This window comes from Schistocerca nitens, chromosome 2 (genome assembly GCF_023898315.1).
Source record: "Schistocerca nitens isolate TAMUIC-IGC-003100 chromosome 2, iqSchNite1.1, whole genome shotgun sequence".
In the NCBI taxonomy this organism is placed as follows: domain Eukaryota; kingdom Metazoa; phylum Arthropoda; class Insecta; order Orthoptera; family Acrididae; genus Schistocerca; species Schistocerca nitens.
The window spans coordinates 988,027,923-988,172,101 of record NC_064615.1 but is presented as its reverse complement, the minus strand read 5'-3'; the positions used below and the strand labels follow the sequence as shown (position 1 = coordinate 988,172,101).

Below are 144,179 nucleotides of genomic sequence, written 5' to 3'. Positions count from 1 at the left end.
GGTAAGCTACTACAAACAGCATAGTGAACGCATTATTGCGGCCAAGATAGATACGAAGCCTACGCCTACGACAGTAGTACAAGTTTATAATCCAGTTAGCGCCGCAGATGACGAAGAGATTGATGAAATGTATGATGAGATAAAAGAAATTATTCCGATAGTGAAGAGAGTCGAAAATTTAATGCTCATTGGTGACTGGAATTCGATAGTAGGAAAAGGAAGAGAAGGAAACGTAGTAGGTGAATATGGAATGGGGGTAAGGAATGAAAGAGAAAGTCGCCTGGTAGAATTTTGCACAGAGCATAACTTAATTATAGCTAACACTGATGAAAGAAGGTTGCACGTATGGAAGAAGCCTGGAGATACTCGAAGGTTTCAGATATATTATATAATGGCAAGATAGAGATTTAGGGGCCAGGTTTTAAATTGTAAGACATTTCCAGGGGCAGATGTGGACTCTGACCACAACCTATTGGTTATGAACTATAGACTAAAACTGAAGAAACTGCAAAAAGGTGGGAATTTAAGGAGATGGGACCTGGATAAACTGACAGAACCAGAGGTTGTGGAGAGTTTCAGAGAGAGCATTAGGGAACGATTGACAAGAATGGGGGAAAGAAATACAGTAGATGAAGAATGGGTAGCTTTGATAGATGAAATAGTGAAGGCAGCAGAGGATCACGCAGGTACAAAGACGAGGGCTTGTAAAACTCCTTGGGCAACAGAATATATATCGAATTTACAGGGTGTTTCAAAAATGACCGGTATATTTGAAACGGCAATAAAAACTAAACGAGCAGCGATAGAAATACACCGTTTGTTGCAATATGCTTGGGACAACAGTACATTTTCAGGCAGACAAACTTTCGAAATTACAGTAGTTACAATTTTCAACAACAGATGGCGCTGCGGTCTGGGAAACTCTATAGTACGATATTTTCCACATATCCACCATGCGTAGCAATAATATGGCGTAGTCTCTGAATGAAATTTGTGGTGTCACCGCCAGACACCACACTTGCTAGGTGGTAGCTTAAATCGGCCGCGGTCCATTAGTACATGTCGGACCCGCGTGTCGCCACTGTCAGGATCGCAGACCGAGCGCCACCACACGGCAGGTCTCGAGAGACGTACTAGCACTCGCCCCAGTTGTACGGACGACATTGCTAGCGACTACACGTACGAAGCCTTTCTCTCATTTGCCGAGAGACCGTTAGAATAGCCTTCAGCTAAGTCCATGGCTACGACCTAGCAAGGCGCCATTAGTTACTTCATGAATCTAAAGAGTCTCACTTGTATCATCAAGAATGCTGTATACCAAAGGACGATATAAAAGTTAAGTGTTCTAGTAGCTACGTTCTTTTCTTTATCACATTCATCACGTATCCTGTTCCAGACTTCGCGCCAGTCGGCGTGTGTGTACGTGTGCCCTTTCGGCTACCCGTCACTGTGGACTGGCTGCCTTGTCAGTCCACTACATTGGCGACGAGTCTCAAAAGGGACTTTAGCGTTCATATTGTATTAATTTGCTTGTGTCATGGCTTCGCCACATTCTCCAGATGTACTGTCCGAATTTTATTGCTTGCAGAATCAGCACATGCAGGCGTTATTGAATGCCCTGGGACAGCTCGTCCAGGGTCAACGTGCGCTGCAAAACTATGCGGCCGCCGCCGCTTCATCGCTACTGCAGCCACAACACGCAGTTGCACCGTCCTTCCGTAGTTTTGATTCAACCAAAGAAACATGGCCGGAATGGTCTCGACAATTTGGATTTCATCTCGCCGCCTACAGAATTCAAGGTAATGAGCGGCAGCCGTTTTTGCTTTCGTGTGTAGGTGTGTCCACCTACCGTGTGATAGTGAAATTGTTTCCCCGACGCGACGTAGCGACTCTGTCCTACGAAGAAATTTTGTCTGCTTTAGATGCCTATTTCAAAGACACCGTTAATGTAGTTGCAAATAGGTATGCGTTCTTTCGTACAAAACGTACGGCCGGTCAGACTAATAGGGAGTGGGTTGCAACATTGCAAGGACTTACTAGGGATTGTGCGTTTGAATGTGACTGTGGACTCCCTTATTCAGATACTATGGTGCGTGATGCAATAGCACAGAACGTTTCTGATGTTCGCATACGGGAACCGATTTTGAAACTAGTTAATCCCTCCCTTCAACAAGTGATAGACATATTGGATAGGCAAGACACACTTGACTTTGCTCAGGAATCATTTGAAACTTCGCCAGCAGTGTGTCGCATTAACCGGCCTGCCGGGCACACTGCGCGGACCTGTAAACAGCCTTCACGCACGTCCGCCCCGCCACGTGTCCCGCGGAAGCAAGCTAATGCAGTGCAATCATGCCCGCGGTGTGCAACTAGACATTCGCGTGAGAATTGCCCGTCACGCCAAGCTATTTGCTTTTACTGTCGTAAGAAAGGACATGTTCAAAGTGTTTGCCAGAAAAAGCTCAGATCAGACAATCACAACCATTCCAGGCCCTTTGCTTCGCGCCGGAATCGAACCAAGGACACTCAGGCTCGTGGACCTTCGCCCATGGACATTCATGTAGTTAATTCCACCCCATCCAGTGCCAATTTCTCTAACAGTGACTGTGTTCGTCCCACAAACAGTGTGCGTCGACGTCGCCGGAAATCCCGTAAAGTTGCAAGTGCTTCTGTACCTGTATCAGTTCAAATAGCACATAACAGTCGCTCTTGTCGTCAGCAGGACAATAAACTTTTTGTAGATTTGGACTTTGCCGGACAAGTGATACCATTCCAGCTCGATACCGGAGCTGCAGTTTCATTGCTCAAAAAATGGTTCAAATGGCTCTGAGCACTATGGGACTTAACATCTATGGTCATCAGTCCCCTAGAACTTAGAACTACTTAAACCTAACTAACCTAAGGACAGCACACAACACCCAGCCATCACGAGGCAGAGAAAATCTCTGACCCCGCCGAGAATCGAACCCGGGAACCCGGGCGTGGGAAGCGAGAACGCTACCGCACGACCACGAGATGCGGGCTTCATTGCTCAATCACGCCACGTACAAACAACTGGGCGCACCTCCGTTGCGTGCCGCAAATGTTCAGCTCACGAGTTATTCAGGACAGAATATCCCTGTGTTTGGACTGTGCAGCCTTCTTGCAACATACAAGGGACAAACACAACTTGTGTCTTTTTACGTCCTTCGTTCTTCTTCTGCAGTGAACTTGTTTGGGTTAGATTTATTTCAGTTGTTTAACATGTCTATAGTCAATCAGGTCCTATCAGTGAACGAGACTGTGCCTTCTGACAGTGTTTCTAGTCTATGTGAAGTATTTGCAGACAATTTTTCACAGGGCCGTGGTTGCGCTAAGAACTGTGAACCACATTTGGAACTGAGAGTCAACGCGCAACCGAAATTTTTCAGAGCGCGCAATGTTCCCCACGCATTGCGTTATGAGATCGCCAACCGCTACGATATCTTGTATCGGTCCACTGCTCAGCACGGAAGCGCTGATGCGTTGTCCCGTTTGCCTGTTGCTGAGGATAAAGCATTCGATTCTTCCGAACTTGCTTGCATGTTCATTGATTCGGAAACCGATGACGTGGTCGAATCGTTTCCGATTGATTTTCGTCGTGTGGCTACAGCCACAGCTGCTGACCCTGTCCTTGTTACTGTTTTGCGTTTTGTTGCTACGCAATGGCCCTTGTCAAAGTCACCGATCGAGGATCCGTTGGTTCGCAGATTTTTTGCTCACAAGGAGAGACTTTTTGTACGACGTGGTGTTTTGTTGTTGCGTTCTGATAATGATCAGTCTAGGGTCGTGGTCCCACGATCGTTACAGTCCTCTGTCTTAAAGCTTCTCCACCAAGGACATTGGGGTATCGTGCGTACGAAACAATTTGCTCGTCAGCACTGTACTTGGTTTGGAATCGATGCTGCGATTACGGATATGTGCTCTTCTTGCATGGCGTGTGCCGAACAACAATCCGCACCGCCGCGGAAATTCTTTGCATGGCCGAAAGCCACTTCCCCTTGGCAACGCTTGCACATAGATTTTGCCGGTCCATTCTGGAATGCTAAATGGTTGGTTGTGGTCGATTCTTTCAGTAATTTTCCTTTTGTTGTCAGAATGTCTTCCACGACGTAATCTGCCACCATCCCAGCGTTATCCGCTATCTTTTGCATTGAAGGTCTTCCACAGACTATTGTTTCCGACAATGGCCCACAATTCATGTCCGCAGAATTTCAGTCATTCTGCAAGGCCAATGGTATTCAACATCTGACATCCGCGCCGTTTTCGCCACAGTCAAACGGTGCCGCTGAACGATTGGTCCGGCCTTTCAAGTCACAGATGTTGAAATTGAAAGAGTCGCATTCTCGGGAGGACGCGTTATTGCTCTTTTTGTCTTCGTATCGCTCTCAGCCCCGCGATGGTCGCTCGCCGGCTGAGTTGCTCCACGGTCGTCCTCATCAAACCTTGATGTCTTTGCTGCATCCGCCGCATCAGGTTCCTGTGCAGCAGCAGACTCCTGCTTTTGCTCCTGGCGACGTTGTCTTCTATCGCAACTATCGAGGTTCACGGCGTAGGCTCGCAGGGCGCATTCTTCGCTGCCTCGGCCGCGCGATGTATTTGGTTTTGGGGGCCTCTGGTGAGGTGCGTCGGCATCTCAATCAGCTGCGCCTCTGTCGTCGCCTGGGTTCTGCCGCTCCCCGTCTGCTTTCAGCGACGGTGCCGTCCGGTCGGCGCCCTGGGGACCCATCTACTGGCTCGCCTCATCCCCAGGTGTTACCGACGATGCCTTCCATTTTGCCCCATGGCGACGCGCCGCTGCCGCCGCCGCCGCCGCCGCCGCCGCCTGTTCTCCTGCCGGCGCCGCCCGCAATGGACGCTTCGCTGCAGCAGCCCCGCGCCTCACGGGGTCGCGCGCCGCCGATCGCTCCCCGTGACCAGCTGTCCTCCGCCATGGAACTCTTGCCCGCTCCGGCCCAGATGTCGTCATCGCCCGTCGGATCCCCCGACGCAATGGAGGTCGACCCTTCGGCCCCTCCTGTCTCATTACGGGCGCATACACCGCATGTTGACGTGCACCCTGGACTAGGTTTTCAGGCGTTTCCTAGCTCCCCTCGGACCGAATGGCAGGGTGCGGGTGGCACAGCCTCGCCTGTTGTTACGCTCCCCACCTCATCGCATACGTCAACATGGGGTCCTCCCCACGGCGGGCGGAAGCCTTATCACACGACCGTTCGCCGATTTGCGGGGGAGGAATGTGGTGTCACCGCCAGACACCACACTTGCTAGGTGGTAGCTTAAATCGGCCGCGGTCCATTAGTACATGTCGGACCCGCGTGTCGCCACTGTCAGGATCGCAGACCGAGCGCCACCACACGGCAGGTCTCGAGAGACGTACTAGCACTCGCCCCAGTTGTACGGACGACATTGCTAGCGACTACACGTACGAAGCCTTTCTCTCATTTGCCGAGAGACCGTTAGAATAGCCTTCAGCTAAGTCCATGGCTACGACCTAGCAAGGCGCCATTAGTTACTTCATGAATCTAAAGAGTCTCACTTGTATCATCAAGAATGCTGTATACCAAAGGACGATATAAAAGTTAAGTGTTCTAGTAGCTACGTTCTTTTCTTTATCACATTCATCACGTATCCTGTTCCAGACTTCGCGCCAGTCGGCGTGTGTGTACGTGTGCCCTTTCGGCTACCCGTCACTGTGGACTGGCTGCCTTGTCAGTCCACTACAAAATTACCCGAAACCTTTGACAACGTGTCTGGCGGAATGGCTTCACATGCAGATGAGATGTACTGCTTCAGCTGTTCAATTGTTTCTGGATTCTGGCGGTACACCTGGTCTTTCAAGTGTCCCCACAGAAAGAAGTCACAGGGGTTCATGTCTGGCGAATAGGGAGGCCAATCCACGCCGCCTCCTGTATGTTTCGGATAGCCCAAAGCAATCACACGATCATCGAAATATTCATTCAGGAAATTAAAGACGTCGGCCGTGCGATGTGGCCGGGCACCATCTTGCATAAACCACGAGGTGTTCACAGTGTCGTCTAAGGCAGTTTGTACCGCCACAAATTCACGAAGAATGTCCAGATAGCGTGATGCAGTAATCGTTTTGGATCTGAAAAATGGGCCAATGATTCCTTTGGAAGACATGGCGGCCCAGACCAGTACTTTTTGAGGATGCAGGGACGATGGGACTGCAACATGGGGCTTTTCGGTTCCCCATATGCGCCAGTTCTGTTTATTGACGAAGCCGTCCAGGTAAAAATAAGCTTCGTCAGTAAACCAAATGCTGCCCACATGCATATCGCCGTCATCAATCCTGTACACTATATCGTTAGCGAATGTCTCTCGTGCAGCAATGGTAGCGGCGCGGAGGGGTTGCCGCGTTTGAATTTTGTATGGATAGAGGTGTAAACTCTGGCGCATGAGACGATACGTGGACGTTGGCGTCATTTGGACGGCAGCTGCAACACGGCGAACGGAAACCCGAGGCCGCTGTTGGATCACCTGCTGCACTAGCTGCGCGTTGCCCTCTGTGGTTGCCGTACGCGGTCGCCCTACCTTTCCAGCACGTTCATCCGTCACGTTCCCAGTCCATTGAAATTTTTCAAACAGATCCTTTATTGTATCGCTTTTCGGTCCTTTGGTTACATTAAACCTCCGTTGAAAACTTCGTCTTGTTGCAACAACACTGTGTTCTAGGCGGTGGAATTCCAACACCAGAAAAATCCTCTGTTCTAAGGAATAAACCATGTTGTCTACAGCACACTTGCACGTTGTGAACAGCACACGCTTACAGCAGAAAGACGACGTACAGAATGGCTCACCCACAGACTGCGTTGTCTTCTATATCTTTCACATCACTTGCAGCGCCATCTCTTGTTGAAAATTGTAACTACTGTAATTTCGAAAGTTTGTCTGCCTGAAAATGTACTGTTGTCCCAAGCATATTGCAACAAACGGTATATTTCTATCGCTGCTCGTTTAGTTTTTATTGCCGTTTCAAATATATCGGTCATTTTTGAAACACCCTGTAATTGATGAAAGGACAAAATATAAAAATGCAGTAAATGAAGCATGCAAAAAGGAATACAAACGTCTCAAAAATGAGATCGACAGGAAGTGCAAAATGGCTAAACAGGGATGGCTAGAGGAAATATGAAAGGATGTAGAAGCATATATCACTAGGGGTACGACAGATACTGCCTACAGAAAAATTAAAGAGCCCTTTGGAGGAAAGTTATTTACTTGTATGTATATCAAGAGCTCAGATGGAAACCCAGTTATAAGCAAAGAATGGAAAGGAGAAAGGTGGAAGCAGTATGTAGAGGGTCTATACAAAGGCGTTGTACTTGAGGACAATATTATGGAAACAGAAGAGTATGTACATGAAGATGAAATGGGAGATATCATAATGCGTGAAGAGTTTCACAGAGCACTGAAAGATCCAAGTTGAAACAAGGCCCCGGGAGTAGACAACATTCCATTAGAACTACTGATAGCCTTTGGAGAGCCAGCCCTGACAAAACTCTACCATCTGATGAGCAAGATATATAAGAAAGGCGAAATACCATCAGACTTCAAGAAGAATATAATAATTCCAATCCCAAAGAAAGCAGGCGTTGACAGGTGTGAAAATTACCGAACTACCAGTTTAATAAGTCATGGCTGCAAAATACTAGCACGAATTCTTTACAGACGAATGGAAAAACTGGTAGAAGCCGACCTCGGGAAAGATCAGTTTGGATTCCGTAGAAATGTTGGAACACGTGAGGCAATACTGACCCCAGGACGTGTCTTGGAAGATAGATTGGCTCAAATGGCTCTGAGCACTATGGGACTCAACTGCTGAGGTCATTAGTCCCCTAGAACTTAGAACTAGTTAAACCTAACTAACCTAAGGACATCACAAACATCCATGCCCGAGGCAGGATTCGAACCTGCGACCGTAGCGGTCTTGCGGTTCCAGACTGCAGCGCCTTTAACCGCACGGCCACTGCGGCCGGCTGAAGATAGATTAAGGAAAGGTAAACCTACTTTTCTAGAATTTATAGACTTAGAGAAACCTTTTGACAATGTTGACTGGAATTCTTAAGGTGGCACGGGTAAAATACAGGGAGCGAAAGGCTATTTACAATTTGTACAGAAACCAGGTGGCGGTTATAAGAGTCGAGGGGCATGAAAGGGAAGCAGTGGTTGGGAAAGGAGTGAGACAGGGTTTAGCATATGCCCGATGTTATTCAATCTGTATATTGAGCAAGCAGTAAAGGAAACAAAAGAAAGTTTCGAAGTAGGAATTAAAATCCATGGAGAAGAAATAAAAACTTTGAGGTTCGCCGATGACATTGTAATTCTGTCAGAGACAGCAAAGGACCTGGAAGAGCAGCTGACCTGAATGGACAGTGCTTGAAAGGAGGAAATAAGATGAACATCAACAAAGGCAAAACGACGATAATGGAATGTAGTCGAATTAAATCAGATGATGCTGAGGGAATTAGATTATGCAATGAGACACTTAAAGTAGTAAATGAATTTTGCTATTTGTGGGGGCAAAATAACTGATGATGGTCGAAATAGAAAGGATATAAACTGTATACTGGCAATGGCAAGGAAAGCGTTTCTGAAGAAGAGAAATTTGTTAACAACGAGTATAGATTTAAATGTCAGGAAGTCGTTACGGAAAGTGGAGTGTAGCCATGTATGAAAGTGAAACATGTACGATAAATAGTTTAGACATGAAGAGAATAGAAGCTTTCGAAATGTGGTGCTACAGAAGAATGCTGAAGATTAGATGGGTAGACCACATATCTAATGAGGAGGTACTGAATAAAATTGGGAAGAAGAGAAATTTGTGTCACAACTTGACTAGAAGAAGGGATCAGCTGGTAGGACATGTTCTGAGGCATCAAGGGATCACCAATTTAGTACTGGAGGGCAGCGTGAAGGGTAAAAATTGTAGAGGGAGAACAAGAGATGAATACACTAAGCATATTCAGAAGGATGTAGGTTCAATTTAGTACTGGAGGGCAGCGTGAAGGGTAAAAATTGTAGAGGGAGACCAAGAGATGAATACACTAAGCATATTCAGAAGGATGTAGGTTGCAGTAGGTACTGGGAGATGAAGAAGCTTGCTCGGGATAGAGTAGCATGGAGAGCTGCATCAAACCAGTCTCTGGACTGAAGACCACAACAACAACAATAACTTAACTTTCACTACTTGAGCCAGTATAGACGGAAAGCTATTGAGAGTATGGATAGTCAAGTTTATAGAAATGATATTCAAACCTGTACACTGCAGGAATTGCGTTATTAGTAGCGTCAATGTCATGACCTTTCATCAGGCCCCGGTACTGGTACTGCAACTTAGGACTGAAACACAAGACTTTACCCATACAGCTGTATCATCAAAACTACGGCAACAGTGCTGCTGCTCTTCACTAGTACCGACACACTGCTCGTGGGGTCGCTCGGTTTCCCAGTAACACGTTTGAAGCAAACTGCATCATTGGCCGAAAGATTCGAACTGCGTGGTCACTAAGATCACCAGATTTGAACCCGTGAGATTACCTGAACGACAGCGTTTATCAGCGGGACACTAACACTCGTGTGAAGTTGAAGAGGAGCGCAGTGAGGGAGGTAGCCAACATCCCACCTGAGATGTTTCGGGGAGCAGTAGAGAAGTCTCAAGTATGGCTCCAGGCAGTCAGGTATGCGGATGGTCGTCACACTGAGCAACGTTTATAGTCTGAAACGTAAGCATGGTACGCAATTAACAAATGTTACCCTCTCATGTGGAAATTAAAAATGTGTATTTTGCATTGATTTAGTATTTATTTTCCTTCCGCATGCCGTGACAAATGTTTCCATAAAGTTTCATTGTCCTGCGATCACAAGTTTTTCATGGAGGCCCTCTCAAGTAGCGAGAATTCAATTATAACCACCCTGTTGCTAACGCGTCACTGGAAGAAGCAGCAGAGGAGAGAAACAGCTGGGACAGACCAAGACTAGAATACGTATCACGGATTACAGACGATATATGTATCTATATATATCCAGAATGAGATTGTCACTCTGCAGCGGAGTGTGCGCTGATATGAAACTTCCTGGCAGATTAAAACTGTGTGCCGGCACACAGTTTTAATTTGCCAGGAAGTTTCAAATATACACTCCTGGAAATTGAAATAAGAACACCGTGAATTCATTGTCCCAGGAAGGGGAAACTTTATTAACACATTCCTGGGGTCAGATACATCACATGATCACACTGACAGAACCACAGGCACATAGACAATGTCGGCACTAGTACAGTGTATATCCACCTTTCGCAGCAATGCAGGCTGCTATTCTCCCATGGAGACGATCGTAGAGATGCTGGATGTAGTCCTGTGGAACGGCTCGCCATGCCATTTCCACCTGGCGCCTCAGTTGGACCAGCGTTCGTGCTGGACGTGCAGACCGCGTGAGACGACGCTTCATCCAGTCCCAAACATGCTCAATGGGGGACAGATCCGGAGATCTTGCTGGCCAGGGTAGTTGACTTACACCTTCTAGAGCACGTTGGGTGGCACGGGATACATGCGGACGTGCATTGTCCTGTTGGAACAGCAAGTTCCCTTGCCGGTCTAGGAATGGTAGAACGATGGGTTCGATGACGGTTTGGATGTACCGTGCACTATTCAGTGTCCCCTCGACGATCACCAGTGGTGTACGGCCAGTGTAGGAGATCGCTCCCCACACCATGATGCCGGGTGTTGGCCCTGTGTGCCTCGGTCGTATGCAGTCCTGATTGTGGCGCTCACCTGCACGGCGCCAAACACGCATACGACCATCATTGGCACCAAGGCAGAAGCGACTCTCATCGCTGAAGACGACACGTCTCCATTCGTCCCTCCATTCACGCCTGTCGCGACACCACTGGAGGCGGGCTGCACGATGTTGGGGCGTGAGCGGAAGACGGCCTAACGGTGTGCGGGACCGTAGCCCAGCTTCATGGAGACGGTTGCGAATGGTCCTCGCCGATACCCCAGGAGCAACAGTGTCCCTAATTTGCTGGGAAGTGGCGGTGCGGTCCCCTACGGCACTGCGTAGGATCCTACGGTCTTGGCGTGCATCCGTGCGTCGCAGCGGTCCGGTCCCAGGTCGACGGGCACGTGCACCTTCCGCCGACCACTGGCGACAACATCGATGTACTGTGGAGACCTCACGCCCCACGTGTTGAGCAATTCGGCGGTACGTCCACCCGGCCTCCCGCATGCCCACTATACGCCCTCGCTCAAAGTCCGTCAACTGCACATACGGTTCACGTCCACGCTGTCGCGGCATGCTACCAGTGTTAAAGACTGCGATGGAGCTCCGTATGCCACGGCAAATTGGCTGACACTGACGGCGGCGGTGCACAAATGCTGCGCAGCTAGCGCCATTCGACGGCCAACACCGCGGTTCCTGGTGTGTCCGCTGTGCCGTGCGTGTGATCATTGCTTGTACAGCCCTCTCGCAGTGTCCGGAGCAAGTATGGTGGGTCTGACACACCGGTGTCAATGTGTTCTTTTTTCCATTTCCAGGAGTGTATATTGAAATGTGGCTGCACTGAGTCACAGCGCCAGAGATTGCGCCAAAGATTATTATTCTGCCGCCTCCACTGTTGCAATAGTAGTTCAGAGGATGTCGAGTGCAGTTGTTGTTCTGTTGCGCGAGAGAGTAGATGCTGTTCGGTTGGTGTAATGCATAGATGGAAGATGTTGCAATTATCACAGTGTTTTTGAGAAAGGAGATGGGCTTTGATTTATGATGCTGGTGTAATGGAAAATTTTCGTCAATATATAATGACGTAAAAAGGTATTGCAGATTTCTTTAATGACAATGCCTCTTGGTCACAGGTACAGTCAACAAAGCATCTGGTTCGTGTTCATGTATTAGACTTGTAATTCTGGTTTCTATGTGCTATTATAGTATTTCTGGTTTTTAAATTAGTTCATTGTTAATTGGTGTTTAAAATATTTTGTCGTTTTGAGAAAGAACCGAGCCAGAAGCCAGATACACGTACGTTGAGTCACACTACCACACACAGAACAGTTACACTTGTGCTTTGTTGTTTCGTAGCTTTTATAATTGCAAGGGACTTAATTAATCAATTGTGTTAATGGAAATTCCTTGCCATTCTTTACTTTTATTTTATGCAGTCAGATTGCGTGCTAATACTAGTCAGGGCCAACCGGTTACGAGACTTCATAACCGGTCACACAGCTACTAAAATTATTGCATCGTATTCATTTAATTGAGCCTCCATGCAATACGTATATATATATATATATATATATATATATATATATATATATATATATATATTAATTTGTGGTAAGTTCCTATGGGAGCAAACTGCTGAGGTCATCGGTCCCTAGGCTTACACGATTCTTAAACTAACTTAACGCTAAAAGCAACACACACACACACCCATGCCCTAGAGAGGACTCTAACCTCCGACGGGGGAAGCGGCGCGAACCGTTGCAAGGCGTCCTAGACCGCACGGCTACTCCGCTCGGCGAAGATATTTGCTATAATAGTTACATGGATATGAAAATATAAGCAAAAGATATTGAAATATGCAGTACAGCATCAAAGCAATCAAAGGATTTACGTCCCAAAAAACTTTTACTTTTCTATGGACTTTACGACTAGTTTAGCACATTCTGTTGCATAAATAAAAACATCGTACGGAGAACGAATGCATTCGTCGAAAACGAAGCACGTCTTTCTTTTTTGTTTGATTTTATCCACTAGAAGTGATTCGCGGTAGCCTGAGAGTGTAAAGAAAATGAGTTGGTTTACAAAGTATTTTATTTTTTTCTGGTATGAGTCACTATTTTTCTATTTATCTATTGCACGAAGCGTTTCGGAAATTGATTCTCCTTTTTCAAGTATTTTTTTCGTGTTTGATGCCATGTACTTTGATGTTTACGGTATGTGAGGTGCTGCATTGTTCTGTTGCCTTTAAGTGTCTTTGTAGTCGACTTTCGCGGAAACTCACACATACCAAACACAACACACGATTTAATGAGCACAGTACGGGTTGAAAACAACAAACGGATTTGTGGCTGTTTTATTCTTAGACGTTTGCCTTTTTCAAGGTGTACTCTCAGCACGCCCTATAAGGAGAAAGCCAGTGCTCGTAGTGCGTAACATCACAACGTAGCGTCGTACATTGGCAAAGGAGGAGAATTCGCATTGCACTCTATTTATCGTAAATGAGCTCGTTCGTGAGTGTTATTACTATGTGACTGCACGTGAATTGTGTTTCTTTACTCTGTGTGCACTAGATTGGACGATTTGTATGCGTTCGATCAACCTACAAACTTTTTGGGACTGATGACCTCAGATGTTAAGTCCCATAGTGTTCAGAGCCATTACAATGTTTTTACTGTCATATGCCATTTCCTTGTTCTGTGCCGACTTGTAGAAGAAATTACGACGGAGGCCCAAAAATTACGGTATTTAAATCACCAGTGAGTTCAAATTGATTTCTTCGCGAAGTTTTGACTTCCAGGTTTCTTTGCGGAACGGACCGCGCTGAGGCCGGCTGGCCGGTCTGGAACTACGCGCGTGACCTCACAGACCGGTGCACAGGCTTTCTTTTTTTTTAGAAGCTGCTGGTACAGTGCGCGGTAAATCGTGTGCGATGTTTAATATGTGTGAGTTTCTGCATAAGTTGTCTACAATAAAACCTAAAAGCAACAGAACACTGCTGCGCCTCACACATCAACAACATCGCGAACAAATGGTATAACGCACGAAAAACGCACTTGAAAACGGCAAGAGTCAAATAAAAAGAAAACTCGTAACAGCAAAAGTGTTTTATAACTGAATCACATCTTTTACGTTGCCGGTCGCAAACTAAGACTGTCGTACCTGGCACTTGAGGAAACAGAGCGAACAGAATAAAAGACGCGCGTAGGCTCATTCTATGATTGGTGTTTTTGTGGTAGTTGTCCTGTAGACAAATAGCTGTCAGTCAGTGAGTATATGTCCCGGTTAGGCCAAAAGCCACTTCCAACTTCTTCCCGTGCTACTCTTGGCCATGATGGTGCTCCATACGATCGCTGCTCATCTCATCGTCTTCTTCCTCGTCTTCACCGTTTCATGTTTCTTTTTTGGGGGAGTAATAACGTGGTTCACTTGCTCCATCTACTCATTACAGTTTGCACCCATTGAAACTTCAGTGTTTCAGCATGCATCAGCACATCGTTTACTCTTGTTTTGTTTCTGCGTGTTATATGTAACTTAACTACGCTCGTGCGTTCTCTGAGCCACTTTGATTTTCTTTTCTTTTCTGGATGTGAGTGGCCACATCTGACAAGCATTTGTGAGGGCAGGGTTGACATATGAATGGAAGACTGGATGATACGTAGTATATAGCAGATGAGAAAAGAAGCTACTGAAACGTGGTGCAACACAATAATGTTGAAGATTAGATGGGTAGATTAGAGAACTAATGAAGAAGTACCGAAACGAACCGAAGAGAAAGGTAATTGGTGGCAAACTAGACTAAATGAAGGGCTCGGTTGGCAGGACACGTCCTGTTTATTCAAGGAATAATTTGTCAGTAGAGGGAAGTATGGGTGGGGAGTAGAAATTGTAGCTGGAGACTAAGGCTTGCAGTAGTTAGGCAGAGGACTGAAGAGATTCGTACAGGATAGATTAACGTGGAGAGCTGCATCAAATCAGTCTTCGGGCTGAGGATCACAGTAAAATTTTATAAGTAATGGAATGTCGCACTTTGTAAGAGATTTCAGGCTTCGATACTTTCCCTGTGTATTTTTAGCGTGGATATCAATTTCCAGTAGCTGACTGTTGTGAAATTATAGTACTCGTATAAGACATGGACGAGTATACTAATGTGCGTGTTTAGAGTTGGTGACACTTACCTGTATCAGTCGTTCCTCCAGGCCGTTAGTGGAGATCTTTATTTTTGAGAGGTTAATAAGTCATCTGTTTTCGCCCCCACCATTTTCAGCTGTTCTAGCATCTTCTGTAGTTCATCTGGGTTATCTGTGAATAATATTGTCTGCAAATAATGGACATTCAGTTTCATGCCTGGAGTTTTGGTTTCTTTATCCTGCCAGTTAGCGCTTCTAGCGCTATGCGTAAAACTGTTGTAAATAATTTTAACGCTGTAGGAACTCCTTGTTTGACCCTTCCTCCAGTGTTAAATTTTTCACATCATTTTTCAGTTTAATTTTAGCTGTATTTTGATGATACACACATTAATACAAGGTCCACTTCTTCTTCCTGACCTCTATCTCGTATACTCTTCTGGTCGCGACCCCTCCCCCTACTCCTTTGGGACGAAATTTGTGTACCCCATCTGCCTGCATCTAGTGTTATCCCATGTAAGGGTGTGTAAACTTTTTCCTAAATGTTTGCGAATCGTGTACTGAGATGAGACCAGCCCAATATTCAGCTGAGCAGATGTGGGGAACCGCCTGAAAACTACATCCAGGCTGGCTGCCTCACCTTCCCTCGTCGTTAATCCGCTGGGCGGATTCGATCCGGAGACGGTGCGTCTCCCCAAATCCCGGAAGCTGGGTGCTAACGAGCTTGGCTATCTGAGCGGACCACATATTTGATTAAGTTGACGTAAAAAAAAAAATTCCATCCGAACAGGCCTTGAAGGACCGATGGTACAGACTGTCCGCTGTGTCATCCCAGTCTCCCTTTCAACAACTAGCCAAGCCCAACACCACTTAACTTTGGTATCTGAAAGGAACCAGCTTTATCATTGTGGCAAGGCTGTTGACATTAAGCTGATGTATCCCAAATGAATTTTTTCACTCTGCAGTGGAGTGGGTGCCGTTCTGAAACTTCCTGGCAGATTATAGCTGTGTACCAGACCATGATTCGAAGTAGGGACCTTAACTTTTGTGGACAATGCTCTCGTCGGTTGAACTGTCTGGGCACAACTTCTATGGGTTCCCACAGCATCTGTCATAGCCAATATTTAACTGTGCTCAAAAAATAATGGAAGGCTTGAATATAACGCTTCGGCGGCCTACATAAGACATTAAGTCTCATTGTAGTGCAGTGGGTGTTTAAGACTCAATTAAATAAATATCTCTTGGGCAAGTCTTTCTATTTCATTGAAGAGAATCTTAATATAAAATCTTAGGTTTAATGTTTTAGTTTATTTTACAAGCAGAAATATCACTGCAACATGATTGTCTTCAGTAATATTAACTCATTCCATTGTACTGCATTGAAATTAAATTATATGCACATTTTTGACTTCTTTCCATATCCTAGAGACCAGACTCTGTAGAATTCATGGAATGTAATGTACCGTTAAAGTGCAACAACCTCAATTCTTACAGTGCATCTCTGCTATTTTCCAAACTTTCCAGAGGCTCTTCTGCGTATCCTGTTGGACTATCAGTCCTGGAAGGCAGAGAAATGGCTTAGCCACTGTCCGGGAGCTGATTTCAGAATTTTTTATCTGCCAGAAAATCTCTTCGCCGGCCTTCCCACACTCCTTCTTCCGAAAGAATTGTATTCTATCACTTGTAGAGGAATTCTCTGAGATGAAATACACAATACATGCTATTTCCAAACCTGCTTTCATTGAATTACTTTTTCAGTTAACGGCTCTGTCCTCAGTTCTTTTCTCATTTCTTATATTTCCTTTTCTTTTGCAGCCTTTCACAGATCTAAGGAACTTCATCTACAATGTTTCGGATTGTTTTAGGTCTTAATCCCCAACTTTATGCTCCATATAGTAGGGGAGAGTGTTGTACCTAAAGGACAGTGTACCTAGGAACACCTGATATTTTTTGGTCAGTGCTTCAGTCTAGTGACTGATTTTAGAATCATATGAAAGGATGTACACTAGCGACCGCCATAAACAGTTACTGCAATTTTCTGTTGTTGTTAAACATGAGGTTGTGTTTTGTGCAGCATTTGTAAATATTTTGATCCTAATCGTTTAAATGCTGCATTATATATTACAGCTATTTGGAATATATTGTTAATTCTTCAATTACAGAATTTTCCAGTGAGTAAATTGCTAAATATTTTAGTACCATTTATATAACACATGGACAGTTGACCGTAATTTGTCGGTCGTGCACAATCTTGTACCTTCAGACAGAAGAAGGTCTTTTACCATGGAATATGTGATTCTTGTAAATGAACTGAGTTTCTTTAATATCTTAACAGTTTTAATTGCCTTGAAAATGAAGATTTGTGTTAGTTTGCAATAGCTTCTATTTCTGAATGTATTTAACTTGTAACAAGTTTTTGATAAGAATTTTGCTTAGTTTTATTTCACTTATCGATTATTGATGTGAGCTAAAGGAATAATGTTATAGACAGACGATTAAAAACGACAAGACTTTCTCAAGTGCAACGCTTTTAAATTTCAGTAGAGTATTTCTTCTTAGGTACTTGACCATATGGCACATTGGAACAAGTTGTCACATTTGGAATAAACCTTAATTTCTCAGAGTAATTTTTGTAATTTCAGAAAAGGAGTTCAGCACATAAAAAGTTAATGCTATCATTAAAAAATAGAATAAGAACTTATTAATACATGTTCTTGTATTACAGGATTAGCTAGAAGCAGAAGTCTGAAAAGTTTACCAAGATACAACCTTCTTTCCTACTATGGATAGTGCCATGGCCTTATAAAATTTCATTTGCGTTTCTCTTCCTATTTTACCCTTTATGTCTTATATATATGTTGATAGGTGTAAATTTTCTTATTTGTGTCTTTCTGTCTTCAAAAGTTATATAACATTCTATATACTCTAATGGAACACGTGCTTAATATTATGTTACTGGTGATTATTTTAGTTCTTATGTGGTCTTTTCCTAAAAAGCCCATTGTTTTTGTTTTTCTTGTTTATAAGCTTATACTGTTTAATCTGTGTATTGCTAGTGGTAGTTTGTCTTCACTTTCCTGTGCAATTACCTGACCGTCAACAAAAATCATCGCATTTAGAAATTAACCTGTTCTAATTCTTACGTAATTAGATACTCCGTCCTTCATCCATTCCATAACCATGTTCTCAATACATATTTTGAAAAGTGTTGTTGACGTACTACAGCCTCGCTTTATTCCTTGGTGTTATCTATTTGTGGTGTCAACTCTTTGCCAGTATCTATTCTTATTTTGATGTTTTTTATATAAAACTTGTAAATATAACCGATATAATAAAAATGTGCTACATTATTTTAACTTCTGTGTGTGGTATACAATGAAAATTATATTTTAATGCTCCAGACAAGTAGATCATAAAATTGCAGGTATGATTGACCGCTAATTACAGAATAACATTCCATTTTGCCCAAAGGTAGATGAACTACTACTCGGTCGATCATATATTGTATTGATTTAATTCTTACTATAACAGGCAATTTATTCATGGTTAATGTCAATCTCTTTTATCTTGTATCTCCTCCATCAAGTGTAATGGATAACAGGGAATATTGTGGGTGACAGCAATGCGAATCTGTTGAAGACCTCAAGGCTTTCTGTCCTAGAAATCCGAAAGTTTGAACACTTAATATTATGGATGTACATACCATCACCCCGCCCCCTCATCAACCATGGAGCTTGCCGTTGGTGGGGAGGCTTCCGTGCCTCAGCGATACAGATGGCCATACCGTAGGTGCAACCACAATGGAGGGGTATCTGTTGAAAGGCCAGATAAAAGTGTGGTTCCTGAAGAGGGGCAGCAGCCTTTTCAGTAGTTGTAGGGGCAACAGTCTGGATGATTGACTGATCTGGCCTTGTAACACTAACCAAAACGGCCTTGCTGTGCTGGTACTGCGAACGGCTCAAAGCAAGGGGAAACTACAGCCATATTTTTCCCGAGGGCATGCTGCTTTACTGTACGGTTAAATGATGATGGCGTCCTCTTGGGTAAAATATTCTGGATGTCCGGGCGGGGACTACTCAAGACGACTTCGTTATCAGGAGAAAGAAAACTGGCATTCTACGGATCGGAGCGTGGAATGTCAGATCCCTTAATCGGGCAGGTAGGATGGAAAATTTAAAATGGAAATGGATACGTTAAAGTTAGATATTGTGGGAATTAGTGAAGTTCGGAGGCAGGAGGAACAAGACTGTTGGTCAGGTGAATACAGGGTTATAAATACAAAATCAAATAGCGGTAATGCAGAAGTAGGTTTAATAATGAATAAAAAAAATAGCAGTACGGTTAGCTACTACAAACAGTATAGTGAACGCATTATTGTGGCCAAGATATACACGAAGCCCATGCCTACTACAGTAGTACAAGTTTATATGCCAACTAGCTCTACAAATGATGAAGAAATTGAGGAAATGTATGATGAGATAAAAGAAATTATTCAGGTAGTGAAGGGAGACGAAAATTTAATAGTCATGGGTGACTGGAATTCGAGAGTAGGAAAAGGGAGAGATGGAAACATAGTAGGTGAATATGGAATGGGGGTAAGAAATGAAAGAGGAAGCCGTCTGGTAGAATTTTGCACAGAGCATAACTTAATCATAGCTAACACTTGATTCAAGAATCATAAAAGAAGGTTGTATACATGGAAGAATCTTGGAGATACTAGAAGGTATCAGATAGATTATATAATGGTAAGACAGAGTTTTAGGAACCAGATTTTAAATAATAAGACATTTCCAGGGGCAGATGCGGACTCTGACCACAATCTATTGGTTATGAACTGTAGATTACAACTGAAGAAACTGTAAAAAGGTGGGAAATTAAGGAGATGGGACCTGGATAAGCTGACAGAACCAGAGGTTCAGAGAGAGCATTAGGGAATGATTGACAAGAATGGGAGAAAGAAATTCAGTAGAAGAAGAATGGATAGCTCTGAGGGATGAAGTAGTGAAGGCTGCAGAGGATCAAGTAGGTAAAAAGACGAGGGCTAGTAGAAATCCTTGGGTAACAGAAGAAATATTGAATTTAACTGATAAAAGTAGAAAATATAAAAATTGCAGTAAATGAAGTAGGCAAAAAGGAATACAAACGTCTCAAAAATGAGAAGTGCAAAATGGCTAAGTAGGCATGGCTAGAGGACAAATGTAAGGATGTAGAGGCTTATCTCACTAGGGAAAGATAGATACCGCCTATAGGAAAATTAAAGAAATCTTTGGAGAAAAGAGAGCCACTTGTATGAATATCAAGAGCTCAGATGGAAACCCGGTTCTAAGCAAAGAAGGGAAAGCAGAAAGGTGGAAGGAGTATTCCATGGGACTATACAAGGGTTATGTACTTGAGGACAATATTATGGAAATGGAAGAGGATGTAGATGAAGATGAAATGGGAGATACGATACTGCGTGAAGAGTTTGACAGAGCACTGAAAGACCTGAGTCGAAACAAGGCCCCGGGAGTAAACAACATTCCATTAGAACTACTGACAGCCTTGGGAGAGCCAGTCCTGACAAAACTCTACCATCTGGTGAGCAAGATGTATGAGACAGGCGAAATACCCTCAGACTTCAAGCAGAACTTAATAATTCCAATCCCAAAGAAAGCAGGTGTCGACAGATGTGAAAATTACCGAACTATCAGTTTAATAAGTCACAGCTGCAAAATACTAATGCGAATTCTTTCCAAACGAATGGAAAAACTGGTAGAAGCCGACCTCGGGGAAGATCAGTTTGGATTCCGTAGAAATATTGGAACACGTGAGGCAATACTGACCCTATGACTTATCTTAGAAGTAAGATTAAGGAAAGGCAAACCTCCCGGGTTCGATTCCCGGCGGGGTCAGGGATTTTCTCTGCCTCGTGATGGCTGGGTGTTGTGTGCTGTCCTTAGGTTAGTTAGGTTTAAGTAGTTCTAAGTTCTAGGGGACTTATGACCACAGCAGTTGAGTCCCATAGTGCTCAGAGCCATTTGAACCATTTGAAAGGCAAACCTACGTTTCTAGCATTTGTAGACCCCGAGAAAGCTTTCGACAATGTTGACTGGAATACCCTCTTTCAAATTCTAAAGGTGGCAGGGGTAAAATACATAGAGCGAAAGTCTATTTACAATTTGTACAGAAACCAGTTGGCAGTTATAAGAGTCGACGGGCACGAAAGGGAAGCAGTGGTTGGGAAGGGAGTGAGACAGGGTTGTAGCCACTCCCCGATGTTATTCAATCTCTATATTGAGCAAGCAGTAAAGGAAACAAAAGAAAAATTCGGAGTAGGTATTAAAATCCATGGAGAAGAAATAAAAACTTTGAAGTTCACCGATGACATTGTAATTCTGTCAGAGACAGCAAAGAATTTGGAAGAGCAGTTGAACGGAATGGACAGTGTCTTGAAAGGAGGATATAAGATGAACATGAACAAAAGCAAAACGAGGATAATGGAATGTAGTCGAATGAAGTCGGGTGATCCTGAGGGATTTAGATTAGGAATGAGACACTTAAAGTAGTAAAGGCGTTTTGCTATTTGGGGAGCAAAATAACTGATGATGGTCGAAGTAGAGAGGATATAAAATGTAGACTGGCAATGGCAAGGAAAGCGTTTCTGAAGAAGAGAAATTTGTTAACATCGAGTATAGATTTAAGTGTCAGGTAGGCGTTTCTGAAAGTATTTGTATGGAGTGTAGTCATGTATGGAAGTGAAACATGGACGGTAAATAGTTTGGACAGGAAGAGAATAGAAACTTTCGAAATGTGGTGCTACAGAAGAATGCTGAAGATTATATGGGTAGATCACATAACTAATGAGGAGGTATTGAATAGAATTGGGGAGAAGAGGAGTTTGTGGCACAACTTGACTAGAAGAAGGGATCGGTTGGTAGGACATGTCCTGAGGCATCAAGGGATCACAAATTTAGCATTGGAGGGCAGTGTGGATGGTAAAAATCGTAGAGGGAGACCAAGAGATGAATACACTAAGCAGATTCAGAAGTATGTAGGTTGCCGTAAGTACTGGGAGATGAAGAAGCATGCACAGGATGGAGTAGCATGGAGAGCTGCATCAAACCAGTCTCCGGACTGAAGACCACAACAACAACAACAACCATCACTTATGCACCAGTTTAAGTTTCCATGCTTAACTCTCCTCTTTGTGGAAAAGCACACTATATTCTGATCGGCTACACAGACACATCATGGTTGATCATATTCTTGGATGAGGCTCGTCCATTCAACACCTCATTTACCAGCAGGATGACTGTCACTGTGTAATCCATCCACACTCTTCGGTACGTTAGTGACATATGTATCAAAAGTTATGTAACTTATTAAAGGTGGCATCTATTCCGAAAAATCTGTACTAGCAGAACGCAGCTCAGTGTATTACTGAAACTTATAATGTCAACGCAACACGTTGCACTAATAACGATAGAAACCAAAAATATTGTGTAAACTGAGTAGTTAGCGAGAGTGTTATTACCTATGAGCTTTCCATTTAGCAAAACTGTAGTTGTTTAAAGAAATAGCGCTGTCGCCAGCCCATTTACCGCCAAATTTAAGAAACTGACCATGTTGAGTGAAAATATGAATTATGTAACAATTATTGAGGTTCAGGTAGGCGACCACGTGTAGTATTATGTTACACTATGTACTGTTTCGAGCAAGATGAGTACGACACTTCAGTTTAAACAGCAAGAAGTTATAATATGTAGGAAAGTTAATTATTACTATCTTGATACTTCGGAGTAGTTCGCTACACTTTAATGTTCATTGTATTTAGACTTCACTGAACATTTCCTTGTAACAAACTATACTCATTGCCAAAAATATAATAACTGAACACTTGATACATCACAACCAGCAGGAATGGAAACAGGCAAAGCCGGAATTACGAAAGCCAAGAATCACGCAATACATAAATGAATTCATACAATGGTATTAGTCAGTAATCTGACTTTTTCCTCGCCGTAAGAATTAGTTTTAATATTTGATAGTGCTTTCTCAGAAAGATAATGAATGTTGTCAGTTTTACAAGTTTAGAAATCGCGCCTTCAATTACGTTTTAAAAATTCTCTATTCACTGAAACAGCAAAATTTGATATTTATTTTCTGTCTCTTTCATGAATTTAGCACGCAAGTCTTTTTCATTAATGTTACTCGGTTATTACAATGATAGAAACAGAATTCTAGTGTTGATAGTGATGACTTAGGAAAATAATTAATACAGGGTCAGAATTAAAGTTGACCAAAATTTATAAAGTTAGATAAAACGAACTAACTACGCTAGCAAGTTTCGTACATTTCTAAACTACTGAAGTGGCGCGATGTTACTGTGAGTTGGAGCTGCTGCAGGCGTGACGTAATGATTTGATGATAACAATTGTTAGGCATAAGGCTTTCCTTTTACGAGCAGAATTAAATATGCACCGTCCGGCAAAAAGACCTTCCGTATTTGGAGAGGTCGCTGTGGAAGTTCGGGGGGGGGGGGGGGGCGGTGGATGCAGAGGTATAAGGGGCAACGATCAATAGCGTTGTGCGTGCTATTTTCAGTAGGTGCGATAGCTTGCCCAGGTGAGCATCGTGCGTATGTCGCGGAGGAGTATATTTGTAATTATGGTTCTTTGATTACTACTCAGCGAGCATTTCGCATTTGGCTCGAAGGTGGCCGACATGATGCTTCTCGTAATATAAAAACTATTCGAGTTTCCGTATCAAACCTAAGAGAATCAGTTTCTGTAGTGAAAAGAAAACTGTCACAATGCTGGGAAATGTGGTGCTTGTGAGAGCATCCGCCCAGCAACCCCAAAGCGCTCGGCACTTAAACATGTAGCTTCCTGGAATTGTCTGATAGCAGCACAGGAAGAATTCTGTACACAGATCTTCACATGCATCCATACAAAATGATGGTTTCCCACGAATTACGTGAGAGAGATTTTGAAACTCACATAGTTGAGCACGAGGAAATTCTTCTTAACATTCCCCCTGACTCTATTTTGAGGCTCACTTCCACTTGTCAGATAATGTAAATAACCAAAATTTCCGCTACTGGGTAGCAGAAAACTCTCAGAAACTTCACTAACGACCACTTCGCAGCCATTGTGTTATAGTTTTGTACGCCGTCGCTGAATCTGTTGTGCGAGGGTCTGTAATTTTTCGAAGAAGATAGCATAACAGGAACTGTTAATTCAAATCCCTGCTGTCACATGATAAAGGCCTTCCTCTGACCTAGGTTAAACGAGTTTGTTGGCAACCTTGAAAAGGCACAAGTCTGGTTCCAAAAAGACAGAGCCACAGCTCAATCTTCTCGGAGTTCCCTAGAAATTTTGATAAAGTTGTCCCCTACGTGTCTCCAATCTTCACAAGACGCCTGGCCCCCAAGGTCACCTGCTTTATCACCTTGTGATGCTTTTTTTTGGGGGGGGGGGGGGGGGGGAGGGGGCACTTAAAGGCTCACAAGCACGAACATCCCCACACACCCGTGCAAGCGCTTAAGGAGGCGGTCACCCATGAAACAGCTGCCTTTCCACCGGAAATTGCTCGAAGAACTATGACCAGTTTCGGGAAAAAGGTTTTGTCAATGTGTCAAATATGGAGGACAACATTTACCAGATACAATTTTTCAACCGAACTAATGTAAAACGCATAGTATTTGTTGTTCACAGAAGTATTTTCATTATATCTTTGTGATTACCGTTTGAAATATGAGACGTCATTTTGTCGGATCCTGTATTTGGCCACAGTTTGGCTACTCTTCTTACATGCAGTTCCTACAATCGTCATTCGGCATTAAATCAAGTCTTAACAACTTTACACAGCTTACAGTCTCGGAATTAACTGCCGCCAAGTAAGAGTAGTGTAAGTCGACGCTGCACTGGCTTCAATTTATTCATCTGCAGAGCACTTCTGACAAGATTCATTATTACAAGGTGATCTGTCATCAACACAGTAAACAAAAGCAATAACTAATCGGTATCTGCCGTCATGACAGTCGCGGTGCTCGATACACGTCGCTTGTATGTGATCTTTGAATTTACCGAGATTGTGGTTATAGATAACAAAAACCGAAAAACACGGACTTCGCCAACGAGTCCACCTACATATCTTAGTTTACAATTTGTTTTCAAATGATCTGTAACAAGCTTGCATTATGATATTTCAAGTAATTAGTATTGACAATAATATGTCAAAATATACACTGATAAGCCAAAACATTATGACCAATGCAAGGTTGGATGCCTCCAGGTGACGTCGCGAGCTCACGACGCAGCAAGGGTAGTATGTAAGCCTAGCGAAGATATGCGCTGCAAATGGAGAACTTAGCGAGTTTGCCAAAGAGCGTATTATTATTACGCAAAGCCTGTGAACGAGTATCTCGAAAACACCGAATCTGGTCGAACGTTCACGTACGAGGTGCATTCAAGTTCTAAGGCCTCTGATTTTTTTTCTAATTAACTACTCACCCGAAATCGATGAAACTGGCGTTACTTCTCGACGTAATCGCCCTGCAGACGTACACATTTTTCATAACGCTGACGCCATGATTCCATGGCAGCGGCGAAGGCTTCTTTAGGAGTCTGTTTTGACCACTGGAAAATCGCTGAGTCAATAACAGCACGGCTGGTGAATGTGCGGCCACGGAGAGTGTCTTTCATTGTTGGAAAAAGCCAAAAGTCGCTAGGAGCCAGGTCAGGTGAGTAGGGAGCATGAGGAATCACTTCAAAGTTGTTATCACGAAGAAACTGTTGCCTAACGTTAGCTCGATGTGCGGGTGCGTTGTCTTGGTGAAACAGCACAAGCGCAGCCCTTCCCGGACGTTTTTGTTGCAGTGCAGGAAGGAATTTGTTCTTCAAAACATTTTCGTAGGATGCACCTGTTACTGTAGTGCCCTTTGGAACGCAATGGATAAGGATTACGCCCTCGCTGTCCCAGAACATGGACACCATCATTTTTTCAGCACTGGCGGTTACCCGAAATTTTTTTGGTGGCGGTGAATCTGTGTGCTTCCATTGAGCTGACTGGCGCTTTGTTTCTGGATTGAAAAATGGAATCCACATCTCATCCATTGTCACAACTGACGAAAAGAAAGTCCCATTCATGCTGTCGTTGCGCGTCAACATTGCTTGGCAACATGCCACACGGGCAGCCATGTGGTCGTCTGTCAGCATTCGTGGCACCCACCTGGATGACACTTTTCCCATTTTCAGGTCGTCATGCAGGATTGTGTGCACAGAACCCACAGAAATGCCAACTCTGGAGGCGATCTGTTCAACAGTCATTCGGCGATCCCCCAAAACAATTCTCTCCACTTTCTCGATCATGTCGTCAGACCGGCTTGTGCGAGCCCGATGTTGTTTCGGTTTGTTGTCACACAATGTTCTGCCTTCATTAAACTGTCGCACCCACGAACGCACTTTCGACACATCCATAACTCCATCACCACATGTCTCCTTCAACTGTCGATGAATTTCAATTGGTTTCACACCACAGAAATTCAGAAAACGAATGACTGCACGCTGTTCAAGTAAGGAGAACGTCGCCATTTCAAGTATTTAAAACAGTTCTCATTCTCGCTGCTGGTGGTAAAATTCCATCTGCCGTACGGTGCTGCCATCTCTGGGACGTATTGACAATGAACGCGGCCTCATTTTAAAACAATGCGCATGTTTCTATCTCTTTCCAGTCCAGAGAAAAAGTCGGAGGCCTTAGAACTTGAATGCACCTCGTATTACTGTCTTCAGCATCTACGGAAAGTGGTAGAAGGGCAGTGAAACTAACACTAAGCGCTAAGTGATTGGACGTGGGGTTTGGAGGCTTTCTGCTCTATAAAATAAGATAGATGCCCGCACGTATGTTTCGGAACACGCCATTCGGCGCGCACTGTTGAACAAGGGGCTCTGCGGCAGACAACCCGTATGTGTTCACTTGTTGGCCCAATGACATCGTCAGTTACGACTGTAGTGGGCTAGGGATCATCGGGGCTGGACCGTGTATCACTGAAGAAGTATCAGCTCGTCGGATGAATCAGGCTTTTGCTACACCAGGACGATGGTCTTCTCCTAAAACGTCATTCAGGCGAACGGCTACTCGAAACGTGCAGCGCGCTACGGACGCAGGCTGGTGGGAGCAGTATTATGCTATGATAGACATTTTCCTATGCTTGCATGGGACCTGTGGTAGTAATCCGCGACCAACTGCCTCCCTTCATGCTTGATGTCTGCCCTGACTGACAGTGTCTCGAAACCATAATCGTGCTACAGTGGTTAGAGGAGCGCGATAGTGAAATTATGTTAATGTCTTGTACACCAAATTCGCCTGCTGTGAATCCGACGGTTCCCATCTGGGTCGCTATCGAGCACCTTCACCGTGTGTGAAAATTAGCGACCAGTTATTTACGGGAACTACATGACTTGTGCTTAGACACCTGGTTCCACATAGCTCCACAAATCTACCGACGAACTGTAGAATCGTTGATACGCAGAATCGTTAATCTATTGCGTTACAAAGATGTCATAACAAGCTATTAAGCAGGCGGTCGTAATGTTTTGGCTCGTCGTGTATATCAGTTCTCTGAAAATGCTACCAAAAATGGAAAAAGTATGATGCACTATGTTGTACTGTCGTAGTTCCCCCTACTTCTGATGGGGACCACTAATGGAAGTTCATGAACATTTAACGAGCCTCGCTGTGACTATTTAGTCAGTAAAAGTTGATGGGCATCACAGTGTGCCCTGCCTGTCTCACTGATCACCAAGATACTTTATTAGTTACACATGGAGTCAATCTTATGATTTTTGCGTATCCCCAGTCTGTTATATGCTGTGTAATGTGACTTACGGTACGATCATTCTTATATTAAAGTTATTTTTATAACGTTCTCCCTTTCCAGAACAGATATTTTCAACTGGGAAAAGCTGAGGCCTTCAACTTTTTTTTTTTTTTTAATTTGAAATAAATTTCGTTTGTGCTACTTTGTATATAATTGGCTGTTCATTCATGTAGATTTGAGAATCTTTTGATATTATTATATCCCATTACAGTTATTTTAGTCATTTACGCATTACACATTGAAATTGATCCCAACGAGCCCAGTTACACCCAGCTTTATACAATGCAAGTCATTCTGTGGTATGTGCCAGAGACGCTGAGCGCCCTTCTGCGATGAGAGCTTTTGCCTAAGTCGCGGAATTAATGATGGACTCTAAGTGGGACTTCTACTCGTATTTCCAATTCCATTCATTGTTAACACTGTCTTATCTCAGCCCTTGAATATGATTTTGCATTTCATTTTGAAAAATTACTTTTGTGTGAGACTACATCATTTTACTCGTTTTAACTCCAGAAAAAAATATTGTGCAATATGATTGTCTCAGCCGCAGTATATGATCTGTTATAATGTTTTTCACCATTTAAGGCTAGCACAACTCATTTTAAAAGTGCTCCATATCTACTCCGACAAAGTTTCACAACACAAACATTCACAAGACGTCTTTCAGTTACTTGTTAATGATCAGTAGTCATCTGCTGACATACATGGTTTTGTTCTGTAGGTAGAAAGCTTGCGCAAAACCTGTTTTTGCCACCTCGTTAAAGTGAGCATGTCAACATGAAAATAATTATAAAGTTGGAGGTATAAATTACATAGTAGACCCCCTGCATTCTATGTAGTGTTTATGTCGGGTATATGTACATAATATGCATCAAAATACTTGTTCACATTAGCAAGAACATGAGTCAGTAACAGAGATGACTTTACACCTGTCAAAAATTGAATATAAAACAATGAATGAGAAAAATTACTCTTGCTGCCCAAAATAGATTAGAATGAAAATATCGAACGTATTTTAAATATATCCAACGTTTTCCATGAAGAATTAGAAATAGGGGCAATGTCGATACTTTATTTTATTGAAATATATTACGGCATGCACGAAAAAAGTTGTAGTCACTAGTGTTCTAAAATTCAGCCATTATTTATGTTATTGTGAAATGCATGGAATGGAATGTAAAAGTTCTATCTAATAGGGTAGGCGGTAACGTGAGCACATGGCTTTCAGAAAACACATTAATACTTAGCTGAATGTGAAGTCATTGCATTGAGTTTCTGACAGAACAATCGTGAAAAGCAAAATTTTGTTACTACAAGGTGGTCAACAGTCAGTGAAGTCGACCATTTTAAATTCTTGAGTAAGAGGGTAGATGAAAAAACAGGCGGTAATAGCAGTTCACACAAGGATCCGAATTCGAATTTTATAAGTGTGTCACTCTGTGTACGTTTCAGCCAATTATTCCTGATCATTAATTCTCTGTATACAATATATACATGTAAAACTGGGACTTGCAGCAGCAGATGAAGAGAAACACACACACATACACACAAATACGTAGGTTGGAACTTAAATAGTGGCAACACTACTGTGGAGACACTATGCAATGGAATCTACTATTGTAGCTGATAGCGCACGTTGCTGACATACCTACCTTACCTCGGAGCAAATGGACTCTCCCGTCCCACGTCACCGGTGTGCGCACAATCGAGGGAAACACAGTCACTTGTGAGCGAGCGGTCTAAAGTAGCGGTGTTACTATGTTTTCGCAACAGGAACAACGCAGTTGGATCAAGATTGAATGTGCCAGAGGTTGTACAATCGGCATTACCGTACTGAACAGTAGCACGTTGGGTAAAAGCCTTCAACGAAGATCGGCAAACTGTGGCAGGCATGCATCGGGCAGGTCGTCCTAGCGTCTCTGAAGAATTTCATGCTGTTGCCGTATTAGTGGACAGTGATCGACGCCATACGATTCGCGAGCTCGCCCACTAAACCAGATTAGCGTATACGACTGTGCTTCGCATCCTGAAGGAACGCCTGGGAATGCAGAAAATTGCATCACGATGGGTTCCGCAGGACTTGACGGAAATGCAGAAATGGATGCGTTACGACGGTGCTCAGCCACACTTGGAGCGCTATGAGCGCGAAGGAGAGGCTTTCTTACGCCGTATCGTAACACTGGATGAGACATGAGCCACATGGTACGAGCCAAAACTGAAACGCCAATCCAACGAATGGCGTCATTATGGGTCGCCGCGAAAATCGAAAGCGCGTCAGAGCCCCAGTATGGCGAAAGTTATGGGGATTCTTGTGTACGACTGTGATGGCGTTATCCTAACGCATTACGCTCCTCCACGGCAGACCGTCAATGCACAGTATTACTGTTCGCTTTTGGAGCATCACCTGCGACCACCTTTGCGAAAGAAGCGGCGACACTTTCTGCGCAACCCACCCATCATTTTGCACGTCTATCCGCTGGCGCATACAGCGCAAGCTGCGGCTGCTCTGTTCGGTCGATGGGACTGGGAAGTACTGTACCATCCACCTTACCCCCCGGACTGTTGTGACTTTGATTTGATTCCGAAGATGAAGCCGGCCGTTGGTGGCCGAGCGGTTCTAGGTGCTACAGTCTGGAACCGCGCGACCGCTACGGTCGCAGGTTCGAATCCTGCCTAGGGCATGGATGTGTGTGATGTCCTTAGGTTAGTTAGGTTTAAGTAGTTCTAAGTTCTAGGGGACTGATGACCTCAGATGTTAAGTCCCATAGTGCTCGGAGCCATTTGAACCATTTTTGAACCGAAGATGAAGGAACCACTTCGTGGCATTAGCTTCAGAACTGTTCCAAAGATTCGACAGGCAGTAGTCCGCTCCATTCGCACCATCAACAGAACAGGCTGTGCTAACGGTATACTACGCCTTCCACATCGCTGGCAACGGGTTCTACACAACGCTGGTGACTACTTGAAGGACAGTAACAGGTGCAAACATGTAACTCTTTTGTATCGGTTGTCAATAAATAGTTGCCACTATTTAAGTTCCAACCCTCATATGTTTCATAATTTTCCGTACGTTACAGGTGTACCTTGTTTTAATGTTTCAGATACGATTTTCTAACATAATGAGTCAAAGGCTTTTGTACAATCGATGTAGGTGAAACAGTTTTGTGATGTATTCATTATATTTGTCTATTATTTGGTTCATTGCTTGAAGATGATCAGATACTAAGGAACCTTCCTCGAATAGTGCTTGCTCTAGTGGCTGTTTTACATCTATAATTCTGATCTGTATTATTTTAATAAGTAATTTATAATTTTGTGAGAGTATACTGTCAGGGCGATAGATTATAATGTCAAATTTTCTTCCTGTTTCGTGTAAAACGGCTACGCGACACAAGAGCCACTGAGAAGATAATGTACAAGTCGTAATACTTTAGCTAAAGACGAATCTGTTTGAGACACTTCATTCTGTGGTTATATCTCTAAAAGAGTTCCAGCCCGTTGTACTCTCCGCACTACAGACAGTTTCTTACTTGCTCGGGGTTCTGCATAGAAAGAGACGGCGGGAACACCTGTTTCCTGTATCGTACGTCACGCGAGGAAGTGAGTCACCTCTGCAACGATTTCAGTGTCCAGTGCGTGAGCGTGCACCTCATATTCTCTTTCCAGTAGCTGTAGGCGTTTGCCTTATTTCTGTCAATTACTCAGAGAGCCATACGCCTTAGTACGAATTATTGCTGCTTGAACATCTACGTCTCTACTCGTTTACCCTTTTCCGTGTAGGCTTCTTGCTATTCAAAAGTATTTCAGGTTTCTTTTGTCCCTTTTAAGATAATATGTCCGCTATGAAGTACGGAGTCGTGCTAAAAACAGACGGACGCAGACTTTTCTGACTGGTATCTGATCACAAAAATCCTTGAATTTAATTGTCTGTTTCGTGAGTGAAGTCATTTTCCTGCGTTGGCTGTTGTTTTATATTGAAATAAACACTTTATTTCGTAATTCAGCAGTTAGTTAATTTCACTCCCTTGGGTAATCTCTAGCTACTGTGGCCTTCTCCAGTCGGGACATGTAGAGGAATTTTTAAAAGTGTCTTATCTGCTAACACGCTGCCAATCCAGAACGCTCAAAGAATATCAAGGAGCCTAATACTGAAATCCCCAGAAAACACGCAACGGATTATTAAACTGAAATGTTCACTAATACGCCCTTTGTCTGCATGCAACTGCGTTAAAAATCACTTCCTCCCTGCGCGAATCAAAAATTCAGCTTACTAACAATAAATATTTTTCTCTGCTCGTAATAATTTTGCCACATTAAAATAAAACTGTTCAATATATTAAGCTTCAATTCAGTATTCACTCTGCAATACTTCCACTTAGACATCTTTTAAAAATCTTCAGAAGAGTCTAAGTTCAGTTAGTGAGTCCGCAGAGAATGGTACGAGAAGCTTACAATATGAACGGCCGTGCTTTGCCATCCGAGACCCCTACAGAGATTAAAGCAAACTGTCCTTTCATTATCTAAGTGAGGCGTCGCGTAGGATTTCCTCCTACCTGTTTTGTCTCTAGTATCTCTTAGTTGAAATCCCTTGCATAAGCAGTACAATACCAGCGACATCGGATTCTCTGCAAAGTGCAATTCTATATCCTATAATTTCTAAAGGATGAAAGCGAGAAGCTAAATCAATTGCAAATAATATTCTTGGATGCCCATATGATGTACATAATGTGAAGGACAATCAACCAATTTCAAATCAGAGATGGTAAAATATTCTATGTTACACTGAGTGAAAGTCCAAGTCCGCAATAGCTGTTTACTGTGTTTTCACTGTACGACGACAGATTTCATACCCTAAATGTGTATCTTCAGATCATATCTGCATATAGAATGAAACTACAGAATTAAAAGCGCTAATGGTCAACATAACATACTGAAAAAAGTAGACAGTAAAGCGATGTACTCACAAAACTAATACTTCATGTGCCACGATATACAAGGTGCAAGTGCGCATAAAAACATCTCGCTCCTCGGTAAAACCTTGAATGAAACGGCACTTGGGCATACGATCTGAAATATGCATGACCAGTAAAACATCTCGCATCCGATCCGAAACATATACGATCAGTAAAAACATCTCCAAAATTCTATCAAAAGACGAGCCCACAGCACATGACAATCCACGTCTTATAGGATAAAACGTATGAGCACAAAACATTGCAGAATGAACGTAACATAAATTAAAACACTGCTCGTGGTGTCGGTAGAGTATAAAATAGGAGAAACCCACCATCGACAACATCTGCGGACGAAACAAAGAAATACAAGACACACAATTCTTGGGAGTCGTCAACACACTAAAATATATTGGCCGACGTCAGACAGAACTGCAAGTTAGCCGCACACTAAATACTGTAAAGTCAAGCACGCACCAACGCATCGTGGGTTGAAGATTACATCTAGCGGTAGAAACCAAATTAAAGGGGACGCAGAATGGACGTTGGAAATCGCAGTAACAAAATGGATTTCAGTTTTAAATGACAAACCAACACAAGAGACAGAAAATATTAACAATTACACATATGAGAAGTAAGATACACTTAAAATTACTTACAGCTAAGGAAACTGAATTACGTGGTTACATCCCAAAACAAGATAATACAACCCGATTTAACTCCTAATCCTTGATGACAAAGTATATTATACCAACAAAAGTATAAAAATATATATAAAAAACATAAAAAATATAATATGTATAAAAATGTAAAAAATAAAATATCTGAAGTGGTGCTAAGTAATGCTAGACCAAGTTGACATGGACAACATAGAGACCACATGACGAATCTTAGTGAAAGCAGACCAGAGCTGACAAACACAAATTCATGGTTATTTGTCCCTTGTGTTTATTACGAAAATACCGCTATCGGACAACAGTGTAACAATCCATCACTTTTAACTCACAATTAGGTATTTTCTGAGAGCATGGTCTTACGACAGTATCAGACTGAAAGGCTTCCTATCGGTGACTGGGAGCTATGGAGGGCAGTCTAGATCTTATGGCTACAATCGTGAAACATCGTACCTGTTCGTACAACTTCGTTAAACATTATCCATCTCTTCATTTAAATGATTGATTTCTTGTGTCGTAATATGGTTGTAAGTAAGTGTTTATGACCAGTGTGATTCTCTTAATTTCTGTAGTGAAAAAGGTGGCTCTTATTAGTAAATATTTATTAAACAAAATTACTTAGTTCGCGCCAGAACAGTTGTGGTTCCCCTACGTATATCGTGCCCTGGTGTAACTGTCTTTCTCACACCTATTACACTCCACCGTCTACCGGCAACGCCAGATGATGCAGCGGTTACTTTAGCCGGCGTGTGAAGATTGTAGTAGGGGAAGGACTTCGGTTTATTGGCAGAATTTTGGGAAAGTATGATCCATCTGTAAAGGAGACCGCATACTGGACGCCAGTGCGACCTATTCTTGAGTACTATCCAAGTGTTTGGGATCCGTACCAGGTCGGATTAAACTACGAGGGTTGAAACTTAAATAGTGGAAACTATTTATTCACAACCGATACAAAAGAGTTACATGTTTGCACCTGTTAGTGTCCTTCAAAGTAGTCACCAGCGTTGTGTAGAACCCGTTGCCAGCGATGTGGAGGGCGTAGTATACCGTTAGCAGAGCCTGTTCTGTTGATGGTGCGGATGGAGCGTTCTACTGTCTGTCGAACCTCTGGAATAGTTCTGAAGCGAATGCCACGAAGTGGTTCCTTCATCTTCGGAATCAAATCAAAGTCACAACGACTTAAGTCCGGGGATTATGGTGGATGGTACAGTACTTCCCAGTCCCATCGACCGAACAGAGCAGCCACAGCTTGCGATTATACGCCAGCGCATTGTCGTGTAAATGATGGGTGGGTTGGGCAGAAAGTGTCGCCGCTTCTTTCGCAAAGCTGAAGGTGCTGTTGTACTGGCAATAGCCGTTGGCCGCCGTATGAGTATACAGAAAAAGACGTGCCAAGTATTATGAAACCGCTTTGTATCGAAGTAAATACCGCTCCAGGTGTAATTTGACACGATGCCATATGGTTCCTGAACTTATCAACACTAGAATGTTTGAAAGATCGTTGAAGTCATAATTGGTTGGGGGAAAAATGAAAATTTATTCGAAGTAAAATATAGTAACAGAGAAATTCTGTACAGCATGAGGGTTTTTGATTGAAAGTTTAAGCTTAATAAAAGGAATAAAAAAATATTGATTCCTAATGGTGGAAAATTTATAAAAAGTATATTGGAACTATGTGATGAGTCAAGAGATAAAAAAATAACAGTATTTAAGCTTTCCTGTGGTTCTTTCTAAAAATCCTTAAAAACTTTTTTAAAACAAATGTTTAAAATACATTTTGAGAAAATGAAGAACGAAGAAGCAGCTGTCCTTTCCTACGCTATATCTTTTGAAAGACCGAAAAAGGTTTTCCATGAAAATCTATTTGTTCATCAAGAAGAGTTGAAGGATTATTTTTATGATGAACGAAAATTTCCAGCCCGTCTAATGTATTCCTAGAACTGTTTCTAATGGGTTTCTATTTAAAAGCCTTCCACAAATTTGTAGCAAGATTATTAAAGACTGTTATTATTTGTTTGAATAGCTATATTTGCGTAATTCTATACATACGTATAACTGTCCTATCACTTTTACGTTCCATTCACAAGTTATAATGCTTTTTATGTAAGTTAAGTTTCCATTTTCTGCAGCTGACGTAGTGTTCGGCAAATGCACGCACCTTCGTGCACTGTACAAACCGAGGCAGAATAGTCGCTAGCAGCAGTTACCGTTGCAAGAACACGCAGCTGTTGTTCACCACGCCACAAACGCCAGTCAAATGGGTGAACACCACGCTGTAGTATTTCTGATCTTTTGTACACGTTATGCAAAGCTCCAGCCAATATCACGCTAAGAATTGCTGATCTTTTGTAAATATTGTGTAGAGGCTGGTTTCCTTAGTTAACAAGTTCTTTCATAGCTTTACTACGCCTGTAATCAGATGATGGCAGATTGCACATGCCTGCGATCTTGACTGTTTTCTACGAAGTGATCGGTTTGATACGTTACGGATCCAGCTTTGGCACATAATGTCCAGTACACTCGTTAATTCGCTGTTATTACTGAATCAGGTGAGAGGCACTGTTTTACATTAGCTCACTTTATTTCCTGCTGCAGTAGCCAGAGACCCAGGTTATTTCTAGTGTGCATTGATCGGCAACTGATTGTGTATTCCCTTTGAAGCGCTGCGCCATTTACTTCACCATTTCCTGTCAGCAATGTTTACTCTGAAAGGGACACTGAGTAAATGAGAAGGATCTGCGCTGCTTTGAAACGCAGAGCGCCATGTCATTAGCAGACTACTGTTTCAGCTTGTAGCTGCCACCCCTTTTAAAACTATACCCAAGTGTTCATACGAAGTTACGAGCCCGGTTTATGCTCTGAAACACACCATCAGACAGTAAATATGACCCACTGATAACGTGATCTGACTTTTGAACAGCAACAGGGGATGGCAAAGCTTGAACAATGCGTCAGAAAAAGGGCGGAAGTTACTCGGAAACAGCACAACTGAATATTGAACATGTTCGTGAACTACACAGCCACAAAATATACGAAATCGCACCTTATAGGACCAATTTGTACACTGCCTAATAACCTGAAAACATAAATGAATATGATCATTTACAATTATGTCGTTCCACCGCTGGATATCTCGGAGAACTGCATCAGCGTCAATTTACATGGATTTCTAAAAGTTTCTACGTAAAAATGCAGATAATGAATCTGAGAAGTCGAGGTGTATAAGAAACCCAATATAATACACAAGCGAATTCCGGTCAAAGCTTTTGTCTTGCGAGAAGAGATAACTGACTGCCTTGTTTTGGCAAAGATGTGTCGCCACCGCGGCCAGAGACGCCTGAACGTCTGTCTGTGAATCAACAAGTGACTTCACCGAGCGCGGTGCAGTTCAAGGATATATGAAAGGCGCGAATTTTAAGTCTTGTTGAAACTGAAGTATTAGACACACTTCAAATGAATTATCTCTCATGAAGAGAGAAACAGCGTCGTCTAATCTTAAAAGAGCGATGAAATTTTTCTACGCATAGCCTGGGCCATAGAGCGATATTTGAGAGATTTGACTCTCAGACTACACCTTGCTTCCAAATTTAGTCTACATCTATGTGTCTATTCTGCAGTTCACATTAAAGTTCATGGCAGATGGTTCATCCAACCACTTTCAGACCATTTCTTTACCGCTCCATTCGCGAACCGCGTGCGGAGGAAATGAACACTTAAGGGGAGTTTTCAGGGCTTATGCGGGTAGTGTTAAATTAGCCTACTTTGTGTACCTTTATCTCTGGAACCAATTAAGATAAACATCTTTGCCAGCTTCCTTCTCTAAAATTTTCTTCATTCTGACTGACCTTGCCTCTTTGGTGGCGAACTCAGCTGCACGCTGTGCCTTGGTGAGTCTCAACTTGTCCAATAACTTCAAGCCGTTTACAGTGTGGTAACCTGGAGTGATGTTAGGATGTTTTAGAACTCTTATTCTTCCCATGTTTCCATCACTGAATGTTAATACAGCATCACTAACTTGAGCTCTAAAAAAACATTTTTGGGAGCTCGTGTCGAGATAATGTTATTGAATGACTCATTAGTATTCTGTGTTCGGCCATGCAGACACTTTCGGAGGAAGTCTGGGTGAGATAGGTCCCTATAAATTGGTTCGATTGCTTCCATAACTGCTTCAGGAATAGAGTTCTTGTGTTCAAAAGACACTACTGAAACTTCAGCCTTCCGTAATTTACACCATGACTCAAGTCCAAGTGGGCAGAGTGAATGCGTCGGTTTTCTGTTGGTTGAAAGTTTGTGGAAGTATGAGGCCCAGCCTGCTTTCCTCGTACTTTCTAAATCATTTTCATTATTTCTCACGGCCATTCCATAACAATGCTGAAACTGATTAATTGTTTTATCAGTCATCCGACCTCTAAGTGGCTTACCATCAGACAGTGCGGTGGTGCGAAGAGTTTGTTTTAATTTTCTGAGCCGTTTGCCCATCCTCTTTTGCACATGCCCAACCATTCCAATTTCTTTGTCACAATATTTTCATATGAAGTTGCATGAACAGCACACTTATACGCTTTAGAATCTCCATCCTCAAGGTACTGTGTGCATTGGACACCCCTTTCCTGCAGTGATCGGCTAAACATTTTCGTTGCAGCATCAGCTTTCATTCCTCCACTGGTCCCTTCATAATTTTTCTGATAGTTTTCATGTTCATTTTTTCCATTTTTCTCTCAGGAGCTATAGTAAAGTTTTGTAAGTGCCTCAAAATCAATTACTTTCCCTGTGTCTGCACTTATGATCGTGGCAACCGAGTTTTTAATGTGCGGCCACGCTTTTGCCATGTCCCATCAAACGCAACTGGTATATCAATGCTGCCTTCTTTCATTTCAATAGCTACATTTGTTAGAGCCTTCATTGACAAGGAAGCGACAGATTCAACCGCTTCTCCTATAATTTCAGCGTACCTCTGAATTTTCGTAGGTCGTGGTGGTAGATTCATAAGCGAACGGAAACAGTGAGCTGCATTAAGACCTTTTCCGATAGCTCTCATGCCTTACGTTTACCTCATACGGATTATTCTTGCATTCATTTGACGTTACAAACGACCTTCTGTTGTCACAGCCAGTGCAAATAACTGCTATTGTTGTAGCAAGTCCAACTCTTGCAGAAAAATCTTCTTCAATAATTACTTTTCCGCCACAAATATTACAGCACAATGAATCAAACAACACATGAATTAAAATGTTCATATCACACGAAACATAACCCAGACCAGTAACTCTGTAGTAATCTCAGTTCCTCATATTGTTTATCTATTTTAGTTTTACTTGCACTGGGTGATATCGCAGGCCCCTTGTTCTCTGGTGGCATACTGAACTTACTTGATTTTACACTGCTTGTGGGTTCCAACTCTTTAACAACAGAATGAGATTTTCACTCTGCAGCGGAGTGTGCGCTGATATGAAACTTCCTGGCAGATTAAAACTGTGTGCCCGACCGAGACTCGAACTCGGGACCTTTGCCTTTCGCGGGCAAGTGATCTACCAACTGAGCCACCGAAGCACGACTGTAAAGTTTGGAAGGTAGGAGACGAGATACTGGCAGAAGTAAAGCTGTGAGACCGTGCGTGAGTCGTGCTTCGGTGGCTCAGTTGGTAGAGCACTTGCCCGCGAAAGGCAAAGGTCCCGAGTTCGAGTCTCGGTCGGGCACACAGTTTTAATCTGCCAGGAAGTTTCATATCAGCGCACACTCCGCTGCAGAGTGAAAATCTCATTCTGGAAACATCCCCCAGGCTGTGGCTAAGCCATGTCTCCGCAGTATCCTTTCTTTCAGGAGTTCTAGTTCTGCAAGGTTCGCAGGAGAGCTTCTGTAAAGTTTGGAAGGTAGGAGACGAGATACTGGCAGAAGTAAAGCTGTGAGACCGGGCGTGAGTCGTGCTTCGGTGGCTCAGTTGGTAGAGCACTTGCCCGCGAAAGGCAAAGGTCCTGAGTTCGAGTCTCGATCGGGCAGGAAGTTTCTTTAACAACACTCGGTTTTACACTTCTAGTGTGTTGGTTACCTCCAAACTTACGTTTCTTGAAGAGACTAGCACTTCTAGGCACGTTTACATTACGCCAAACTGCACCTGTTTTCACCGAAATTCACTATTTCACTCAAAACAAACAATTGTCAATCGACAGACAATACCGCAGTGTGACTACCATCGAGCGCCACGAATTTTCTGTCCAAAGATGAAAATCAGAGCCTTCTAAAAATTGTAGTTTCCGAGATATTCACATATAAACAGATGCGCGTCAAAAATTTGGTGATTTCAGAGATAAGCATGTAAGACCAGAAAATTAAAAATAAAATACTTCTAAATCTCGCACCCAGATTACTTATGCACTATTTTGTGCAGGAAAGAATAAATAATATTCTGGGGCATGTTTTGTAACATGTCAAAATTTTCGAATTTTTGCCCGCAAACTCCCATCAAATCTTTCCGTGCGAGTTTTCATTTCTCGTACTTCATTCGATGATAATTTCTCCCTATGTAGGCGGGAGGCAATTTTTTTTTTTTTTTTTTTTTTTTTGCATTCAGAGGAGAACGTTGGTGATTGAAATTTCGTGAAAAGAACTCGACACAACGAAAAACGTCTTTGTTTTAATATTTTCCACCCCAACTCATATATCGTAACTGTGACACTCTCTCACTATTTCGCGATAATACAAAATGAGCTTCCCTTCTCTGAACTTTATAGATGTGTTCCGTCAATCTTATCTGTTACGGATCTCATATCGCGTAGCAACATTCCAGAAGAAGATGAACAAGCGTAATGTAAAAGCCTCTTTAGACTACTGGCTGCATCTGTCAATATAACACAGTATTCGGTTCACCTTCCATACAACATTTTCTGTGTGATTATTCCAATTCAATTTGATAGTAATTCTAGTACTCAGGTATTTCACTGAATTAAAAGCCTTTAGATATGTGTGATTTATCGTGTAACGGAAATTTAATGGATTCTTTTTAGTACTCATACTTTGGTACTTCACACTTTACATTAATTGGAGTCAGTTGCCACTTTTCGCACCATACAGATATCTAAATCACTTTTAGTTGTTTTGATCATCTGATAACTTTACTAGACGGCAAATGACAGCATCATCTGCAGACAAACAAAGGGGGCTGCTCAGACTGCCTCCTTAATCGTTTATATAGATTATGGAAGATAGTGGTCCTATAAAACTTACTTGGAGAGCGCCAGATTGCACTTCTGTGTCAGTCTATTTGCCGTGGATTACTACGAACTGTTCTTCTAGAACAGAAAATTTGGAAATTTGTGGTAAGGTCTTATGGGACCAAACTGCTGAGGTCATCGGTCCCTAAGCCTGCACACTAGTTAATCTAACTTACGCTATGGACAACACACACCCATGCCCGAGGGAGGACCTGAACCTCCGACGTGGGGAAAATGGCTCTGAGCACTATGGGATTCAACTGCTATGGTCATCAGTCCCCTAGAACTTAGAACTACTTAAACCTAACTAACCTAAGGACATCACACACATCCATGCCCGAGGCAGGATTCGAACCTGCGACCGTAGCAGTCGCACGGTTCCGGACTGCGCGCCTAGAGCCGCGAGACCACCGCGGCCGGCTCCGACGTGGGGAACCGCACCGAGAACAGAACGATAGGGTTGCACCTAGAAGGACAAAATGGATTGCGATTATTGTCGGCAGGCTGGTAGATGATACCACACATACTAAATTATTACACTTCCAACTATGAAGGACTAACATGTATTGCGCCATACGGCCACAAAATGTACGTACCTCTGACCGCACAGATCCCACAGACTGGTGGTGGAAGTAGAGTCCTGATGACATTCTCCAAGGGAACGCACATTTTCTTGACTGGGGCGAGATCGGGTGTGCGGCTGAACATGGTTGCGAGTACAAGCGTCCAGTCGACAGCTTGGAGTTGTACAGGCCTCGAATATAGTCCTGTGATACTCCACCCCAAACCACTTGCGTCTGACCGCACAGATCCCACAGACTGGTGGTGAAAGTGGAATCCTAATGACATTCTCCATGGCAACGCATATTTTCTTGATTGGGGCGAGATCGGGTGATGTGCCTGAACATGGTAGAGAATCCACAACTGCAAGGCATGCTCGAAAGGTGGCAGCAGTATGAGGACGAGAGATGTCCTGTAGAAACAGGACAAGGACGTGGGAGGTCACGAACAGCAGAGCTCTCCGTTGCAGGACCTCATCCATGTACCGTGCTGATGTTACACATTGAAAAGCCAAAGAAACTGGTACACCTACCTAATATCGGGAAGAGCCGCTGCGAGCATGCAGAAGTGCCGCAACACGATGTAGCATGGACTCGACTAATGTCTGGAGTAGTGCTGGAGGGAACTGACACCATGAATCCTGCATGGCTGTCCATAAACTTGTAAGAGTACGAGGGGGTGGAGATCTCTTCTGAACAGCACGTTGCAAGACATCCCAAATATGCTCAATAATGTTCGTGTCTGGGGAGTCCCATGGCCAGCAAAAGTGTTTAAACTCAGAAGAGTGTTCCTGGAGCCACTCTGTAGCAGTTCTGGACGTGTGGGGTGTCGCATTGTCTTGCTGGAATTTCCCAGGTCCGTCAGAATGCACTATGGACATGAATGGGTGTGGATGATCAGGCAGGATGCTTACGTACGTGTCACTTGTCAGAGTCGTATCTAGACGTATCAGGGGTCTCATATCACTCCAACTGCAGACGCCCCATACCATTATGGAGCCTCCACCAGCTTGAGCAGTCCCCTGCTGACATGCAGGGTCCATGGATTCATGAAGTTGTCTCCATACCCGTACACGTCCATCCGCTCGGTGATCGAAATGAGACTCGTCCGACAAGGCAACTGTTTCCATTCTCAACAGTCCACTCTCAGTGTTGACGGGCCCAGGCGAGGAGTAAAGCATTGTGTCGTGCAGTCATCAAGGGCACACGAGTGGACCTTCGGTTCCGAAAGCCCATATCGATAATGTTTCGTTGAATGATTCGCACGCTGACACTTGTCGATGGCCTAGCAAAGAAATCTCGAGCAATTTGCGGAAGGCTTGCATTTCTGTCACGTTGAACGATTCTCTTCAGTTGTAGTTGGTCCTGTTCTTATAGGAATTTTTTCCGACCGCAGCGATGTCGGAGATCTGATGTTTTACCGGATTCCTGATATTCACGCTACACTCGTGAAATGGTCGTACGGTAAAGTCCCCACTTCATCGCTACCTCGAAGATGCTGTGCCCCATCGCTCGTGCGCCGATTATGACACCACGTTCAAACTCACTTAAACCTTGATAACCTGTCACTGTAGCAGCAGTAACCAATCTAACAACTGCGCCAAACACTTGTTGTCTTATATAGACGTTGCCCACCGCAGCGCCGTATTCTGCCTGTTCACATATCTCTGTACTTGAATACACATGCCTATACCAGTTTCTTTGGCGCTTCAGTATATATGAAACACTGAAAATCAAGTTTCTGTTGGCCCTGGAAAGCGATAGATAGGCAACCTTCAGCTGTGTTTGGGTCAGTTTAGCCATTTAGTAATGCATATGCAGAGAAGTACGAGACTGATAAGATACGAAATGAGAGGGTTCTCCACAGATTTAGCGAGGAAAGGAAGACGCGTAAAACAGTAACTATAAGAAGAGACAGGATAATAGGACGCATGAAACGATTACAGAATAACGTCCATGACTCCAGAGCGAGTTGTGATGGGAAAAAGTGCAGGAAAGAGCAGCAAATAAATAAATACGTCAGGTCAAGTGAGCCTGAGATGGAGTATACGTATGCCTATACCAGTTTCTTTGTCGTTTCAGTATGTAATCCGTTAGGAACACTAATGATGAACGGGCCCCACAGGATATCGCCACCCACACCATCGCACCATGTTGGCGGGCGTTTGATAGGAGACCAAAAACCGCTTTTCGTGGCAGAAACGGGACTCGTCCGGAAGATGACCCGCTGCCATTCTACAGGGCCTCACTTCCACCGTTGCCAACACCAGCCGAGCTGGACGCAACGGGACGGAGAGTAGGCGTCATAACGGTCGGCGTGCAGCCAGCCCTGCGTCATGCAGCCACCCGCCAGTGATACTAGCACTAACGGGATGTTGCACAGAAGGCAGGTCAACCCGCTAAGTGGCCCCTATCGTTGTCGTTGGGGCCGCTAGTGTGTGGCGGACAGCCCATCTGTGCTCCCTACTTGTGGTGCACGCCGGACGTCCAGATCCTACAGGTCAACCATGCGTGCCTTCTTGTATCCATTGCTGCCATACGGACGGTGTGGCACACAATAGGTCGATAGGGCCACCAAGCTTCCCGCAAACCCATGCTGGGGCCCCTCTCCAACTTGTCTAGCTGGGGAAACAGCTGTCGAACGTGTCGCCTGGGCATAATGCATGGCCGCGCAGGATTAGCCGAGCGGTCTCAGGCGCTGCAGTCATGGACTGTGCGGCTGATCCCGGCGGAGGTTCGAGTCCTCCCTCGGGCATGGGTGTGTGTGTTTGTCGATAGGGTAATTTAGGTTAACTAGTGTGTAAGCTTAGGGACTGATGACCTTAGCACATAAGTCCCATAACATTTCACACACATTTGAATATACGAGTAATGCATGTTCGCTGACGGATGCTCTAGTGGTGCTACCCGCTGACGTACTAACCGGAAGAGTCATGTGAGGCTCTCTCATATCAACTGATGGGTACGACTTCACTAGCCCACTCAGGCTACCCGACTGTGCAGCCCAACCTGGAAAAGTAATCACTGACATAGCTGATGGTTTGCAGCAAACCCACAAAGGCGTTTTTCGTTGTGGCGAGTTCTTTTCACAAAATTTCAATCACCAACGTTCTCCTCTGAATGAAAAAAAAAAAAAACTCCCGTCTACATAGGGAGAAATTATCATCGTAATGAAGTTCGAGAAACGAAAACTCCGCACGGAAAGATTTAAGGGGAGTTTGCATGCAAAAATTCGAAAATTTTGACATCTTACAAAACATGCCCTAGAATATTATTTACTCTTTCCTGCACAAATGATGCATAAATTATCTGGGTGCAAGATTTAGAAGTATTTTATTTTTAATTTTCTGTTCTTACATGCGTATCTCTGAAATCACCAAATTTTTGACGCGCATCTGTTTGTGAATAGCTCGGAAACTACAATTTTGAGAAGGATCTGATTTTCATCAATGGACAGAAAATACGTGGCGCTCGATGATAGTCACAGTACTGTATTGTCTGTCGAATGGCAATTGATTGTTTAAAGTGAAACAGTGAGTTTCGGTGAAATCTGGGGAATTTTATCGTAATGTAAACATGCCTAGAAGTGCTAGTCTCTTCAAGAAACGTACGTTTGGAGGTAACCAACACACTAGAAGTGTAAAACCGAGTGTTGTTAAAGACTTGGAACCCACAAGCAGTGTAAAATCAAATAACCTCAGTAAGCCACCAGAGAACAAGGGGCCTACGACATCACCCAGTGCAAGTAAAACTAAAATAGATAAACAATATGATGAACTAAGATTACTGCAGAGTTACTAGTCTGGGTTATGCTTTGTGTGATATGAACATTTTAATTCTGGTGTTTGATTCATTGTGCTCTAATATTTGTGGCGGAAAAGTAATTATTGAAGATTTTTTCGCAAGAATTGGACTTGCTACAACAATAGCAGTTACTTGTACTGGCTGTAACAACAGAAAGTCGTTTGTAACGTCAAATGAATGCAAGAATAATCCGTATGAGGTAAATGTAAGACATGAGAGCTATCGGAAAAGGTCTTAATGCAGTAGATCTGATAGACCCTTTTGGTTGAAGCTTTTTTTATGACGATGAGTGTACAAGCGGACAATACTGTTATGCACAGACGTGACATTCATAGACATTGGATAAAATCTGCATGGAAGACTGCAGATAATACAGGATGAATCACCTTCAACTTGTACCGCTGATATTGAGGAAATGGGAAGTTCTATTGATGTGGAGCTTCCACATAATGGGTTGCTAGTCAGGGGCTCGAAGTGTTAGCCAATATGCATACTGTACTAATATTAGAAAGTGTATTTTTTGTGCAAACATACACTTTTAAACGGTGCAATTGCCTACTGACATTAACAAACTAAAAGTAGGGTAACTCAGAATGTCAGTCATGTTTGTTGCAGGACTCTAATGCGAGTCGTTTACGAGAAATCGTATTTTGAAAAGTTCCCACACCGACACTTATACAATACCTGTGGTAGCACAGACTAAAGAACAACACACGTGCATACATTAATTGTGTGGACTCTGCCAATTAACGAGACAATTGGCCATCACAGGTTGTGCTCAAAACGACCACCGGCAGCTGCAGCACTCGCTTCCAGTCTGATATGGAGCGGCTGCTGCATACGACAGCATTTTAGCGAAGATGTCCGAGCAGGCTGCAGTAACACATCGTTTCATGTCATCGGATGTAGTTGGAATGTTCTTGTACACAGCGTCTTTCACCTTTCCCCACAGAAAAAAGTCTTTAGGCGTCAAATCGGGGGAACGGGCTGGCCAAGGTAAAGTTCCTCTTCGTCCAATCCTACGATTTGCAACAATTCGTGAACACGTTCTGTAGTACTTCGCGCCCTATGGGCTGGACAGCCATCATGTTGGTACCACAAGTTCCTCCTAGTCTGCAGAGGAACGTCTTCCAGCATCTGCGGAAAATGGTCCCTTAGGAGACTGCGATACCTGTGCGCATTCAGTGTACCATCTACACTCCTGGAAATTGAAATAAGAACACCGTGAATTCATTGTCCCAGGAAGGGGAAACTTTATTGACACATTCCTGGGGTCAGATACATCACATGATCACACTGACAGAACCACAGGCACATAGACACAGGCAACAGAGCATGCACAATGTCGGCACTAGTACAGTGCATATCCACCTTTCGCAGCAATGCAGGCTGCTATTCTCCCATGGAGACGATCGTAGAGATGCTGGATGTAGTCCTGTGGAACGGCTTGCCATGCCATTTCCACCTGGCGCCTCAGTTGGACCAGCGTTCGTGCTGGACGTGCAGACCGCGTGAGACGACGCTTCATCCAGTCCCAAACATGCTCAATGGGGGACAGATCCGGAGATCTTGCTGGCCAGGGTAGTTGACTTACACCTTCTAGAGCACGTTGGGTGGCACGGGATACATGCGGATGTGCATTGTCCTGTTGGAACAGCAAGGTCCCTTGCCGGTCTAGGAATGGTAGAACGATGGGTTCGATGACGGTTTGGATGTACCGTGCACTATTCAGTGTCCCCTCGACGATCACCAGTGGTGTACGGCCAGTGTAGGAGATCGCTCCCCACACCATGATGCCGGGTGTTGGCCCTGTGTGCCTCGGTCGTATGCAGTCCTGATTGTGGCGCTCACCTGCACGGCGCCAAACACGCATACGACCATCATTGGCACCAAGGCAGAAGCGACTCTCATCGCTGAAGACGACACGTCTCCATTCGTCCCTCCATTCACGCCTGTCGCGACACCACTGGAGGCGGGCTGCACGATGTTGGGGCGTGAGCGGAAGACGGCCTAACGGTGTGCGGGACCGTAGCCCAGCTTCATTGAGACGGTTGCGAATGGTCCTCGCCGATACCCCAGGAGCAACAGTGTCCATAATTTGCTGGGAAGTGGCGGTGCGGTCCCCTACGGCACTGCGTAGGATCCTACGGTCTTGGCGTGCATCCGTGCGTCGCTGCGGTCCGGTCCCAGGTCGACGGGCACGTGCACCTTCCGCCGACCACTGGCGACAACATCGATGTACTGTGGAGACCTCACGCCCCACGTGTTGAGCATTTCGGCGGTGCGTCCACCCGGCCTCCCGCATGCCCACTATACGCCCTCGCTCAAAGTCCGTCAACTGCACATACGGTTCACGTCCACGCTGTCGCGGCATGCTACCAGTGTTAAAGACTGCGATGGAGCTCCATATGCCACGGCAAACTGGCTGACACTGACGGCGGCGGTGCACAAATGCTGCGCAGCTAGCGCCATTCGACGGCCAACACCGCGGTTCCTGGTGTGTCCGCTGTGCCGTGCGTGTGATCATTGCTTGTACAGCCCTCTCGCAGTGTCCGGAGCAAGTATGGTGGGTCTGACACACCGGTGTCAATGTGTTCTTTTTTCCATTTCCAGGAGTGTATGAAAAACAGGCCAATGAACTGATGGTTCACTATCCCACACCAGACGTTTACATTCCATGAACGCTGGCGTTCCACATGAAGAAGCCTACGGCGATTGTCAACGAACCAACAGTGCATGTTTCGGCGGTTTACGTGGCCATGACTGGTAAATGTGGCTCCGCAATTTAATGAGATACGTGATAGATCTGGAGTATCGTGTCGTAATGGCCATGTGCAGAAGTTAACACGATTCTTATAACCGTTACCTAGTAGCTCTTGATGGAGAGAGATGTTATAGGGATGGAACCTATTTCGATGGAGAATGCGTAGACACTTGCCTCAATTGTGCGATTGCGCGGGAGCTAACGTGCGGATCTGCTGCAATAGCAGCAACAACATTAATTTCCCCCTCTTCTGTCGTCACTTGTTTCCTTCTGTTGCGTTGTCTTGGTGTTACACCACCAATTTCACGTAGCTGGTTGAAGAGATTGATATATAATTGGTGAGATGGTTGACGTCTATTGTGGTATCTTGCCGCATACACCGTACAAGAACGAATCTCGTTCCTCCTACAGTCTCCATACATCATGATCATATTGCTCTCCTGCATTGGTAAATCCCACCGTGTCTAGCAACTACGCAGGGTGAATGGCACAAACAAGTGCCGGTGTGGAAACTTCCCAAAATACGATATCTCGTAAACAACTCGCACTATAATCCTGCAACGAACGCGACTGACATTCTAATTTATCCTTCGTTTAGTTTGTAATGTCAATAGGCTTCGTTACGTATGAAAAGTATATGTTTAAACAAAAAAATACTCTTTATAAGTATTGTTATAATGTGGTTACTGGCTAACAGTACAAGCCCCTAACTACCAATCAATTTTGTGAACACCGCACATCCAAGCGCTTTCGGTTTCTCCAATACTTGCAGTGAACATTTTAGGTGATTCACCATATACCGGGTGATCAAAAAGTCAGTATAAATTTGAAAACTGAATAAATCACGGAATAATGTAGATAGAGAGGTACAAATTGACACACATGCTTGAAATGATATGGGGTTTTATTAGAACCAAAAAAATACAAAAGTTCAAAAAATGTCCGACAGATGGCTCTTCATCTGATCAGAATAGCAATAATTTGCATAACAAAGTAAGACAAAGCAAAGATGATGTACTTTACAGAAAATGCTCAATATGTCCACCATCATTCCTCAACAATAGCTGTAGTCGAGGAATAATGTTGCGAACAGCACTGTAAAGCATGCCCGGAGTTATGGTGAGGCATTGGCGTCGGATGTTGTCTTTCAGCATCCCTAGAGATGTCGGTCGATCACGATACACTTGCGACTTCAGGTAACCCCAAAGCCAATAATCGCACGGACTGAGGTCTGGGGACCTGGGAGGCCAAGCATGACGAAAGTGGCGGCTGAGCACACGATCATCACCAAACGACGTGCGCAAGAGATCTTTCACGCGTCTAGCAATATTTTTTTTTGTTCTAATAAAACCCCATGACATTCCAAGCATGTGTGTCAATTTTTACCTCTCTATCTACATTATTCCATGGTTTATTAAGTTTTCAAATTTATACTGACTTTTTGATCACCTGGTACATCTGCATCTGTCCTTCGCAAGCTGCCGTACGGTGTGGGTCAGAGAGTACATGTTACAACACTGCAACCACTTGGTCGATCCACTGGCATTCACGTGGCTACGGTGTGCGAGACAGCTCGAATACACGTTGCATACTTTGGCGGAAGTTGCTGAATATTACCAACGCTGCTTTCAAATTACACATATTTCTTTTTTGTGACCAAATGTACTGAAAATACAAGCGGCTATCAAAGTCTCTCGGCGCACCGTTTCCTCGCAGTGCCCTGTGGCCCTCTCTTCTGCCCAGCCCCCACAAATGTAGCAGTCACACCAAATCGATCTGAGTTAGTTTACCTCTTGAGGCAACCAGTTGCTCCTCAGGATCAACCATTAGGCGCAGTGCTCACTGAGGCGATGCGATATGCTATGCGATACGTGGTGTGACTCGCAATACGACGCAGAAGCAACCCGCATAGAGCGCATAGAAACATAGTGAACAGTAAGGCAAAGGTCCCGAGTTCGAGTCTCGGTCCGGCACACAGTTTTAATCCGTCAGGAAGTTTCATATCAGCGCACACCCCTCTTTAGAGCGAAAATTTCATTCTAGAAACATCCCCCAGGCTGTGGCTAAGCAACGTCTCCGCAATATCCTTTCTACCAGGTTCGCAGAGATCTTCTGTGAAGTTTGGAAGGTAGGAGAGGAGGTGCTGGCGGAATTAAAGCTGTGAGGACGGGGCGTGAGCCGTGCTTTGGTAGCTCAGCTGGCAGATCAATTGCCTGCGAAAGGCAAAGGTCCAGAGTTCGAGTCTCGGTCCGGCACACAGTTTTAATCTGCCAGGAAGTTTCACCTATAGGTGTCTTTGTCTTATTGCCCGACGCAAAATGGAGTGCTGCTTGGTCCACACAACTTATGTCGTACAATACAGTGGGAGAAACTATTTTGGGATTTACGCGTGTTCTCCATTATGCAATCTATATCACACGATTTTGAGGAAATTAATCGGTAACAAAATTGAGTTTTTCGCATCTTATAGTCTGAATTTGTAGACTTAGAGAAAGCTTTTGACAATGTTGACTGGAATACTCTCTTTCAAATTCTGAAGGTGGCAGGGGTAAAATACAGGGAGCAAAAGGCTATTTACAATTTGTACAGAAAGCAGATGGCAGTTATAAGAGTTGAGGGAAATGAAAGGGAAGCAGTGGTTGGGAAGGGAGTGAGACAGGGTTGTAGCCTCTCCCCGATGCTATTCAATCTGTACATTGAACAAGCAGTAAAGGAAACAAAAGAAAAGTTCGGAGTAGATATTAAAATCCATGGAGAAGAAATAACAACTTTGAGGTTCGCCGATGACATTGTAATTCTGTCAGAGACAGCAAAGGACTTGGAAGAGCAGTTGAACGGAATGGACAGTGTCTTGAAAGGACGGTATAAGATGAACATCAACAAAAACAAAATTAGGATAATGGAATGTAGTCGAATTAAGTCGAGTGATGCCGAGGGAATTAGATTAGGAAATGAGACACTTAAAGTAGTAAAGGAGTTTTGCTATTTGGGGAGCAAAATAACTGATAATGGTCGAAGTAGAGACGATATAAAATATAGACTGGCAATGGCAAGGGAAAGCGTTTCTGAAGCAGAGAAAATTGATAACATTGAGTATAGATTTATGTGTCAGGAAGTAGTTTCTGAAAGTATTTGTATGGAGTGTAGCCATGTATGGAAGTGAAACATGGACGATAAATAGTTTGGACAAGAAGAGAATAGAAGCTTTCGAAATGTGGTGCTACGCAAGAATGCTGAAGATTAGATGGGTAGATCACATAACTAATAAGGAGGTACTGAATAGAATTGTGGAGAAGAGGAGTTTGTGGCACAACTTGACCAGAAGACGGGATCAGTTGGTAGGACATGTTCTGAGGCATCAAGGGATCACCAATTTAGTACTGGAGGGCAGCGTGGAGGGTAAAAATCGTAGAGGGAAACCAAGAGATGAATACACTAAGCAGATTGAGAAGGATGTAGGTTGCAGTAGGTACTGGGAGATGAAGAAGCTTGCACAGGATAGAGTAGCATGGAGAGCTGCATCAAACCAGTCTCAAGACTGAAGACCACAACAACAACAACAACATAGTCTGACCTCAGAGCTTGACAATGAAGTGGCTTTATTTTTGTTATTGGTCACAGTAAAGTAAAACACGGTGCATATTTTGGAAAGCCTGTAGAGAAAAATGTAGTCGCTGGCCAGTTTGAATGTGGTGCATATTATAGCACACATTGCTGCGTTTGAAATATAACGAACATATAGAAATTATTTTTAATGGTAGAAGGAGAGCCAACCTCTTTTCATTTCCATTCTCAAGAAACTATATGGGATATTGCGGAGGTTGTCCATGACAAGGTTGGCAACTAGGCGCAACACGGAAGGCCACTGCTGCCTGTTATGGCTTGCCATGCAGAGTGGGGAGCTGCCTCGTGTTTCCCTTTTTCGTATACTGTCGATACAAGCTGAATCTGGAAATGAAAAAAAAACTTCCTAAAGTGAATAGACACCGAGACTCATCAGCTGATGACATTGACTGCATTTCCTTTTAATCTATGCTTCCTGATTTCAGGAAAATTTGTGACAAGCATAAAAGAGATCAGATAGCTAAATCCCTGTTACTCCTGAATGAGCAGCCGAATGAAGCCGAGAAGGACACTTGGTGCCTCCCTTATCATCATGGGCTTATTCCATTTCTTCAAACACTCTGTCTACCCCTAAGCAGATTTCGCCACCCACTGCTACACCGCCCATGGTGGCTGATCTCTCTTCGAATCCAGTAACGTTTCTTCTGAGTACTGCTCGAGCTGAACCACATAATTCATCGCGAAACTGATCAGTTGCAGAAATACTATTGTAGCTTTATTAACTTGCACCCATTATTCATATATGTAACACACTGATTGAAGTGTCATACTAGGTGGTCTTACAAAAACTTTTCGTAGTGGCATTTGAACGACACACAAGCACTTGCACCAATTTCCCTTATTGTAAATAGTAGCTTCTCAGCTGTGAAAGTAACAAGTCGAAAATTTGTGTCCTGCTGTGTCAGAGAACCTGATTTTAGTTGCTCCAAAAAGTGAAAACTGTCTGGAAACATACTGCAGAATTTGTGTTCGTGTAGGGAGATCTCACGAGAAATGACAGTTAAACTATGTTTGATATTTATAGCATTGTACGGCGCACGCAGTACTTTCTTTTCTTGTCGTTTTCAGTTTTTTGAGCATTAAATAATGATAACGTCCTCTTCAGAAGAGCTCACGACTGCAACTCGCACTGAAACAGAAACGTGATTGGTGCTGTCTTGTCGCTTGTCGTACGGTGAGTCACGACGCATATCGTACTATCCCAGTGGGAACAAGAGTGTCGCAACAATAACGGTGACGTCACGCGACCTTTACTGCAATGTGTCGTATTACATATCGTACTGTCTCTGTGTGAACTGTGTGTTAGATGAGTTAGATAGCAAGTACTCTTCCTCACCAATTAGAAACGTCTTACCCAGTTATCCAACACACTGAACTACTTTTTACTAACCCTCGATAGTAAACTATAGTCTGGGAGACGAGTCTTTGGTATTGACAGCTCGGTAGCGTCTTTCCGTTGCCTAGCGACCGCAGGCAGGCAGCCAATGACGGCCTGACTTTGAGCGGGTAGCAAGGGCCACGTTGCCGCTCTGAAACCCGGTCGCGCGCGCTTATAAACTTACCAGTGTCTCGCGTGCAGGCGGTACGGTCGTTCGTCATTTGTCTGAAGTTGAATTCGCAGTTTATTTCGTTTTTGTTGTTTTTAGTGTTTCTTTATGTTTCGTTGTAAACAATGTCTAGTGCGGCGGGTAGTACCAGCCCAACACAAGAAGTGAAACGGAGGAAGAAAAGTGTGCTACACACCCAGGCCCGTGAATTCGTGTGCTCTGTGAGGGATTACTTCGAGAAAGAAAAGGACAAAGGTTGGCCCTTAATTCCTGTTGTTCAGGTTGTGAAGAGAACTGCAGCAGCACTGAAAATAAGTAAGAACACTGTTGTAAAGATAGGGAAACAACGGTATAGTGTAGATTGTGACGAGAGTGGCACAACAAAGCTGCACACACCAGGAAAGAAGCGACCGAGAAATAAGCAGGTGACAGCTTTGGACGATTTTCAGAAAGACGCTATTCGTCGTCATATATACAGCTATTATAAGAGAAGGGAACATCCCACTCTATCTAAATTACAGGTGTCGCTTCAGAAAGACGATCTTTTTAAAGGGAGCAAATTTTCATTGCGTACAGTGTTGAAAGACATAGGCTTCAGCTATTCACTGTTTAACGGACGCAAAATATTAATGGAAAGGACAGATGTAGTTGCATGGCGGTGCAGAGTTCTGCGCAGGATCATGGGTGTGGAATTCGAATGTATAGTATGGTTAGATGAAACTTGAGTCAATGCCAGCCATTCTTTACGTAGAGGCTGGAATGATGGAACGCCCGAGGGGACAATGGCAGTGCCTGTTGGCAAAGGAGGGCGTATTATTGTCTTACATGCAGGAATATCGAAAGGTTTTGTGCCAAACTGCTCGAAAATGTTTCGGTCAAAAAAGACGTGAGATTACCATGAAGAAATGAACAGTGTAGTATTTCAAGAATGGTTCGAGACATCGCTTATGACGAATCTGACAAGTCCATCAGTGATTGTTATGGACAATGCGCCTTATCATTCCGTTGTTCACGATAAGGCACCAACCTTGGCAACAAAAAAAGACGATATCATTCAGTGGTTGAAACGGCGAAAAGTAGATTTCAGAGAAGATTTAAGGAAGGCGGGACTGCTCGAAATTGTGGCACAAAAGAAACCCCAATTTCCAACATATGTAATTGACGAGATTGCTAAAAGACACGGGCATGAAATCGTTCGGCTTCCTCCATACCACTGTCACTTCAATGCAATTGAAGGAGTGTGGGCGCAGATAAAAAATTACATTGCTGCAAACAATAAAAAATTCACGATCTCTGAAGTGGAAACTCTCCTTCCATCAGCTATCAATAAAGTGACAAGCAAGACGTGGGCTAAAATTGTGCCATCAGAGAGGATTAGATTAGATTAGATTAGATTAGATTAATACTAGTTCCATGGATCATGAATACGATATTTCGTAATGATGTGGAACGAGTCGAATTTTCCAATACATGACATAATTAGGTTAATTTAACAACATACTTAAGTTAATATAACAACTTTATTTTTTTGTGTTTTTTGTTTTTCTTTATTTTTTATTTTTATTTTTTTAATATTTTTTTCTTTTTTTTCTTAATTGATATCTAAAAATTCCTCTATGGAGTAGAAGGAGTTGTCATTCAGAAATTCTTTTAATTTCTTCTTAAATACTTGTTGGTTATCTGTCAGACTTTTGATACTATTTGGTAAGTGACCAAAGACTTTAGTGCCAGTATAATTCACCCCTTTCTGTGCCAAAGTTAGATTTAATCTTGAATAGTGAAGATCATCCTTTCTCCTAGTATTGTAGTTATGCACACTGCTATTACTTTTGAATTGGGTTTGGTTGTTAATAACAAATTTCATAAGAGAGTATATATACTGAGAAGCTACTGTGAATATCCCTAGATCCTTAAATAAATGTCTGCAGGATGATCTTGGGTGGACTCCAGCTATTATTCTGATTACACGCTTTTGTGCAATAAATACTTTATTCCTCAGTGATGAATTACCCCAAAATATGATGCCATATGAAAGCAATGAGTGAAAATAGGCGTAGTAAGCTAATTTACTAAGATGTTTATCACCAAAATTTGCAATGACCCTTATTGCATAAGTAGCTGAACTCAAACGTTTCAGCAGATCATCAATGTGTTTCTTCCAATTTAATCTCTCATCAATGGACACACCTAAAAATTTGGAATATTCTACCTTAGCTATATGCTTCTGATTAAGGTCTATATTTATTAATGGCGTCATACCATTCACTGTACGGAACTGTATGTAATACTTAACAATGGAAACCAAAATTGCTAATGTTCAACAACTTGCGAAAATAGTTTTCATTTCAGTTGTGAAGTTTAACAAATAACTTTATTATGTTTCAGCATCTTAGATACTTGTACTAAATAGCTCTTATCAGTTTTCGAGTTAATATATTTCAAGCATCAACTGTAAATAAATTCACGCGTACCAATACGACTTGTATTTTGTCTCGCTTTTATTTCTGCTGCTAGAGAATGCGTGTAGCAGACAGGGCGCCGCGTGCTGTGAGCCACGTTCGGCAACAGCGCCGTCTGCCCGCCGGAACTGTCAGTTACCAATCACTCGTCTCACGGACTATAAGCGCTTCAGTCTGGAACCGCGTGACCGCTACGGTCGCAGGTTCGAATCCTGCCTCGGGCATGGATGTGTGTGATGTCCTTAGGTTAGTTAGGTTTAAGTAGTTCTCAGTTCTAGGGGACTGATGACCTCAGATGTTAAGTCCCATAGTGCTCAGAGCCATTTGAACCATTTTTGAAACCCTCCATGAAGTATTCAAAACACTCGCCACACGACTAGACAGGAACTTGAGACACTCGAACAATCCTTTCATCCTTACTCTGGGGAACTATGATCACAACCATAGGTGAAAGTATAAGCGACCAAAGGCACTGTTAGCTAGGGTACAACCACCTATAGCGAGCTAACAAACACGCACAAGCGACAATATCGGCGATCCCCCGTATATCAGCAATGCTGGCGGGACAAGCCAGCTACTATCACAGCCGGCCAACACGCAACAGCAGGGAAGCCGATAAACTCGCACACTAACGGACAAACAAACCGCCTACACTACTCTACACGGTGCATCCGCTATATGACTAACCGATGATGAACTCACAGGTATGCTGATGCTGACCAAGACGACAGCGCCCTACCGCTGCAGCCGCCAGGTGAAAACGCCTCGCAATGTCAAAGGTATCCGCCTGCATGATACCCACTATTAACTTACCTAATCCTTGCATGATCTGTCGCAGATAGCAAGCAATACGCTGCTGCTCTTGCTACCCGACACGACTATCCCAGAGGTCTTTTCCCTCGGCCTTTACCTTGGCAATTTTTTTTTTCTCTCTGCTCTTCAAACCGCTGCCCTTCGTTCAATTTTCGACCCAGTCTATTTCCACTGAGTACGTATTAATGGTTAATCATAACCAGACGTACGCAAACATCACAGAAGCCACATCCTGTGAAGACCTCACATGGTGAACACTAACCACTATGCAGAGGTGGCAGTAGACCTTTTGTGTTGGCCATTATGCCAGCGTGAGCGTCGAGGGGCTTCACCCAGAAGCTTGTCTGTGTACACTGACAATGCTACGCAAACGCCGCTGCTCTCGGTCGTTAAGTGAAGGCATTCAGCCACCGCATTGTCTGTGACGAGAGGTAATGACTGAAATTTGGTATTCTCGGCACACTCTTGACACTGTGGATCGCAGAATATTGAATTTCCTAACGATGTCCGAAGTGAAGAGTCCCTTGCTTCTAGCTCCAACTATAATTCGGCGTTCAATGTCCGTTAACTCCAGTCTATGGCCGTAATCACGTCGGAAACCTTTTCACATGAACCACCTGAGTACAAATCACAGCTCTGCCAACGCAACGCCCTTCTATAGCGATACTACCGTCATCTGTACATGTGCATATCGTTATCCAATGACTTTCATCTAAGTTTTTATACGAAAGGAATCACTTTGAAGGAGACGAAGCAAATTTTTTTAAGAAAAACAAAAATTCCCATTACTTTTTGATCACACTTCGTATGACACATTCATAATTATCTTAATAACACAGAAGTAATCTACCTTCAAAAATACTGAGTGCATAACTAGTAGTTCTCTAGAATGTAAGTTTTCTGCCTCTCATGGAAAATTTAGTTTCTGTGACACGGTTATCTTCAAAGTTACCAACTTGGTTATATTAAAAACGGAAATTTTTTACTCTTGCCCTCCCTTGAATAAATTTCTGCTGTCGCATGTGCGTGGATGACTGTTTCTTTGGGAGGAGCCTCAACTCCACGTGTACCGGTATGTCTTGACCAGGCAGAACACTAATACTGCTTTCAAAAAATGCTCCTCTAGTTTTTTTACTGATCAATTTTTTTCGTTGCTTCTCTAAAACCGTTTCAGTTCTCGAAAAATATTGCAGAAAGTATTAATATCGTTCCTCCGAAATACGTTACTTCCACCCGTCTTCCGCTACCGTCCGCTACTAGGGTAAGTCAAAAAGTATCTGCAATTTTGCTCTAAATTTCTTTAGGCTTTCTCTACAGCTTTGAGTGCTCACGAGCCGGTAGATGGCACAGTTGTCTTCGCCTGTGATAGGTATCTACATTGCGTTGTTGCGACGTAATAATGGCCGCACCACGCTCTGTTTCAAAGACGTAAGCAAAACGTGAGGCGGGAGGGGGGGGGGGCAAGTGGTCAGGATGCCCCATTTCCCCCCCCCCCCCTCAAAATCACTTAATGAAACTAGACATGATCTGAAACTTCCTAGCAGATTAAAACTGTGTGCCCGACCGAGACTCGAACTCGGGACCTTTGCCTTTCGCGGGCAAGTGCTCTACCAACTGAGCTACCGAAGCACGACTCACGCCCGGTACCCACAGCTTTACTTCTGCCAGTATCTCGTCTCCTACCTTCCAAACTTTACAGAAGTTCTCCTGCTCTCCAGGCACACAGTTTTAATCTGCCAGGAAGTTTCATATCAGCGCACACTCCGCTGCAGAGTGAAAATCTCATTCTAGACATGATCTAGTTGCTGTGTAGTGAAATTGAAAGATATTTTGATTTTCAGTCATATGACGAAAAAGGGATACGCACTATCGATAGTCAGCAAGGCCAACGACAGATTTACACAATCTATACAACAACAGCACTATCGGCTATCGCCCATCCCTGTTTCAGCCAAGACCAAATGTTGGTCTTGCTTGAGCTCAGTTGTATTTTTGTTAATCAGTTCAGTTCTTACTTGCAGCTGAATTTAATATAAGTGCTACCGTTTATTGTTTTTGTTGTGTGTGCTGTTGTGACAGTTTCTAATTATGGATAAGTCAGTAACAAGAGGAAAACCTATTTTGATTCATACACTCGTGTTATGGGAAATTAAAAATATGTACGCACTACTACAATACCCTGGTTACCTATCTACAGCAGTTTAATGATAGCACCAGAGTCGTTATTTGGTGGTTGGTAGAGCTTTGGGGTTTCAATGTTTCAGTATTTCACAAGGCAGTGGAGCGGTAAATATTACAAATAATATTAAATTAAAATCAGTACATATAAAAATACACTTGGATTTGTCTGTGTTGCCCAAAAATGCGTTGATCAACGAAAATATCGCCCAAACGGCGATGGTTGAAATTCTTTAAAAAAAATTCCTCAATATTCCATCATTAGTAGCCATTAGTGGCCAGCTTGACGATATCTCAGCGTTTGGTGAGATATCGCCAAGCTGGCCACCCTGGCGGTACTCAGTTATGAAAACCAGTTCCCATACGGAAGGATGGGGAGCGGTTTTTGGAGAACGGAAGGGGTACTTCATCACCGTTTTTAAAACATTTTTTCAGTGGGCTACTTGAATTCGTCCGAGACGACTGCGTCCTGTGTCCCTCCCGCACTCTTTCGTCCAAAATATAGTTACGCTATTGTAATACGGTACTATAATAACTGAAGCTAGCAATTCCACATGCAATTAAATCTTAAAATAGCATGTATTCATGCATTATCAAATGACTAAACGCTCACCATTAAAGGAGAAACACGCAGTGTCAGAATTCAGTATTTTAATGTGAAGTATTTTATTTGATTTTGAAACAATATACAACAACCAGTTTTTTTCAAGTTCTCCAATGACTTGGAGCAGCTCTTCACGTTGAGCCAATGAGCTAGCAATCCCTGGATTCGGGAGCCGAGGAAGTTTGAATCCATCCCCTTGTAACGTTAAAAATAGTTTTCTGTGGTTTCCCATTTTCATTTTAGGCAAATGCCGCGGTTGATCCCTTGCTATAGGCCACAGTCAATTCTTTCAGAATACATTTCTTTCTTGACAGATTCCAATTCCCTTGAATATGAAGCCCCTCTGCTGAAGTAAAGAGCTGCATTGAAGCATCTCTCCGTAGACTCTTGCGACTAAAAGCCTTATGAACACACATAATAATCCAAATTCTCCTCATTTAGGCTCATGTATTTGTCTGCCGAAACATTCTTTAATGACGAAAACGGTCTTTCCTACATTGCAAGCCCTGACAGATGCATACTTAAATGAGGAAATTTGTAAAAATGTAAGGTTGAATAATTCTTGTCTGTCGAACAGAGATCTCTCTATTCCAAAAGCACTATCGATAATATTGTCAAACATTAACGCTCGTCCACTCCTGAACACTTCCTCAGCTCAAATCCGAACTGAAAGAAGAAAAGTGTTAAACGACCTTGGAGGGTGAAGGGAAATTGGAGCAAGAGCGTTTCTTATTGTTTTACCGAAATACAGTACTTCATAGTAACGAGATTATACCTCCGCTTGGTGAAAACACCGAAATCATTGTTGGAATAAAATGGTTTATCGTTCTTTATGGAAATTTTCAGGATAAATGAAAACCATGAGTCTCCTTACATGCTCTTTAACAAATCGGACTCCGACCTTTGACAAAATCCAGGATACGTCCTTGTCTGTCTGTACTATAGAAGAACATCGCTCCGTAATCGGTTTTTTCGTCATTTTTTTTCAGCACAATACAGCGAAGTGTTTACTAGTGGACTGAGCAGTTCAGAAGTGGTCGAACGAGCGTGAATGATGAGGAAGAAGCAGCGCGCCCGATTACAGCCACAGCTGACGCCAATACTGAACAAGTCTGTACCTTGATTCTTAATTACAGGCGAGTGACTGTTGATGATGTGGCAAACAGATTCAGGTTAGTCATGGTTCTGCATATTAAATCATGCATAACAGGCTCAGTTTTTACAAGTCTATGAGCGATGGTTTCCAAAACAATACGATGAAGAGCACAAGCGTATCCATGAAGAAATCTGTCGGCATCTACTAACAAAGGTGAAATGTTTCTGAAGCGAATCATCACTGGAGATGAAACATGGATTCACCACTTTGAACCAGAGAACAGCTCTGATCAACAGGTTATGGAAGCGGTGCGTAAGTGGCTTGCTGCGCAGCCAAAGCCATTGTTTGCAGAGGGTATTAGAAAACATGTGCAGCGGTGAACCAAGTGTATTAAAAAGCGGGCTGACTATGTTGAAAGATGGTATCAATTCGAACTGTGTACTCTTGTTATAAAAAATTATAAGCATTGGTTCCAGATACTTATTTACTTAATCACATATTATATTATTATTGGTGGTACAATTTTGGAAGGTGTTCATGTAAATTGTACACAAAATATCAGTATCAAAACCATTCTAAGAATTTCCAGCGTATAGTATCCAGTTTATCGAAAAGGAAGGAAAGAGGATTAGGGTTCGACATTCTGTCGACAAATACGTCGGTAGAGACGGAGCACAAACTCGCAATGTTTCAAGGATGGGAAGAAAAAGCAGTCGTTCACTTGCAAAGGAACCATCCCGGCAGTTGCCTGGAGTGATTAAGGGAAATCATGGATAATCTAAATCTGGATGGCCGGACGCGAATTTGAATCCTCGTTCTCCAATGTGCTAATGACTGTGAAATCTCGCTCGGTCAGTCTTTCGACCGGTTTGATTGACGTCCTTCCAGCATCGTACTCTCCACCGAACTGTCCGCACAGAATTCGCTGGATGAACTAGTTTTCTAGTCAGATGAAGAAGGATTTGATAGGAAGGTTATGGTTGAAGATCCAGTCGACGACGCGGTCATTAGTGACGGTTTTGCCAGAAGATACAAGTGGGCCATGCCTAGCAAAGTTGTAGTTCTTGAACTCCTTCCAGTCCTTTAGGGAGATAAAAAGTATTTGTGCACTGGTGTGTCCCTCTGTCTCATTATCTTAAGATCATAACAGGTCACGATGGAGCTTTTTACTGAACAGCGCTCACTACATGAGATGGGAAGCAGACCTCAAGACCCTTTAAACAATCTTTGAATTTAAAGGGAAACGAATTAATCTAAAAACAGCTATCACAATCTGAGCACCTGCTCTTCAATGCTGCTCGCTATGAAACTTAGATCACATGTTTCAAGAATAGTTGTTACCCGAAACTAATCAGATAGCACGACATGCTATCCAAACCTTTTCGTCTTTATTCATACGCTTCATCATGTTAAGTTTTTCCAGAAATAATTGTAATAACAGAAACTCCAAAATAAGTTACTAAATTCCTACCATGACACAAACTCTACCATAATCCTTTAGCTATTCAAATCGTATTTCAGCGTATACCGCCACTACCGTTTGATATTTGACCGCTGGTCACCTCTGATAAGTGAACTGCTAAGGAGTGACTCGTAGAGGATAATCACTTTATTCACTCCTTTCTCCTGTTTCCTATATTCGCTGGATGGCTAGGGCAGAAATAAAGCGACTCGTTCCCGAAATATGGGAGGGACCTAAAAAAGAATTATGTAAGTTTCTTCGAGTTAAATGCCCGGATGATTCTTATGTAATTCGTTTACTTGCATTGAAAGTTCATTTCTGGAGTTGTAATGGAGAAGAATGCAGTCAGCTGATTTGATCAGAAATACAGAAGGCATATATTCCCTAATATTCTCTAACTAACGCAACAGCTACCTCACTGACGTGAACAGTTTCAACGAACTGCTTTTTTTCTCCCTTGCTCACGAATGTCATGAAACCAGCCACGTAACGTACCTTTGTTTTCACTATGGGATCAGCTGACTGCGCCTGGTCGCTTTCCTCGGCCGCTGCTGCCATCTGCTGAAATATTCGCCCACATACCACTGAACCCTTTCCATTGTTATTTCTGAGGATAAAGATGGCTGCTGGATGTTGTGGAACCAAGAAACAGAAGCTGAACAATTCTACCAGTATAACTTGTAACGGGACATCGTTAATACCAAATGGAGTGCGAAATGGGATGGTGGCGCATCCAGAAATGTGCTTTTTTTGTTTCGATGTTTTATATTGTCATTTACATAGCCTTGAGCCTCCGAAAACCCCTAACTTCTGCAACGATCCATAGTGAGTATTTTATTACTGTACTTTTATGATGGTATAGAATTTTTTGGTAATTTTGTTCCTCGCAGTTCTATGTTTTAATGCAGGGAAATTTACGGTCAAGCTGGATCCTAAGTGCAAGTGCATGTATTCCTAGTTTCTATGACGAGTTGCATTACCAGTTAGTTTTTTCACTAAATAACGTAGTTGATTGTGTTTTGGCTGCATATTTGTGCAGTTCTTCATCGTAAATTTTATTTGATTAGCAGAACCAACTCAGAAATAAAATACGCTTCAGAATGTGCAGCAGCTTATTTTGCTGATTAGCATTTGATCAAAATAGTGAAGCAAAGACCCTAGGAGTCTCCAAAATGTACTGATTGTATTGTATTCAAATGATATTAATGCAATCCTTTCTATTTGTTGAAATTAATACAACAGCAGGAAAACGAATATATATTTGCCTTACAGTGTAACCCTATTTGCTGTAAAAGATCAGAAGTAAAAATAGAAAAATATATTATTGATGTTGGCATAATGGTTCCTTGTAATTGGCAGTGGTTAAAGGTAGTAGCAATTAGCCATATGTTTCAGCAGTGTACCTTTATTGCTGCTTACCAAAGGTCTGCTATGTGATGGTAATCAAAAAAAACCATGCCCTCATGTTGCCTATGTTTGAAGGAACAAAAATTGAGAAAAAATGCAAGAAATAAATACTAAATGTTGTTGACAAGTAGCTTTTCCTAGCATAAAATAGTAGAAGCTGTTATTTTTTATGTGGAGTCAAGTAGACATCAACAAGATACGATATTGGGGTTATGTTGAATAATTATCATTCTGTAAAAAGTTTGATGATACTGTTTGTTAATGTACTGTTTGCTCATTTTGAGAGTTTGTCATTTCTACTCATCAACTAACTATAGTTGAGACTTAACTTAGTAATGCTGCTGTTATTGAAATGATAATTGTAGTAGAAAGATATTGTAATTAGTGTTTACTTTCTAGTAGGGAGCATCAGTTCGAGAGTTTGATCATTGACCTATAATTTTCCTTTGGTAGCAGCTGGTGGTTGTCTTGACTGTATTCCAAAACAGAACAAATACTCATGACTTTGTGGTTCAAATCTATTTTGTCTAGCTAGTCATTTTCCCTATCACCAGTCAGTTGTTACTTTGTGTTCATGTTTCACTGTTCTTGGTAGTTTTGACCTTACTGTTTCGTAGGAAAATGTAGTAGGTTATCAGGATGAGGGAGATTTTACTGTTATTGTTCACAAACACACTCTAGAACTACATCTATGGAAAGTTACTGTAAATTAAGATTGAAGTTGCTAAGTTGTGTCTAGTGATTTTAATTAATTGTTTCAAACACTCTGGAAACATTGTTCATTAAGGATATTTAGCCAACTATATTGTGCATTGATAAATACTGCTTTTGTTTGTTGTTATCACAAAGTGTCACTTAAATGCTGCAATGTATACAAATTAAATTTTTCTGTCTTATTTCAGTCCCCTGTTCGTGACATGGAAGATTGGAAAGGATAGGCGGCTACGAGGCTGTATAGGCACCTTTAATGCCATGAATCTCCACTGCGGATTGCGGGAGTATGCAGTAACCAGGTGAGCAGAGCTCTCAGACTGGTTTCCCCTGGCCGGACACTTCACTGCTTTGATTTTGATTGAAGTATTAGTTTTAATAAGTCTAAGGAACTATAGTGGCCCTATCTTTATATAGATCTGTGAATTCATGTTTGGAACTGGTAAGTAACTTGCAGGGCATTCTGATTAGGTCTGACCTACTGGCAAAGCTCCTAATCCTAACCTGTAAATGGAGGAAATTTTTGTAAATGTTTGTAAAGAAGTTGTTGGTCAGTGGATCCATTCTATTTTGTTGCTTGAAAGATGAAAATAGGGTGGGGGGCGGGATTGGAATTGGTTACTGTACAATAATGGTGATGTAGAATTAGAGATATTGTTGCTTCTGCTGAAGTTCGTACTAGATTTACTAGATAGCTTAGCTCTCGCGTTGTTTTTTTTTTTTTTTTTTTTTTTTTTTCTCCAGGTTTGTATATGGGACAGGCTTCAGTTCCTCTTGTAAGTGAATCCTCAACAAATATATTTGCCCATAAAGACATAATATAATTTTCTTCGCTTTCAATGCACAAATCTAGCATCATTGAAGGGTCATGTTAATCTGCGTTTCTAAACTAGGCATGTCTTAAGAAGGGGAAATCATAATGATTTATGTGGAAATAATACACGAATTCACATGAACAGATCTGTGTTAATGGAGTTGAAACACAGTAGGCAAATTACACACCAGGTGAAGTTTAGTTGCTAGATAATGAAGTGATACAGCTTATTGAGTTCATATTTTCTTAAAGTTGTGGAATTTTTTTGCCTTGACTTAAAAATGTTCTTTCAAAAGTTTGCCGTGCTGTCTTAAAGCTGAAAACAGTTACATGTGTCATGAGAAGCAAATACAAATAGGTTACATGTTACTGAGAGATGTCTGTGTGTAACTCGTTTCCATTAAGTAATTAACTTTCTTTAATAAGGTGTTATGGAGTGCCATGCATTCATGTTCTAGATTACCCTTTTGGCATGTAGTGACGTCCCCTGTGGTAATAGCTCTTTCCTGGGTGCACCATTGTTCAAACTCCACGTTAAACTGTAGATTCCAACATAACTTTCGAGAGTTTTCAAATGTTGGAGGAAGGCAATTACATACAAAAATCATGGCAATAATACATAGCAGAACACTGTAGCGTCAAAAAGGTAGTTCGGAGGTAGATTTGCTTTCAATTTGACTAAGTTCCATCTTATACATCTCACATAGTGGGCTACCTTCACTAGGCTATTGCCAGTTTTATCCCCTTTTCCTCACTGAGATTAGTTAATCTCCAGTGGTTTCACAGCCAGTTGGTTATTTGAAAATGAGTACCATTATTTTTCTACTTACACACTTAATCTTAAACACAAGTATTATTGTGCACTTTCCGAGCACAATTTTAAAGTAAATCAGTAGAAACAATAATAGGTTACTGCCATGAAAAATGTAAGTGGTCTGTTAATGATGGCAGGCATAAAAAATTATAATAGTTATGAGAAAAATACTAATTTACTAACGAACGTTTTGGAGTTTGCTTTGATGTAGCAAGTATAATCAGCATGAACAAGAAATAATCAGATAAATACAAGTGGAATATTTTACTTATCAAAAACTGTAGTGTTTACATCTGCTGCTTGTTTCCTTGGATCTTTTTTTTTTTCCCCCTCAGAACAAATTAGGGGTGCCCACATTTGCCAAGTATGTATTACCATAACTCTGGTATTTACATGTTTCTTAATTGCCTGTGAAAATGTTGCACTGAGTGTGAAAGCATAATTACTTGTTTTTTAATTTTATTCGTTGAAACACTGAAGAATATTCTGTCGAAGTAGTTGAACTGGCCTACCCATTAACAACTTAACTATCTGTTGTAAACCACTGTTTATGTTGATATCTTGTATGAGCTGCAAGTCTTCTGAGGTGACCTGTCTGATGTGCTGCACAGCATATGTTAACAGCATTGAGTTCCTGATGTGTTCATAGTATGAATGTGAGTTACTCAGGTTATTTTATTGTCATGGGTTTACTGTACAAGCATAAGACAGCTTGATACCTTTCATTGTTTTAGTAGCAAATTTAATATTTTACAGTGTTTTTGCCTATTCGTGATTAATGAAATCTAAAACAAAATCCTGTCCTTTATACAGTACTTTCTACTAGTTTCAGATTCGACAAATGGTTACAAATTTCTTCTTGATTGCATGCCATTTTGTTTTTAGATAACTGCATTTCCTAATTCCAGGTCAGCAGTGCAGAAAAGGTTTTATTGTGCAATATGGCTCATTCCGTATAATCTCCTTTAAGCATGATACAACTGTAATTAAACATACTGAATGAAGTTTTCATTATTTATTACTTAATTTGACGGGCTGATCCTGTGGTTCTGCCTTTAAAGATGATGATGATGATGGGAGAAGGAAAAGTTTTGTGGCAACTGGAGTAGTCAAGACTGAGAAATTGGTTTTGGTTCTTCCAAAAACAACAATTACGTTCAAACTGCTGTACCTCCATGAAAGTCATAGAAGGAAAAAAAGGGTATTTTGCTGTGCAGTTTTCTGACATTCAAGCATCAACTCTATAACCAAAGTTTTTGAATTACCATTTCACTCACTTCACTCTGCAATGCAAAATCAAAATTTTAAGAAGTTCAAAACAAAACTGGTTTATACCTTATAAGATCTTGAGCATAAGATACAAAAAATTGAACTACACTTAAGGACATTGAGTTGGTACATACTATGTTTTATGGTAGCCATCTAAGTTCACAGTCCAAAAATCATTTAGAAAGTAATTAGAACCTGAAAGTAGTGCTAGATACTATCACTACTTACTTCACATGTGATGTTGCTTATAAATACTTCATTAAGCTGCAGTAGATTGACTGAATGGTATTTAGTGCAGAGTGTGATCTATTTAAAACTACAGCTCAAGAATTTTGTGACCATTGCTTGTTACATTTGCTACCCTTAGGCAAACATTCTAGGAGATATGGGCAGACTGCTGTCATTATTGTTACTAAGTCAGTCATGAAAAAACTCTGAAAGTTGTAGAAAAGCAGTAACATCTTTCACCAGAGTGCTGCTAACAAATTCTGCGGCTGTTGAATCACCCCAAGATACCCTTTTGAGTAAGACATTATGAAAAAGAAAAGGAAAAAAATATATAATTTGTGATGGGTTGCTTCAATGTGCTAAAAGCAGAATGTAGTTACAGAGATTCTTATTCAATAGACAATCTGTATGAATCGTTGATTGATGATACATTTTCAGTAGAGTTGGTGAGTATGCAAAAACAGGATCATAAATTTTGCTGAATTCTTGAAACTGTGCTGCCAACAGTCACCTTAGAAATCACGTTAATTTTTTTGAATGTGTAAAGATCATCATTAGGCTGTACAGTACAATGATAGGGTTAGTTGATGGATTATTGATGCTTGTGAAATGAGTAAATAAAGTATGTGGGATGTGAACTTCTATAGTGTTTGAAGGAAAAAAATAAATCACAGTAATTTGACACACTTCTCCATATATAAAAGAAATGGGAATGAATGGTGGATGCCCCACAATGAACATGAGGAATGTAATTGTGTGACTCGTAAGTCACAACCATAGGCTATTATACTATGAAACAGAAATGGGAGAAAGAATGTTGGACAAAGGCAGAACGGACAGGAATACTAATGCTAAGATAATATTTGTTTATAAATTTATTATCTTATTGTAAATGTAGCTCTTGGATCCCACAGAGCTAAGCAGAAAGAAAAGATTATACACCCAGAGCCATAAAATTTAAACAGACATTGAAATTGTTACTGTGCTTTGTAGTTTGTTATTGCAATTTGCTTAGAAATTTTTATTTATAAATGTCTCGTTCATTTTAAGTTAGAATTACTGAAAGCGATTTTCTTAGTTGCCTGCACCCATGCATTGTTTTCATTTCCTGTCTTAGAAACGTCCTATTCATTTAATTCTTCTTACCTTCCCCACAGAATCGGTACTGTAGTGCAACACATAGCCTTGTTGAACTTCATTGGCGATGTTAACGTTTACAACCTTCTCCTTCTATTACTGTTATTGAGAGGACCAGGCCCACTGTTGTGAACACAGACGATTCCATCTGTCTTCTCAGTGATTAATGTTGTGACCATGTGAAACGACTTAGATCCAGCCATATCTGTGGGTTTTTTTATTGCTGTGGGAGAAGGCTCATCAAACTAGAGTACATGGAAATATTAGTTCACTTTAGTATATAAATGAACGAAAGATTTACTTAACATTGACACAATTGTCTGCTGCAGGATTGCTTGATAATTTACAGCTGATACTGACTATGAAAGCATCACATGATGCACAGTTTAACCAACTGTCATTGTGAGGCACTATGTTAGACATTTACAATGGTAAAAGTTTGTGTGAAACTTTATCAACTCATTGGTCCTACTGGGTGATTTTTGCTGCTGTAGCTAAGGTCTCGAACTGGGCTGAGCTTACACTTGCTCGACACTATATTGACCTCCAGTGCTAGGGTGCTACTGTGTGGAAGGGGAGATGTGGCCTTCAGGTTAGCCTCCATACCTCATTGCAGATTGCAGCGAGACCTTGCTAACATCTGTGTTATCAATTCTAGTTGCTGACTTTGTTGTGGCACTGCGATCTCTGAACGATACCACAGCTAATTAGTAACAGGTTTAAGAAGTTTTCCAGCAATTCTGTCTCAGACCAATAAAGCAAGGTAAACAATAATGCAAACCTAGATATGAATATTAAGAACATGGTTTTGTCTGGAAATGGTATGAGCTCTGTGTACTTAGCAGTGGTAATATATTTATTAATGAATTGTGGTAGCTCTTTCTGTGCAGTTCTGTTTTAAGTAGCAAATTGAGTAAATATTGTTTTAAAACATCTGAATTTGCAAGTACATTGAAGAACATTTTCTTGGCTTCAGAGCCCAGTAATTGATACAGAATCCAGTTGGCATGTTAGCTATATACATGAATTGTAAATTATTTTGTTTAGTAAGACATTGCATTTCAGTGATTTTCAGAGCTAAGTATTTTTTTCCAAACCAGAGGAAAAAAAACTTCTTAGGGTTTGCTTTAGAAGTGTCGTAAATTCACAGTTGCTTCAGAACATATACTATGTTCTTAAAAAAAGTTCCCGCAAAATATGAATGGAAATGAAGAGGTCAGTTTTTCCAAGATGCAAAGAATTACAGAAAATTGATCTGTCAAAAGAACTGATAGAATATTTTTTACAAGAATAATTCTCCTTTTTGTGGCCGAAAAGTTTGTGGCTCTACTAGCTCAGATGTGTTTGACAGTTGCTGCATTAAGTATGATATTTGCAATGAAACTGTAGAAATTACTCTGTTTTGTAGTTTTACCTGTCTCAGTAAGATGTGAGTAGGAAGAACCACCTGTATGAAGTTAAGTGAAACACATTTAAGACATTTTTGCTAAAGGTCTGTAATAGGTATTTTGGTGCATGTACTATGCCAAGAAACTCCCAAATGTACAAAAATTTACTTATGACAATGAATTGCACAGATATAAAATGAAACCATTCTCAGGCTATCATGTCTACACAAAGTTTTGTTAGAAGAAAGATGGGATTTAAAATTGTAGAACAGGATTTGCATTGGGTTGTAGAGCATTGGAATATAAGAAAATGTTAGCTTATTATGTTGTACATTACTAATGAAACAGTGGAAAGTTCAGCTTGGAATATCAACAATTTTGTGGAAAGGATAGATTGCTAATCACAATTAAGATGACAAGTGTAGTTGCAGAGAGGCACAATGAAACGACTGTTCCACATTGAGCTTTCAGCCAAAACCTTCCTCAGAAAGAAAAACGTACATTCATACAAACTGGTGCACCTCATGCACATGTGACTGCTATTTCTGGCCACTGCAGTAATAATGCCAATTTTACTGTGATGTGTGTGACAGCTGTGTTTGCTTATGTGATTATTTGTGTGTTTTCTTTTATGAATAAGGCTTTGGCCAAAAGGTCAATGTGGAACAGTTTTTTCATTGTGCCTGTTTGCATCTCATTGTGTCTTTACAGTGAGCAGCAATTTATCCTTCTCATAAGTGCTGAACATTAATAATGGTTTGTGGAGACATTCATGTGTCCTTTTCTCCTTCCTAAGATTGCTCTTTGGTCGACGGTAGTATATCCCATTACCTAACCTTGTTATTTCTGAAGTTTTTATCTTCCTTTTCTTGTGGAGGTTCTGGTTGCTTTTTGAAACATTTATTTTGTGTGTATGTAGGCTAGTTGCCTTCCATAAGCAGAAATACTATTTACGTGTCCAGCTTTTTTCTGCAGCAGGAAATCTAAAATTGGTTAAGAAGTTACTAAAGTGTTATGATTGCTATAACATGGCATGTAGTTTGAGGAAAGTGGAGTTTGAGAATTGTGGAGCATCCACCTACAACTATCCTATACTTCAACAACATCTAATTAATACCACATGTTCTTCATTGTAAAAGCAGTAAACGGTCAATGGCTAATGTTTCTGGGAAACCAGGTGAAGCTCTGATTTTTATTATTGGAGGTGAAGTGGTCTTAAAGGTGTTCCATGCAGCCTTGTAGCATGCCTGAAACATAGTGAGATTTTCTCAACAATACATTTGAAACATATTGGATCACTTCATAACGTATGGTAACAGTGGGTTTAATTGCAACATGTAACATATGTCTGTCTGTTATTTATGTATAATACTTTTAAAACAATTTGTGATTTGAATTATATATCATATTTTGACTTTAGATATATATTTTCAACTGTAAATGTAAATTTACATCCCTCTTAGTACATACTGGAAAACATACACTGACTTCAGTATTTCTGCTGCACACAAATGCAGGCTTGAAATTTTGAATGAGATGTTTGATCACCAGATCTGTATCTTTGACTGGAGAGTAGCAGACACTCTAAACATTACTTCTGAAGAATATGTTTTCACAAACTGGTAGTAAATTGAGATCCATATGTATAGTATTAAGCATGTTGTATCTGAATGCAGATTTTTGTTGCTCAGTAATAATATATTTTGTGCAGATCATGCTGAGATACAGCACTGGTGTCCAAACTTCATTGGTTGCAGGTAAAATCTACATCTTCAGCTGATAAATGAAGTGCGATGTTGCTTAGTGTTTCTTACCATAATATAGATGTTGTATTTCAATGGCATATAATATTTCCTTGATACTTTTTTTTTTTTTTTGGGCATTGTACTCTGCATTTACTGCTTTCAGGCTCACCTCGATCTCGCAGTTTCTACAATGCATTCACTTCAAGTCTCAGATGATTTGGGCATTAAGCTCCAGATACAAATGCTTGCTTTTGCATCTAATAGTGGTATCTTTGCATATTTAAACATTGTTAAAGCACATTGTGGTTAACATCACATTTAAGGCTGAAGATCCATCAATGAAATAAAAGAAAAGACATGTTAAGCCACCCCGGTTGGAGCTTTTTATGCTAAAGCTTTTGAAGCAGTGAAAGCAGACAGCAGGTTCAGTAGAACATTTGCTGTTACCTCAGTGCACTAAATGTTAGCAAAATGGGATCCCCAGCATAAATGTTCATAATTCAGTTTTTCTTTTAGTTGTTCATCTGTTTCTGAAACTCTTACTGTTGTTAAGCAGTTATCTCCATCCTTTAAGGACATAGGGTTTTTTTTTTTTTCAGAATAATTTGACTAGTTTGAAGTATGAAGGTCATTAGTTGCTCATTGTCTCCCAGAAGGCCAACCCCTCGTCCAAGATCGTGGGAGACGGACAACGGCACATAGTAGGGGATATCTGTAGGGATGAAATATGGCTAATAGCTCATATGTATGATTGGTGCCACAGTTAATGTGATTCCCTTACAGAAACCCTGAAGAGTGGCGGCTGACGGGGCTCTGGTGAAGCATGATGTTAGCAGCAAAATATCAGTGGATGAAATATAGATAGGTTCCTTAGAGTTACAAAGAAAAAGGGAATTTACTGCCTCTACCATTACATCTTCAGTGTTTACACACCACACCACAGTACAGTACATGCTTTCATGCTTCCTATGTCACATTACAAATAAAAGCTAAGATAGATGACATAATGGCCTGTATTTTCATTTTGGTCTATATAAAAGAAAATGCTGGCTTTTCTCCTCCATTGAGGAAGCTATATCTGGGACAGCATGATAAAAAGCTTATGTGTGGGAATGTGGTTGTTTCAAAAGAGTTTGCTGTCGATTGCAGTTATGAATACCTACAAAAAGTTAATATCTGAAAGCCAAGTGGCATATTTGGTGCAGTTTGATACTGTTAGGTTGCTAATGGGCTTATGCAAAACTTAAGTGCCTGGAAATTTAAAAGTACCTAATTACTGAAGTAAACATATGTTGATGTGGTTGAAAGAACAAATAATGGAATAAACAAGTGTCTACAGACCACATAGAACGTACTCTTGACATTGAGAGTCAAACTCAAATGAATTATCCTGAGATAAGGCAGCAAAAAAAAAAAAAAAAGGGGGGGGGGGGGAATGAAAAAGAAGACAGTACAATCGTGAAACGTAACTGCATTAAATATTACAATAAAATCGTTCTTGTCTCCTGTTGTGTTCTAGTATGAACCAATGGTTTGACCACTATGCCAAGTGGCCTGTGTCAGGATGGAAATTGTCCCTATTATCTCATCATTTGCCACTGTATAGCTCATCACTAGAGGAGTGGATTCGAGAGGAGGGAGCTGAGGTTCATTATTGATAGGTAGTTAACTTGATTTTTATTGGCCGATTATTTGCAGGATGGGTGTCACATCGTGGCAACAGCTTCCTCCTAATTCACAATATTATCCCATAGAATCAAATATAAATTCAGTCAGTTGGGACCTAATCTCATCTCACTTCTCCACTACAATCATTTAGTATTCAGGCAATTCTTAGAACATATTTCTCATGTGATAAGAGACAGGGAAAAAAAATTGAGTATGTAGACCTGTAGTTGCCCTGAAGTAATAGTTGGTGACCTTGATGAAGACTACTTGTCATAGTGGCTGAAACATTGACATTGTAATGATAGACGTAATACAGCTGATTTTTTTGAAATAGATTTCTATGATGTTTGAAAATTGATAAACAACTGTCTTGAAGATGACTATGTTTTTTAAGGATGCTAATAAAGTAAAAGAGAGGGAGAGGGAATTTTTAGCTAGATGTTGCTTGATGATTTCAGTTACTTTCAAAAAGCTGGAAAATTGCTGACTACAGAAAAACTTACTGAGGAATATTTTCGGAGGCTGAAAGGCACACAATAATTAATCTGAAGTGGAAATGAAAGGGCTGCACTGTTGCCTATTTAAAGTTACTAGCCATATGTTCAGATGTACAAGTGCTACTTAACAACTTTTACTTCTAGTATGAAGGTCGATATTGTACCAGATTTGATGATGATGTAAGATAAGATGACAGAACAAGGTTTCTTTTTTACATCAATGAGATAAGCCTACAGAAATCAGTAGATTATCCAAAGAAAAAAAGAAAATAATGAAGCACAGAAAGCAACAGAGAATAGGACGATGTAGTTCGGCGACACGTAAGGAAGTAATTAAAATAAAGTATTCGGTATAAGTATGTGCAGTGCGAGATCAGGTTTGAATATGAAACGAATGGGAGAATAGTTTCAGTAGACTAGAATGGTAGGGAACTAAATGATAGTAGAAAGCGGTACTGATATTGAATGGAGGAGAATGATTTGGGTACAGAAATTTTGCAGTAGCTGTGTAATCCAATCCATTGTTGTGCAGAATGCAGATGTATTATAATAGCCAATTTAGGGTTAAATGGGGAGGAATGAAAAATAAGATCTAGGGAAGAGGACAGAAACAAAGGGAACGTAATCTGACCAACTACTGTAAATCCATCATTGTAATGATGGGAGGTAACGATGTTTAACTACATAGCAGATGAGACATTTCAGAAAGAGAAATTGTCAAGATTAACAAAGAAATCTACTCACTACAAGAGATTCGCAAAATACTTGCAGTTTCATTTGGTTGCATTATAAAAGTTATTTTTTAAATGTACTCTTTAATTTTTTCATCAGTTATTGTCATTTTTATTTTTTTAATTCTAACAAAGAAATTGACTATTGTTGAGATAATGTAAGGAGATCCTTGTCAGCTATCAGCGTTGTTGCAAAGCACAACTGGGTACAGGTGAGGCAAAGGCCTTGTGTAGAGCTGTGAGAACTCGGAGGTATAGTGATTTGGTTGATGTAGGCGAGCAGGAGGCTGCCACACTAAGCCCACTGCAATTGTGCGGATCTTACTACTCCGAATTGTTATGGGTTGCACTACATTGTGATGAAATAACAATTGGATTTGAGCTCTGAAAAATCAATAGAACAATATTTTGAGCTTATTATTACTGAATAATTTGCCTTACACATCATTAAAATTCTAAGTTGCAGGAAATGACAGTTTAAATAGCCATTTTGGGCAGGTGAATGACATGATGTGCAGTACATAATACTGTATTGGGGGAAAGTGTGTCAAGGTGCTGTCTTTTGTTTCTTCTCCTTCATAACAGCTGGTTTATCACATTAATCAGTTATATTCATTTACACTTTCTTGGTTTCAATCACTTTGTTACGGATAATCCCTTGCACACTAGAACACAGAAGATTTGTTCTACATAACTACAGCTATGCATTGAGGCAAAGGTGTATCAATCTTATTGTCCCTCTATTCACTATTGATGCAAATGTATGATATTACTGATGCATAAGAGAGGGAAATCTCTCATTTCTACAAGCAGTGCTCTTCCAATGAACAAAATGACACTATTAAAGAAGTGTTTTAATTTGTACCTTTCGTTCATTGTGTGTTGAACCTCTGCCATTACGTAAACATTGTTGAGATCATTCAATCGTCCTCTTTTTTTTTCAGATGTTTCATATTATTTCATTCAAAAATTGTTCCTGCTATGAGACTTACAAAGCAGCTAAGTTACTGAGATGATGGCCACACATGCCTTTTGGATGGATGTGGTACAAAGGATGGATGTAGGAAAAAAAGATGTCACAGATATAAACACTTCCATTTCTCGTGTGATAGTAACACTGGAAGAAGAAGAAGAGACCGTTCATTTCTGTCTGTCATTTGTGCTGCTTGTTGCCTGTTTGAAATGAACTGTGGCATCCCAGCATTACTTCCATGTTGATTTGGCTTCCAACCAAAGTTTGATGAAGAGCAGTACTTGGCAATCAATAAAAACAAAAGATTTTTAGCACCACATGGCACTAAAATTTCTCTTACATTCTGTGAAATGTCTTTAAATATTGTGCAGTGTGATTTGAATTTGCAGTAAATTCTTCAGAATTAACTAATGAAATTTAAATCTACCCATTTTAGTTGAAGATCCTGTATGTCATCAGCATATCTTACAGGCTGAAATGATCATTTGCACCAGGTGTTCCTGTAAGCACACAAAAATGCTGTTTTGTTCATAATGTTGCTATCAACATGGTTACAGGAATGAATTTGTGCTGTATAAAATTAGACCTTTTCAGAAATCTGCTGATTACCCTGTCGTTGTTCAGATTTTCATTAATTACTTTTATTAGATGTGTGATGATGAATAAGATAGTACTGAATATATAGTTAACTGTGACAGCAATACCACACAACGTAGGAATAGATCCTTCCTCCCTCCCCCCTCCTCAAAAATGTGTGTGGATGTTTTGTGTTTTAAATGGATTTGCTATGCGTTGTTGATGTAGTTTTCAGACAATGTTTTAGAGCCCAACAAAACATTCAAAACACTTCCAGAATGAAGTTGTTCGTGCCAGCATTATGACCGAAATGTCCTTGAACTGATCTTAGTTCTCAGTTTCAAATATGCAGATGGGGAATATATATTGCAAATGCTGATACTAAGATGAAACCAGAAAGAGAAATTGCATGCTGATGATTGTGGGACAGTTTCAGGTGAACATGTGTGTCCAAACTGTGGGGTAGTTCTAACTGTAAGCACAATATGTAAGTTGGGAATCTAGATGTAGGTTATATTTCAGTCATGCAGTCATTGACCTCAGATGTGTGCGCTAGTACTGTCTAGTATGTCATCTCAGTAAAATGGTACTGTGTTCCTTTCTGCTACATCCATGTGCACACATTCTGATACTCACCTCAAGTCCTATGCTTTGTGATCTCCCATAAGAAAAATTTTGTTCCTAGTGTGTAGTTTTGGTAGATTAATAGACTTAATTATTCCAAGTATGAATATTAACTTTCTTTATCCCTGATGTATGAAACTGTTCAGGCTGTAACCTAACCTCTCAATCATCATCACAAAATATATATAACAGTTGTCCTTTGCTATTGTTTAAAAACTTGTAGAAACACTGGACTCTCAGTTTGGATCCAATAAAGAATTGTGTAAAGAGGGCTTTCTGTGATATTCTTATATAGCTTCAGTGGTTTTCGTAAAACACTATATGACAGAATGTTAGTATGACACTACAGACAAGGTCACAGACAATAATGTCTCTATCTTCATCCAGTCCACAAAAATAATCCGTTTTTGGAAATATAATGTAATTGGGTAGATAAAAATTATATTCACTAAGTGGTGGCAGGAGAACCCACATATAAACGTATTAAAATTTGCACTGCTTCAGAGCCTGTGGCCCCTCCTCCGGGTAGAAGGGTTGAAGGGAAAGGAGGAGGAGTGAAGGAAAAGGACTGATGAGTTTAAGTAAATGGGGAGACCTTCAACCTTTCAGACAGAATAAGTAGCCTGTGGCTCTGAAAGCTTGCAGGTTTTTGTATCTTTGTGTGTGTGTCCTCTTGCTGCCATTAGGCGAATAATTTTTTTATCTATCTAGTTACATTATATTCATCCATTCTATGCTTTATGCAAAAACCCCAATTCCATGTTAAGCTCTTAATTTCCTTTATTCTTTTGCACCAATAGAAAATTAGACATGGCCTTCAACCAAGAACGAATTTTTTCCTCAAGCCTTACCAGAACTTGGAGGTTCTCAAACTCTTGCATGTCTCTACTATCAGTGGGACATTGAAATATTATCAAAGGAAAAACTATTAACTATTTCCCCAATTAACCATTCAGTATTTTATTAAGGGGTGTATCAGTAAAGGTCTAGTAAAATGGGGTAAAATATGCAATTGCTTGGCATTAAAACTGAAAACATATATAAAGTAATGAAACTTCTTGATTAATTAAAACTGTGTGCCAGACTGAGATTTGGCTGAGGACCTTCGCAATTCAGTGGCAAATGAAGTTTGGAAGGTAGGAGATGAGGTACTGGTGGAAGGACAGGTTATGAATAGTGATTGGGTAGCTCAATTGGTAGAGTTAAAGTCTCAGTCCTGGACGTAGTTTTAATCTGCAGTTCCATATCAACTCACACTCCACTGCAGAATGAAAAAGTCATTCCATTAAAGTAATTGACGTTAATATAAAAACTTTTATTGATGATGCCAAATGTGTTAAAGTTTTACTGATCACTAAATTCTCTATGGGTCCCGAAATAGCATTCATACAACAAACTGAATGTATTAGATAATGCTTTCAGGCAGTCTCTTTAGTCTTCTTGTTATGTTTTGTTACTTCGGTGATATTTATTTACCAAAAATTTGAATATCTGGGGCAGTACTTAACATGTGAAATAACACACAATTTCTTATTTAGACAATAAATAAAAACTAGCTGTGAGTACATTTCCATCATCTCATACTTGATTCTCAGTAGCATTCATTATCAAAGTGTCCACCTATTTCAATTTTCATTTATTCCTTTCTTTTAGTATCTATTCCTATCATGCTCTCTAAAACTTTGATAACGTATTTTAGTCAATTTAAAGTTATACATAGCTTGATAATGTAAGTAAACACAGATTTTCATAGAGATTATGACTCATTATAAACAACTGCACTGTTGCTCTGTTTTATGAAATCATGTTTTGAATGTATACTGCAGAATATGCAAATTTCTTTTCAGTATTAAAAAAAATCGCCAAGATTCATAGCATTTCATCATTGTTCTCTTTGTCGGGACATAGGCAACAGCAAAGGAATTGTGTAGTACATTAATGGACCAGTTTTTGCAGATGTTTCATGAAACTTTATAAAGTGCTTTCTGAAATCTTTCACATTTCTAGCAACTTGCATGTAGAAAATATTAACTTCTCTTAGCACCCAATAGGTCTTAACATGTCACTTTGCATAAATTAATTATGCTATTTTCTGATGTTGGTCAGTTTGGCAAAAGAAGATTTTTTTGCCTGTGTTGCTGAAAGAACATTATTAATCTTCACACTACTCAAAGCGTATGAATAGATTTGATGTAGTGTTTTCCAACAATGTATGCAAGGAGGCTCATGAGGAATTCACTGGACAAATAGCTTATGACACTTCTTCATTCATATATACCATGTACATATTGGTTGTTCTAGATTTTACAAATAATTTACTAAAGCTTCAAAGCCTAACCTAAGATTTAGTAGCATGCATAAATGAGTAGTTTCATATTTGTTCATCTGAAGTTAACTTTCTGCAGTAGTACATATAACATGAAATGGAAATTGTATTTTTCATATAACCAGTGTTGTTTTATTTGATGCAAGTGCTTTCAAGGACTCTCGGTTCAGTCCTATCACAAGAGATGAGTTCTCCAAACTCCACGTGTCCGTCTCTATCCTCCGCCATTTTGAAGATGGCATGGACTACCTTGATTGGGAAGTGGGGGTGCATGGAATACGAATAGAATTCCACAATGAAAAAGGAAGCAAACGTACGGCTACCTACCTTCCCGAGGTTGCACCAGAACAAGGTATACGTAATAAACTTAAGATACATTTGTCTACTTGCTAAGCTTATATTAACACACAGTGCAATTTCATTTTAATCAATATTTTTCAAATAAGTTTTATTTGATTTTTGAAACAATTTCCAAACCGTTACACAGGTATGGTGCATGTAATTTATAACAAAACTCTTTTGTTTTAGTCATAACTTTTAATTTGTTATGTGGAATGTTGTGGAAAACATTGAGAGGGCATTTCATCTGCCTCTGTTAGATAGATGTATTTTGCGGAGTTTGGTTTGAGGTAATATTCACATTTGCTTAACAGAAGAGTGGCGTAGGTTGCATATCATATTGTAGTGTGTGTTGTTCTACTTCATAAATTAATGAAGATGTCATGCTTACATTTATGTAAGAAAGTTTTCGTCTCAGAAATGACCCAAGTATCAATTGGGCCTTGATTATGTAAGATTAGAAGTGTCCAGGTACCTTTTCGTGATTCATGAAGGAATGTATCGCTATCACTGCATCGTCCTATACCTTTATAGAGGATGCCAGGTAGAATGAGAAGTCCAAGCAGAAGAATTGTGAAAATACAGTGTTTTCACTCAAATGTTTATGTTAACTGCTACATGAACACTTCTTAAGTTTAAATGCTATTATATATTAACACTGCCGAGTGCCACATTCCTTCCTCAGAAACTTGACTATCTCCAACTGCTGATTTTTACGCTCTGACAAACATTCATAAAAGCAGTGGATGTTGTCAAAGTTTTGCAGTAATTGCATCCTCAGACTTTTTCACCTAAGCAGTCAGCAATTCGTGTTTTGGTGTAAGTAGGTCCTCATAGACACCTTTCACTCCTTTTAAATCTGACGGTAACTTGTGTATATGTGAAATGCCAAGCTGTACTATTGTTTGGAGTCCACATACACTATAGGCCTCCTTATTATTGTCTGGGAAGGTGAACTCAAATCTGAAGAAAGCAAGTGAATGCTAATACGACAGTCGCTAAATAAAGTGCTGTGGTGTTCAAATCGACCTCCAGGTTCACAACAGTTTAATTTTAATAATTAACAGCCTCAGTTGCACCATTTACCTAGGTTTTAGTCGGGACAACCCAAACTTCTTCAGAATAACAGTAACTAGTGTTTGTCCATAGTGGACATCGTCAAGCTAAAACTACAAATCCATAAATCATTGTCAGACTATAAAACACAACAGTTTGTTCAGACTCATCACATGAAACTGTCTTCTTTCATGTGCACACTGATTGCTTAGTTTAGTGCTACAGAAAATGATGGCTGTAAATGTAGTATGCCTGGACACTGCAATTTGTATGGCCACTTCACATGGAGTGTACAGATGCCTTCTCTGACATTTTATAGAAATCTAAATGTGGAAAGATATTGGGCCTGTTTCATGGTGCTGTTAGTTAATTTATGCTTGTCATCTTCAGCTCTGTTCCTGTTTAGACCACCTTCCGAAACACATTGTAACAACGCAACAGGAAGTTCCAAAAACTAATGGAAAGTAAGTTTGAGCAACAACGGACAATTTTTTCTCATTCATCCTGCTTCAGTAGTCAGCTATACTAGGTAATGTGTTCTGGGGACATTGCAGCTTCTTGGAGCATGTTTCACACACCAGGCTTCAACATCTAATAAAACAACAGTTTTGTGTTAGGAGAGGGCTAAAGGTTTTCTCGTTCAGCTTATGAAGTCCTTGTGGCACATTCCACTTGAGAGATACAGTTGTGAGCCAATAGTCTTTGTACTTAATAGTGAGAAAGGTAGTAAATATTGTGTGAATAAGAACTGCGTACCTTCACTCCCAGTGAACCTGAAAAGCATTTATTGTGTGTGTAATTCTGGAATGTAACTTCCACCAAAGTGAAAGGCCCCCCCTTCAGGTCCTCCATTATTTTCTAAACATATATATGAGTCTCTCTGCATTTACTTCTCTTCTCTAAATGAGAACCATGGGAGTGTGATAGAGCTAAAGCTCTCAAAGATCTTGAATGTAGAAAGCTTGAGATAAAAATTGTCCAGTGATCAACCAGTTCTGCAAGGCAGCCACCATGACATACTAATTAGCATTGCGGGCTGCAAATGCAGAGGTCACATGTTCAGTTCCCAAGGGGCACTTCAGATTTCAGTGGAAAGTTCTGGAAGGAGGTGCACTTAACATCTGGAGTCCAAATGAGAAAGTACCTGATAAAAAAAAAAAGAAAGGAGCGAAATTGATGTGCAAGCTACTGAAGTAGTGTCAAAATGCAGAAGCTTGTGCTAAGCATGCGACATTCCTTTATTTAACCAGTTTTTCAAATGACCAACTGTTATCACACTAGCACTGTAAGAGTATTGGATGTGACCAGATTGAGACCACATATCTACAAGTTGTTGCAAATAGCCACTTGTCACTGGATCTGTTAAGTCTCTGGAGCCTATTTAATGAAACATAGCTAATTAATGTGCTTCGAAAGGGAAATAACATAGTGGTAAGTTTTTGCCACAAGTTTTATTATTGCACTTAACAATATTTCACCTCTTGACAAGTACAAATTTCCACTTCCAAAAGTTTTGTGTGTGTGTGTGGGGGGGGGGGGGGGGAGGGGAGGGTGTCCAATGCCTGAACCTTTCATCTTATTGTTGGCTTTTCCATGGAGAATTACTTTAACACATTGTAAGGAATGTTTTCAATAATTTGCTTTTCTATGAAGATTTTTACACATCTAGGCATTAATTCAACACTCTAAACTGTGTGTAACTTAGGGAGCTTCTTGAATTATTCTCCCATGTTTACAGGGAAGCTGTCCATTTCTCAGTTGTGATGACAATGCAGGGAATGTGTGAGAAATTGTACTTAAGCAATGAACACAACTGACAGAAACCAGGAAGTTCACAGTATTTATTTATGTGGGATTTGCAAAATGCTTGCTTTGTAGAAGAAACCTTCACTATCGAAACGTACAGTATGGGACTAAAATACTTGTAGATGGCAGTAATAAAGGCAATGGTTAAGAGTTCCCTTTTGTGTTTGATGTAGGTACTACACACTGATCATGAGACTGTTAAACTGATAACAGTATTTGGCTTGCTGAAACAGTGTTCTGCTGCCAAATGCCTCAAACTAGGCTAATAGAGATACCAGATATACAAGGACAACATCAATTAACTGTCAATACCATTGAGGCACTGAACAATTTTTCTAAAGAACTATTCAAAACATCAGACTGGTTTAAGAGCAAGGATACTGTATGCATGCACCCAAATCTCATGGCTGTGCAGCCTATTTCTGATGGTATTGGGAAACACAAAATTGTAGGAATGAATGGTTCAACACTATGTTTAGAATGAGAGCAGATTCTGCCTTAACATCAGTGCTCATCCTACGAGAGTGTGATGATGGCTAGGAGAGAATACTCGTATAATGGAGTGTGTTGGGCAGGAACATCAAGGACCAATTGTGGACAGTCTGTTGGAAGCCATAGACCATGACCTAACTCCTCTGATACTTGTTAGGCGCAACACTGGATATGTCTAATCATCTTCCAGAATAACCTTCTACAGATTGTACGACATGAAGAAGATGCACTCAGCCAACAAGATATTGCCTGTACATACACTTCTCGCATTGCCAAGTGTGTTCTGCAAAACTTTAAGTCCACTCACTAGCATTATGACTGTACCATGTTCGTTACAGAGCATTCTTTCTGGTGATATGATGTTCACATTAATTTAACCATTTGTGACAAATGTGGAAGTAACATGTAACTGAAGACCCCAGTATAACATCCAGTTCCTCCAGTGCTTGGTATCATGACAGCATTGTAACTCTAGGTATTTATAGAAGATATAAAAGTTATTTTCTAAGACATTTTGTCCCTGAGGGTAAGACTTCATGCTTATGACCATATATACTCTACAACATGCTTGAGAGGAGAAATAAATTTTGATATGTGTAGGATTGTTGCTTTCTGGTGTTTGTTTTCTTTTCGCTCTAGCGTACTGTCACATTGTTTGTTTACTCGTGAGGTGGACCTCAAAATAGTCACTCACGAGGAAATTTGTCCATGTGTGTGGTGGTGTTGCAGAAATGTAGTGTTCACTTTCATTACCAAGTAGTATTTGGTAAATGACACAGGGCTCAGTTGTTTTCAATATACACAGACATGTATTTAGAATCCACTTAAAACTCAGTGTCGTGTTACTCTTTGGGTGGTGGTAACGATAATCATTGCCTCCTGAACAACTGATTGATATCACAGTGTTGTGGGAATGTTAATGTTGTATGTTGCCAGATTTTTGTTTTACCCTCCTTTTCTTCTTAAATTTCAGCTGTATATACTTCCTTGAAACTGTAAAATTAGTTTTCCATACATTTATGACTACCATCCAATGGATTGTTCAGAAACAGGAGAAGGGATAACAAATCAGGATAGATTTAGCTCTGCAAAATTTTCTCTACAGAAAGACTTTGTTCCATGTTAACATCATTATCCTTCAGTGCCTGAAACAATTAAATTAATTGTCGTATGATGGAATTCAAATATGGGCAGGTGTACTGTTCACACACTTTTCTTTCAGTTTCCCATTCATGAGAACAAACAGTGAATCTCTGTCATCAAATAACACTGCTAGCAGTCATGCACACAAGTGTGTTGAATGATTTTTTTTTCTTGCTGTGAAGTTTTCCAAACATTTTTGCTTGAAAATGTGTATTAGCTGTTATGTGGATCCTCTCAGGAAAAATAATTCCCATTACATGGAAAATATAAATATTCCTTCATCTATATGTATTATTTTCAGTTTGTTAGGTGCTGGGAAAAAGGCATAAAACAGGTCTTCTCTCTTTGACAACTCTTCATGAAGTAAGAAGAAATTATTCTTTCTCTGCTCCCTTATGAATATGTTTGAAACTGGAGAAGGAAAAGTGCATGCATAGTACACGCTTCTGAGATGACAGACCGACTATTCCAGACACATTGTATCTGCTAACAACAGAGCCACTTTTCATAAATATTTACTGAAAAGTGTTGTAATTTGACACAGGTATCTGAAGAATTAAAGCTAAGCTCATAAAATTAATTTTCTCTGAAGACACTGAGAAGATACAGATCAAAGTCTTTTAAAAGTTTCCAATTTTCTTCTTCATACGAGTACCTAATTTTTTGTGTAATGTACAGAATCGCACCACAATTTTCTGCTTTGGGATAATGTTACTTTGTCAAAAATTGACATTTTGAGCCCTTGGCTGTGTACAAAATATAGGTTGACTCTTACCCAGAAGATTACAGCAACCAGCCACATTTTACAATGCTATTTATTTATTTACACAGCGCCGTTACTGGTTTCGAACCGATAGGTTCATCTTCAGACAGCTAGTTCACGTTTTACATTACATTCTGTGTTATGTTTCCCCACTTGACAAAACTTCCTTGGGGTGGTGATGCCCTACAACCAAAACAAGATGTGAGACAATGTCTTTTTAATTGTAATTTTCCCTCACGACAATTTTAAGTGATGTAAACAAATTATTATTTGCTGTAACCTTCTGTTTAAGAGTCAACCTATATTTTGGATAACGGTTGTAAAACTACATCTAGGCAAAAATAGATTACAAAATTATTAAAGTTTGATTTGGTCAGAGTAGTCAAATATTTCAGTTTAATGAATATTTTGTGCATTTCACAGTATGTGGTGCTTACTATAAAAAATAGCTTATTTTGTTCAATGATTTGAAATGTATACATGAAATTGTCTTGTTAAAATGTGTGATTACACTCAATGCTCTGAAGTGTATTATTTTTTCATGGTATTTAATCTTGCACTTATTGTTCATCAAAGGCCATTATAATGAAATTATAAGACCTTGAACAACTCATCTAACTCTATGCAGCTGCATTGGGAAGCATCACCTACATAAGTTTTCATAGGGATGTTACAGCATCACCACAAAATTGTATGCAGAATGAACATGGTTTTTGAAGGATATTTTTGTGGACATGTGGTATGTATTATTGTACAATATACCATGAAAAACTAATATTACTGTTGAGTTTTGCCTGTGTTTTGTATACTGTGTAATGTTTGTTTCTCATAGTGTCATTTACTCCTATGTATGTTACTTTATTACTGTAAAGTGTGTGGTAGAATGATTTTTGGTGTTGCGGTTTGTCTTAGTTTCACAGAAAACAATACTACATTGTGCTCATGTTATGTTGTAAATGTTTGCATTTGTACTTTGTTTCTAAGAAGTATGTTTTGCCAGCCATTGTTTCTCCGTCTGTGATACATGATTTGGTATAATGACTTCTTATGTGGGAATCATTGGTCACTACTGTTTTTGGTATTGAGTAAAAGAGGTTGGTGAGAGGTCACAGTAATATCTAACAGCAGCTAGAACTCTATAAGTCAGTTGGATTATTTGCAGCACTGGGAGGCAGGTAAGTTAGGTAATGGTTCTTCAATGAAAGGATGCTGTAGGAATTGCAAAGCAAATGTAGAGGGACTAGGTCATCGTTTAAGTGATGAGTAAACTTAGTTGGACCATGTACTTTTGTGTCCTTGATTTGTAACTGGGGTGATTGTTCATGAAAGTTTCAGTGAGATATATCTTCTCCTTTTCAGTGCCTCCATAACTTTGACATCTTTCTTCTCATCTTGTGTAGGTCCGTTGTTCTTCTCATAGGAACAACAAAGAAAAGTATCATTTTAATGTAATTCATGGGACACCACCACCACCACCACCACCACCACCACAAAGTCTCAAATCTACATCTACATCTATACTCTGCAAAGCACCTGACGGAGGTTATGTCTCATTTCGCCAGTTATTAGTGTTTTTTTCCTGTTCAGTTCAGATATGGAGCTTGGGAATAATGTTCAAATGTTTCTGTCTGTGCTGTAAGTGATCTAATGTTGCCCCCATGATCCCTACTGAAGCGATACACGGGATGGTGTGTTTCTAAGAGTCATAATTTAAAGCCAGTTGTTGAAACTTCATAATTAGGCTTTTTTGGGATAGTTTATATATGTCTTGAAGAGTTTACCAGTTTAGTTTCTTCTACATCTGTGTGGCCCCCTCCCACCGGGCAAACAAATCTGTGACTGTGTTGACCTCCTCCTGTATCCATTCAGTACCCCCTGTTAGTCCAATGTGGTATGAGTCCCACACACTTCAGCAATATTCCAGGGTGGGTCTCACGAGCACTTTGTAAGCAATCTCTCTTGTAGACAGATTGCATTTCCCGAGTATTCTACCAATAAATTGAGGTCTGTCACATGCTTTATCCACGACTGAGCCTATGTGATTGTCCCATTACATATCCTGAAAAAGTGTTATACCCAGGTAAGTTGGCTGATTCCAACTGTGACTCGTTGATATTGCCACTCCATAGTAAAATTTCATTTTATTCGTGATAGGATGCTGGTATCCAAATGTTACCGTTTTTTCAGCAATCCTTATAAAATGTAAAATATATCTAAAATAAAGTGGGTAGTTCAGTTTTGGGACTGCTCAGTGCATCATACACAGATTTTCAGACATTTTGAACACTAGAAATGTACATCTACATTCATACTCCGCAAGCCACTGTATAGTGTGTGGTGGACGGTACCCTGTACCAGTACTAGTTGTTTCCTTTCAAGTTCCATTTGCAAATAGAGCAAAGAAAAAACAAATGTCTATAGGCCTCCACATGAGACCTAATTTCTTGTATCTTTTCTTTGTGGCACCTATGCAAAATGTGTGTTAGTGGCAGCAGAATTGTTCTGCAGTCAGCTTCAAATGCTGGTTTGCTAAATTTTTTCAGTTTTCATAACAGTTCCATGTTGGTTGAACATACCAGTAACAAATTTAGCAGCCTGCCTCTGAATTGCTTCAATGTCTTCCTGTAATTCTACCTGATACAGATCCCAAACACTCAAGCTGTATTCAAAAATAGGTCACACTAGTGTTGAATCAGTTTCGTGAAATGTTTTGATCCATTTCTGGATCATTTGGAGCATCATTTACACAAAGCTATCAATGATCACTGCAAAATTTCCTCCATACCACACTCGCCGAATCACTGTTTTGTGCTATTCTCGCTCACAGAACACACGGTCTGTTCCCAATAAGTGCTTTACATCGACTGAATTCATACACTAGTGTCCTATATGTGGTCACCTATACAGATGAACCACGCTTTCCCAGAATTTTTCCAATAAACCGAAGTCCACCGTTCACCTCTCCTACCTCAATCTTCATGTGCTCATTCAATTTCATATTGCTTTTCAGTGTTACTTCCAGATGTTTAAATGATGTGAAGCTGTCAAGCAGTACTGTGGTAACAGAATTGAATTATTCCAAGGCATAGTCTATGACTGATATTTTGCCTGTAACTGTCGGAGACCTACCCAGTCATTGGAGTTGCAGGCAGTAGGTTCTCCAGCATAAATTGCTTTATAAAGTAGGTCAGTGTACACTGTATTTGATCAACCAGAACTGCAGGACTGCTATTTTTGTAATCACACAATGGTCAAGTCGTGAAGTCATCTAACAACTGTGAAAGTCAATCAGGTTAACATATGTTACTGAGCTTGTGCAGCAGAAGAGTTGACACTGCTAAACTATGTTTATCTATCTGCAGTATTTTGCTAAAAACTAACAATTTCTTCACGATCTCCTATTGTGTGTTCATTTTTTCCCCTCCAGTAAAATATATTGTGTGTGCTGTTGAGCATTATTTATGCCATGGCTGCCACTTGCTTTATAAAGTCAAGGACAAACTAGAATTGCCTGATAAATAGGAGTGTAAAAAAAAACCATTTGGATCTTTCCTTAGTGCAGATTTACTTTCTAGTTTCATCACAAATGTAAATGTGAGCTTATTTGTGAAGAACATGATCCATTCATGTAACCAAAAAGTTATCTTTATTCCAGTAGTAAAACTGTGAAAGCCTTTTCATTTCTACGTAGCTACTGCAGTCTACATGCATTTAGACATGCTCACTGTAGTCAGGCGTCAGTCTACCTCTACCGTTTTTACGTCTGCCCCCTCTCCTCCCCTCCCCTCCCTTCCCTTCCCTTCCCTTCCCTTCCCTTCCCTTCCCTTCCCTTCCCTTCCCCTCCCCTCTTCCCTCCACATTACATTCCTTTACCAAATTAACTAACTGTTCCTTTACCAAGTGGACTATTCCTTGATACCTCACGATGTGCCCTAGCAACTGAACCATTCTTATAGTCAACAAGTGCCATAAATTTCTTTCTCCGCTATTTGATTCAGTATCTCTTCATTAGTTGTCTTATCTACCCATCTAATCTTCAGCATTTTTCTGTACCAACTCATTTCAGAAGCTCCTATTCTCCTGTGCGAACTTTTTACAATCCATGTTTCGCTTCAGTGTAAGTCTATGCTCCAAACCAATATCTTTAGAAATGATCTCCTCATATTTAAATTTATACTTGATGTTACAGCAGTTTTCTTTTTAAGCTCTACTTTTCATGCTGTTGTCAGTCTGCATTTTATGTCCTCTCAGCTTGAGCTGTTGTCCCACATTTTTCTGCCTAAATAAAGTCTCATTCACTATTCTTAACGTCCCATTTCTTAATCTTAATCCCTTCAGCATTTTCATATCTAATTTCACTACATTCCATTGCCCTTGTTTAACCTTCGTTTAATCAGAAGGTTTACTCCTCACTAGTCACTAACAAGAAATCCAAATGGTGGCCTATTTTACCCAAGAGAATGGAAAGCCATGTTACAAGACCCCTTCAGTCAATCATCCAGACAGTTGCCACTATAACTACTGAAAAGGCTGCCACCCCAAATTCAGGGCCCTTGGGTTACTCTGGCCTCTGCACAGATACCCCTCCATTGTGGTTGCATGTGCAGTATGGCTGGCTGTATTGTTGAGGCATGAAAGCCACCCCAACTTGCAAAGTCCACAGTTTTATTAGTGTTACTCTTTTCAGAAACGCGCAGATTTACACAGATATTACTCGGCAAAGCAAAGTGGTAACCCAGCTGTAGCGGTACGTAACTTGTATAGGGCGACTCAAAAGAAAGTTTATATTTGATGTGTCAAAATAAAATATCTGTTGAATTCTGTAGACAGAATCTTTATTTATTATTGAGGTATACTAAGAATTTAGATTTTAAAAATATTACCATTTAAATGGAATCCAGGACACCCACAGCATTCGTTTGTACAATCAACAAAATTTTGCATGATGGTTCGGCATGTAGACACTGGGGTAGCTGCAAATTGGCTATGGATATTTTCGTTCAGTGCTCCGGAGGAGCCGCATTATAGAAATACACTTTAGATTTGACATATTCCCATAAGAAAAAGTCCGTGGAGCTCAAATCTGGACTGCATGGGGCTAATTTATTTCACTTCTCCTGGAGATAAATTTGCCCTGAAAAATTCCACTAACTTGCAGTCTAGACCAGGGGCGCACATGAGAGCTGCCCGCATGGTTGCCTGCAGGCACCATGAGCCGCGAGGGCAATGCTGAGCAGCTGTGAGGGCACATAGTGCGGGTAGCAGAGCTGTGCAATGTGGCTGGTGGCTGCTTGTATTTGCACGCTGCACGGGGGGGGGGGGGGGGGGGGGTAACCATTCCACTGTGGGAGCGCTTGGCGCACATGGCTGGGTATGGACAAGCTGACATACGTAGTGCAGGTGGAACACACACATGTCCGAGGTCATTTCAGGTGTATGTGGCATCCGTGAACTCGGCACCGGTACACAGTTATTGGGAGGCCAATCATATGTGGCACAACATTCGTATGTGGGAAGTAAGTATGAAACACACTTAACCAAAATTTACACAAAACAAACACATTTGTATTGTAAATGTTATGTTATATTTACACACACCTGTAGTTCAGAGGACATAGGCATTAATTTACATTGTCCTTGATGTTTTTTACAATGATTTTGAACTAGCATCTCAATACTTGGTGTGAAAATACTGGTCATTAGGTGCACTGCTCCAATCGGATGAACATCAGTAAGACTAAACTTTGATTTTGTCAGTTTCATTATGGAGAATACACGTTCGCACAAGTTTACAGTTCCAAAAAAACTATAAACATGAGCAGCTGTTTTAAATAACAATGGAAACTGTTCATGTGGGAAATATTTGTGGAAGCTTTCCAAGGTTTTTTGCTGTGTGAAACTTCTCCTTCAGCACACGATTGCATTGAAATCGGTGATTTCCAACTGAATTTCGGAAAGCACATTTTCAACGTTAACTGCAAAAGGAATTGCAAAAGGGTTGACATTGCATTCCAGTTGATTTAAGTCATCAAATCTAATATCAGAAATGCCTTCGAGAGACTGTAGCACCGTTAAAACCCATCAAAATGTTCTTTGAGCTTCTCCAGTTCCAAATTGTTTTCACTAACAACTAGTGCAACACTAACGAAGTGTGCACACAACATTTCTGACAGTTGCTTTGCCCACAAAAGCAGTTTTCTCTTGAATGCCAAAATAGTGTCAAACACTTTGCTAATTACCTTATTTCTACCTTGCAAAGCTACACATTCAAGCTATTCAGATGCTTGGTTATGTCAGTTAAAATCGCAAGGTCTAAAATCCACTGTGGGTCATCCAATTCTTTCACTGGTTTTCTTCTCGCATCCATGAATAAAGCTATATCTGCACTTTAAGTAAAAAATTGTTCTAAAACAACTCATAGACTCAACCAGCGTACTTCACAAAAATATGGAACATTACCGTATTCACACTTGAGATCTGCCGGAAACAGACTTGAATTGTCTGTGTTCCAAACCATGCGATCTGAGAATGTTAACTGTTTTTATAACCATGTCCATGACGCCGACTAGTTTGGCACATTTTGGTAGCAAACTATCACAGTGAAGAACGCAATGTATTGCTGGTAGTTCCTGCTGGAAGCCGACGACTTTCAACTATTTTCGTATCAAAACGACGACACTAGATGTAGGACCAATCGCTGCAGGAGCCCCACGTGTTGCAATCGATTTTTGCGACTGTTGAAAACCTTACCTTTGGACTAATGGTCACCATCACCCTCAAAGTAGTTCCCATCCGCACATACATACCGGTCCCGTCGCTTCTGCCACTGGTCAAACGTTTTCTGGAAGCCCTGTTTTTGGAGGGCGTTTATCACTGCCAGTGATGCTTCTTGAATCTTCTCTTGAGTGTCGAACAGATGACCTTTCAACTTGAGTTTCAGTTTTGGGAATAGCGCAAAGTGCCAAATCTGGCGAGTACGGTGAGTGGGGTACAACCGCCATGTTGTTTTTTGCCAAAAAATCTTGGTGAGGAAGGACGTGTGGCAGTGTGCATTGTCATGATGCAGCAGCCAGTTCCCTATATGCCAAAGTTTGGGCTGTCGTCACCACACGTTTTCACGGAGCCGTCGCAAAACGTCACAATAGTATGCGAATTCACTGTTTGGTTGGGTGTGATGGATTCTTTGTGCTCAATGCCCTTTGTATCAAAGAAAACGATGATCATGCTCTTCACTTTGCTCTTCACCTGGCTTGCTTTTTTGGGTCTTGGAGAGCCCGGTCTCCTCCGCTGGGACACACGTGTACGGCTCATGCTCTGTCCTCCAAACACTTGTTGAATCATTGCAAGGGTCTCCATAGCACTTTTCCTGAGATTCGCACGGAATTTGATACACACATGCTGTTTTGTTCGTGGATCCATTGTAAAATCACCACACACCACACACCAAACACAGAGTATTACGGAAATCACTATGGACACGCAACACGTCCTTCCAGCTGAATGCCACTCCGCACACTGACTCATCAGATATGCAGCACTCGCCACCTAGCAGTCAAAGTACTACTACTACTACTACTACTACTACTTTCCAGATGGCAGCACCAGTCCCGAAAATTTTAGTTTCCACATTGTATATTGTCGGCCGTCGTTTTGTAATGCATTGGCACTAAATCGAGGAGTTCCTCAATCACATTAAACTGAGCATCAACTCCTCACAAAAAGATTGCAAGTTGAGGAACATCGCGTACATCAGTGCTTTTGGCCAATGCTAATGAAAAGAAAACCAAATCTGCAAACTGTTCTCCATGAAACAGGAGAGGTTTTAAAAATAGTAAGACATGCTGGGCACACAATTGTGGCAGCAACAAAACATTCTTTCACTAATTCTCCATCGCTGAAGGACCGTGATGTTTAACTATTTTAAGAGTTACGCGATAGCTTACTGTCATCACTGCATCGTTGTGGATGATGAGGTAGTCATCCTGTAAATACGTAATAGGAGAAGGTAAAAACGACGGAAAATGCACATAACTTATTACTAATAACAGTAATAATGTGAATCATTGTCATAATTATCTTCTTCTGCTTCAGTTCGATAAGTTTGGCTTTTCTTTTTTCATTATTCAAACTTACTATATCCTTCTCGTGAAGCAGTTGATAATGTCGATTCACATTGTACTTCTTCCGTGAAGACAATGTTGCATTGCAAATCAAACACTGAGGTCTTCTTTGTGTTCCAACAGAAAAGAACTCTTCTTCCCACTGTGGATTAACGAGTATGAGTTCAAAGGACTAACTCCTCCTCAGCCATTTTCCACCCACTAGTTCTATTTTACCGCAAACGCCGAATGCGATGTCTACACAGACAATAGAAACAGCAGGAAGTAAACAGACCGAGTGGCTCCACGCAGTGCAGTGATGTGTATAGCTAGGGGAGTAGATGGTGGGGCGGTGGGGGCACTTATGGCTGGCAGGGGGGAGGGGGGGGGGGGGCGAAGCCGCGGGCAGGCCTTGCGGACATTTGCGAGCGCCCGCACTAGTGAAACTGTATTTGTCTGGCCCTGGTCTAGAGGCATTGGACATGGGTGCTGTGGCTCTTGTCTTACTGAAATCATGTTCCTTGGTTATAACCAGGAAAGTTTTGCTATTCAGGCACCAGAAAGTCATTTAATACTGTGACTTAACAATCTGAATTCACTATAACTGGACGACTGCTCTTGTCCTCGAGAAATTACAGGCCAGTTATTCCTCAAGCTGACATCACAGCCCATACAGCAACTTTGGCAGATGAAGGGGTTTCTCATGTTTCTGTTTAGAATTCGTTGCTTTGCAGTAGTGACAATTTTGCTTATTGACACGATTGTTCACATGAAAATGAGCCTTGTCAGAAAACAAGATATTGTTAAATGAAGGGCACTTAGTGACATCATTAACGCATTGCACCCTATGCCTGACATCCTGAGGCTTTAATTCTTGCATCGATTAGATTTTGTAAAGCTGCAGTTTAAGGTCATTTTTGCAGAATTTGGTGCAGTGATGATCTATGCACATTTAAAAAACTTCCTTGGTTATGAATGAATGGAGAGGTTAGGGTCATCACGAACATACTCATTTATGCTCTCCATGGATTCACCTGTTCCTGATGGACCTGGAGGCCCAGATTTAGGGCTGACCAGTGTTGAATCAGTTTCGTGAAATGTTTTGATCCATTTCTGGATCATTTGGAGCATCATTTACACAAAGCTATCAATGATCACTGCAAAATTTCCTCCATACCACACTCGCCGAATCACTGTTTTGTGCTATTCTCGCTCACAGAACACACGGTCTGTTCCCAATAAGTGCTTTACATCGACTGAATTCATACACAGAGAGCTCTTCAAATATAAACTTTCTTTTGAGACACCCTTTACATGTAGTGCCTGTTTTTTCAGACATCTATGAAAGAACAGACACCATTTTGATGCTGCAGCCATCAAGACCCAAAGGAAATAATGATGTTCAGCTGCTAATGGACATTGGGACAGTGGTTTACACCAATGGGTAAAGTTGAAAATTTATGCCAGACTGGTCTCCTGCTTTTGAGGCAGATGATCTGACCACTAAGCCATCCAGACACAGTGGTGTCTGGACTGCACGGACTATTCTATTATGCCTCCAGTCCAATGCAAATTCTCAATGTATCCACACACAACTGACACCATGAGTAATGACTCGTGGTGCCTCGCTGATTCCAGTAAGAGTTTGAGTGAGGTGTTAATCTGCACTGAAGGGACCAGTGGCCAGCATCACTTTAAATATATGTGTAGTGTCTGTTCTTTTGGACATAATTAAGTTGAGGTTGGCTGATGATCCCTTCAATGCAGATGCACTCCACACTCAGTCTCTTACAGGAATGGGTGAAACGCTGCTAGTAACGAGAATAATGGGCAGAGGCACTACATCATAGTGTGTGAGTAAGCTGAGAATTTGTGTCTGATGGGAGACAAATGCAGTTGTGATGATCGCTGTGTCTGGATAGCTTAGTGATCAGACCATGTGCCTGGTGAGCAGAAGGCCCGGGCTTGAATCCTGATCGGGCACAAATGTTCAACTTTCCCCATTGATGTAAATCGGTGCTGACTAGCAGCTAAATGTCATTATTTGCTTTCTGTGAAGTAACTAACTTGATGAACTGACTAGGTACCGTCCTGTTCCGATTCAAAGTAGTGTGTGATGTCATCTTGCAGTGCAAGCATGAAAAGTGATCATGGAAAACCCTTCATGAGAAGTCATGACAACTTGCTGTTAATGTCACAAAAACGAGAAAGGTGTGATAATACTAATAGAATGTAACAGAAGGTACAGGCAAATGCTGACAAACAAAAGTTAAGTCAGTGGTGTGCAAATTGTGGAAGGAGGGACACTATGCCAGGTGGAACAGGATTCAAGTATCTGCCCCCAAAGCAGGAGAAGTTTTATACACGCAATAACTATTTCTTTATTGATACAGATTAATGTGTTATTAGATAGTAATTTCTGTGATATTATGAACAATACAAAGAAACAGTCTCTGTGAAAACTTCGCAGATTTTATTGCACATAACTGGTTTCCCAGGCCAGCAAGAAACTGAGAGAAAACTGCTCAATCTATGGAATATGAATATAAAATGTGCTTGAATAAACAACTTGTCATTTTTTTTCATACACTATGTGGGCAATATCGCAAAGCAGTGCCAAGCAACGTTTCCTCTATGACTGTAACAGGGAAACTTTGGATTATCATGTAGGAATGGACAAAACAAAGTTAAAAATACTTAGTGACAAGCAAAACTGAACTTCCGGTTTGAATTATGGAGCACCAACCAAATTTACTTTATTCCACTTTTAGTGTTACTGACCCAGTTTCCGTTGTTTCCGTACGGCTGCACCACTCATCGTCATCATCATCATCATCATCATCATCATCATCTCAGAGCTGAAAGTCCAGGGTGGTTCTTACCCAAAAATGTACACATCATTGCCATTTATATTGCATTCAGGCACACATTTATCCATGGAAAATTTGATTATTAATAATGGTGACTCGTTTATCAATTACGAAAACTTTTTAGCATACATCACAAGATCAGCACCCACAGTTGCCTCTCAACACTCCAGTGATAGAATTAATTATTCAGTTGTGGCACAAAAACAGTTCACACACAATTGTAACAGTTTATGAAAGAGGAATACAGGGCAGTAATTCCATTAATTCAGTCCATAATGAGTATCACCATGTCCAGCAATCATTCATTTTGAAGAAAATAAAATTCCAAACCAACTACCAATCACAACACATTTCATTTAAAATGTTCCTTAATTTGAGGTTCTGTAATCACTCGAAAGTCTTCAGACATTAATATTAATGAGTTTCACAGTTATCAGTGCATGTATATTCGCCTAGAAAACATGCAGGAATTTGTTGTACACCAAAAAATTTCGGGTGTATTATAGTATTTGAGAGTTGTAGCATCGCGTTTTAGTACCCGAATAGTGTAAATTCGCGTAGTCGTTTGTCTTCTGTTTTTGTTTTGAACGGCCAGTGTCGGTTGGTCACAGTCAGTGTGCTCCCTGCCGCCGTTGGATAAGCAGTTGCAGCAGCAAGTCGTATACTCCTAGCTCACTCATTTCTTACATAGTTTAATTCTTAATTTCTTTGCGTGTTTTTGGTACTTGCATTGTTTGATACATAAATTTCGGGTGTATTATAGTATTTGAGAGTTGTAGCATCGCGTTTTAGTACCTGAATAGTGTAAAATCGCGTAGTCTCCTTCCGCTGTCGAGCAGTGTGTCAGCAGTGCGCAAGTAGCAGCATTACTGCATTTACTAGGCAATCTTGTATTTTAATAACCGTTTAAATTTTGTCGATTTGTTTGCGCTCTCTGTAGATTAGTTCAGACGTTCTTTGCAAAACAGTTTTTAGCATGGATAGGGACTGCAACTGCTGTGTTCGGATGCAGGCTGAGTTGGCATCCCTTCGCTCCCAGCTTCAGGCAGTGTTGGCTTCGGTCACACAGCTTGAGGCTGTTGCCAATGGGCATCACTGTGGGGGTCCGGATGGGGGTTTGTCGGGGACGGCCAGCTCGTCCCACGCATCCCCCGATCGGACTACGACTGTGGTTGCCCGGGATACTGCCCGCATTGAGGCTGATCCCTCACCTGTGGTAGAGTGGGAGGTCGTCTCAAGGTGTGACAGGGGGCGAAAGACATTCTGGAGGGCTGAACGGAAGGCCTCTCCAGTTTGTCTGACGAACCGGTTTCAGGCTCTGTCTCAGGCTGATACTGATCTTCGGCCTGTCATGGCTGCTTGTCCTGTTCCAGAGGTTGCCCCTCAGTCTGCAAGATCCAGGCGGTCGCAGAGGGTGGGCTTACTGGTAGTTGGGAGCTCCAACGTCAGGCGCGTAATGGGGCCCCTTAGGGAAATGGCAGCAAGAGAGGGGAAGAAAACCAATGTGCACTCCGTGTGCATACTGGGGGGAGCCATTCCAGATGTGGAAAGGGTCCTTCCGGATGCCATGAAGGGTACAGGGTGCACCCATCTGCAGGTGGTCGCTCATGTCGGCACCAATGATGTGTGTCGCTATGGATCGGAGGAAATCCTCTCTGGCTTCCGGCGGCTATCTGATTTGGTGAAGACTGCCAGTCTCGCTAGCGGGATGAAAGCAGAGCTCACCATCTGCAGCATCGTCGACAGAACTGACTGCGGACCTTTGGTACAGAGCCGAGTGGAGGGTCTGAATCAGAGGCTGAGACGGTTCTGCGACCATGTGGGCTGCAGATTCCTCGACTTGCGCCATAGGGTGGTGGGGTTTCGGGTTCCGCTGGATAGGTCAGGAGTCCACTACACGCAACAAGCGGCTACACGGGTAGCAGGGGTTGTTTGGCGTGGGCTGGGCGGTTTTTTAGGTTAGATGGCCTTGGGCAAGTACAGAAAGGGCAACAGTCTCAACGGGTGCGGGGCAAAGTCAGGACATGCGGGGACCAAGCAGCAATCGGTGTTGTAATTGTCAACTGTCGAAGCTGCGTTGGTAAAGTACCGGAACTTCAAGCGCTGATAGAAAGCACCGAAGCTGAAATCGTTATAGGTACAGAAAGCTGGCTTAAGCCAGAGATAAATTCTGCCGAAATTTTTACAAAGGTACAGACGGTGTTTAGGAAGGATAGATTGCATGCAACCGGTGGTGGAGTGTTCGTCGCTGTTAGTAGTAGTTTATCCTGTAGTGAAGTAGAAGTGGATAGTTCGTGTGAATTATTATGGGTGGAGGTTACACTTAACAACCGAGCTAGGTTAATAATTGGCTCTTTTTACCGACCTCCCGACTCAGCAGCGTTAGTGGCAGAACAACTGAGAGAAAATTTGGAATACATTTCACATAAATTTCCTCAGCATGTTATAGTCTTAGGTGGAGATTTCAATTTACCAGATATAGACTGGGACACTCTGATGTTTGGGACGGGTGGTAGGGACAGAGCATCGAGTGACATTATACTGAGTGCACTATCCGAAAATTACCTCGAGCACTTAAACAGAGAACCGACTCGTGGAGATAACATCTTGGACCTACTGATAACAAACAGACCCGAACTTTTCGACTCTGTAAGTGCAGAAGAGGGAATCAGTGATCATAAGGCCGTTGCAGCATCCCTGAATATGGAAGTTAATAGGAATACAAAAAAGGGGAGGAAGGTTTATCTGTTTAGCAAGAGTAATAGAAGGCAGATTTCAGACTACCTAACAGATCAAAACGAAAATTTCTGTTCAGACACTGACAATGTTGAGTGTTTATGGAAAAAGTTCAAGGCAATCGTAAAATGCGTTTTAGACAGGCACGTGCCTAGTAAAACTGTGAGGGACGGGAAAAACCCACTGTGGTACAACAACGAAGTTAGGAAACTACTGCGAAAGCAAAGAGAGCTTCACTCCAAGTTTAAACGCAGCCAAAACCTCTCAGACAAACAGAAGCTAAGCGATGTCAAAGTTAGCGTAAGGAGGGCTATGCGAGAAGCGTTCAGTGAATTCGAAAGTAAAATTCTATGTACCGACTTGACAGAAAATCCTAGGAAGTTCTGGTCTTACGTTAAATCAGTAAGTGGCTCGAAACAGCATATCCAGACACTCCGGGATGATGATGGCATTGAAACAGAGGATGACACGCGTAAAGCTGAAATACTAAACACCTTTTTCCAAAGCTGTTTCACAGAGGAAGACCGCACTGCAGTTCCTTCTCTAAATCCTCGCACAAACGAAAAAGTGTCCAAGGAATAGAAAAGCAACTGGAATCACTCAACAGAGGAAAGTCCACTGGACCTGACGGGATACCAATTCGATTCTACACAGAGTACGCGAAAGAACTTGCCCCCCTTCTAACAGCCGTGTACCGCAAGTCTCTAGAGGAACGGAGGGTTCCAAATGATTGGAAAAGAGCACAGGTAGTCCCAGTCTTCAAGAAGGGTCGTCGAGCAGATGTGCAAAACTATAGACCTATATCTCTGACGTCGAACTGTTGTAGAATTTTAGAACATGTTTTTTGCACGAGTATCATGTCGTTTTTGGAAACCAAGAATCTACTATGTAGGAATCAACATGGATTCCGGAAACAGCGATCGTGTGAGACCCAACTCGCGTTATTTGTTCATGAGACCCAGAAAATATTAGATACAGGCTCCCAGGTAGATGCTATTTTTCTTGACTTCCGGAAGGCGTTCGATACAGTTCCGCACTGTCGCCTGATAAACAAAGTGAGAGCCTACGGAATATCAGACCAGCTGTGTGGCTGGATTGAAGAGTTTTTAGCAAACAGAACACAGCATGTTGTTATCAATGGAGAGACGTCTACAGACGTTAAAGTAACCTCTGGCGTGCCACAGGGGAGTGTTATGGGACCATTGCTTTTCACAATATATATAAATGACCTAGTAGATAGTGTCGGAAGTTCCATGCGGCTTTTCGTGGATGATGCTGTAGTATACAGAGAAGTTGCAGCATTAGAAAATTGTAGCGAAATGCAGGAAGATCTGCAGCGGATAGGCACTTGGTGCAGGGAGTGGCAACTGTCCCTTAACATAGACAAATGTAATGTATTGCGAATACATAGAAAGAAGGATCCTTTATTGTATGATTATATGATAGCGGAACAAACACTGGTAGCAGTTCCTTCTGTAAAATATCTGGGAGTATGCGTGCGGAACGATTTGAAGTGGAATGATCATATAAAATTAATTGTTGGTAAGGCGGGTACCAGGTTCAGATTCATTGGGAGAGTGCTTAGAAAATGTAGTCCGTCAACAAAGGTGGCGGCTTACAAAACACTCGTTCGACCTATACTTGAGTATTGCTCATCACTGTGGGATCCGTACCAGATCGGGTTGACGGAGGAGATAGAGAAGATCCAAAGAAGAGCGGCGCGTTTCATCACAGGGTTATTTGGTAACCGTGATAGCGTTACGGAGATGTTTAATAAACTCAAGTGGCAGACTCTGCAAGAGAGGCGCTCTGCATTGCGGTGTAGCTTGCTCGCCAGGTTTCGAGAGGGTGCGTTTCTGGATGAGGTATCGAATATATTGCTTCCCCCTACTTATACCTCCCGAGGAGATCACGAATGTAAAATTGGAGAGATTAGAGCGCGCATGGAGGCTTTCAGACAGTCGTTCTTCCCGCGAACCATACGCAACTGGAACAGGAAAGGGAGGTAATGACAGTGGCACGTAAAGTGCCCTCCGCCACACACCGTTGGGTGGCTTGCGGAGTATAAATGTAGATGTAGAATATCGAGATTACACCCAACATTGGTCTTGCTCGTGGGCTTTCAAACTGCAAATTCACAATTTTGTGGCAGTTTGGACATACAAAAACTGGTGTAGGAATAAACTGTTATTTCAAAAATATGTAATGCTTTAAAAAGTGGGTACATTGTATTTTACTGTTTTTATGTAGTGCAAGAATTAATGTGATTTTTGTCGTACAGAAGATGGTGTTTGTTGGATATAAATTGAAAAAAGTACATCAAAATTATTATTCTTACATGATGTGAATCCTCTTGTTTACATGTATGAGCACCACATTGCAAATTAGAAATGTGAAATTATTGATTATTGAGTTAATCAATCAATGCTGTATGTCTTTTGTACAGAAAAATTAAAATAACAAAAGTATTTAGTCGAAAGCTGGAACCTAACAGTGGTTAGGTTCTGAAATTAAAATCGTTGGCGGCTTAGAACTTCAGCTTAATTATTTTGGAAAATAATTAGTTTTCGGTAATTTAAAATACGTTACTGGAAAGTCGGAATGCTTAGCTTAGCCTCCTCAGATACACTGATTAGATCATAAGAGTTTACATGTTGCAAACTGTAGTACTGATTTCGATTAATTCTATTTTCAAATTATGAATGCCATATTTACATCAAAGTAAATAGAACAACCAAAATGACAATCTAACAATAAATGAAAGTGAAATCAAGTCTAAATAAGAACTTGAGGATTTTATGTAAATGTCACACGTCAAGAGATAAATGTAGTGAAAATGAGATAAAAATTAGCAAAAAGTACTTATTTATGGGTGTAGAAAAAACATAACAGATAAGAAGAATCCACCTGCTATGACACACACTGACAGAACTTTGCAACAGAATGGTTCCCTACCTACTGCCATCATATCTTCTAGACCCAATTTGAATAGAACAGCTGTAGCTTCAGCTGCTAATGAATAAACATTGTGTGTCAACTTGCTTGTTGCAAGCCTTTTGGCAAAACTGCACCGGAGGCTTGTGTGTCACTTTTGCTGATTTCATATTCAAGTAGCTTTTCAGTTGGCCTCACAAGGTTGAGTGAACCTCCTTTCAGACCTTCCCACCAGATAAAAATTCAAAGTGGTCCCTGGGATGAAACTTCATATCTCAGAGTTGCTACCACTAATCCATTTGAACAACTAGTTTTGTAGCTGTGATATTAGCTTTTGCTGTTGTGATATTAGAAGCATTGAAAGGCTGTGTATCATGCAAAAAAAAAAAAATAAAAAAAAAAATAAAAAATAAAAAAAATGTTGATGACTAATGGAGAGATACTGTGATGAACAAGGAAACTAAAACAGCAGATGATGGATCAACAGTCACCCCTGTTTAATATAGAGACATCATCAGGGAAAATAGAGTTACAAATACTGCAAGTGAAACTTCATAAGCAGGTAATGTGTGGAAAATTGTACTATTTGTATTCTTGTTCTGAGTGGGCACTTAGTTCAATGCTTCTTAAAGACAGCCGGCCGCGGTGGTCTCGCGGTTCTAGGCGCGCAGTCCGGAACCGTGCGACTGCTACGGTCGCAGGTTCGAATCGTGCCTCGGGCATGGATGTGTGTGATGTCCTTAGGTTAGTTAGGTTTAAGTAGTTCTAAGTTCTAGGGGACTAATGACCTGAGAAGTTGAGTCCCATAGTGCTCAGAGCCATTTGAACCATTTAGAGCCTTCTTAAAGACATATAGCATGTAAGTATTCCACTTGTAAGAGCATTGGAGTATACGCTATTGCTGCATCCCCCAACTGCTTTCCACATGTGAACATGACAGTGCTGTCACAATGGCCAAATAACCAGTTTAGTTTGCTGAATCATAACAGACTTTAAAATATAAGAAATTTAACCAAATCTCTGCCTCTTCTTGAAGGCTTGATAAGTAATCTTCTGTGCAAAAGTTTGGACACAGTCATTACTGAAGTATGTATTTAACTCTCTGATCTTCTACACAGTGGCACTTGACATTGTCTAATTTGTTATAGCCCATCGTGCCGTATTAACCCAGAGCTGCCTCCTCTTGATATCCATCTATTCAAGGATCTGCATGTCAGCACGCCCCTCTCGTAATCAGGCAGTAGAGTTTCAGATACTGTTTTCCAACCAGGAGGAAGGGTGTCCTTGGCTTTCCACATTTTGTAACCTGACTGTTTAATCTGTGGCTGTAAGTATGCTTGACGTTCTGTGAAAGCTCTTTCTGGGTTTCGGCATCTGCTAATTCTAATGGATGAGTTACACCACATGCTCCATTCTCTTCCTGCCCCTATTTGCAGCTCTTTTTCTTTGAACATATTAGGTAGTTATTCCTACTAGGCAGTAGAGCCGCTCTGTTGGTGTAGATTTTAAACAGCATATTAAATGTCTGTATGTCTCATTGGGGCTTCACCCTCTTGTTTGGCATGTCTCGATTTATACTAAACGGGACAGGTGTTCTCTGCAGTGGAATAACGCAGTACAATTGCAGAAGTTCAGATTGTTTTGACTTCACTATCCCACATTGAATCAACCAGTTTTCTAAGGAGACTGTACCAGTTGGAAACTTTGAACTTGGTATTATTGTATGTAAAAGATCTGTTGAGTGTTATTCCTTGGTATTTTGGAGCACTGCATTGTTCCAGTTCAGCTCCTGACCAGATCATCTTTAAATTCTGAGTGGTTCCCAATTTCTCAAATGGAAAACACAAATTTGTGTCTTAGATGAATTTGGTTTAAGCTGGTTTGCTCTGTAGTATCATAGTCTTTCAGGAGTATAAGTGATGGTGTTTCCACTGAGTCGAAAACTGTATGCTCTATGTGAAAAGAGCAAGACCAGCTGCATACAAAAAACTTCCAGTATTGATGGCTGTAGGTTGGTCATTTGTAATTATATTACACAGTGTTGTGGTCCAGTAAACTTTGAGGAATACAATTCTTCTGTAACCTCCATTAGCTGTGCTGTCCTTGAAGGACAACGTAAAACTTGAGATTTTGCAGTAGAATGATGACGAATCTGGCTAGCTTAAATTCCTTGGTCAGTAGTACAGCTTAGTTAATAGTAGCTGCTGCTCATAGGTCAACAAATACCACTCTAGTTGCCTTACGAACTTTGAGACAATCTTCTGTGAACTGAGTGAGACTCGAGAGATCTCTCCAGTACAACTTTTACCAGGATACAATCCAGCTTGTTAAGGTATAAGTAAAGGGTCAATTACAAACAGAAGATGATCTAAGATAAATCTTCCTAGCAATCTATAGAGGTGTCATAGTAGTGCAACTAGTCTAAAATTATTCAGATTGCCTCTTCTTTGCCAGGTTTTAGCAGGGCAACTACTCACATCGTTCTCCTTATATTTGGAATTTGGTATCAGTTCATACATTTCTTTGTTGTTAGGCCATACTGCTTCATCTTTCTCTTTGAATATCATCACAGCTAACTAATTTTCCATTTTTACTCTGACAGTATTCCCTAATTCAGCCATGCCGAATGCTATTGTAAGATCGTTATTCTGCTCATGGTCTACTGTATAAAGCTTGGGCATTTTAGATTTGTGACTGGCCTTCCCACTTAGCAGTAGCTGATGTGCTATTTGGTTGTTGGTGGTGATTTTAGGTTTACTGGTCTCAACTAGTTTGTTGCTAAGATCTACAGTCTCTTGTCAGATCGAAGCCGTCAATCTTTCTAATCCATTGATCCTTTGTGTCTCGTTTATAGCACAAATGAGCTTGTTTCCAGTTACTTCACTAAAAGAATGTTTATCAAATATCCTTTTAGCAAAGTAACTGTGGAAACTGGAAGCAAGCTCATTTGCACTATAAAGGAGACACAAAGGATCAATAGATTGGAAAGATTGATGGCTTAGATCTGACTAGAGACAGTAGGAGATCTTAGCAATTTATCAGATAAATTGTGGTATTCTGTAAGTAGAGCAGATTGATCTGATGCGAGAGCAGATGTTCGGCATTCCTGAGGCTTAGACATCAGGAGCATGTCTTTCCAGCTGATCGTCTACTCTTCCTCTGATCTAACGACGACGAGGCACTTACAGCTGACCATTAGGAGGCTGGAAACCTGGGCCCAGACAACTGGTTTTCGGTTCTCACCTGAGAAGACTGTGTGTGTCAATTTTAATTGTGCTCGTCAGAGTTTTAACCAACCAGAGCTTACAATGGGGGGGACCATATGTTACGTTTTCAAGACACTGTGAACACTTTGGGTTTATTATTTGATTGGAAATTAACATGGCTCTCACACCTGAAAGACCTGTGAACAAAGGGCTTCCGGTTGTTGACCATTTTGAAATGCCTTCGCAGGAAAAACATGGGGAGTTGACAGGTCCCGCCTCGTGCAATTTCATAGGGCATTTGTCCGATCACACTTAGACAATAGGAGCATTTTCTGCGGATCGGTCCATCCTTCCTACCTCCAGATGTTAGATGCTGTCCACGATGAGGGCATTTGGATATCGACTAGAGCCTTTCGGACCAGCTCAGTTCAGAGGCTGGTGAACCACCACTCTGGATTCGGCGACATATCCTTTTGGCTCGACACGTGCTGGAAGTCTCAGCGTCACCTCAGTCATTGGCATTTAGTTCAGTGATCCAACCCACCTTTGAACAACTGTTCAGGAATCAGCCCCAAGCGACCCAACCATTTGGTATAAGTGCTACGGACTGTCTCAAGAATCTGGACCTCTCGGGCATGAAAATACACACCCAGGGATGGAACGCAGTACCACCTTGGTGTCTTCAGAGGCCCAAAGCGATTTTAAGCTTGACACAGTACATGAAAAGTTATACTCCAGTTTTGGTTTTTACATCTTTTTTTTGTCCATTTTAAGTATGTGCTGTAGTTTTATCGTTACTTATACAGATGGATCCCAGCAGGAGAATGCTCTCGATTGTTCTGTGGTTTTCCGTGGTAGGGTTTTCAAAGTGTGTTTTCCAGAACAATTTACAAATTATGATCGGAGTTATATGGTATTCTGATAGCACTGGAGAGAGTTGAGACATCACCATGTGAGTTTTCTTGTCTGTTCCGACTCTTAGTGCGCTGCAAGCGCTTCACCAAATGTATCCAGTAGACCCGCTGATTCAGTTCATACATGACTCCTCCTAGCAGCTCCAACGCCATGGCAAGGACATGGTCTTTAGCTGGGCATCTGGTCACATTGGTATACAGGGTAACAACATGGCTGACAAAGCTGCCAAGGAAGCATGTTGGGATGGTGCTGTCCATCGATGTCCCATCCCGTTGCACGTCATTATCTCATTTTCTGACAGATGCATCATGCGTGAGTGGGAGACTGAATGGTTGTGGTGTCAGACAACAAACTGCGGTCGCTCAAATTGACCACACAGGCTTGGCGGACTTTGTGTCAACCTCACTGCTGAAAGGAGGTTTTGCTTACCAGACTGAGCATCGGACATGGCTTCCTCCTCCGGCGGGAGGATCCACCATTCTGTGAAGTTTGTGACGTGCCACTTTCAGTTCAGCATATTGTGGCTATGTGTGTCCTATATACTGATATTAGGGCAGCCCTCGGTCTCACTGGAGATGTGCCCACCATCCTCGCAGATACGGATACCAGTTTGTAAAGAGTGGTGAAATTTTGTGAACTCTCAGGCCTCATCCCTAAACCGGTGGGGAAGGGTGGCAGACTTCTGTACATTATAAGCTGCTCCACATGTGGGGGCACCTTTGTCCCCACCCATGAGATTTCATGTTGACTTTTCGTAAGAGTTCTGATTACCATGATATTCTAGTGCCCCTCAACCCAAATCATCATCCTCATCATCATTTCTGAGTACCTTAACATCCAACAATTATGCAAATTTAGAGCATTCTGTCATTTTGAAATTGTACCTCCTACAAAGAGGTACATTCTGAGGTCTAAAGGCATTAGTCTATGCTGTGGGTTTGGTATTGTGCAGCCTACAGATTTTACACATCATTGCCTACTACTGAATATAAGGTCATGGCTGTAACTTTGGCTCCACTTAGTGTTGAATGATGCAGGTAGTTTTGCATCATGATTTAGAGTAAGATGATTCTTTTCTGTCCATTCTTGCACTGCTGCCCCAGTCTAACCTGTGACAACCTGCACATTTTTGTTATTAAAATTGGTTTATTAAGTGTACATACAGTGTAAGATGGTTTGCAATGGGGAGAGATGGTAATATTAACTGTTCCTATACTAAGAATTTAAATATAATTTTTCTCCATAACTGCTGTGCATATAACCTGGACATTTGGATGGATAAAAATAGCTTTTTGGTGTTAGGAGTGGTGTCTTCAGACAGCGAGATGCAGCCTGTTCATTTTTGGTCTGTGCATCTCACGGCTTCTGTGTGTCTCCTGTATGCACAATATGTGACGTACATATTTGTTTCATTGACCTTCTAGCACTTCTTTTTTAGTTGTTGAAATTTCTTCATGTTAACTGAGGTGACTGTTAACTGTGGCCATAGAATGGCTCAGTTGATGTTTCTGGTGTGAAAAGAGTGGCTGCTAGGTAATTTTGATTCATTGTTTGTTCACTGCCCAAGGTTTGCTTGATTGCTATTTTTATTTTGTCCACTTGTCATAGCAGTCTTCGGGAAGGTTCGTTTCATATGCCCCAAGTATCAGTTAAATGGACATTTTGTAACCTGCCTCATGGAAGTTCTGACAGTAACTAGCAAATTATTTACATATGTGTTGTGGACAATTGTGGAGATTGAGGTACATCCAAAACTTCTTAGAGATTTGATGATTTCCCCCTAAATAGAACACACAGAGTTCTAGTTGCAAAGTAGTTCTTAATCATTCACAAAGCTAGTCCAATATTCTGCAGGTTCTTTTATGTTCAAAAGACAACAGTTCTGAGGTGCACTCCACCGTCATGCTAAAACTATTTGTCAACGTTGAGCTTTCATTAGCAAGCGTGTTACACATTCAATAACCGAGTAAATTGTTCCTTCACTTAATGTAAGGAAAAGCATTTTGTGAACATTTTTATCGTCAATGAGTACTAAAGTTCTAAATTTTGTGCAAAGCCATATGGACCAGTAATCAAGCATGACTTTCAAAAGTACGAAAGGGTTTTTCAGAGCCCTCTACCTGTCATAAAATTGATGACACTCAAATTGTTTAGTGAAGCAATGTATAAACCACATATTCAAGCCACAGTGGCAATACAAAAATATTTAACAGGGGTATATGTAGATATTAAAGTTGTTTTGTAAGGTCTTGGCATGTGCTGCTGTCATCTTTCTTCATGTTAAATGGCTATCTTTTTGTGGCTTGTTCAGTTACCTCCATTGCTGTGGGTCCTTGGAACTTATTAACCGCTATTCACAAATTGTCACAGTATACTTAGAAGACACCACAATTAACAAGATGATGGTCAGAACAAAGCTTGTTTAAATTTAACAGTCAGTATGTGACAGTTTTTGAAGTCACCCATTTGCATTCTTCTGTATGTGGACACTACTATCAGAAACTGTTGTGAGGATTTTGATCCAGTTTCCACTAACAGATACACTACCAACAAAGAAGATTTTCGTATGTAATTTGTAAAGATTTCAAACAGTGGAAAATCCAGGTTGCAATGTAACAATTATGAGAATGAAAGTTGCTACTCTCCACATAGCGGAGATGCTGAGTGGCAGATAGGCACAACATTAAGACTCTCACAATTAACGCTTTTGGCCATTAAGGCCTTCATCAACAGTAGACATGCACACACCAAAAAAAGCTTTGCATCACCTCGGTTCCATGAGTACCAGAACCTGTACAGAAAATTTGAATATAGATAAACAAACATCATTTCTGCCCTTTTTATTATGTTATACCACCATATAGCGAAACCTTCAGAGGTGGTGGTTCATTTTGCTGTACACACCAGTACCTCTAATACCCAGTAGCACGTCCTCTTGCATTGATGCACTTCTGTATTTGTCGTGACATACTATCCACAAGTTCATCAAGGCACTGTTAGTCCATGTTGTCCCACACCTCAATGGCGATTCGGCGTAGATCCCTCAGAGTGGTAGGTGGGTCACTTTGTCCATAAGGACCCCTTTACAATCTATCCCAGGCATGTTCTATAGGGTTCATGTCTGGAGAACATGGTGGCTACTCTAGTCGAGCAATGTCGTCGTCCTGAAGGAAGTCATTCACAAGAAGTGCATGATGGGGGTGCGAATTGTCGTACATGAAGATTAATGCCAAGCTGATATGCTGCCGATATGGTTGCACTATCGGTCGGAGGATGGCATTCATGTATCGTAGAGCAGTCACGGCGCCTTCCATGACCACCAGCAGCATATGTCGGCCCCACATAATGCCACCCCAACATAGCAGAGAACCTCCATCTTGCTGCGCTCGCTAGACAGTGTGTCTAAGGCATTCAGCCTGACCGGGTTGCCTCCAACCATGTCTCCGATGATTGTCTGGTTGAAGGCATACGCGACGCTCATTGGTGAAGAAAACATGATGCCAATCCTGAGCGGTCCATTCGGCATGTTGTTGGGCCCATCTGTACCATTCTGGATGGTGTCGTGGTTGGAAAGATGGACTTCGTCATGGACATCAGGAGTGAAGTTGCGCATTATGCAGCCTATTGCGCATTGTTTGAGTCGTAACAAGAAGTCTTGTGGCTGCACGAAAAGCATTATTCAACATGATGGTGTTGCTGTCAGTGTTCTCCGAGCCATAATACGTAGGTAGCGGTCATCCTCTGCAGTAGTAGCCCTTGGGCAGCCTGAGTGAGGCATGTCATCGACAGCTCCTGTTTCTCTGTATCTCCTCCATGTCCAAACAACATCGCTTTGTTTCACTCTGAGATGCCTGGACACTTCCGTTATTGAGAGCCCTTCCTGGTGCAAAGCAACAATGCGGACTGGCTAGGCATGGTTGAACTACAGAGCCGTGTACCTCCTTCCTGGTGGAATGACTGGAACTGATCAGCTGTTGGGCCCCCATCCATCTAGTAGGCGTTGCTCATGCACGGTTCTCTACATCTTTGGGCTATCCACAGTTAACATCTATCTTCAGTTCTGGGAACCGGGGTGATGCAAAACTTTTTTTGATATGTGTGTGTGTGTGTGTGTGTGTGTGTGTGTGTGTGTATATATATATATGCATGTGCACGCCACACACACACACACACACACACACACACACAAAGGCAACTCGCACATGACTGCAGTCTCGGGCAACTGAAATCACACTTTCACACTTGGTTTCAGTTGCCTGAGACTGCAGTCACGTGTGTGAGTTGTGAACGCACTGGTGTGTGTGTGTGTGTGTGTGTGTGTGTGTGTGTGTGTGTGTGTGTGTGGGCGCGCGCACGAGCGTATGTATGTCCAGTGTTGATGTAGGTCGTCATGGCCGGAAGCTTTAATTGTGAGAGTCCTTTTGTTAGGCCTATCTGCGAATCAGCATCTCTGCTGTATGGTGAGTAGCATTGTTCCTTCTCATAATTGTTACATTTGTAAATATTTTGTACACATTGTCTGAATCATGATGAATTAAAGTTGTGTTGTGAAGATCATTCCATCGCCATGTAGCGAACTGCCACCATACCTCGAGAGAGCAGAGGAGACCCAAGACTGCAGCAAGCATGATTGAATTCACATCTGGTTTGGTGGTGTAGCTGTAGACAGGGTGTATACGAACCGGGAGATCCGGGAAAAACCCGGGAATTTTTTCATCCGGGAGAAAACTGGGAAAAACCCAGTAATTTTTTAATATTCCGGGAATTTTTCGTTTAGTTTTCTGTTAAATTTTTGTTATTTTGGTTGGTAAGAATCAAAACTCTAACAAAGGATATTACTGTATCCCGCTACTGCAGAATAATACTGCAGCAATAAAACGTGAACGGGGAAAAAAAGACGAAAATAAAACATAAATTGCAAAGGAAATGTGCCATATACAACAACAAAACACAGTGCTCATACAAGTGTTTGCCAACAGAAAAATGTGTCAAAGGCTTTAGGAAGACTATGCAATAATTCATAACAACAAATTGCCTCTGATGAGCGTGACGTCACAACTGTTTGGCTTAGATTTGTTTTAGCAGTTACATGCGGGTTCATGCACATGCGCAGTTGAGTGGCGTATGAGTAGAACCTTCTCCCGTTTCTGGCTACAGAAATGTAGCTGCTGCTGCTGTGTAAGCAGTCGCAGCAAGTAGCTAGGTGCCACCTGAAAAAATTTTACTGCCGCACCCAAGCTAGATTCACGCATGCGCAGCAGGCTCGGGTCTATGAGGGAGGGGCACCAAATTCATATTCTTCAGGAGTAAAAACGTAGTTTCACAAAGTGTCTTGCATCCAGCGCACGTTGGTCTATTGATTACTCTTTGAACACACTCTAAGTTGATTTCTGAATGAATCATAAGCTGCGTGGGGTAGCCATGTGGTCTAGGGCGACTAGTTACGGTTCGCGCGGCTCCCCCCATCAGAGGTTCGAATCCTCCCTTGGGCATGGGTGTATGTATTGTCCTTAGCATAAGTTAGATTAAGTAGTGTGTAAGCCTATGGACCAATGACATCAGCAGTTTGGTCCCATGGTAAAAAAAAAATCATAAGTTGATTTTTGAATGCGTGCATAGTGTATATGATTTCTCTGTCAGGGGAATCCTCATCCCATCTGGAAATAAACTTTCCTGCAATCAAAAGGGGATCGCGCTATACAAGCTGAGCGGAGTAAAGCCGAATGAGTGAATGCCAATCACTGTCTGATTATGTGGTTGACTGGGTTTGCGAATGATAAGCGTTGTTATAATTACTAGGGAAATCCATAGATTCAGACTACCAGAGTGGAAATAATCAACTAACAGGAATAACAGGTAAGAAATATTACATATTATCTTCTCGATGTATCCAGGAAAATGAAATTTTGTCAGAAAATTTTTGGCCAGATCGCTACACTAGTAAGGGCCAGTTGTACAGTCCTCGTCTAGCAGCTTCTTGAGTTCTATTCTGGAAGTAGCATGGAAAATGGTTTGTAGGAACATAACAACGCCTGATCGGAGAATAGTCAGGGATAACTAAACCAGTGATTGTGGCAGGGTTAGTGAAGTTAACTGGCGAATAAGTTTTGACAAAGGCAGGAATAGTTCCAGAATTAGTCATGACAAGATTGTTTGTTAGAATGAGGAAGGAGAAGAAACAGGGACATCACACAAATTAGGGAAGTTATGACGATTCCAGATTTATTTTAAAATCTCGTACTACTACTTTTCGATCTATCATGCTCGAGAAACTGGAGCATATGAATGAAATGTGAAACTATTTTCTAACATAAAGCTTTTTGCTTTTAGTAGGCCTAATAGGCATTTTATGTTGATTTTCGTGAATTATATTCTGATGTGTTATAAAAATGGCCATTTGTGCCAAAACAGTCTCGTTTATTTGGTGTGTGTTACAATTTCTGCAGTGTTAGAAAGAACTGTTTTGTTGTATTCAGCAGACAGTGACAAAATAGACGTAATCAGATCGAGAAACCACACCAGTCTTGGTTACTGTTTGTATTAACAGCTTATGCAGTATTAAACAACGATATTTCGATTTTTCATGTAGCAAAACGTTTGACGAACTTCAATGAGGCAATAGATTGTCGCAGAAAGGGAAGCACGCTGTGTAAAGCTGTAGCAAGACTAGAGAGTATCCTCTGATGTCTTTTTTCTTTTATAAGATATTTTAATGTTTTACACGTACGAATATACGGGCTTCCTGCGTCATAGCAGCTGCCAAAGTGCGGTGGCGCCTGTTATCTGGCACTCTGTGACGACTACTGAAATGAACCTATTTCTAACAGGTCACGGGAAAATATTGTGAATGGTGGTTTGAAAAGTGTTAGTTTCAAAGTAAATTTCCTTTTATGCAAGTTGAACCATGTGCGAGAATGTAAGATGAATTTCTTAAATCACAGAGCGTTCGATGAAGAGCCATTTAGAAGTATTTCGAGCCTGGATCAGACGTTCATGTCGTCATTATGAGCAAATTGATGTAGTGCTACAGGAAGCGCTCTCTCTCCTCTGCAGTACCGAGCAAGGTGGCGCAGTGGTTACACACTGGACTCGCATTCGGGAGGACGACGGTTCAATCCCGCGTCCGGCCATCCTGATTTAGGTTTTCCGTGATTTCCCTAAATCGCTCCAGGCAAATGCCGGGATGGTTTCTTTCAAAGGGCATGGCCGACTTCCTTCCCTGTCCTTCCCTAATCCGATGAGACCGATGACCTCGCTGTCTGGTCTCCTTCCCCAAACCAACCAACCTCTGCAGTAGCTAATTTATTTGTGGAAAACTTTGAGGACAAGTCACTGGAATCGGCTAAAAATTTTACTGGCACATTTGTGTGATATATCTTAAAGTGTAACACGTGCAATAAAAATCAACATTATATGTGAAAGCTTAGCTTCTCTTGCAGCTTATTAACCTTGGAGACCAATATTATATGTGAAAGCTTTACGTTTCTTGTAGCAACACTATGTATATTAATTTAAAACATTAACTTTTCCTGTTTGTATATGTGCACTACATAAGAGATGTTGCTCTTAGCTGACTACATCACGTGTCCTGTGGTCTGAATATCAGCTGTCATCGGCTGGTGGGATCACGTGACATGAGCTATGACTGGCTTACAAAAGCGCATCACAATCTCGATTACAATGGTTCGGAAAGTAACATGCGTTGTTTGGTTGAATTCGAATTTATACTTTCATAATACAAAAATATGCAGCATACATGTTGCTGCACATAAAAAATCTTTCCAAAAGGAGTTTTCTTCCCTGAGTTTTGTTTTCTAAAGTGCCGGGAAATTCCATGTCCGTGTATAAAAACATAACCATTCAAAGGATTGATAAGTTTTACAGTTCCGAGGGAAAATATACTGTCACTTAACACGGAAAAAATGTGTTTTCATCCAGGAGAAAGTGTATTTTTAACCAGAAAATCTGGAAATTTTTTTCCTTGTCCGCGTATACACCCTGAGTAGAGCATGTAGCTGGAAATTGAAATGTTGTGGATCAAACCTTGGCAGAATCACTTTCTTTTACTCTGCACTTTAACCTGGCATTTCTGTCTTAATGATATGGAGCTTTGCCAGAAGCGAAACTTGCCTTGGATTACACATTACATTGTGCCTCCCTTTTTCACTGGTTGGGTAACGGGTTAGAGGCATGAGTCGCCTAGGGACATCCAATTGATTGCAATTTGTTTGAGAACAGCTACATGGGGAAAAAACAATAAAAAATAAATAAAAACTTTCCTTAAAATATACTTCAGTTTAGAATGCAGCTTTGCTCCATTTATGCAGGGTATTTGTAAATGAAAGGTGTGATTTTAAAATTTAGCAATAAATTGATTTACTTCTTTATATGGGAAACCATGCAGAATGTGCATTGATAACTGCACAAGTTTTTGATGTGTTAATCACAATCTTTCAATATGTACACCCTTGGTCACACAACTCATATACATGGTAAACTATTTCTTCCTTGATGGCCTGCAGTGCGTCCTTCATCTGATAACACACTTCAAGGGACACAGGTGTTGGCTGTACATAAACTCTTGTCTTTCACAAACCTCTACAGAAAGAAAATGCAGGATGTTAAATCCAGGGAACGGGACGGCCAGGAAGAAGGTTGTTGTTTGCCATTGCAGCCTGTCCAATCCAGCTTCGATGAAGAACATGATAAAGATGCACTCGTACATTCCTGTGAAAATGAAAATGGGGCAGAACACTGTCCAGTTGCCAATGTAATCATCATCATCACAGATGTTCAGCTGGGGTTACAACAAGGTCGCCAACATGTGTGGCAGTGAGTTACTCATCACTGTTCGTTGTTTGAAGAAGAGTCTCATGCAAAATGCCCAAAAAAAGTTCACTTTTTGGAGAGTCACACTGATGCTCTATCATTGTATGTGGTTTCTCACTGTGCCAGGTACGAACATTGTGTGTGTTCATCTTTCCACTTACATGAAAAATTGATCTGCAGAAGATGAGTATTTCTATAAAAACAGTGTCCTCCATATTTAACTGCCACTCTTAACGAAACTCACACCTTGTCACATTGTCTGCTGGCATAAGGGCCTGCACTAATCCCCCTTTGTACAGTTTCAAAACATAGCTGCTTACGCAACACCTTCCTCACTACAGTCTTTGGCATTGAAAAATATCTGCTTGATTTACTATGTGACTTGCAAGGGCTTCAATGAAATGCCTTGCACACTCTTTCGACATTAGCATCAGACACACAAGGTCGACCAGGACCTTCCAGCTTCCACGAACTGTCGGTACCACCTATCTAAGTTACTTGTGTGTGGTGGATCTTTCCTAAACCCTGAATGAAATTCACACGGCACTGTAGCCAGAAATCTGAACACCAATGAAGTAGCACAGGCCAAGACCCTACAAAACACTCTTAATATCTACATGTACTTCTGTTAAATGTTTTTGTACTGCCATTGTAGCCTGAAGATCAGATTTACACCTCAAAACACGTTGCTTTGTTAAATAATTTGAGTGTCTACAAATTTTGTGACTAGTAGCAGTGTCTGTAAAACATTTTTGAAAGTTTGTTTTACTCAATTGATTTCATTCTTGGGGACCCATGAAGATGTATTCTTTGACGTGAATATTTGTGAATTATTACCCATGAATATTTGTGAATTATTACCCCCTACTTCATGTACAGTATTTTCAATGGTGGTTTATGTATCTGTTGCAGCATTTGTTCCAGAACAGAATGTGAACATATTGCTGCTGGATAGCCAATAAGCATTTTTTTAAAAAAAACACATTACTTCAAAATTTTCTGTTTGAGTTTGTTTTTATGTTACTTTGCGTGTTTGGCTTTTTTTTTTAATTGTAAATAGGGAATCTGTTTTACCAAGAGACAGAAGTCTGTTTTTGGATATATCATACAAATTATTGGCTCATACTGTGGCCTACTGGGTCCTACTTACCTTTTCTTGCTGTTGACTGAATCTTTACTTAACCTTCAGATTCACATACAGTCATCTCATGTTAGGACATCGTACACAAAAATATTTTAAACATCAGTAATGCTAAAATATTGTAATTCTTAACTTTAGCGATATTACAGTATTTCATTTTTGGTGTGAGATACAATAAATGTGTATGTTAAATATGCACCAAATAAGAAACCCACTTCCAGAAATTCGTAAACATATGAGAGCAAATTCTCTTTTGAGTCGTTGCCTAGGAATCTCCTCCTTTTTTGCCATCTGGAAAACAGAGTTTTTGGGAAAATTGTGACGCACACGCACACACACACACACACACACACACACACACACACACACACACACACTTGTGCACACCTTGCACCATGAGTCAACAGACTGGAATAGTTTTTCGCGCATTTCCATTAACAGGAATAAACTAATTGGACTACTGAAATTTTAACGTATATGAAGCCCAAAAAACCATAAATCCCAGTATTGAGAGACCCTATTATATCTGTTGTTACTGTCTTTAGGAGGAGGTGTCTTCCATTATTGTGTGAATGTATAAGATGGCTTATGGAATAAACATTTCTTAATGAGGATGCCACAATACAAGACAAAAATACCACAGTTCACATTGCTAGTTTTACAAGCATAGATTGAAAAACTGTTAATAAACTTGAACAGCTCCTCTAACTGACAGTCATGTGACTTGACTATTACTTAGTACTATAGATGCTCAACAGATGGGGAAGAGAATTTGCTGGTAATGAACTCTTATTTAGTTTCTTAATGGAACAATTGCAGCAGTACATTCTAAATGGTAGTGTTCCTCTGGAAACAATTCACAGGCCGTGTTCATCCATTCACTTTGTCATGAAATGAAAAATATCTTCTCCAAAAACTTTTTAGATTTTCAAATATGATAGCATGCTGCACATTCAACATGTGATATATTTTGCTCCATCAGTATATCACACTGGCTTCCAACCCCTGACTACATGGATCATATCATTGTTAAAGACCTTGGCACAAAACTTACCTCAGCCGCCCACTTGATGCATGTCACCCCACCCCTGTTAATGGCATAACTTATCCCATCAGTAGGAGAACTACATATGGAAGCAGGCATGCCGTAAACCAACTCTGCTGAAACTGTTGCATGGCTTTTTATGTGAGCTGCTACAAACTGGTGATTCATCTGTTGAAAGGGCCGCAGCTAAGCTGGTAAAGGCTTTTCATTCCAGTTGAGCTCCAGCTATCCTAGCTTTCAGAACTGTCAGTTTTCCCCTCCTACTCAGAGAGGAAAAAACTTAACAGCTCTGAAAGCTAGGAGTAGTTCTCCCTCTTGTAAATGTGGATATAAGCGGTACTGGAATTTTTCTAGCTGTAGGCAAGTAGTAGCCAGCTGTTCTACCCCATTGTAAGATTTTCACTGTTTTGCTTGTTTTTATATGTATTTCTCCCTACATTTTCCATTATCACATCAATGGTATGTTTAATATTTTCAAAACGGATGTCTTACACTGAAGTAAAAAATTGTGGATGTTTTTTGAAACTCATTTTACGTTTTAAAGACTGTTTGCTCATTTTAATTTATAGCTTTGAACTATATACTAAATGTGATTCAGACTATAACATTTTAATAGGTGTGTGAAGTACCTCTCATGTTTTTTCATACAGTATGGCAGAGATCCTCTTTAGAATTTTCAGTTGCTACTGGAGACACAAGAGCTATAGATTGTATTTTTAGTTCATGTCTCCTTTATATTACTGTATGCAGTTAATGTATCATTCTTCTTATGTCTGAAGCCTGTTATTACCATGCGTCCATTGCCCTAAGGTGCGCTACAGGTGCAGAGTGCTCCATATGCTGCCTCCAAAGCCAACCAGTGCACTTCAACACTGGCAAAACATGATTCAGTACGGCGTGTTCCACCTGTGAAACTAATCGTGTCATCAACATGCCTGACCAATTGAGTCACTTTCCTGAAATTTTTTGCATGTTTTTACACCTACCTCCTGCTCTGGTTGTACTTGTCTGATAGATTTCTATCTCTGTTTTGACACTTAGCAACAAATCCAAGCATCCACTTTCTACAAGGTGAATTCTAAACAATGCAGAGGTTTAAAGCATGTTTTTAAAAAAATCTTTCCAGAATAATGATTTTACAAAATTGTGCGGAGAAATTATTGTTTAATTATATCTGTCTACTTTAGTTCTTCTTTATTTGTATTTGGTTAGAAAGTGTGGTGTAGAGAGTGAAGGAACTATAATTACAATATGAATGATTAGTGGCACATTGCAGAGAAATCCAACGTTACAGATTACGACTCTGTAATTTCATGTTGCAAGTGTTACATTAGCAGATGGAGATGGGGCTAGAGAAAAGAGAGTAAGAAGTTTGATTTTCACCCTGATGTAGTATGCTGTAATTTTTATAATTTAAAATAATGTGTACTACGTGAAAGCATTACATGTAAATTTTACTTTTTTTCATTATTATGCTATCTACCTTGGAACCTTAGTCTAGTTTCATTTTGTAATGTTATAAGTAGTTTTGTTTGTTTGTTTGAATGTTATCAAGACCATTAATAAGAAGCACACACACACACACACACACGCACACCTAATTATAGAAGGATTTTTTTTTTTTAATTTTCAGCCTGTTGGTACACTCTATTTATGAATATTACAGTGGTTCAAAGAATTTGAGGCAGTATTGTGGAAGTAATTTTCAGTAATTGTAGAAAGAGCCTCAACATGTCACTCTCAATCATAATTATATGTTAAGTGAAGATTTTCTTTTTTCTCTGAAATTTGTCTTACTAGGAAGTTGGTTAGTGACTCAAAGTGCTCTTGTCTTTCTGGATGTAATACATTGAATCCTACATTTAAACCGAAATATATTATTTTAGGTTGGGACCAGATCCAGACAATTGATTCTTTACTACGAAAAGGTGGCTACAAGGGTTCTGTGACTCCAGATATTAGAAGAAATATAAAACTCACACGTTACCAGAGCGAAAAGATATCTGTGAGCTATCAAGACTATCTCAACCATTGGCGCAATCGGCGGTGCTAGCAGATACTGTGGGGCCCTCCTGGCCCCAGCAGTGGTGCAGTGATGTGGACTGCTCCACCGCAGACTCTGAATCTACATCACTCACAACAAACTGCCCCTTTGGTGTTGCCTCCTGCACCAATTTTGCATCCACAGTTTGCTGCCCCTCCACCACAGCCCTTTGTTCTCAGTAATCATCAGCAGCAGTTGTCGACAACTTCTGTGGTGCACTGGTGGGACCAACCTGGGCCATCAGCCCTTTATCATGATGCTCAGTCCACATCCAGCAGCTACAACCACAACCACCACCAAGTGAGAAAACGCAAGTGACGATAGCTGTTGTTAATTGTAAAGAAGCTGTGTTGTTAGTTCACAGTTCCGCCTTGTGCCTACAACCAGCCTTGCATTGAGAGCTTTTACCTGTGATGTTACTGGGTTTTTGAATTAGGTCTAAAACTGAAATGGCAGCTTTCACCGATAAATGCAAGTTGGATGATAATATTTGTTGCAGTGCGTGCAAAATCGTGTTACTGAAAGTTATCAGTGTCATAATTTTCCCCTCATGATCTCAGCAAGTGGACATAGTAGATCTGTAATACTACTGAGAAACATTTGGTGACAGACTTAGTAACGTGAAAGTGACTTACGTCAGTACAGTGTTATTGTGTTTTTACAGATATATCTATATGTATATGTATACAGGTATACAAATATATACAAAGCTGTATAAAGCGGCCTTAGAAACAGATGAATGTTAAATTTGCCTATGGTACTTCAAGGTATGTTGAAAATGTGCTAAATCATGTGATATGAGCAAACGTGTCCATTTGAGTGAATTAGCATTATTTGAAATACCCGTACTCACTGCCATTTATTCGTCTGCAAATGGTGAATGTTAAAAATGAGTGTATGCAAAAAAAAAATATGAAAACATGGTGGCAGATTGTTCCTTGTGATCTCCTCATAGTGATCGCTTTTGTCAGAAATTTCGTTTGTGTACGACTGTCCATTTTTATAGAAGTGGTACTATTTCAGATATCTTGCTGAATATTGGAACTTCATTAGCAAAGAAAATGTTGCTAGGTAACTTAAAATAACTTATTTTCAAGAAAAAAAAATCGAAATGTAAAGATCAGCTTACACCATGTTATATGCTCAGGAATAAGTACTGTTTACACGAGAAAATAAGGAAAGTGTAGTTTATGGAACTATGTGTAATGTTTTCCATATCTAAATGTCAAACATTTGTAAAATTTTTGTTAGTGTTGATATTTTTGTGACTTTTTTGCCAGATAATTTAAGAGGAATGAGCCTGTTTTTAGCTATACTATATGAGAAACTTAGTGGAAGAATGATTACTGTTTACAAAGGACTTTTGATTCTGATGAATTACATTGTGCTTGTGGATAGACTATTCTTTTCAGGTGTTACTTACTTGTTAATCAGGAATTTGTCTTCTTTCAGGCCATTACTTTGTAATGGGGAGTATGAGAGATGAAACTAATACAACATTTTTTCTTCATTGTGGAAAATAATTTTTTTATGTAGTTTCAGGATTTATTTAAGTGATGATGAGCTTCAGACTTTTGGAAGCATCTTCTTGTAATCAGTACTGCAGTACCAAACAAATTAAGAGTAGTTAATATATAGGTATATATCAGCCGTTCAACAGTTGTGTTATGTTCTGTAATAAATTTACTGACTCGCCAACTATTTCATTGTTTCTGCTGTAAAATGACAATTCTATTAAAAGTAGTTGTAGTGTATCAGTATGCCTACTCTTAATATAGTTATAGTTTTATATTATCCCTGTTCTCAGAGATCTTACCATCACTAGTAAAAACTTGGTATAGATAAATACATTCAATTTGCATTTTACATAAAATAGGGGCTTGTTCACTTTCATTCAGTAATGGTTTTCTTCTTTTTTGCAGTGTATACATGTATATGCCACTATGTGTGTGTTGTTCGTTATTACCTGTAAGATGTAAATGGAAATAGTAAAATCAAGTGATAATATACTGACATTTATGAGATGCTTACTGTAACTAAACTAACATTATTTTCCATGATTTTTTGTGCATACCTTATTGTGGTACTGCAGTATTCAATTAAAGATCTCGAAAGAGGTGTGTTTTATATGTGTAATTATTTTTGTTGAATTAATCTAAAGCACTTCTACAGAGTCACACTTAATTGGAAACATCTGTTATACTGTGATCCTCACGATTTGTGAGAACACTAATGCAAGAAGCAACAAAACAAACTTAAAAGTGTGAAAATTTGTGGAATGTGCCTGTGTTGCTCTTTTTTAAATGTTTTAGTATGTGTGTTGAAGAAACATTGCTCTGACCATCGGAAAGGTAATATGAGAAAATACCGTAGAAATGCTGAGGAAGACCACTAGTAAGAAATGTTGCCAGACATGCTTGTTTTGCAGTTTGTCAGTTTTGGACTTAAGCTTATGGTTAATGAATGATAAATATTGTCATATGCTAGGTGCTGTTTTCACTTAAATTGTTCTGGCCTACAGTGGATTCCAGGAACTGTGTGTCACCTGAATAATTGTTTGAAACAATATGTAATCACAGGACTAGGATGAATGCCCTGTAAGTTAGAGTGAATGTGGAAGCATAAATATGTTAAACTGTGTTGTTACAGTCTGTTTTCAATAGGTTGTTGAACATTGGTTTTCTTAAAATTTTTGTAAGTTTTGCTTAGGTGGAGCTGTCATGTTAGACATTTTCCAGTAATGTAGCTCTGCATTAATAGAATTTGTTTATATTGGTGTGTTTTGATAGAATGCCATGTTTTTCCTTATGGTACATGTGTGTATTGTTGTTTTTTAAGGGAAGAAAATTAAAAACAGTGCTTCAGTTGTTACAGAAATAAACTGTATTTAAAGATACATGTGCATTAAATGTTTCAAAATTAGTTCAATTTGCAGTAGATGTCACATTTTACATGTTTCATATTTCTGAACTGTGTGTAATACATCTTGAGTATTACATATTCTGAATCTAAATAAAACTGTTTTGAGTGTAAACAAAGCAACAAATGTGAAATTTTAACATTACTTAAAATAGCCCATAATGGTTTGCTGTTTGCAACAAAAGCATTGATATTTATTTTAACAGCAAACTGTTTATGTTCTTCAAGCATTGCCTCAAATAGGTATTAGTGTTTGTATTGTGAAACTGAGATGAAAGTAATCAGTCTGAAATTAGAATGTTTTGTACTGTTACAAAGCACATTTAATGCTACCAACACTATTTTGGAAATAAAAGATGATAGTAGTATTGATGTATGCATATTAATTGTACTGTCACTACTGTTTGTGTATGTTTCTGAGGACTGGGGGGGGGGGGGACTCTCTCTCTCTCTCTCTCTCTCTCTCTCTCTCTCTCTCTCTCTCTCTCTCTCTCTCACACACACACACGCACGCGCGCACACACACACACACACACACACACACACACACACACACACACACACACACACACACACCAAAAACTGCTGATGACAACAGTGTTGCAGAAAATTTGTTTGCTTTTAGTATGGTAAATGTTTTATATTCTTGTTAAGGGATTGTATATTCATAATTGTAGGTATTCATACCATTTTTGTTCTTCTATTAGTAAATTACACAAGTGATCAAGCAGTTATTACTTTCCTAAAACCACACAGTTCGCATACATTGGAACTGAATTCCATCATAATTGCTACAAATTTCTCTGTAACATTATTATTTGTCAGAGGCTGCCTCAACACAGATAAAATATTTTCTAAGTATACAGAATATGAATCCTGTAAGTGATTAATCTTCCTGGTGTAAATGAGGAAAAAAACATTAATTTAATCTTTTTTTCTTATACTAGACACACAAGTTTCCTACAGGAATGCAAATATTACTGCATTTTCATAACCTATTTTCATGAAATTTGATGTTCTGTCCCCATCTCTATTTTTTAATCTAACAAACAATATTGTGTTAGCAAAAAATGCATGTGGGTATAAATTCAATTTTGTTAGTGTAAAGGAAAAGATAGAAAAGTTAGAAAAAGTAACCCACACTGCCAGATAATACTCTAAATTATACTTTTTGTTGAGTTGTTAGAGGATAGTCACAAAGGTGTAATTATCACCTCAAAGAAAAAATTAAGTTAAGGAATTGATATGTTGTTTGACTGCAGTCCTGCTGCTCTTTAAAGGAGCCACAACGAAACAGTGCAACCAGTTGATAATGAATTATTTATGTTAATTTATTTTGATAAAGTGGAAATGTTGCAAGTGTGTAACACCAGTCTAGGCAGCTATAGAAGTCATCTGGATTGGCTTCGTACAGCTGCAACATTGGTATTGTTCTATAAAACAAATTACCATGTATACTCCACTTTATCAGTGAGTTGCATCATTTTGTTTTGGCTCCTTTAACAGCATACTACACTGTGAGATGTGAGAATTCCAATGAGTAGCAGGACTGCAGGCATGTTCGTACAATCAAAAAACATATAATTCCATAACTTCCTTTTTTGAGATTGCAATTAAAACTTTATGACTACCCCTTGTTCAACTCGTACTCCAAATAACTCATATTCCAACTATGCCACTATTGAAATGTTCTCTAAAGGGGGATGAAGTTTGGTCAATACATCCATCTACCACCTTATATATTTACTGTAGTGTGTGTTTCAGTGTTAAGGCTTAGAGCAAGCTTTGATCACTTTCTGTGGGAAAGAGGAGAAGGAACTATTCACAAGCAAGCCAATATGGAGAAATGCAAATGATATAAACATGAAGACCAAACTGGAGACTTATGACTATTAAGTGGAGAAAAATTTGCTTGGAAACACCTTTCAATACAAATAATTATCAGATTAATTTCTCACCGACTGCATAGGTTTCAGATATTGATCGAATTATTTCAAACAGGTGTTGAAAGTGCAGCTCTAGTAACTTTGGAACTGAAATTGAGAATGGATTTACATTGATAGGAATGCCAAGTTAATCTGTACAGTTTGGACTGAAGAATTGGCCACTTGCAGGCCTCAGAATCTTGTGTTCATACAAGTTTGAGTATATGGTGTGAGAGGACTCACTGTTCTCCCTTTATTTCCATTCAAAAGGTAAAACAGAAAACAAGGTTTTTGATACATAAATCACCTCTCTTCTAATAAATGGGAAGGTACACAATGCATTCTGCTCGCTACATCATCTCAGAATTACCTGCCTGCCTTGAGCAAGGGGCATATAAATACAGTTTACAACAGGGAGCAGATTATACTGGTCAGGTTGTCTTGACTATCGACATGATAAACCAGAAGCCACTGTAGTCAGAGCCAGTGTAAGCTGATTCCTGACAGCTGGCAGCACTGTTGCCATCTTTCAGCTTTAAAGTGCAAACAGCTGCAGATGGAAATATTAGCCTTCTATACAGCTCTGGCAACATTGAGGCATTGCTGTAGATACGTTTACAGAAACGCAGTAAGTTATTCATTGAGGGAGGCACACGAAACTGCTGTGCCCAGCCCTCTACAGCTGTCTGAGATAATCTTATCCCAACTGAGCTATAGGAGTGTTAAAAGTGACAGAGAACTTAATGCACACTCGCTATAAAATTCTTCTCATTTTACCAACCAAGCATAAATTTAGCACAACAACATACTGAAAATGTAAATTCAGAACCATGGAAAACAACAATAAAATATTACTGCATAAGAAATGGGAGAGGCATAACATTTAAGACACACACAATGACAGTTCAGAAACCAATACTGATAAGTCAACCCACAAAAAAATAAATAAATTACAAATCCTTAGTTGAAGATTTGTTCAATACAAATTGCAATTTGACTATGGGTATTCATTGTGCACCACCTCACAAATGGGGGAACAATTTCACTATCAGAAACAGGTGTTTGATAAAACCCAGTCAACACACAAAGTGACGCAAATTGTCTTCTTGACGAAGACAAGTTTGCTGATCTGTGATTGCCATACGCCTGATATCCATTCACCTAAGATTTTGTTAACCTGTCTCCCACTCGCAAAATACCATCTGCATCAACAAAGAGTTATAAATCCTTTAATTTGCTGTTATTTTGTGCACAGGACGTGGCCTTCAACAAAGAAATGTCAATTCCATGCTCAACTATGTTGAATAGTGCCAAGCCCCTTTGCACTTTTGTCATTCTTGGGGGATGAGTGGCCTAGTTGTCCTGCCTGTTGCACCACTTCACAGGATCACAGTTAGCACACTCCTAGCAACTAAGCACTATATTTCATTCCAAATCCACCCACTCCTCCTCACACATTGCTCCCATCTTTCCTTTCCTGTGGATGAATATAACTTACAAGTGATCATATATCCTTATGTCACAGAGCTATCCCTTTCAGCTCCCAACCTCATGCCTTGTTATCCAGTTACCCAGTTCCCCTACAACCACCTCATGCTTTCATTAGTCCATTTCCTGTGTCACTGCACATTTTCCTAGCACCATCCCAACCAAAATGGACCCCTGTTCCACCTATTTTCATCATTTCAGAGAAGGATCCCTCTCCTTAGTTAAAACTCAGTCCTACATCCTGTTCCTGAAATGCTGCCTAAGTAATGGCATCCCCTCCATTGGTGTAACCATAAAAATTCCCTTTTCTGGATCCCACCCCTCCTTTCACAATGACCTTCGTCTTTCCAGATTCCACCTATTGTATCCCTCATAAACCTGGTACTGCAGAAGCACATCTCCACTGCACAAGCATACCAAATCACCTCAGCTCCCTCCCTAAGATTTGTTACTATGCAATCCTAACTCCATACACCACATTTCCAAAACTGAAACCCCTGCCCTCAATCACCCGGAGGAGCATTCCACACCCCACCTCCATAAGTTATCCAACTTTTTGACATCCTGCTCCTTCTCCTACCTATAAGCACCACTACCCATCAACTGCTATCCTACCCACAAGAATACACTTACAAACCCCTCAGAGCACCCAGACCGTGACTAACTGACCTTTTCAATTTGACACATCCTCCAAAACTCCCTCCCAACACTCCATGAAATCCAGAAACCAAACAAACATAAAACACTGCTGTTGTTCTTTACACCATATACCTCAGTTCTACAGAAGGTTCAGTCCTATCCAAATTTATCACCCTCAGCCCCTACTCTCAAGTTTAACAATGTTGGACTTGCCAAAGACCTACTCTACTCCTTCCAATCTGTATGTTGAAAATAGATTTTTGCTACAAATCCTGCCACTCAAAGCCAATATAATCCCCAACATTGAACCTTGCCTCCTCCAGTTCATCTCACCATACGTCTGTGCCTATCTGATCTAACCATCCCCTGGTCACCTTTAAGGAATTCCTTACCTCCAACACAGCTTCACCATCCTCCCCCATATCCCTTCTGAAGGACACTAACCTTTAGCAGAAGAAAGGACACTCATACATAGTCTTAAAATGGATCCTGATCTAATCATCCTCCCTGCAGAGTAAGGCTCCACCACTGTCGGGGCGAGTTGCAGTGACTATTTTACAGAAGGCCTCCGCCAACTGTCTGACTTCCCCACCTGTGAGCTCTGCCATAGTGATCCCATCCCAGAAGTCCAACATAACCTCAGTTCCCTACTGAAATCCTTAGGCCCATCCCAGAACCTGTCCACTAAGTCTGTCTCGCTCTGTACCCTAACAACACCCCACACACTCAGCTTCAATATGCTCCCTAAAATACACAAACTCAACAACCCTGTATACCTCACTAAACTGGTTATTGTGTCCTACTGCTCTTATTGACCAATGCTTCCAACCAACTGCCCAAAACCCAGCCTCGCACATGAAAGACGTTACCTATGTCCTTCATTAACTCTCCACCACCCCACCCATTAACCTCCCGGATCTCTGTGTGTCACTGTTGATGCCAGGTCCCTATATACCAACACCTCACATGCCCACGGCCTTGTTGCTATCAGACACTACTTCTCCCAGTGTCCTTCAAACTCCAAACCCATTGTCTCATTCTTCATATTCTTTGATAATTATATTCTGACACATAACTGCTGCTCCTGTGAGAAAAAGGTATATAAGCACATCCACAGCACAGCCATGGGAACTGTCATGGCACTCGCCTATGCCAACCTTTTTGTTGGCCAAGTAGAGGAAATCTTCATAGCCTCCCAAAACCTTGTCTGGTTCAGGTTCATTGATAATATCTTCATGATCCGGACTTGGGCCCAAGATGCCCTCTCCTCATTCCTCCACAACCTCCACTCCCTCCAATCTGATTCACTTGGTCCTCCCCAACAGATTGTGCAACCATACTAGACTTTGGCCTCCACCTCTCTGATGGCTCTGTCCACACCTGTCCATATTAAACCCACTAATCACCAACAGTACCTGTGTTTTGACAGCTATTACCCCATCCACACTAAAAAATCATTCCCATACAACCTAGTATGCTGAAGGTCTCATGGGGGCCTTCACAGAGAGGCACTACCACCCCCCCCCCCTCTCCCCTGGAAAAAGGTTCCCCATGTCCTACTATCCACACACAGCCCTACAGCCCTAAACTTTTCATCACCCCCATGAATCAGCTGCTAAGGAACACCCCTCTCATCATCCAGTATCACACTGGGCTGGAACAACTACACCATACCCTTCGCCAGGGCTTTCATTATGTAATCATGCCTGGAAATGAGGGGCATCTTACTCAAGTTCTTTCCGACTCATCCTAAAGTGCTATTTTGTCACCCATAGAACATACACGTCAACATGGTCCATCCATTCCTATGCCACTACCACTCCTAACTCTTTGTCACAGGGATCATATCCCTGTGGAAGACGCTAGTGCAAGAGTGCCCATTACACCTACCCAGCACTCCCTACTACAGTCCTGTTACAGGCTTTTCCAGTCGCATTAGAGGCAGAGCCACTTGTGAAAGCAGCCATGTCATATACCAACTCCACTACAATCATTGCACAGCTTTTTATGTTGGCATTACAGTCAACCAACAGTCCACCGGAAGGATGCCCACCACCAGACTGTGGCCAAAAATAATGATAATGACCCCAGAATGAGATATCTCATTCTGGAAACATCCCCCAGGCTGTGGCTAAGCCATGTCTCTGCAATATCCTTTCTTTCAGGAGTGCTAGTTCTGCAAGGTTCGCAGGAGAGCTGTAAAGTTTGGAAGGTAGGAGACGAGGTACTGGCAGAAGTAAAGCTGTGAGTACCGGGCGTGAGTCGTGCTTCGGTAGCTCAACTGGTAGAGCACTTGCCCGCGAAAGGCAAAGGTCCCGAGTTCGAGTCTCGGTCGGGCACACTGTTTTAATCTGCCAGGAAGTTTCAATGATAATGACGACCACCTAGTGAGCAGAACATGCTTACATGCCTGACTTGTGTAGCTGCCACTCTTCCCTCCAGCATTCCTAGCCAGCAAACCAGCTGCCTCCCTCCAAATAATCAACTACTGACTCCCAACCCATTTTCCTGACTCCTACCATACTCTTCACCAACCCCATCTGACACAACCCCTCACCTTACACTAGTCCACCTGCCAAAATGCAATTCTGGCATTATGAGGCCAGTCAGCACAATGTAGAGGTACAGTTGGCGTGAGAGAGTGGGAGGGGGGGGGGGTCAACAATGGATTTATTTTGAAAACGAGCAAGTTTTATTTCTCTTTTTTGTTGTGTGCATGTTGTTGACTCAGTGCTCCTGCTAATTTGGTGAATGGTCTCCTTTACTTCTAAACTATTTACAAAAGCCAATTTCACATGCTTGTGGTAGGGAATGATCTTCCTGCCAATAAAACACCTTTAGGGATGGTAATTGCATATAAAGAACATTCTGTTCATCAGTCAGGTTGGATGGAAGCACTGCATCCAAATCATTGCTTAGCTGGCACAAGCACAGCAGGAACAGCTCTCATGAAACTGCCTTGACTGTCCATAGGTCAGGCTGTACTGGGCATAGGTTACACATGAAAAGGGTTGGAAAGGGGCATTTGGTGAAGCTTCTGAGTGGCGGTATAGTAGATGGATCTGGGGTCAGTCGAGGCCAAATTCCAGTGATAATGTGCAGAAGGGATAGATATTTCTTACAGGAAGGTCGGGTGAGAAGATATCCCTGTTTGAGGAAGGTTTCTTTAATGCTGGAAGTTAGTTAAATACGAGGGTTGCCCAGTAAAAAATGCCCCATATTTTTTTTCTCCGAAATAAAAAATATTAGAAATGTGAAACTTTAGGTGCGAGTTATTTGAAGTTTCCCGCGTGTGTACGCAAAGTTTCAATTTCCTCCGACAGAGAGCGGTGGTGTAGGAATGTTCTAAAATGGCGTCTGCAAGTGACATCCGTCAGAAACAACGTGCAGTGATTGAATTTCTCGTAGCAGAGGAAGAAACCGTGGGCAATATTCATAAACGCTTGTGCAACGTCTACGGAACATCTGCAGTCGATAGGAGTACTGTTGGTCGCTGGGCACAGAGGGTGAAAGCATCAGAGGGCGGTGCTGCGGAGCTCCGAGATTTGCCGCGGTCGGGAAGGCCTCCCACGGCTGTCACGCCTGACATGTTGCAGCGGGCTGATGTTCTCATTCGACGGGATCGACGCATTACGACTCGACAATTGGCACTGGAGTTGTCAGTAAGCAAAGGAAGTGTGGATGTGATTATCAATCAGCTTGGATACTCAAAAGTGTGTGCAAGATGGGTTCCTCGGTGTCTTACTGTCGATCACAAATCCCAAAGAAAAGACATTTCTTTCGATTTGTTGCGACGCTTTCACGTTGACGGGGAGGCCTTTTTGTCACGGATTGTGACAGGTGATGAAACTTGGGTGCATCATTTTGAGCCCGAAACAAAAAGACAATCGATGGAATGGCGTCATGCTTATTCTCCACAGAAGAAAAAATTCAAAACAGGTCCTTCAGCCGGAAAAGTCATGATGACTGTGTTTCGGGATTGCGAGGGCGTAATTCTCATTGATGTGATGCCAAAAGGCAGTACCATTAATTCAGAGGCTTATGTCAAAACATTAGACAAACTTAAGCAGCGCTTCCGGCGCCTTGGGCGTCATGTTAACCCACAGGATGTTTTGATTCAGCATGATAACGCTCGTCCTCACACAAGTTTGAGGACTCGTGAACACATCGCGAAACTGGGTTGGATAGTGTTACCCCATCCACCCTACAGCCCCGATTTGGCTCCTTCAGACTTTCACTTGTTTGGGCCAATGAAGAATTTCATTCGTGGAAGACGTTTTGCTGATGACGAAGAAGTGATTCACGAAGTGACAACCTGGCTCCGTAGGCAGAGTAAAGATTTTTACCGGCAGGGAATACACGCTCTTGTGTCTCGCTGGAAAAAGGCCGTCGAACTTGAAGCAAGTAGACAAAACATCAGTCTTTCACATATGTAAATTTGATTGTTGTGGAATAAATACTTCTGGAGAAAAAAAATATGGGGCATTATTTACTGGGCAACCCTCGTAGATGGGGTTTACATATCAGAAGGCACAGTAAACTTATTTCATCAGTATATTAGGGGAATTAAAGCAGATGAATTGCAAATAATCCTTGACACTGACATTATTTTTATCTTTTACATAGTGAAGAAATGCTAATGCTTCCTTTGGAAGGGTGCATCTTATTTAATTTCTATGCGAGGAGTTTCCTGCAGAAGGGAGGAGTGGCCATTTATGCCAAGTGTAATGCTTCATTTAAAAGAATGGACATATCAAAACATTGTAAAGACCAAGTACTTGAAGGTTGTGCAGGAGAGTTTGAATTTTTAAGGGAGGAAAAGAGCTTTTCATTACAGGCATCTACAGAATCCCCCAGGCTCAGTCTACAGGGTTTTCATTTTCAGACTTGATGTTGTGCTGGGCCCAGAGAAAAAGACATGAAGTTGATGTTGTGACAGGTTTCAATGTAAACTTTTTGACATTCACCAGAGAAAAGAATGTTAATCAATTTAACTGAAATTTACAACATAGTACAGACAGTATATTTTCCAACTGGAATGCAGAGAAACAGCAGTGCAATCGTCTTCATAGATTGTTCTGTTGTTGAAGGGCACAGTGTGAGAAAAAAAGTAATTGCCCTTCAGATTTCGATGCAGATGTAGTAATGCTGAAAGGAATGGAGGCAGATTCATATCCTAAAGTGAGAACAATTGCAATGCAGATATTTAAAGCCAGTCTGAGGGAAAATGTGTCGATAAATCTACACTACAGACAACATGAATGATAAATACAATAAATTTCTTCAAACCATTATCTCCTATGATTTTTCTTTCCCATTAAAAAATTGCAGTGAGATATGCAGTACTAATAAGCAAACAGTTTGGATAATTACTGGCATTAGAATATGATGAAGCAGGAAACAGGAGCTGTGTCTCAATAGGAAGGACAGTCTGAGTGTGGTTGTAGAATTTCACTTTAGGTAATATTGCGAAGTGGAGGAATGCCATCAGACAGGCTTAAACAGTGTATTATACCAAGAGAAAAAAAAATAGCTCTCATAAAAGAATTAAAATTATACAGCCAACCATGAAAGAGATACCAGTATTGTTTAGCAATGATACTGCCACGTATACAAAAGAATAAATTGCATTTTTTGTGGATACCCCTTTCCTCAAACCAAACTGTGAGTCTGAAAGCAAATTGTTTGTACTGAGATATGCCCCTGCTCTCCTGTATGCTGCTTTCTCAAAAATGTTTCAAAATATTGGTAGGAAAGAAATTTCTCAAACTTTTGAAAACACTGGTAGCAAAAAAACTGGCCAGTAATTGCTTACATTCTCTCTCTTGCACACCCTTCTTATAACATGGTTTCACTGATGAGTATTTCAGTCTGTCAGGGAGTTGACGAGGCCCAAGTACAGAAGATATTTCCTTTGATTTAACAAAAGCATTTGATTGTTTGGACCATGCAGTACTTGCATACAAACTGGAACATTATGGGATAAGCAAACAAGTTTAACAATGGTTCACTTCATACCTGGAAAGTATGTGGCAGAAGGCTGTCGTCCAGTGTTAACAGATAGGGAAGATTCTATAATTTTCAAAGCGATAGGGTCCGCAGCTGCAATGAATTTTTTGAATGATTTCTTGAAGCCTTCAGCTACCATTTTCTTTATTTCCTGTATGATAACACAATTTCGGCCTTAGGCCATTTACAAGTATTTTATGGATGATTTTTTGGTAACAGGTTGTCATACACATCGTTGCTCCTATGACATCATGGTATGCTCATAAATTAGTTCAAGGTGTTCATGCTATTTTAGGAACATGCTCCCAAAATAGCAGGAACACGTTGAACTAATTTATGAGCATAATATGATGTCATAGGAACAAAGATGTATACGACATAATCTGTTACCAAAAAATCATCCATAAAATACTTGAAAATGGCCTAAAGCCGAAATTGTACAATCGTATAGGAAATAAAGAAAATTGCAGCTAAAGGCTTCAAGAAATCATTCAAAAAAGATAGGGAAAATGTTTGAATCTGACTGGTGTCATGTAAAGTGGGAAATGCTATAGAGTTCTCTTCTGGACACTTTTGCTTTTCTTGATGTGTTGGGATCATTTAGAAAGAAACAATCCAAAGGCTGTAATATGAAAACTAATGAAGTGATCGTAATGCTATTGCCTATGGAAGAAGGTGTGGTTCTTATAAGACTTGCAGATGTCCAAAACTCACCGCTGGAGGGCATACGTCCATACCCACATGATGACAGAATAATCATATACACTCATTAATCATCCTCTGCTCTCAGACGTACTGAAATCAGAAAAATGGAGGCCTCAAAAGAAGAGCAAAGGGATATAGTGTGTTTCCTGACAGTGAAAGGAGCCCAGAGAATGGAAATACACCAAAGAATGGCACAAGTGTATGAAGAGAACCGCATATTTGTTTCAAGGGTCAAGGTGTGCCACAAGTGATTCAACGAAGGATGGATGTCATTGACCAGTGATGCACAATCTGGAATCCCACATTACATTACCGATACCAATGTCCAGCATGTGAATGCCCTCATTACGGAAGACCAGTGAGTTATGGTGGCAGCCATTGCCCCAGAGGTCGAATTGAGGACCTGTATTGCAATGGACTTTCAGTGCTCTCTGTACACTTTTGCCATTTTTCAATGAATTTCCACTCTCTACACTCCTTCTGCTGTGAGGAAATGCTGTACACATCTATGTTCATCTTTTGAACTCTCCATTTCTATGTTTCCTGCACCACTGGGTGATATGGACAATCGACACTTGCACGTACACAATCTATGATTACATCTGTGTGTGCATATGTCTTTCTAGCAGTGAGTTTGGGGCCTCAGTTCTCTTAAAGGAACCACATCTTCTCCTGTGACAACGGTATTATTATACCTCAAGCAATTTTATGTTACCCTGCATGTTTCTTTTTGAATGACCCTTATACACTACTGGCCATTAAAATTGCTACAGCACGAAGATGACGTGCTACAGACGCGAAATTTAACCGACAGGAAGAAGATGCTGTGATATGCAAATGATTAGCTTTTCAGAGCATTCAAACAAGGTTGGCGCCGGTGGCGACACCTGCAATGTGCTGACATGAGGAAAATTTCCAACCGATTTCTCATACACAAACAGCAGTTGACTGGCATTGCCTGCTGAAACGTTGTTGTGATGCCTCGTGTAAGGAGGAGAAATGCGTACCATCACGTTTCCAACTTTGATAAAGGTCGGATTGTAGCCTATCGTGATTGCGGTTTGTCGTATCGTGACATTGCTGCTGGCGTTGGTTGAGATCCAATGACTGTTAGCAGAATATGGAATCGGTGGGTTCAGGAGTGTAATACGGAACGCCCTGCTGGATCCCAATGGCCTCATATCACTAGCAGTCAAGATGATAGGCATTTTATCCACATGGCTGTAACGGATCGTGAAGCCACGTCTCGATCCTTGGGTCAACAGATGCGGAAGTTTGCAAGATGACAACCATCTGCATGAACAGTTTGACGATGTTTGCAGTTGCATGGACTATCAGCTCGGAGACCATGGCTGCGGTTACCCTTGATGCTGCATCACAGACAGGAGCGCATGCAGTGGTGTACTCAGCGACGAACCTGGATGCACGAATGACAAAACGTCATTTTTTCGGATGAATCCAGGTTGTGTTTACAGCATCATGAAGGTCGCATCCATATTTGGTGACATCGTGGTGAACGCACATTGGAAGTGTGTATTCGTCATCGCCATACTGGCGTATCACCTGTCGTGATGGTATGGGTTGCCATTGGTTACACGTCTCGGTCACCTCTTGTTCGCATTGATGGCACTTTGAAGTGGACGTTACATTTCAGATGTGTTAGGACCCATGACTCTAACCTTCATTCGATCCCTGCGAAACCCTACATTTCAGCAGGACAATGCACGACTGCTTGTTGCAGGTCCTGTACGGGTTTTCTGGATGCAGAAGGTGTTTGACTGCTGCCCTGGCCAGCACATTCTCCAGATCTCTCACCAACTGAAAACGTCTGGTCAATGGTGGCCGAGCAACTGGCTCATCACAATATGCCAGTCACTACTCTTGATGAACTGTGGTATCGTGTTGAAGGTGCATGGGCAGCTGTACCTGTACACACCATCCAAGCTCTGTTTGACTCAATGCCCAGACGCATCAAGGCCATTATTAAGGCCAGAGGTGGTTGTTCTGGGTACTGATTTCTCAGGATCTATACACCCAAATTGCGTGAAAATGTAATCACATGTCAGTTCTAGTATAATATATTTTTCCAATGAATACCCGTTTGTCATCTGCATTTCTTCTTGGTGTAGCAATTTTAATGGCCAGTAGTGTATATCAATGGTCTGCCACTGAAAATGACAAGTTACACAAAAATTTTTCACTTTGCAGACAACACAAGTGTTATTGTGAAAGATGTGGAATGTAATATACATGAGGTAGCTAATAGGGAGCCCAGTAACATTAGGATATGGCTTTCAGAGGCCAGAGACCAGGTTAATGCTTAACTATAACAAAATGCCATGCATACAATTCCTGACACAGAACTCTTGTAAAAGTGAAATTTTATTGTCCAAAGGTAGTTAAACATTCAGTGAAATCAACCATTTTAAATTCTTATGACAGCGTAAATGGGAGGCTTTCTTGGATGAACCATGTTCAAGATCATGTGTAGAAACTAAATGCTGGTATCTGTAGTATAGCAATGATCTTCACTACCTCTTACACTGAAACATGAAGGCTTGTTTGCTGTGCTTTCTTTCACCCTATTATCTCAACAGGTGTTATATTTTGGGGTGACTCTGTGAAAATATCAAGAACTTTCTTAGATCAGAAAAGAGTGATTGAACTGATCTATGCTAACAGTTCAAGAACTTCATGTAGGCCATTTTTCAGGTGTCTGGGAACTCTAACTCTATCATCACAGTACATGTATCCCATCATGGGATCTTTTATTGACAGTATCAACTCAGTAAGAAGAAAATGTAATACTCATTCAGTGAACACTAGATGGAGAAATGATACACACTTGGATAACACTTCCTTAGGCACTGTACAGATACTCAGTAGGTTTCATTTTCAGCAGGCTTCCAGCAGAACTGAAAAAAATTGAGTGATAAACACCAAGTACTTAAATTCAAGTTGAAAGATTTCCTTGTGGCACACTTCTTCTATTCTGTTCACTAAATTCTCTTTGCAATGTGTCATTTACTTATATTCTCTCTCACAATTTTTTGTGTTTTACTAATTATTTCATTCAGAAATTTTGTAATCAGCGTTCTATAAACTAGGTATTGACTAGTTCCACGATGAAATAGCTGTCTCTCTGTTTGACAATCATTGTCTTCTGAAAACAGTCTGTATTGGGAATGGCTGGACGTTAACAGGTAGTCAAGAGTTGCATTTGCCTGTTCTATTGGCACGGCAGGACAATACAAACGGTAACAGCAGTAACTACACAGATGTTAGCAGCTGGCATTATCTAAGTTAAAATGAACAGTCAAGATCCCAATAATATTAGTTTTTTTTACCAGTTTTGGCTTATGTAAAAGCCATCTTCAGAATTTTTGGCCCCCTATTACAGGCGCTGGTGGCTCCTCCGTTGTCTCATGATATCACAATCGTACACAATCGTGTTATCTGGTGGAGCAGTCTTAGTGGCAAAGCTTGGTTGGGAACAGGAAGTAACTTAGCAGAAGATAGTGGCTGGCACCATCTGTGTCTGTACCCTTCACTGTGAGAATTTGGCAGCACTCATCAGCTGTTAACAAATTATTAGATTTTAAGGTTGTTATTTCCAAAATCCTCAACAGACCTTGCTAAGCTCGGTAGCACTTAAGAGACAGAACCAGGAACATGTGCAACTCACAAAAGCTTAGCATCTTTCCAATTTTCACAGTTCTCATTACAGGAACACACGCACACAAATGTACACAACTATTCTGTGTGTTCAATGTACCCTGCTCGGACAAAAGCAACTGATTACTTTCAAGTCTCTGGTTCCTATGTTCGTACACTTAAGCTCTGAGTGTATAGTGCAACTGGACTCACTGCCCTCCCCTTATTTCTACTCAAATGATAAAACAGGAAACAATATATTTGACACATAAATCACCTTTTACTTAATAAATAGTAGAATACACTACGTGTTTCACTCACTGTGGAGCTCACCACATGATGACACAATCTGATCGCAGTGGTGTTTCCAAGGTGCAGCACCTGCCTGCCTTGAACAGAGGGACAGGTAAGCACTCACAAATGCACTACATCAGCTGTCCAACTGCAAAGACAATGCTGGCAAAAGTGAGTGAGAGAACTCAACAGACTGGAAACATAATGTTGCCCAGTGACCCTCGGTCATTACTTTATTTTAACACACTAATTCAGTGACAGGTCTATGAAATATTTGCTTTTAGATTGTGTTTTAGATGTTTTAATTAATTAGTTTACTTGGGTAAGATGGAATTCTTTTGATTCTTTCTGGAACATGTGCTGTGTGAATTTTAAATTAAATCTTTTGAGCCTTAAAGCTGTGTCATTTTGTATAACATTCTTGAGCTTTTGATAGCATGGATATGTTCGAATGTGACTTTTCTGGAGACTAGAAATCTACTCTGTAAGAATCAGCTTGGGTTTCGAAAACGATGATCATGTGAAACCCAGCTCGCGCTATTCATCCATGAGACTCAGAGGGCCATAGACATGGGTTCCCAGGTAGATGCCGTGTTTCTTGACTTCCGCAAGGCATTTGAAACAGTTCCCCACAGTCGTTTAATGAACAAAGTAAGAGCTTATGGACTATCAGACCACTTGTGTGACTGGATTGAAGAGTTCCTAGATAACAGAACGCAGCATGTCATTCTCAATGGAGAGAAGTCTTTCGAAGTAAGAGTGATTTCAGGTGTGCCACAGGGGAGTGTTGTAGGACCATTTCTATTCACAATATATATAAATGACCTTGTGGATAACATCGGAAGTTCACTGAGGCTTTTTGTGGATGATGCTGTAGTATATCGAGAGGCTGTAACAATGGAAAACTACTGAAATGCAGGAGGATCTGCAATGAACAGATGCATAGTGCAGGGAATGGCAATTGAATCTCAATGTAGACAAGTGTAATGTTCTGCAAATACATAGAAAGAAAGAACCTTTGTCATTTAGCTACAATATAGCAGGTCAGCACCTGGAAGCAGTTAATTCCATAAATTATCTGGGAGTAGTCATTAGGAGTGATTTAAAATGGAATGACCATATAAAATTAATCATCGGTAAAGCAGGTGCTAGACTGAGATTCATTGGAAGAATCCTAAGGAAATGCAGTCTGGAACAAATGAAGTAGGTTACAGTACACTTGTTCACCCACTGCTTGAATACTGCTCACTGGTGTGGGATCCATACCAGATAGGGTTGATAGAAGAGATAGAAGAGATCCAATGGAGAGCAACACACTTTGTTACAGGATCATTTAGTAATCATGAAAGCATTACGGAGATGATAGATAAACTCCAGTGGAAGACTCTCCAAGAAAGACACTCAGTAGCTCGGTATGGGCTTTTGTTGCAGTTTCGAGAACATACATTCACCGAGGAGTCAAGCAGTATATTGCTCCCTCCTACGTTTATCTCGCGAAGAGACCATGAGGGTAAAATCAGAGAGATTAGAGCCCACACAGAGGAATACCGACAATCTTTCTTTCCACGAACAATACCAGACTGGAACAGAAGTGAGAACCAATAGAGGTACTCAAGGTACCCTCCGCCACACACCGTCAGGTAGCTTGCGGAGTATGGATGTAGATGTAGATGTAGATGTAGACTTTGGAAACTGAGTGAAAATAAAAATTAATGCCTGACGTTTATGTTGACAGGTTACCTTTGATGCCTTGCAGTGCATTATGTCATTGGTTATAGCACACTAGAGCTGGTAGAAAGTGCCTGACTCACTTTTCCAGGCATGCATCAATTCAATCTTACTCAAGATGCCTTCAGGTGATGTTGTGTAGCCTGCACAGAATGTCCCAGGATGAATGATCAATATTCAGGAATATGACAGGAAAGCTCATTTGAAGTAAAAAACTTCATATGGACCTGTACCCTGTTACAAATGCTTTGTGAGATAGAACACATTTTATGTACATTTGTTTATGGGCTTGTGGTGTGCACAAATGTGCACTTAACCTCTTGGTCATTTTATTCTGGACCAACATACCTCACTGCTTTCGGCCTCTTTGCTTGGTATATTGGCATTCGTTGGGGACTGTACAACAACTGCAGTGTGATGTGTATGATAACAGTTAGAGCTGCATGTGTTAAAAATACGTGTTTTTCGATGAATACCTTGTAAAAATTCTGTTGTAATGTTTATTAACCATTGCACACATGTAAAGCTGACAATATATTGAATAACACAGGAAATAAATAACAATATGCATTAAATGTGTTCTGACTCAGAAACCATTCACAATAGGGTATATGTCCATGAAGTTTTTTGCTTCAAATGATCATTTCAATCATATCCTTGAATAGTGACTATTCCTCATGGGATACCCTAAATGAACAGAATAAAATGTCAACCTCAGAAGTCAATAGTTTTACTCCCTCTGTGAGATGCAGAGACAGCTATTAAAAGCTCGAGAATTTCATTCAAATTTACAGGGCTTGAAAACAGAGAACATGATATTCAGCACCCCACCACAGAAGACTTATAAGACATAGGTGCAACTTACATGACAAATTAAAACTATGAGTCTGGCTGGGAATCAAACTCAAGTATCTGCTTTTAAAATGAATGGGAAGGAGGAGCAGCCACCAAGATGAAAGTGTGAATTTGTGAGGTGTACTTGGGTAGTTCAAATGTTTGAACAAGCCCAAAAAAAGATTGAGTGATGTTTTATATAATAGCAGTTATTTGAAGACATTAGAAGAAGCAGGATAAACTGAAGGAGCAAGAAGCTGTTAACAGTTTCAGAGGGAGCATTACTCAACATTTGACTGAAAGAGGGGAAACAAATACATTAGAAGACAAATGGGTAACTTTGAGAGATGAAGTAGTGAAGTCAGAAGACCAGGTGGCTAAACAGATAATACCTAGTACAAATTCTTGGACAACATAGGAGATATTGAATTTAATTGACGAAAGGGAAAAAAAACATAAAAATGTGGCAAATGAAGGAGGCAAAAGGCAATACAGACATCTAAAACATGAAACTGACAGAAAATGCATCGTGGCTGAAAACAAATGCAAGGCTGTAGAACTGTACATGGCTAATGGAAAGAGAGATGCCATCTAGAGGAAAATTAAAGAGAGCTTTAGAAAAAAGAGAAGCAGCCAGATGAATACCAAGACCCCAGATGGCAAGCTGTTACTAATGAAAGAAGGGAAAGGTGGAAGGAATGGAGAGAAGGGCTATACAAGAGAAATGAACATGAAGACAAAATTGTAGAAAGGGAAGAGGAAGTAAATGAAGATGAGATGGGAGATATGATTCTTGTTTGTGGTTTATGGAGTCTTACCAGTTTTGGCAATCTGTCTTCATTCATTCTCTTAATTTGTCCTCTGTGTTTTCATCTGGAATCATTCGCTCTTTTCGCAATATTATAAACATTCACTTCTGTTCTTACATCTTTGTTGTGTAGTCTGTCTAATCTTGAGCATCAGTTAACCTTCCTTAAAAATGTATTTTCTGCTGTTTGGATCTTAGTCATGTTCTTCAGTATAGGAACTCAAGTATCACTACTGTACATTATAACTAATATGGCTATTACTTTTTAAATTTTAATATGACGCTGTGCGAAGAATCAGACAGAGCACTGAAAGACCAAAATTTAAACAGGGCCCTAGAGTAGACAACATTCCATCATAGTTATTAACAGGGTTGCCATGGACTCTGGAAATCAGGGAATGTCAGGGAATTTCAATCACATCAGGGAAATTTGAAAAACACTGAAAAAATCTTGTTTTTGTCTCAGTAGATGAAATGGTTTGTCTAGTAAGGTGTTATGCATCGTTGCTGGTTGGGTGCAGCTCAGTACATGCACTGCTTCCCTGCTATCTCATTACTACTGCTTCTCCCTTCCTACCATTCCCCTCAGCTTGCAATCAGTGCTGCCACCACTTCTTGTCTCTAGCCTAGCAGCTGCAGATGAGAGGCACGAGGAGTGGTTTGTTTGGATCTGATGCTCAGAAACTGTAGACACAGCGGCCCTTAGACAGTGGTCATGTGTGCATGAGTTGTGTCTGAGTGATTGTGTGAATGTGTGTGTGCTCTCATTTTCTGACAAAAGCTGTGGCTGAAAATTTAATTGTGAGAGGATGATTGTCTTTTCTATGTGCCTGTCTGTGGCTCAGCAATCACCTTTACGGTGAGTTGCTACCTATCCTCATTATTATTGATTCTCAGAGTGTTTGAACAAGTTATCTGTTGCATGGATTGATCAGCATGGCCTCATTTCATTGACATGCTGTCTGTGGCTCATCATTAGCTGGCCACGTGAGTCGATTTTCGTGACAGACCAACACTGCAAGCCGTTTCTGCAGGTGTCTGTAATGGATCAGACCTGCCGATCTGTAGCCATTTGGTTCCCACTAATGAGCAGGCCGTGCCCCTTGGGATCTAGTCTCACCAATCTGTCTACAGGCCAGGTCAGTTTGTGTGTGGCATAATGCAGTGGATTTTCATGGTTTATCCAGAAGAGATACTGAATTTAATTGATGAAAGGAGAAAATACAAAAATGCAGTAAATGAAGCAGGCAAAAAGGAATACAAACGTCTCAAAAATGAGATTGACAGGAAGTGCAAAATGGCTAAGCAGGGATGGCTAGAGGACAAATGTAAGGATGTAGAGGCTTATCTCACAAGGGGTAAGATAGATACTGCCTACAGGAAAATTAAAGAGACCTTCGGAGAAAAGAGAACCACTTGCATGAATATCAAGAGCTCAGATGGAAACCCAGTTCTAAGCAAAGAAGGGAAAGCAGAAAGGTGGAAGGAGTATATAGAGGGTCTGTACAGGGGAAATGTTCTTGAGGACAATATTATAGAAATGGAAGAGGATGTAGATAAAGATGAAATGGGAGATACAATACTGCGTGAAGAGTTTGACAGAGCACTGAAAGACCTAAGTCAAAACAAGGCCCCGGGAGTAGACAACATAACATTAGAACTACTGATAGCCTTGGGAGAGCCAGTCCTGAAAATATTCTACCATCTGGTGACCAAGATGTATGAGACAGGCGAAATACCCTCAGACTTCAAGAAGAATATAACAATTCCAATCCCAAAGAAAGCAGGTGTTGACAGATGTGAAAATTGCCTAACCATCAGTTTAATAAGTCACAGCTGCAAAATACTAACGTGAATTCTTTACAGACAAATGGAAAAACTGGTAGAAGCCGGGGAAGATCAGTTTGGATTCTGTAGAAATGTTGGAACATGTGAGGCAGTACTGACCCTACGACTTATCTTAGGAGCCAGATTAAGGAAAGGCAAACCTATGTTTCTAGCATTTGTTGACTTGGAGAAAGCTTTTGACAATGTTGACTGGAATACTCTCTTTCAAATTCTGAAGGTGGCAGGGGTAAAATATAGGGAGCAAAAGGCTATTTACAATTTGTACAGAAACTAGATGGCAGTTATAAGAGTCGAGGGACATGAAAGGGAAGCAGTGATTGTGGGAAGGGAGTGAGACAGGGTTGTAGCCTCTCCCCGATGTTATTCAATCTGTATATTGAGCAAGCAGTGAAGGAAACAAAAGAAAAATTCGGAGTAGGTATTAAAATCCATGGAGAAGAAATAAAAACTTTGAGGTTCACCGATGACATTGTAATTCTGTCAGAGACAGCTAAGGACTTGGAAGAGCAGTTGAACGGAATGGACAGTGTCTTGAAAGGAGGGTATAAGATGAACATCAACAAAAGCAAAACGAGGATAATGGAATGTAGTCGAATTAAGTCAGGTGATGCTAAGGGAATTAGATTAGGAAATGAGACACTTAAAGTAGTAAAGGAGTTTTGCTATTTGGGGAGCAAAATAACTGATGATCGTCGAAGTAGAGAGGATGTAAAATGTAGACTGGCAATGGCAAGGAAGACGTTTCTGAAGAAGTGAAATTTGTTAACATCGAGTATTGATTTAAGTGTCAGGAAGACATTTCTGAAAGTATTTGTATGGAGTGTAGCCATGTATGGAAGTGAAACATGGACGATAAACAGTTTAGACAAGAAGAGAATAGAAGCTTTCGAAATGTGGTGCTACAGAAGAATGCTGAAGATTAGATGTGTAGATCACATAACTAAGGAAGAGGTATTGAATAGAATTGGGGAGGAGAGGAGTTTGTGGCACAACTTGACTAGAAGAAGAGATCGGTTGGTAGGACATGTTCTGAGGCATCAAGGGATCACCAGTTTAGTACTGGAGGGCAGGGTGGAGGGTAAAAATCGTAGAGGGAGACCAAGAGATGAATACACTAAGGATGTAGGCTGCAGTAGGTACTGGCAGATGAAGAAGCTTGCACAAGATAGAGTAGCATGGAGAGCTGCATCAAACCAGTCTCAGGACTGAAGACCACAACAACAACAACAATCCATGGACCCAGTACTGTGGTGCACCTCAGCAGGCCAGAGACCATGGGCAATGGATTTCAGAAATTGTGACTGTCTCACCATAAGTACATTGTACAGTGTGGCACTTTATAGACATTTTATTTGTTCTAGTCTATATTGGAACTCAAAAAGTAGGTCATGTCTTAGAAAGTATGAAATGTAAGAACAAGAAAACTATGTCAGTCACTGATTTGTTTTTATGCTATACAGGGTGTTACAAAAAGGTACGGCCAAACTTTCAGGAAACATTCCTCACACACAAATAAAGAAAAGATGTTATGTGGACATGTGTCCGGAAATGCTTGATTTCCATGTTAGAGCTCATTTTAGTTGAGAAGTGTACGAACACTTCGACTGAAATGTGCAGGAGCTCCATTGTGCATGAACCACATGTTGTGTCGTACTTGTAAAGGCACATGTTCTAGCAGCACAGGTAGAGTATCCCGTATGAAATCATGATAACGTGCTCCATTGAGTGTAGGTGGAAGAACATGGGGCCCAATCAAGACATCACCAACAATGCCTGCCCAAACGTTCACAGGAAATCTGTGTTGATGATGTGATTGCACAATTGCGTGCGGATTCTCATCAGCCCACACATGTTGATTGTGAAAATTTACAATTTGATCACGTTGGAATGAAGCCTCATCCGTAAAGAGAACATTTGCACTGAAATGAGTATTGACATGTTGTTGGATGAACCCTTCACAGAAGTATACCCGTGGAGGCCAATCAGCTGCTGGTATGGTATGGAAACAACTGGTTCTCCCATAGCACTCTCCATACAGTGACGTGGTCAACGTTACCTTGTACAGCAGCAACTTCTCTGACGCTGACATTAGGGTTATTGTCAACTGCACGAAGAATTGCCTCGTCCATTGCAGGTGTCTTCATCGTTCTAGGTCTTCCCCAGTCGCGAGTCATAGGTTGGAATGTTCCGTGCTCCCTAAGACGCCGATCAATTGCTTTGAACGTCTGCTTGTTGGGACACCTTCGTTCTGGAGATCTGTCTCGATACAAACGTACCGCGCCACGGCTATTGCCCCGTGCTAATCCATACATCAAATGGGCATCTGCCAACTCCGCATTTGTAAACATTGCACTGACTGCAAAACCATGTTCGTGATGAACACTAACCTGTTGATGCTAAGTACTGATGTGCTTGATGCTAGTACTGTAAAGCAATGAGTCGCATGTCAACACAAGCACCGAAGTCAACATTACCTTCCTTCAATTGGGCCAACTGGCAGTGAATCGAGGAAGTACAGTACATACTGACGAAACTAAAATGAGCTCTAACATGGAAATTAAGCGTTTCCGGACACATGTCCACGTAACATCTTTTCTTTATTTGTGTGTGAGGAATGTTTCCTGAAAGTTTGGCCATACCTTTTTGTAACACCCTGTATATTCATACATTTCTTGAAATAAAAATCACAAAATACCTGTAAAATAATAGATATAACACAATGGGTAATAACAGACAATAATGAACATAGTAGAACCAAATTTTATTGATGGTCACCTACAGTGTTGGTTTACACATTCTTCCTACTTTTTTACACACTTCTTTCAAGAGGCCTACTTTTTTCTGAGGTTATTTCTGAAATCACTCAAGGTATTTTAAGTCTGTCTTGAGACTCCAAGGAAATGCATAATTTGGTCACCAAATATATTTCGTTTTATTGAAATAAAGTAAGTGGTCTTAATGAAACACATATACCAGTTTGCTTGCTTTCTCCATCTAAAAACTTCATTGGTTCTTAAGATTTTTCCTCATATCAGGAAACATCATCTGCTTTCAAGTTTTTTTTTTTTAGATATTTCCTCATTTACACTTTTGTTTCTTATACTGTAGCTGCAAAGATATATTTTCAACTTATCTCTTAACTTACCCTTGAGATACCAAAAATTTGTCAGGGAAAAATCCTAAAACTTGTCTGGAAATCAGGGAACTTTACTTGGGAAAACTTATGGCATCCCTGATTGAGATCCTTTGGAGAGCCAGTCATGACAAAACTATTCCACCTGGTGTGTAAGATATACAAAACAAGAGAAATACCCTCAGACTACAAGAAGAAAATAATAATTCCATTTCCAAAGAAGGCATATACTGATAAGTGTGAATATCACTGAACTAGTACTTTAATAAGACATAGTTGCAAAATAATGATATGAATTATTTACAGAAGAATAAAAAAAACTAGTAGATGCTTAGATGCTGACCCCAGGGAAGATACGTTTGGGTTCTGAAGAAATGTAGACACACACA

General features: G+C 41.0%; 1 protein-coding gene across 1 annotated transcript; it reads left to right on the top strand.

Annotated features, from left to right (window-relative positions):
• The first annotated feature begins 62,019 nt into the window (after window positions 1-62,019).
• LOC126237313 (AMME syndrome candidate gene 1 protein homolog) lies at window positions 62,020-121,078 on the top strand. The gene is made up of 4 exons (XM_049947278.1): window positions 62,020-62,305; window positions 63,790-63,900; window positions 78,535-78,740; window positions 117,649-121,078. The coding sequence occupies exons 1-4, from the start codon at window positions 62,100-62,102 to the stop codon at window positions 117,813-117,815; spliced, it is 690 nt and encodes a 229-aa protein (XP_049803235.1). The 5' UTR covers window positions 62,020-62,099; the 3' UTR covers window positions 117,816-121,078.
• The last annotated feature ends 23,101 nt before the right edge of the window (window positions 121,079-144,179 follow it).

Bases quoted from the DNA above. Each gene is read 5' to 3' on its own strand.
- LOC126237313 (XM_049947278.1), top strand. From the start codon at position 62,100: ATGGCTGCTGGATGTTGTGGAACCAAGAAACAGAAGCTGAACAATTCT. The intron at 62,306-63,789 runs GTGAGTATTTTA...GTCTTATTTCAG, and splicing joins AACTTCTGCAACGATCCATA to TCCCCTGTTCGTGACATGGA. The intron at 78,741-117,648 runs GTATACGTAATA...ATATTATTTTAG, and splicing joins CGAGGTTGCACCAGAACAAG to GTTGGGACCAGATCCAGACA.